The sequence below is a fragment of the Cucumis melo genome, chromosome 9 (assembly GCF_025177605.1).
Source record: "Cucumis melo cultivar AY chromosome 9, USDA_Cmelo_AY_1.0, whole genome shotgun sequence".
Classification (NCBI taxonomy): Eukaryota; Viridiplantae; Streptophyta; class Magnoliopsida; order Cucurbitales; family Cucurbitaceae; genus Cucumis; species Cucumis melo.
This window is the reverse complement of record NC_066865.1, coordinates 8584006-8728184: the sequence shown is the minus strand read 5'-3', so window position 1 is coordinate 8728184 and position 144179 is coordinate 8584006. Positions and strand designations below refer to the sequence as shown.

Genomic DNA, 144179 nt, shown 5'->3' with positions numbered 1-144179 from the left:
TTTTCCTTTAGTATGTTGCTCATATTGGTGTTAGTCAATTTTCTGATTCCATGGTTTATTGGGTGTTTGTTATTAAGGATGTTTTTTTACCTTAATTTTTTTTATTTTCTATATATAATAAAGTTGATGGTTTATGTTTTATTATCTAAACTTGTTTATCATGCACGCAATTTTGCAAATGCAGTTTAGCATAAAGTTTTTAAGAATGATGTCACTAAAGAATTTGGATCAGTTGGAAACAGGCATGATCTAGATCACTTTGCATGTAGTTTCTATGCTATCCATCCATACTTGATCAATGTCATCGAATATATTCGAATTGGTGATCAAGGAATGTTTAGATACAAGGATAGTGACAAAGGCCGCCTTGGTTCCATGCTGATACAGGAGATGGACAAGATTGAACTAAAGAGAAATTCTATTATTAAAATAACTTGTTTATACGCACTTAAGGTTTATGTGATTTAATTATATTAGGAATACAAACATATCCCAAGTGGGAGATTTTTAAACTCAGTTAAATAATACGTATAATTAAAGTGTGGGCTATGTGTGTAAATTAATAATTTACCACATTAGGTTATTTTATTTAATTGGGCGTATTATGTGATCTATTTAATTAAGGCACTAGTAGAAAAGGGCCTAATAACAGTTAAATGATGTCATAGAAAGATTTTGTGATAGTTATTTGCAGTCATTGATGCGACAGTTATGGAAAGTATTTTATGACAGTTTTATAAAACTATCACGAAATGTGTTTTTCATGATAGAGAATAAATGTCACGAATTTCTTATTTTATGACATATTATAACTATCATTATTTAGATTTTATGACAAATAATAACTGTCTTTATTTATATTTACGATAGATAGCAACTGTCATTATTTATATTTTATGATAGAGAATAACTGTCATTATTTATCTTTTATGACATATAATAAATGTCATTATTTATAATTTATGACAATTATTAACTATCATCATTTCACCTACATGACTTTAATTAATTGTCAAGAAAATCTTTTCCATGATAGTTTTTTTTTCTTTAAATTAAAATGTCATAATTTTATTTTCAATCTCTGTTTTTCTTGCCCTATTATTTTTTAATCCCTATTTTTCTTATCGCCCTGCCATTACACAGACCAATACAATCATAAAGTATTATACAACACATTCATATGGAAGGAAATTGTGAACGCGTTAATATATATACTTTAATATATGTAGAATTGTCCGTAAAGTGTTTGTACAATGAAGCAATGAACATATATGTTTTGGTACGAACAAACTATTTAAATAATTAAGTACATTTGAACCAAATTTTTGCTACCAAACCTACAAAAAGGTTTATAAATCAATGAATTGCCCCAAATGGGTTCACTGTTCCAATGGATTCTTGCAAAACCTAGTAAGAAAAGAAAATGATGATTGTAGCTCAGAATAAGACTTGTTATAAAGCTAGGGAATAGCGCAAACACCCATAACGGACAAAGCAACAGTCAAAGTTTGAATTCATTTAAACTGATAATAAAAAATAAAATAAAATAACTCATAAGAGTAATATTAAGCCTAACAATAACTTGTTGTAAAATGACATTCATAATTGTCGTGTAAATGTAAATTACTTACTTGGTAGCTTCACCACTATAGTAGATCGGATTCATGCAAGACCTAATAAAAACGCATAAGTTGCACAGTTTAAATCAACACTATCAATCAGCTGTAATCTACAATAGAGAGTTTTGAGCTACAATAGCATACAATAAATGTCAAAGAAAATTATTAACCAATTATAACTAATTATAGTTTTGGTATTATTTATAATTTATGACAATTATTAACCATACAACATCTATTATTCCTAGCAACTTAGGAAAGACACAAGAAAGATAAAGTTACATTCACAAAAATATAGTTACATGTCGCTTCTAGATGCATCTTTCAATACTCATTGGACTTCTGTTATTAGTTTTTAAATTAGGCAAACACATTGTGTTTGCACGATTATAAATTGGTGCATTGGGTCATAACGATGGACAAAGTTTTTTCTCAATACTTTTCATTAGTATAGTAACGATATTGGCTTTAAGATTTTGTCAGTCTTTCAAGTGCTAAAATAAATCTTTTCATGATGAGGCTTAGACAATCGATTATGAATCAAAAGTCAAGATCAAGGGGAGAAACTAGAAAGGGGAAAGTACAATAGTTGAGAAATGATGAGAATATAGTACAACATTTGAGAAATGCATATGGTATTAATAACTAACATGCATGACCTTAACAATCTTACCATGTTTTTCAATTCAATGATTTTCTTAACTCTTTCATCGATCTGACGCCTTTCTGCAGCAACCATTGCTTCCCTCTGTTCCTCGTTAGAGTAGAAAAATCCAACATTTATTTCACTGAGAGAAAAGCCATTAAATTATAATGATATATGACTATAAAAGAATGTAATTCACATTTTATATTCAAGATAACTAGTTTAGTTCAACCCATTATGATGTAATTAGTTCCTTAATTAGTTGTCAATTCACTACAAGAAATCTGGCCTTTAATGTCACTTGGCGACCGACATCTTTATGAGCGTTATTAAAGGCCTTTAATGTCGGTTTAAAAGCGACATTAAAGGCCACATTAAAGGCCTTTTTAATGTCTGTTCAAAACTGACATCTTTGATAATGTTATTGAAGCCTTTTAATGTCAGCTGGGCTTTGATGTCAGTTTAAAACTGACATTAAAGAGGCCAACAATGTCGGTTTATAACTGACATTATAGATCCCCAATAATGTCAGTTTAAAAGCGACATTAAAGCCTTGTTTTTGGATCCATTTTTACAAATTTATTTTTATTTTTTATAAACTGACAGTCGATCCGTGTAAATAAATATTTTTTCTCAGGCCAACAAATCAATAAAATTAATATTATTTTAGAAACTTTAATATTTGTCTTTTACATTTGCATACACAAAATGAAATCTTAATATTGTATTTATATATACATTCTACAACAGTACATGAAAAAAGATCCTAATACAAGATTTAAATAAGAAATCCTAAATGCCTTCTCAGTCTTCAACCTTCAACGGTCGTCTGGCTATCTACACAGTTGCTTAGCTTTCAACCCAATATGACTTCAATCATTCTACAAACAATATCAAAATAAACCATTTAATCTTTAGAATTCTAATAAGTACTACAAGAAATATATTAACTTTAGAAAATTCCATTACCTCCGTCTCTGTTCATTAGCAGATTCCCTAAACTCAATGTCAAGCTACCTTTACTAAAGTAAAAAATATATACAAATATAGCTGTAACGACCCAACTTTTTATACTAAGCTGAGGTCATTACTAAAAAAAACAATGAAAAGAGACACTTTTTTGAAACGAGGGAAACTAAATTTTTATTAAAAAGAAATATTAAAACACTGAAAAATAGACGCGGAAGCAAAACTGAGTCCCCATATGGCATATCACGGATCCTTCTCTGTCGCTCGCCAGCTTCCCTCTACCTTTACCTTCGCCTGAAATATTAAACATAGAAATAGTGAGTATAAACATATACTCAGTAAGGGACCTACTACTAGTCCCGCTAGGTGTCTATTAACTTCCCATTAGAGTCCTGAAAAGTGGTACCCAAGAGCTGGCACATTCCCGAACACGTGCGACATGTGATCCCGGAGGAACATAACTGGTCTTCGGTGATCCCAAAGGAACACCTAGGACAAACTGGTCTGTAGTGTACCCGGAGGAAACACTAAGACAATCGGGCTGCGAGCGATCCCGTCGAATCACTCGAATCATGTCTATGTCAATGTCAGACTGGCGGTCCCGTCGGACTACGCAGTCCTAAAAAGGTGGTGATCCCGAAGGACACTCCAACTCTAATGATAAAGTTAACAGAACACCCTATTCATAGCATGTAGCACAACATAACATCATAACATGCCATGAGTATTAATCTTAACGTTCTTAATCATGTGATTAATATATCATGCATCAACAACCATCAGCATAATTATCTCAGTCATCATCATCAACATCAACAGTCGTCAACATAATACTACCGGTCATTAACATAACATCAGTCGTCATCGTCAATCAATATAATGAATTATGCATTTTAGCTACCATCAATGCATAATCATAATTACATGCGGTCTCTTAAATTCAGTTCGAAGGTCTAGTAGGAGAATCTCTTACATTGAGATTTTAGCCAAATAAAGTATTCCCTAAAGGACAGTAAAAAAAAATCTCCAATTAACTTGATCCTAATCATAAAAAGAAAACTCAGTATCTTAATTAATGAAAATAGCAATTGGCTAACGTCCAAAAATTCCCCAAAAATAATTAACTTTCTAAAAAAGGGGTTGAAACCAATTCAACCTTGATTGGGAAAAATCCAAGATTTAGATCTTAAAAAAATTTAGCCAATTGAACCTTTAAAAAAACAAAAAAAAAGATCCAAAATTAAATTAATAAAATATTAATTTAATTTCATTGGCTTACCAAGGTTAGTCAGATGGAGGTTGAAAAATCCTCTTACCCTTGATGGAAAAATACATCACTTTAAATCCTCAAGCTTCCAAAGAGACCAATCTTAACTTCAACTGATGAGGCGGCGATAGCAGAGGGTAATCTTAGAGAAGAAGATGAAGAACATTTTTTTTTTCCTTTACTTTCTAACTTAAGCATTCCAATGCTATTTATAGACCCAAATAATAACAATAATATTTATTATTATTATTTCCTTTTCCTTTTAGGATATATATATATATATATATATATATATATATATATATATATATATGTAATACTAAAAATATATATATATATCTTTATTCCCTTTATCTTTCCTAAGTAAATGTCTTAAATGCACAAAATGCATTTATAACAATTAATAATAATAATAATACTTCTTTATTATTATTATTTTTCTCTCATCAAAATCTACAATAAACATATATGTTTATTTAAACCATTATTCTTTCTTTTAAATAAATATATATCTTTTTCGTCCAATCAAATCAACCATCTCTCTTCTCATGGATTATCTTCTTTTCCAAACAAATATAATTATATTTCATCATATAATTAACTACACTTTTCCAAATTATTAATTGAATATATATATCCATATATATATACTCAATTAAATCCAATTCCACCAAACCAACTTTTCCCTCCAAAATCCCAAATTAACTTAAATCCTCAATTATTTTAATCCATCAAATCTCTTCTAATAAATCACTTATAACTTCTGACATGAATTATCTTAACCCAACCATAACAACTTCACTTCAGAATCAATATTTATCTTTCTACAGAATAATTAATTATTATTCATCTTTCTCCAAAATAATTAATTATTTTCCACAATAATTAATTATTATTTATCTTTCTTAATTATATTTTCCCAAAATATAATTATTTTACTTTTTCTCCCTTACTAAATATTCTTTCTCCAAAATACACTTATCTTTTCCTTAAATAATTATATTTCAACAAATATAATTATCTTTCCCTTTCACATAATAATTATATATATATTTCCACATATACATATAATTATCAAATCTCCAACAAACTTCTCACCCCACAATTTAATTAAATAACATCCATAATTATTTAATTAAATTCAACCTCAATAACACAAAAAAATTCACAACTTTACTTTAATTAAGATAATTAACTCTAAAATTATCTTAATTTTTGGGGCGTTACAATACAATTGCAAGTCCTCGCAACCAAAACCTGCATAATTCAGTAAAAAATGTAAAAAACAGAATCCAGCTTATTTGAAAAAAAAAAGTTCAAAGTAAACCACATTATAACAAAGATTTTTTTTTTTAAATCTTAAAATAAAAAAACACCACACCAGGGCCCGCGGTATTTTCTCCTATTGCTACCATAACCTGACTGAAAAATGTGGCAACGGACTGCAAACAACAAATGAACTTTGTGAATAAATAATAAATATGGCATCCTATTAGCTATTACATGAAAAACATTTCCAGTATGCCTTGGGTAAATAGCTACAAAACATGAAAATGAAAAGGAAAAGGCCAAGGTTATCAACAATTGGACATGAGAAAGGGAGAGGAAAACATAGCTTTCTTGATAAGTTCTTTAAATATTTTTATGAATAGAGTGATATATTGCATTTAGCAATGCAGAATTAAAATATTAATGGAAACCAAAATCTACACAAACCAAATGAGTTGAAGAACTGCAATTGGATGCACAAATGGTGATCTTTGGACAAGAAAATATGGGAAGAAAAACGGCAATAATTAAGGGAGGAAAAACGGGCAGAATCAATATCCAACATCATCATCAATTAATAAACCACTACTCATTGCTGTGAAAGAAATGCAACATTCCTAAAACTAGATGTAAAGAGAAGACATACTCTTCCAAAAGAAAATATTCTAAAAAGTTAAAATTAAACGCAAAGATAATATGAACAATCTCAAGTCTCAGCTATGTTATGTGTCATGTCCAATCCTTTTACCTTAAACTAAGTCATTATGAGCTTAAGCTTTAGCATCAGGTTGCCTACTTGAAGAATGCTATTTCAGCAAATATCACATATAGCAGAGTCCGCAATTTTCTTGAATGTCAAACATTGATGAATACATGTTTTTGAATCCAAAGAACTTGTTTACATTATTAATCATCCATCATTTCTCAACACAATCTAAATCATTTACTAAGGAGTTTTTAGGATCTTTATAGTTCCATCCATTGATAAAAGTTGCAAAAAAATATGGCATCTTAGCAACTTCAATGCACTAATTATTTCAATGGTGAGAGCTAACCTTCCTTATGTTCACGATCATAAATGTTACGTATTTGATGTTGTAAATACCTCTCTCTGACGTAATGCAACTTCCTTCCTACATTATTAATAGCACATACTCATTTTATATAGATCGGCAATGATTCTCCTAGAAACACACATCCGCCTTGTCAAGTTAAAAGTTAGAAAAATTTACGCTAAAGAGCCATAATGAAAAGGCACCAAATAAAGGGATGATTCGCCATTCCACTAACCATAGTTCATAGAGACTTAAATATTGGATTCCTTGATTCAAGGTAAGTTGGAATAGTCTTCCTAGAGACCTCAGCAGTAGCAATGGCATCCTTGGCAGCATCTATATTAACTGCAGCAAGGGCTTGACGTTTCTCTTCCTGAACTGTAGCTCAAACCTTATCTAGAAACTTATCATCCTCCTCTGGTAGAAAACGACCTAAGAAAAATATATTACCAACTACTACTATCATTAGGATATAACCAGATCCAAGCGTCAAAGTTTCTTTGCTCAAAAGTACCATTGCATATAAAGATAGCAACATACTACTTTTAATAATACATGCATTTATACATAGAGAAGGAAATTTAATGATAGAGAAGGTAATAAGAACTTACAACAGCAATCATATTTTCATTTTAAAAAGTCATTCACATAGTGAAGTCAGAAAAGAAAATAGTTTCAGAGACCAAACTAAACCTCAAAATCTTGACTTACCCAATAATTAAAGAACACAATCCATAAAAATCTTACACATCTGATGCTTGGAAAGTATTATGTGCATGAATGAGTTATAAAGTATTATGTGCAATATATACAATTAGTGGGCTAACCTTCACATATGATGAAAAACTTGTAACTTGTTTCTAATAATTCATCCATTTGAGTAAGACTTTCTCTAGTGCTAGCCCTATACTTTCTCTAGTGCTAGCCCTATACTTTCTCTAGTGCTAGCCCTATGAGTTCTTTCACTTCCTACCAAGTTATTGATAATATTTGTAAGAATTGTTTCAAATAAATCATGCTATGATAATAGCTTCAAAAAGGTTACAGTAGAACAAATCAACTCTTATCATGAAGATATTAAACCAAAAAATGACAGCTTAGTAAAAGAGATAAATAAAGCTAACTCCCGATAGTGAAGAACTTGGAAAATTGAACATTTTTACTACATATGTCTCTCAACCAAAAAAAAAAAAAAAAAATTCAAAAAGCAAAATGAAATCCTTCCTTATAAAAGTACTTCATAGGGAAAATGTCTTTTGGTTAGTGATATCAAGGTGAAACAAAACTTTTGTGCCAAATGTAAAAATGGGGGCTGGTTGGAATCAACTCAAAACAAGTCATTTGAGTTTCATTCCTCTATCTGTAACTCTTACGAACCCAAGCTAATGCAAGCTACTTCAAGAAAGAGGATAATGTAAGATGTTTAACGCAAGTTGATGGATGAATGCTAATGATTGTTATCACATCAAATTTTGTTATACACCATGAAAAAAATTGTTTATAAGAACAAATTTGGTTGAAATACCTACCATAAACTGACATTTGATTTAAGAGTTGTTAGCTAATGCTTTTGTAGCTTGGTTTTTGTTTTTTTCTTTTCAGAAAAGAAAAATAAAAACAAAATTGGTTGTTAGTATCAAGCGGACCAGTAAACTGTCATTCCCTTAGGAAAATATGGAATTCATATAGTTTCATGAAATAAATACTTTATCAATAAAGTTAGGTCTGTGTTAGATGTATATTACTTAGTTTAATTTGCTTTAATTGTTTGATGTTTTAGTTATATATATAGATAACTTTTTTTTTTCTGACTCTTTATGAGAGTACTCAGTTAGGGTTTTTTTTAATCCCTGCAAACAGAAAAACCCAACAAATATTTGAAAACAGGGGAATAGCCACCCCGATCTTGTGATATATTGCAGATAAACTAAATTACAAGCAAATAAGAAAGCTCTTAGATTAAGAAATAAGAACAATGCTATAAAGAAAACAAAACTATCCATCTCTTTTGGAATTTACAACTTGTTGAAAATCACATATTAGATTAAAATTCGAGCAAGTGCTAGAAGATTATATTTAAAGAGGAAAATTGAACCAACCAACCTTGTTGTTCCATCGAGGTTTTGAAACTGAAGTGAGGCCTGAAGGAAGAATTTCTTGGAAAGCTCTTTCACACAAAACACAAAAAAATGAAAATACATAAAGAAAAACTAGAATGCTAATCAAAATGGAAAATCGAGGTTTTGAAACTGAAGTGAGGCCTGAAGGAAGAATTTCTTGGAAAGCTCTTTCACACAAAACACAAAAAAATGAAAATACAGAAAGAAAAACTAGAATGCTAATCAAAATGGAAAATGAAAGGTGCACAAATTAGAGTTTCATATTCCTACAACAATTAAAGCATTAAATCTCCAAATGAGGAAAAAGAAAATACTTACAAAAAATGAAAATCAGCACCACTTCAACACCATAAAAAAGAATCTACATACACAATGTAAACTCAAAAAATTGAAAGATTTCTTCTTACTGGTGCAACAAAAAAGTTAAAAATTTATTGAAATGGCTTGCTTATTTAGCTTGGTGCAAAATGGCCAGGTTTGTTAAAATCTATGAATAACCATCTCCATTAGCAGAAGCTTGAAGTCTAAAACTTCACGTGAAGAACAAAACTATATTAATTCACTTTGCATTTGTGTGTGGCTGCTGAAATTAATGGCATGATGCCACATTCAGTTCTCATACGCTTACTGTATAAAGAACAAAAATCTAATAAAATTAGACAATTCGTAATGCTCATCAGTTGAATTAGAGATTTGGGATTTATAACAATGAACTATCATCTACCGAGCAATACAATAAATTACTAACAAATTTTTAGGTGGCAAACCATGGCAAAGAGTTTAATCAATCAAACGCATCATCATTTATCAAAGGCAAATAAATGAAAGGTTGCAAATAAGTGAACTATGATCCTATGACAACACATGAATATAATATGAATCTGATTCCAAAAACTTGATTGAATGGAAGAAATCTCCATCCCTATTTGGCCTTCAAAGCCTTTAACTTCACACGAATTCCACGTCCCACATTAACCCTAAAAGTGTTGGATTTTTTGGGCTGCAAATTTATTGACAAACATAATGCACAACAACAGAAATTCATTACTTCCTTAGTACACAAGACTAAAAAGGCACAGGGATAAACCAATAATAAACATTTTAGGAAATTTCACTTGGTTAAACAAATTTCTCCTTTCATCATTCCTTGCAACAAAAAAAAAAATGATATGAGAAATGATATCTTCAGTTTTTCATTTCAAACAACCATCAAGAATAATGCCAAAAATGAATAGATATAGAATCCAAGAGAAAATGCAAAAAAAAACAACAATCCTTCCATTATAAGGAACAAGAAACGAAGTGATGGAAACTTCAGACTAAAAAAAAAAAAAAAAAAAAAAAGATAAAAAAGAAAGTTGAGTGCCTTGTAAGTACATTATATGTACCAAAGCTCCAAAAACCTTGACTCACCATTTATGTTCGATAGTGGTGGCGAGCACAACGAAGGTCGACGGACTGTTCGACGACGACAAGGTACGGGCTGGGCACGAGGGACGACGGTGGTGGGTTATACGACGACTGGGTATGGATTGGATACAAGAGATTTCTTCTAGTGATGGTGGTGGCGGTGGTGGCTATTTAGAGAAGAGAGGGAAGAAAGTGAGATGAGATTGAGGAGAAGGAAAGAAATTGAGAGGAATTGTGTGGCTTGGAGAGAAAAGAGTAAAGTAAGAGAGAGAAACCATTGATTTTATACAAAATTAAAAAATTGAAAAAAAAATTTAAAAAATAAAAATGAGCTTTAATGTCGCTTTTTTAAAAGAGGATGTTTAATGTCGGTTTAAAACTGACATTAAAGCTTACTCTTTAATGTCGGTTGAAAACTGACATTAAACATCCGCCTTTTGAAAACTGACATTAAATCTCCGTTTTTATTTTCTCCACCTGACATTAAAGGTCAAATTTCTTCTAGTGTCACCTATTGGAATTTATCCTCACTTTAGACTCTTTGACTTGTTGAAAAGGTGATAGGTCACATTTGCCTTGTTGTAAAAATCTTAGTATAAATCTTAGGTTATTGTTATTTTATGCCAAGATATTGATAAAAAAATTCCCAGATTTTCTTGCTTAGTTGATTACATCTCCAAGAACACACCACATTAATCCCATATTACATCAAGCTAGGATAGTAACTTACATGCATGCATTGATTCTACATTTAGGAAAGCAAAACAATATCTAGATTCAAAATCACAAGTAACATACTTATCCAACTTCGTAGATATTAAAAATCGAAGAAAGACTGATCAATACATTTTGTCATATTTGAGAGACATGTTGCTGGTTAAAATATAACAATTTTTGGCTCTCTGTTTCTGTAACGCCCCAAAAATTAAGATAATTTTGGAGTTAATTATCTTAATTTTGTTCAATTAGATTTAATTTAGTGGGCGTTATTTTAAATTCATTTAATAAAAAGTATTTGATTTTGTAGGAAGTGAAATTAATTAAATATTTGTTGGATGAATTAGAGGTTTGGCATGTGCTGTTTGTTGAGTTTTTGATTAAATTGTAGGTTAAGAAGATTAAGTAAAGTTGTGGATTTTTAATGCTGTTGAAGTTGAATTTAATTAAATAATTATGGATGTTATTTAATTAAATTGTGAGGTGGAAAGTTTGTTGGAGATTTAATAATTATATGTATATGTGGAAATATATATATATATATATATATATATATATATATATATATATAATTATTATGTTAAAGGAAAAGATAATTATATTTGTTGAAATATAATTATTTAAGGAAAAGATAATTGTATTTTGGAGAAAGAATATTTTTAAGAGAGAAAAAAGAAAAATAATTATATTTTGGGTAAATATAATTATTTATAAAAAGATATTTATTTTTGAGAAAAATAAATAATAATTAATTATTGTGGAAGATAATTAATTATTCTGCAGAAAGATAAATGATAATTAATTATTATGGAAGATAATTAATTATTCTGCAGAAAGATAAATTTTGATTATGGAGTGGAGTTGTTATGGTTGGGTTAAGAGAATTCATGTTGGAAGTTGTTTTATTGGAAAAGATTTGATTGATTAAATTAATTGAGAATTTAAGTTAATTTGAGATTTTGGAGGGAAAAGTTAGTTTTGGTGGAATTGGATTTAATTGAGTTATATATAATTAATAATTTGGAAAAGCGAAGTTAATTATATGATGGAATATAATTATATTTGTTTGGAAAAAAAGATAATCCATGAGGAGAGATGGTTGATTTGATTGGACGAAAAAATATATATTTATTTAAAAAAGAGGATGATGATTTAAATAAATATATATGTTTATTGTAGATTTTGGTGAGAGAAAAATAATAATAATAAATAAGTATTATTATTATTATTAATTGTTATAAATACCTAAGATTTTGTGCATTTAAGACATTTAGTTAGGAAAGATATTGGAAATAAAGATATATGTATATATTTGGTATTATATATATATATCCTAAAAGGAAAAGGAAATAATAATAATAAATGTTATTGTTATTATTTAGGTTTATAAATAGCATTTGAATGCTTAAGTTTAAAAGTAAAGAAAAAAGAAAAAGGTTCTTCATCTTCTTCTCTAAGATAACCTTTTGTCGCCGTCGCTTCACCAATTTTAGTTATGATTGGTCCATTTAGCAAAACTTTATGAATTGATGAATTTTCTCATCAAGGTTTAGATAATTTTTCAACCTTAATTTGGTCAAGTTTGGTAAGCCAAGGTAATTAGATTAATAATTTATTAATTTAATTTTGGATCTAATTGGAGTTTCTTTAAAGGTTCACTTGGTTAAATTTTTAGATTTAATCTTGGATTTTTCCCAATCAAGGTTGAATTGGTTTCAACTTAAATTTAGATAAGTTAAATTGAGAATTTTTAGATACTAGCCATTGGTAAATTTTATTAATTAAGTTATTGATTTTCCCTTATTGTTTAGGATCTACTTTAATTGGGAATTACTGGCAGCAAAGAAATATTTTTTTAACTAATCTCAAGTTAAGAGATTCTACTACTAGACCTTCGAACTAAATTTAAGAGACTGCATGTATTTACGATTATGCATTGACGGTAGATAAGATGCATAATGCGGTGCTATAGATGATGATTGATATTATAATTGATGATGATGACTGATACTATGATTGACAATGATTACTGGTATGTTTATGATATTTATGATACATGATATATTAATCACATGAATAAGAACGTTATGATTAATATTCATGTCATGTTATGATGTTTATGATGTTGTTACATGCTTTGGATTGTGGTGTGTCTGTTAACTTGTCTGTTAAGCTTTTACCCCACCTGTATTGTGGTCCTATCTATGGGGGTCACTCGCACGACTAGGGGTGTTCCTACGGGATCACTCACGATTAGGGGTGTACCTACGGATCACATGCATGGTTAGGGGACAGTTATATTGTGTATACGGGGTCACTCGCACGACTAGGGGTGTTCTGACAGAATCACTCGCACGATTAGGGGTTTACCTACGTATTACATATATGTTTATGGAGTGTATACGGGGTCACTCGCACGAATAGGGGTGTTCTGACGAGACCACTCGCATGATTAGGGGTGTACCTACATATTACATATATGTTTATGTGTGTACCTGCGATCACTTGCACGACTAGGGATGGTCCTACAGGATCACTCACACGATTAGGAGTGTTCGTAAGGTCTCACTCACTCAGGTGTGCTCCATTGGGCACACAACGTTATGATTATGTTTCTAACGGAAAGTTAACAGATCACCTAGCGGGACTAGTAGTAGGTCATTTACTGAGTATATTTATATACTCACTTTTTCCTATGTTTAATATTTCAGGCTAAGGTAAACAACTTAAGAAGGTGGCAAGCGACAGCGAGGGATCCGTGGCATGCCATATGGGGATACAGTTCAACTTCCGCACTCATTTATATGTCTTTCAGTACTTTTAAATTTTAACCATTTTACTTAAAAAATTTATTCTATTTATTTGTTTTTAATTCTTTAAAATTGTTAGAACTCGCATGTCACATTTTCAAATTATTTTTGTTAATTTTGAAAATCTTATGTTTTTTGTGAACGTTTTGATATTGATTTTATAAAGATTTTAGTTATCTTCTTTTCAAAAAGGAGTCTTTTGATGTTTAATTTTTGAGTAATGACCTTAACTTAGTTTAAAAAGTTCGAGTCGTTACAGTTTCATATCAGGATGTTTAGAACCATGATCAAGAACAAGGCCTTCAACCTAGTGATCGACAATTAAAGACTTCAGAAACGATGTAGAATTATTAAAAAAATGAATGAAAATGAAACAGCAAGTCCAAGAATGTCCAAGAAAACTATTACAATAAGAAGAAATCTACCAACTCTACTAACCAAATGAGATTAGAAAGAGGAAGAAGAAGAAGAGAAAGAGAGAGAGACTCTTCTTGACATAAGTCCAACAAAGTCATTGCAAGATTCTACAGCCAAGGAACTCCAACGACAAGCATTAAGAAATTAAGGCAAAAGCAATCTCCACTTTTCCATTAAAATTACATATACATAGAAAATAAAAGATGCTTGATGATGAACCACACTTTAAGAAAAGAAAAAATACAGAAGTATCTGCCAGAAAAATATACATGGGACAGAAAATTATAAATGCTCTTTCATTCACGTGTGCAAATAAATACAGACAAATGCTTTTATCATGGGAGAAGGCAGAAGAGAAGAGGAAATGAAGAAACACAGAACTTCATTAGATAAAATGTGACATACTAAAAAATATAATATAAAGAAAACCAAGATGAAAATAGGCGTGCAAGACATTTTTTTATGACCAATAAAATTTTGTAGTTGGTATGAAATTATTCTTTAAAACGAAAAAAAAAACACTCAGAATACCTAAATGGAAAAAAAATAAAGCAATTAAATGACTAGTAAACAGAACTATGAACATTCTCAGATATGTAACGTTCATTGCATACCAACAGAGCATTCTACAACATACCCACTAATAAGCAACAACAAAACAGTGGAAGTAAAGCAAAAACTGAACTGTCTTTTTCCATAAATTTTCGAATGTATTCATTTTCCATCACAGATCACTAATTATTCTTTAGCTCTTGTTTTGATGTAAACCAACTTCAAACATACAATGGCTAGCACTAACAACAACAAGCAAGAAAACAATATCCAAAGTAATCATTTTCTTAAAACCAAGTCTCTCAGTAGAATTTTAAAAGAAGAGAGTAGAGATATAAATAAGATCCTAAACATCTTCATTGCTAACATGAAGTTCTCTAGCTAAGAAATTACGTAATTACTCTTTTTTACCCATCAATCTTAAACCCGAAGGCTCTACACATCATCAAAGTTTAAAATCTTAAAGAATCAGCTCAAAGCAGTCAAGCTTTAACCATATAAAGAACATAATCAAAACTTGAAAATGACAATAAATAAGTTAATTTGAATGGTGGAGGAGATTCAAATTAATATAGCTCATGACTAGTTTTATGAGATACAAGCACATTCCATAAATTAAAAACAAAGAAAAAGGAGATACCAAGTTTTCTAGATGCTATAACTTCTCATGACATACTAGTGTCCATTGGATAGCTTCCTAACACTCTAAAAAATGTAGTCAACTCATAATAAGCCAATTTATCATTTCCTATCATGTATCAATATGAAAATATGTTTCCTGGATATTTTTTAGAAAATCTAAATAAACTTAGATCAGCTATTGATGCTTCAAAATCAACATAAAAAAGATAGTCATAGTAGAAGATTATGACAACGACTACAAGTACGGTTGTTAAGCCACCAATTCTCCAAGAAAAGAAGCAAACACTTAGAAACTACAAGATGTTTCAACCCCTATCTCAATGTTCATCTCCTTCATTCTTACCTATCCCAATAATATATTATACCATAGCAATTAACAATTAACTATCTACATCACCTTGATAAATTCATGAAGTTAATGACAAAATGTGGTAGATTATAGAGATTTACATCAGTTTAGTTCATCATTAGTCTATGAAATTTTCACATAGTAGTCTATCATTTCTACAAACCTCAAAGATCTATTTCCTAAAAATAGCTCCTAAATGCAATATAGTTTACAAGCAACAGAATCAACATGACTGACAATACTGCTAAAGGAGATAAACCAAAATGTATAAGATTTGAATCAAAGACCATCATTCATGTTTTAAAAAATCATATAAGCACCTTAAAGTGCTATGTAAGAAACCATAGAAGAATATAGAACCAGGTGTCCAAATAATTTTCCATTCATTCTAAAATTCATTACTTGAGAAACAATCCTAAATACATCCTAAGACTAAATATTCTTTTCAATAAGAGAGGAGATTGAAATAAAACCTAACACTAAACATGTATGACCATAACAACTAAACTTTAGAAAATACTTAAAGGCCCTACACATCATCAAAGTTTAAAATCTAACCATTCATTTTCATTCTCTTTTTTTCAAAGCTTCCTCCCATAGCCATGAAATCTCCCTTGGCCTTGATTTCCTAATTCAAACAAACAAAAATCAATTAAAAATCAACCAAAGGCTTCATTGAGACATTTCATCAAACACATTGTAAGCTACCAAAATGCTTCATCACATAGCCAACAATATATTTCACAAAACCATCAATATACCTTTAAAGAATCACATAATAGTTAAAAAAACGTTTTTGAGTTACAGTATCGACAAAAGCATTGTTGAGTTAGGGAGAGAAAGGGAGAGACAAAGAAGACAAGAACTTATTCAATCTATCTCCCAAAGCAGCTAATTCTCTCCAACCTCTTTGCCCATGCATCATTTCATCCATTCTGCCAGAATTAGTTATTGGTTGGAAACTCAATAAAGTTAGACAATAAGGTGTTGCAGGGTGATAGAACGATAGACCAATGTTTTGAGATAACAAAATGTCCCTTTCTTAAACTTTTATTGAGTATTAAAAGAAACAAAGCCCCATTCCAATCAAGCAGAATAAGCCCTAACAAATGGTCAAAAAAGAGTTTCTCAATGATGCCATAGAGAAAAATGGAATCTCAAAAGTGCCAAACATCAAAAGATCCCAATTAACCCCTTTGAAACTTGCATTGTTTCTCTCTCCCAAAGCACACAACCTAGCTTGCCATAAAAAGTAATACCAAACTGACCAAAGCATAATTGCTCTCCAAAGTAAATGATTTAGGCCTTCCTCCACCTCCAACAAAGAATGCTATAGACCAACCAAGGAAGGCATCTTCCTCAACTAGTATATTTTTCAACAACCAATGTGTCTCATTGTTGGTGCCATCTCATATAAACCTAAGGATAATTGGATGCTCATGTGCAATCTAATTCCATAAACTCCACCAAGAAATCTTGATTTTCTATTCATGCAACAAAAATTCATAAAAGTTCTCAATGAAAGCTTTGGTTGTCTCCATATATTATAAAATAAAAATAAAAGGAAAGAGGAAAAGAATTGCGCAAGCAAGAGACACAACATAACTAACTTGGGGATTCAAACTCATAAAGAAAGTTGAGGAAAAAGGATTTCTCTAGTGGGAATCAAGGAGTAAAAAGATAAGTGAAAAAGGCGAGATAATTAGAAAAACAAAACAATTGAAGAAGTGGGTCTATGTCACCGAGAATAAAGGACGTGGAGATGAGAAGAATGGGGTTAAGGTTGGGGTTTTCATTGTGCATCGTTCGTCATTCGTAAGGGGAGGGATTTTGAAGAAGGAAAGGGGAGTGTGCATGAAGAATGAAAGGTAGGGATTTTGAAGAAGGAAAGTGAGAGATTTTGCCTTTTCTTTATTTTTTATTTTAATAAAAAAATATTTAATTAATTTTTTTAATGCCCTTACATATTATGACAGCAAATAATTGTCATGTACTTGGACATTTTGAAATCACTGTCTTTTCCCGCCAAAAACCTACTTTTTGAATGTGATGACAGTTATATGTTCCATCCTTTCAATTTGGGATGGAACCAACTATCATAATAAGGGGGTTTTCTTGTAGTGAGGGCCAAGATTCCAAATTGAGTATGGATTAAATGGGTAGAAGCTTATTCCTAGATTGATTAGGATTTAATGGGGATCCTAATTAAACTAGTATATAAAGAACCTTAGGGTTATGGTCTCCAATATACCAAAACAACAAGCACTCAGTCTTTCTTTTATCTGATCAAGAGAAAGATTTCTGTAAAGGCATTCAGGGTTTTGGTTGTGGAAGATAATAGTCATTTTACAGCCATCAGTTTATAGCCATCATCCATTCAAGGAGATGGATTCTGGTATGTAATTTATTTTTGACAAGAGAATCTTGTAGGTAACTTATTCTTGACAATTTGGCATAAATGATCTTGGGTTAATCTATTATATAAATTTAAAGTATCTTGTTCTAACAAGATCATCACACGACCTATGTCATAGGACAACCTCCCCTCTAGGGTTGCCATCAGATCAAGACATCTCGTTATAGACTAAAAACATATTAAGAAATCTCATACTAAAACTTTAACTCACTTAAGTTAGTATGCTTATGTAAATCTCTTTCATTAAGAAAGTCTCAAATCTAGCTTTGCTTTAAATAACTTCTTTGCTTAAATACTTTAAAAGACTTAGCATTCAAAACAATCTCATAATTCTCATGTTCGAAGAAAACATTTCTCAAATTTGAATGCTTTAGAAATTTAGCTGAAACATGCTTTTTCATAAACCATTTCTAAACTAGAAAATCATGCTTTCTAAATAAATCATAAATCTAGTATATTCAAATACTTAACCTCAAAGCATGCTTAGAAATACAAATTTATAAATCAAGCCTAGAAAAGTTTTTTAAATTCATTTTGACATCCACTACTTTTGGCTAGATTCTCGGTTTATAGGTTTTTCTTATTTCCTCTTGCCCTGGAAATCACAAGAAAACTCAAGTTAACATTGGGTTCCAATTAAAGGAGACGTCTTCAATTTCTAGCAATAAATAGGATGAAGTTTGTGGGATTCACAGATCACGTTGATCTTATTTTAGTATACTTTGGTATGCCTTATTCTCTATTATATCACAATTTTGCTCCATTATTCTACTTAAAGTTCTACAATAACTTGTATTTCTACAAGTTAATACAAGTTATCATGTAACATTACTAACATCATAATTCCGTCAAGGCGTGCGACTCAGCCCAACTAACTTATTTTGTCTATTTAACAGTTTTTCTTTGTATTTTTTTTTATCTTCACTTCATTTTTTCAAAATTACACTTTAGTTAGAGCATTAATCTTGTAATTCTCTCTCAACTTCATCAATAAAATTCTCATTTTCAATTCATAAAGAATGTCTCTTTTGTTCCCATGAAGAACTAAAGGTTTTTTTTTTTTTTGAATGGGTTTTCTACACTTTAGTTCGCAGGGAGATACGCATTGAATCTTTAGGTGGCACGTCTCCCCTGAATCGCGTAGAGTGACTTTGGGGCAACACGTAACAATCACTCACTAAGTTTTTACTTATGTTTTAAAGTTTTCCCTCCCCCAGGTCACTAGGCATTAGGGCCATGCTGTATCACATAAGTTTAAAGTTTAAGTTCTAAGTTAAGTTGTACTAGGCGATTAAGCTCAAGTTCAAGGACTTAAGATGAGCATTCTGGAAGTTAAACTTGAAGCGTTAGGATTGCTCAGTCATTTCATGTATCGCATAGTGATTTCCGAGTCGCATGGGGGGGAGGACATGACAATAGAAGATACAAGCTTCATTTTGCAAGTACGTGCGGTAGAGTGTGAAAGAACTGAGAAAGAAAAAATTGAGTTCATCCTCTCTAATCTCTACCTATCTGCCATTGCCATCCTTAACCTTTCTTCCTCCGTATCTTTAGTTGAGAGCTTAGAGTGTAAAAGTATAATGGAGATTAAGATATTTTTGATTCCCCTAAATTTGTAAAATAAACACCTATGGAGTCAAAGAATGCAAGAAATTAATTGCATTCCAAGGCTCGATGCATTTATGTATCTTATCATTTTACGTTTCATTTTTACTGAATTTGTACTATTAACTCCATGGTCAAGAGACCTAAAGCTTTTAATATTAATGCAATGCACTTTCAATTGCATTCCTCAATCTCTTTACTTATCATGTATGTTAGTTTCCTATACTATGAGTAAAGTAAAAAATTAGAATGTTCTATGAAAAATCTAGATTCTTAAAATGTTTAGTTTATTTACTTAGAGCTATAATTGATAACTTATAGAAATACAAGTTATTATGGCCTTTTAGGTAAAACAATAGAGTCAAAACGCAAAAGGACCAAAACACATAGCTTTTATTGCAAATTTAAAAAGTTAAGAGAATGCAGCTGACATATATGTCACCACACTTGATTAACTATGTTTTTAAGTGTTTTTATATTCAAGATGATGAACAGATGAAAGGAAGCGATTCACAAAAGAACACATTCAAGGACTTAGTGACAAGAAGTTGCTTGACGATTCACATCATGAGGCATTTAGATAGAAATTCATAACACGTGGTGATTTGCTAGAAGAAAAAAGTGGTAGTTGGAGTTGATGTGACATGACACGCTCCTTTCTACGATGACAATTGTAGAGGATAGGGATTGTTGTGCAATATAGCATTAATATTTTACTGCCCAAACATGCCTATAAATATCTCAAACTTTGCCATGTAAATTAAAGGGAGCGCTACCCTAGGGGCTGATGGAAGCAAAGTTTTAGAAACCTTCCCCTTCTGTAGAAGTTCCTTTACCTTTAACTCTTCTCTGATCTAGAGAGATTAGAGAGCTTAAAGAGAAATTAGAGATAGAAGCTCATTAACCATTTTCCTAACTTATAAAAGAGCCAAAGAATGCACCTCAATGCATTATACGGCTCGACACACTTCTTTACTTTCCATTTTTGTAACTTTTGATGTATTGTTTGACTGTTGTCATTTTCATGGTCGAGAGACCTACATTAATCAATACAATGTATATTTATTCACTGTCATTCTCTCATCTCTTTTCCATTCATCTTGTTGAAGTGTTGTAAGTAGTTTAAGTTTATGTTATGTACTTGATAAGGGTTCTTTAAGCATAAGACTTATCGTGTTTATCTCGAGCTTAATCCCATCATCCGATTCTCTTCGACGGAAGGAATATCAAACACTAGTCACCAACTACTCGAGAGAGCAAGTAACAAAGACCTCGTTAAACACGTGCAAAAGGGAGTTTGGAAATAAACTTCATTCTGGCGATTTTTCTCCATCATTTGTGTTGCAAAAGGAGAACAAGTGTTGTGTTTAGGCACTGAGAGGTTTCTCGACTTAATTAGAGAGGAAATATGATGCTTATAAGTAAAGAAACCTAGATATAAATCGTGTGATTTATCTTTATTAGTTATGTCCTAAAAGGAGAACAAGTGTGGTGTTTAGGCGCTAAGCAGATGCTCACCTTAATTAGAAGTGGTTAAACAATCTATATCACATCAAGGTCGTCTGGCATTGCTTAAATCACCTACAATGCGTAGACTTTCCTACATCTTTCTTAATGCAAGTTAGTTCACACTCCATAATCATTTCATTTCACCCCACCTTCTACAGAATTTCATAGTGTAAATATGTAACGATCCAAATCTTTATACTAAGTTGAAGTCATTACTACTTGTTCATATGAGATTTACGAAGAAATTTGATTCGTGGAGTTGAACTTGTATTGATGTTGTATTTACGTTGGTTTGATGCGATGTGGTTCGATCTCTAGAATTTGATCCTCTGATTCTCTCACGGCTGGATGCTTACGCTTGATTTGAGGAAGCGAAACACGTGATATTTTTGGAGTTGGAGTCTTGGAAGAAAGCTTGTATCTTCAAAGGAGCTTCAATCTTCGAGGGTGTTCTTGAAGTTAGAGTCTTCGAAGAAAGCTTGTATCTTCAAAGAAACAACAATCTTTGGTGGTCGGAGTTTCGATCTTCGAGGTTGGTTGACTTTAGGAGTTGAGGAGGCTTCTATCTCTTGGGAGAATTCTCTCTAAACTTTCTAGAGTCAAAAATTTCCAACCCCATAAATGAAGAGAACTCCTCTATTTATAGAGTTCTCTGGTGGGCTTTTATGGATTTGAGTCTGGTTTTGTCCATGGACCATACCTATGGGCTCAATCACATGGATTTTGGTCATATTTTATTTTGAGCTAAATTAAGCTTATTTTTGGGCTCAATTGAATTTTAGCCCAAGTAAATAATATTTAGGGTAATTATAATATATAGCAACTTTTAGAATAATTACTAAGTATGTAGCAATATTTTTAAAAAAATTGCAAATATAGCAAAGTCGATTAGTGATAAACTTCTATCGTTGATAGACTCTTATGGTTTATCAGTAATAAACCAACATTTGTTACATGGTCTATCAGTGATAGACTCCTATCATTGATAAATTTTGATAAATTTTGCTATATCTACAATTTTTTTAAAATGTTACTATATACTTAATTTTTTTGAATATAATTGCTACATTTGCAACTATCCCTAATATTTAATTGAACCTAAATAATTAATTTGATCTAATTGTCATAATAAAGACATGTGACATCATTAGAATTGTCCAATTTGTCTTTAAATTTAATTTGGGACATATGACAATTTTTAGTTAATTTCAAATACCATTAAATGATGTGACAATTTGTGATTGGTTCCAAAATTTCTTATTGAAGCCTAAGGTCCTCTCAATGATGAAGTCTTTTTTTTTTTTTTTGCTTGAAGAAGTCAAAACTTTTAAATTTAAATATGAGAAAGCATCAATGAATCCTTTGAGCTTGAATATGAGGATACATCGATGAAACCTTCGATCTTGTACATGGAAAAGTAACAGTGTAATCCTCAAAGTCGGTGGAGCATTGGTGAAGTCTTCAGCCTTGCATTTGAATGATCCTTTATGAAATTTTTGAACTCGAATTTGAAGAAATATCAACAGAACTTCTAATCTTATGTGAACCTAAATTTTAAGAAACATTAACAAAGCCTCTGAATTAGATTTTGAGGAACCTCTAAACTTGGTGATGGAGTGTTGAACTTCAAAAGAATGATGCCACTTTATAAGTATCTAACTCTACAACATCTTGCTCCTAATGCCACACCTTTTAAATTTTGTTATATTGTCCCCATTAAGGCATCTTCAACTTTAAGTTGGTATTCTTTGATGAGAGCGAAAGCCATCAATTGCTAGTGCCATGCTTTATGTGATCATTACACTACTCTTGCTTTCCATTCTTCTCAACCGAGTTCTCTTTTCTTTTTTATTTTACTAGACTAAACTTAAAGTTTCTCTTAAGCTGCCTATGTACCCTTTATAATATAAGGATCAAGCTATAACGTAGTTCAAAATTTTTTCTCTACCATTCACCTTTTAAGCTTTTGTGGGCTAGGAGCGTCATGCAATTTAGGCTCTTGCAATAAGGAGCTTTGCATATTTAGCAACTTTTATTTTCATCAAGAATTTTCTCATCTCCTTAGTTTATGGGATTGGTGAAGATAATAAATCTTGGTTTCACAGTCAAGGAACCTTCTGTATTTATGTCAACAGACAATTTCCTCTTCATGTGTGATGGGACACGATTGTGGATCTTATCGTCACCATTTTGTTCATGAAATGGTTTTGCCTTCAATAATTTCATCTCTCTTTGTTGTTGATTGTTTGTCATCTTTAGACGATCAAAAGCAGATGTTGAAGGTCGATCTTTCTTCGATGTGGAGATACTTAGCCTTTTGAAAGCTGAAGTTCGATTGTAAGTAGATGTTGGACATTGGTTTTCTTCTTCTTTCGTGGCCATACACAATATTTGGAAGACTGAAGATCGAGTAGTTAAAGGCTTGATACGATCAAAGACAGAAGTCCTTTGCTTAATTTCATTTGAATTGTCTACTTCTTCATAAGAATCATAATTGTTGTCGACTTCTAATATGCTAGTAGTATGACATGCAGTGACTTCTAGTATTTCTTCTGGATGATCCTCAAGGAAACTTCTTGGGAGGAATTTTGCCAAAGTTATCGACTGTCGAGGTTGGAGGAAGTCCTCGTCTATTTTTTTTATGGGCTTAGGCTTCCACATCTTCTTGTTCCTTCTTCCCTTCTTTTTATAGGAGATGTTTCCTTTTGAATGCTTTTGATGGAAGAGCGATTTCGTTTGAACGGAACTTATTTGTCTCATTCTTTGCCCTCATCCTCAATAGGCTTTTCTTTGTTTTGAGAGTTCGACGTCATGATCTTTTTTTGGAATAGAACAAGTATATGTTCGAAATTCCCAAATTGAATCAAACTTTCTCTTTGATCATAAAGCAGTATTGATGGCGGAACACTTGAAGTCATATTGACTACAACATGATTTGTTTGAGCTACTTCATCAATATCAAACTTTATCTTATTTTTACGAGCCAACATTAGAACTAGCTCCTTCAACACGAAGCACTTTTCAACAGGGTGACTAATGACTCGATGATACTTGCAGTAGTTAGGATCATCTACTTTTTCTGCTTGCTTCGGTCGTTTACATTCTGGCAATTGAATAAATTTTTTCTCTATTAATTGCTCCAACATGTTTGCAACATCAGAGTTAGGAAAGGGATAAACTTTTTTCTGTCTTTCTCTAAGAGTTAGGCGTTGCTTTTCATCGCCATCATGATTTCTTTGATATTTTGTTTCTTTTCTTTTAGAGAAAGATTTCAATGGAGTTTCTTGAACAACCATAGACTCGTTTAGGACATTATTTGCAATCTTTTTAGTGTCATTGATTTCATTCTTGTCACTTATTGTTCTTTGAACCAAGAAATCTTTTGCTCCTCTGTTGGCTATACTCAACTCCATATCATAGGCGCGAGTTGTCAATTCTTCAAATGTGCGAGGTTTTATTCCCTGTAAAATATAGAGAAGTTCCTAGTGCATACATTGGGTGCACATCTTTACTGCAGACAGTTCTGTGAGCTTGTCTTTGCAATCCAGGCTTAAAACTCTCCATCGGCTTATGTAGTCGATGACTGGCTCTCCCTTTCGCTGTTTGGTATTTGTTAACTCCATCATGCTGACGAAACGCCTAGTATTGTTAAAGCGGTTGAGAAACTCTATTTCTAGCTACTCCCTGCTATCAATTACTTCTGGCTCTAGATCAGTATACCACTCGAAAGCATTTCCTTTTAAGCTTCGAATGAACTGCCTGACTAGTCGGTCTCCTTTCGATCCTGCATTTCGCATGTTTCGACAAAGTGGGCGATATGCTGCTTTGGGTTGCCCTTTCCATCAAATTGCTGGAATTTTGAAGGTTGGTACCCAAGTGGCATTCTCAAGTTGTCGATTCTCTTAGTGTACGACTTAGAGTACATGAAAGAAGTTTGCAGTGGTCCTCCATACTGAGCTCTAATAGAAATCACGATTATATCCTGTAGCTGCTGAACTGAGAGAGAAGCAACAGAAACTGATTGTTGTTGTGGTTGGTTTTCTTGCACCATATTCTTCCCTTTATCAGTAGCTTTGACAACAGGAGTTTGATTTGACTCAACAGTTTCACGAGTCCACATCTGCTCCCTCAAAGCTGTGATTTCATGGTCTCGTTCCTCCACAACTTTCATCAGGAAGTTAATTTTCCTCTCCATCTCTTCCATGGCAGCTTCAGCTGTTATATTAGCCATCATGACAGACATCACGTCAGAATGTGCTTCCTTCTTTGACATGCTAGAGGCAGAATTAGAATTATCATACAAAGAATTTTCCTTGATGACAATCCCAGCTTTAGGAGACTCCATCAATTGCTTAAGAATGCTCTGAGCGACGTCAAAACCTTGATCCTACTCTTGAGTGATTCCCTTAGAACGATTGCGGGTGGTGGGTCCCGTGTAACGTCGCTTGCAACAGAAGATTTAGATGCAACCTTCTTTGATGCCATTGATTTTCTTGTAGATTTGGATGATGAGAGAGAGATGAGAGGTAGAGAGGTCCCACCGGGCGTGCCAATTTGTTCACAAGAGATTTTCGAAGAAATTTGATTCGTGGAGTTGGATTTGTGTTGATGTTGTATTTACGTTGATTTAATGCAATGTGGTTCGATCACTAGAATTTGGTTCCCTGAGTCTCTCTCGACTGGATGCTTACGCTTGATTAGAGAAAGCGAAGCACGTGATATTCTTGGAGTTGGAGTCTTGGAAGAAAGCTTGTATCTTCAAAGGAGCTTCAATCTTCGAGGGTGTTCTTGAGTTAGAGTCTTCGAAGAAAGCTTGTATCTTCAAAGAAGCTTCAATCTTTGAGGGTGTTCTTGAAGTTGGAGTCTTGGAAGAAAGCTTGTATCTTCAAAGGATCTTCAATCTTCGAGGGTGTTCTTGAAGTTGGAGTCTTGGAAGAAAGCTTGTATCTTTAAAGGAGCTTCAATCTTCGAGGGTGTTCTTGAAGTTGGAGTCTTGGAACAAAGCTTGTATCTTCAAAGGAGCTTCAATCTTCGAGGGTATTCTTGAAGTTAGAGTCTTCGAAGAAAGCTTGTATCTTCAAAAAAGCTTCAATCTTTGATGGTCGGAGTTTCGATCTTCAAGGTTGGTTGACTTCAAGAGTTGAGAAGGCTTCTATCTCTTGGGAGAATTCTCTCTAGATCTTCTGGAGTAAAAAATTTCCAACCCGATAAATGAAGAGAACTTCTCTATTTATAGAGTTCCCTCATGGGCTTTTATGGACTTGAGCAATCACATGGATTTGGGTCATATTTTATTTGGGCTAAACTAAGCTTATTTTTTGGCTTAATTGAATTTTAGCCCAAGTAAATAATATTTAATTGAACCAAAATAATTAATTTGATCCAATTGTCATAATAAAGACACATATGACATCATTAAAATTGTCCAATTTGTTTTTAAATTTAATTTGGGACACATGACAATTTTTAGTTAATCCCAAATACCATTATTTTAGTAAATGATGTTGCAATTTGTGATTGGTTTCAAAATTTCTTATTCAACACTACTAAAATAAATAAAAACTTTCTTATAAAAATGGAAGCAAACATTAAACTTTTATTGAAAACTTCAAATTCTCATTTATAAATCATAAATAAAATGTATAGAAATAAAAGCTAAAAGATAAAATCCTAGTTCGAGTCCTATCTAACTTTTAAAGAAAAGGAACATAAAATAATCCAGGAGTTTGATAAATTCAAATAAGAATACGAAGATCGAATACTGAAAAAATATGAAAGGCGGAAGCAACAAAAAGTTCCCTATAGAAAGTTAACAGGCACCTAGCGAGACTAGTAGTAGGTCCCTTACTAAGGTAGAAGTAGAGGTAGAAGTAGAGATAGAGGAAAGCTGGCGAATGATAAGAAGTAATCGCGACTTGCCATAAGGGACTTTTTATTGCTTCCACCTTTCCTGTTTTTAGTATTTGATTCTTATTTGAATTTTATTTACATTTATCAAAGTCATTGATTATTTTATGTTATTTTTCTTTAAAAGTTAGATAGGGCCAAACTAGGATTTTATTTTATAGCTTTTATTTCTACATACTTTTACTTATGATTTATAAGTTTTTAGTGTTCTCTTCATTTTAAATGTTAAAGTCTTTAGTTTTTCTAGTAATAATGACCTCAATTTAGTATAAAGAGTTGGGTCATTACAAAATGGTAGGATTAGTTTATACTGTATAGATTTATACCGCTTGAAGTTGAAGTAGGTGTTATAACTAATTAATATTGATAGAAATTAAATTCCGTGTGTTCGAATTGGCTTACCTAGGAGATCTCTCTCTTCGCTTACACTTGGGCAAGCGAGATGAAAACTTGTACTCAACTCGGAGTTAAAAGAAGTAGCAACACATGGCGAGGACGTGAACCTTTTATAGCATGATCCTCGCGTAGAGGCAAAGTTAGCACATTTTATTGCATAACCTTGTTTCCTCGCGTTGCAAGTTGCATAATAGAACCTTGAATGAGAAATCAATGAAATTATAATTAAACGAATGAGGGGTGCGACAACCAATTTGCATACTCCATCATGCATACGATATTCGAAGAGAATAATACATAGAAATAACAACTACTTTAACTCTCTCTAACAATAATCAACGCCTAATTCGATTTGAGAGAATGAATTAAGTATTAGAGTTAACTACTCGAGAGAGCAAGTAACTAAGACTCCATTACACAAGCTAGAAGTGAATTTAGAAAGAAAATCAATTATGTGGTTTTCACCTTATCATACATATAAAAACTGTGAGCGTGTATAAAATTTAGGCACCTAGAGGTTTCTTGCACTGAATAAAGGTTGAAACATTGAAAATAGTGTTCAAAAGGATTTAAATAAAGATTGCATATTCACTTTGGCATGTGCATCCCAATAGGCGAATATGTGTGGTGAAGGCGGTGAGAGGTTGCTCATCTTCAATTTGAAGTTGATGTTGTTATGTATATCACCCAAAAAAAATCTCGTCTTTTCATCTCGCTTTGTACTATAGTAACTTTCCTTCATTACTTTCTAAGTTTAGTAGCAAAGTTAGTTCAATGACATACATAATTTGTCACAGCCAGGTCCCCTTTCATATCGCACCATTAGTGTGAGTAGTAGATTTAATTTAGATAATTGATAGTATGAATATTGAATTATACTTTATAGATACTTCTTAAGAACAAAAATACACATTTTTGTACAATTACTTTGAAATCTTTGTGCTCGATCCTAGCTTACTCTAGAAACCACTCTTTTCGCTTGCACTTGAGCAAGAGAGAGAAAAACTTGTACTCAATAGACAAATCATTAGACTTGAGCAACAAACTAAGAATATATTGATCGAACCTTTTTATCGTATGTGAATAGTTTTTCACTTAGAAACAGTCGCATACGTAGAAACTTAATGACAAACTTACAATATAATAAAGAATTTACTTGTGAAAGAGATTGTCAAACTTGGGGATCCTAAAGTAATCAAATGATAAATTAGTCTTCATTCGAAGAGGAAAGATAAAAGACTTGACGAGCAAAATCTCACACATAAAAGAGAGCCTCATGCACATCAAGGGAAGTTTCACGTTCAAAGGAACCTAAGTGATCATTTATCAATACACACTTAGAAGGAGCCTAAATTTATTGAGAAGAAATATTTAACAATTAAAGGGAGTCTAAGTGATCATTAAAGAAGCTAAGTTATTTGTTTGTCAATGTTGTAATTTTCGTGTCTTTAGAGATAAGTACATCATTGTAACTATTTGATATTACATTAGTAAATTTATTTTTCTCAAGCATGCAACCTTCAAATGTAGATGATGACATTTCACCAAACTGAGTTACAAAATTCTGTGTTATTTTTTTGCTTTAATTTTCTACATTAATTTTTATCTCATTTGAACTGTTGTAATATTTGTGTTTAATAGAAGTTGTGTGTTAGATAACCTTTATTTAAAAACAATTAAATATATATTCCTATAGAAAACGGTAAGATGAAGATGAGCAGAAAAAGAGAAACATGTGTATGCCCTATTAATAGTTTACATAAATTTGCATGGTAGTTGAAAGTAGAGACTATGGCAACGAAATGATAGTACAATACTCGCCAAGTGCCCATAATGGGAATACATTCTTGTACAATGAATAATGTAGCATGCAAGTATCCATAAATACTCCGGCTACTTCCTGCAATAATACAATAACCATTTTGTAAAGTAGAATAAATTTTCAATAAAAAAAGGTTAAATTAATTTAATCTTTCAACTCTGACGTTTTATGTCTATTTAGTCTTTAAACTTTAAAAAATGTCCAATCAATTTTTAAAATTTCAAGTTTGTGTCTAATATATGTCCTTGAATTATAAAAGTATCTAACAAAGCCTCCAAACGAAATCAGTATATAATAATTCATAAGTTTCTAACAAATTCAAACTATTTACTAATTAATTAATTTATTTAGATATATAAATTTAAATTATGAAACTTATAATTTTGTGTTTAGTAGAAATGTGTTCAAATAACTTGATAAAAGAACTCGACCACCACAATCTAATTCATACGTAATTTGTTGTGATTTGGTCATTTGTTATTATTTGTTACTTTGTAATTTGTTGTTAGGTTATTAGGATCTTGTGTTAACTATTATCTATAAATATTTCTTTGTGCTTTACTAAAAAATTTCAAGAAAGATACAAAAAAGTTCCGCATGGTATCAGAGAACTAGACAACCCACATCTCCACCACAAAATCTACCTGTGACATATTCAAACCAACCGAAAACCACTCTGCCTAGTCTCTAAAACGTAGTTATGAAGCAGGCCCCGCTCATCAACTAAAACTCTCTTGGAATCCTACTAAAATCCCACATTTGATCGGTTTGAGCCACTTAAATTCCACCTTCATACCCATCCACCGAAACTCCCTTACAACCCCCAATCAATCAATCCACTAAACCACAGTTGACTGAAACTCCCTTGCAACCCTCATCCATCGAAACTCCCTTGAAATCCCACCAAAAACCCATAATTAGGCCCACCCCGCTTTAACCCATTAATCCCACTGAAATGACCTATCATCTATCAGCATCATGATTAATGATACAAACTACCATTAAGCCATTAATGAAAATCAAGCGCAAAATAAATTCATCCATTACCGAAAACCATAAAAAAAAATTGATGTGTTTCGACCTATCAACATCATGCTTAATGATATAAACTACATCATCTAGGCTCGATAGATGAAGAGCTTTTTAATTGGTAGAAAATTATGATGAATATTAACAGGTGACATAACCAAATCTATCAAAGGTGCTACTGAAGAGAGTAAGTTTATTGAAAGATTGGAAGATTGGGACAACAAAAATCACCACATAATCACTTGGTTAAATAATACTTTCATCACGGCTATTCATACGAAATTTGATGCTTTCGACACTACAAAAGGGCTTTGGGATTTTCTAGCTGCATGTTCTAAAACTATTAGCTTAGCTCACTACTACTAATTACACACTACTCCATTCACCACTAATCAAGAGTGGAGTAATCTATTAATGAATACCTCACTACTCTCTAGTACATTTGAACTTAAACCATGCTAAGATAAATTCTAATCATCTACGACTCATTAAGGTTCTAGTGGGGTTAAGATCGAATATGAGTTTGTTCGTATTGTCTTGTTACACTTTAGTCCTTTCCTATCATTTGATGTTGTGATCCAAGAGATTTTCTTCCTTTGTTTTTGTTACTGCCATACAATCTTCCACACCACCAAGTCTCTAAATTAGTGATTTGTAAGATTTTCTCAACTAGGTACTCTCTTCCAATTCCTTTATTCTTACTGTCACACCATGTACCTCTTAGGTCCTTGATTCAACCTGTTGTAATTATATGACCTCAAATATAACATTGTTGTCATCTTTTACTCCTGTAAAATTTCTTTCCCTTGTTCATTTAGCTAATGGTAATCATAGGACTATTTCTCATGTTGGTACTATGGATGTTCCTACCATAAACCTGCCTAATACTTACCATGTTTCCAACCTCTCTTTCAACCTTACTTCTGTTGGACAATTTGGTGATCTTGCCTAACCATCCTTTTCTCTACACATGGTTATCATGTTCAGGATGTGTGACCAGGGCAAGCAATTTATACAGGTTACAAGGTGGGAAGATTATTTGAGTTTATATCCTTTGAGCCACCCACTTTTTCATTTGTTTCTATTGCCATCACTGAAGAATATACTGTTACATATCAATGGCATCTTGATCTTAGTTCATGCATCTTTGGGTAAACTTCATAGTTTACTTTCAATTGGTACTTTGAATAATGTTTCTAAATTCAGTTTCTTTGATTGCATTCATTGTAAACTTGCAAAACAACCTACAATATCTTATTCTACTTCTAATAATGTTCATTCTAATATTTGGAGTCAGCATTCTACCCTGACAGTTAAAGATTATTGATATTTTATGCTATTAATTGATGATCACTCTTGTTTTACTTGGATTTATTTCTATAAACATCATTGTTCTTTACCACATATCTATATTGTTTTTTTAAACATGGTTTGTACTCAGTTTTATAAAAGCCTAAAATTCTTTTACACTGATAATGCTATGGAGTATAAAGACTCCCATCACCTTTGCTTTCATTCACACCAAGGCACTCTTGTCCAACATTGACGTCCTTATACCACACTCCACAAAATGGTCAAGCTGGATAAAAACATTGTCATATCATTGACTCTGTCCATGTCCAACTTCTCTTTGCTTCGTTTTGAGAAGTTTTAGAGTGTGGTTGCCCTTACATCTGTTTATATCATCAATCGTCTTCCTTCCTCTTTGATTCATAACTTATCTCGTTTTGAATGGTTGTATGTTACCTCTCCCTCTTACTCTCATCTCAAAGTCTTTGGTTGTGCATGTCTTGTTGATCTTCTGCCTCCCAACGAACATATCAAACTTGAATCTCGTACTCATCTATGTTGTTTCCTTAGATATGCCAAACATAAAGGGTTTAGATGTTAGGATCCTATTTCTAAACATTTACGTATCTTCTATCATATTACATTTTGGGAGCACCATTTGTTTTCTACCTTTTCGCATTTCTTGATTCTCTACCTGGTCCCAATTCCTTTTTTACTGATCCCTCAGTTGATCTATATTTTGCTTGTGAGCTTCTATCCGAACTCGAGTCAGCCACACTCCCTATCTTCAAACCTGAGTCTTCCCCACTCTATCCCTGACCTCGACTAGTCTTCTTCTACCGCTATGCTCTCGGATCTATCTTCTATTTCCAATACAAAACCTACACATGCACTTGTCTGTCGCTCCACCTGAATTTAAGAAACTCCTTCTCATCTCAAAGACTATCTTGTTTCTCCAATATCATGTCTTTAGTTAAACCTTCATCTTATAAGAGGTCGGTACTAAGCCTCTTTGGTAGAAAGAAATTATTGAGGAACTTTAGGCTTTAGCGAAGACTCAAACTTAGGATTATGTTGAACTACCTCCCAGAAAGAAACCTATTAGGTGTAAGTGGATCTATAAAATCAAGACTCACTTAGATAGGTCCATTGAACGGTATAAAGCTTATATGGTGGCCAAAGGGTATTATTAGGAGTATGGTAATGATTAAGAGGAAATATTTGCTCTTGTTGCTTGCATGACGTCTATTTGAAGTCTTTTGGCTGTAACTGTTGCCAAACAGTGGCCATTTCTTTGAATGGATTTGAAAAATTCTTTTATCAACGGAATGTTATCTGAAGAGGTATATATGAAGTGTAAACCTTAAACCTAATCTTAAGAATTTCTAAGTTTGAAGGAAAGCCAAAGTTTAGTGAAAGTTGAAGTGAAGTGTTCTTTTGTTGTGTTTAGGTTGCTTATGAAGTAAGGGAGGTTTTTTCTCTAAGTGTTGGTAAGTTAGGCATTTTAAGCATTGTTAGATGGCCAAGGGAGCAATGTGAACCTCTAAAAGCATGTATAGGCATCAAAGGCAAGGAGGCTAGGTGTTTTGAAAAGAACTGAAGAGCCACACGAGTTGAGGACCTCAAGAGGCATGTCCTAGGTAGCCATTGGGGCTAGGTGTTGAAAACCTCTTTGTGCCCAAGGTTAGGTGCCATGGCAGGCCAAGGGAAGGGAATGCAAGATGAGCTTTGCAGTTAAGGCATTATAAGGTTAGCTACGCATCAAGGCTTTATGTTGAGGCATTGTGAAGGAAAAAAATGAAGTGCTAAGCATTTTGCATGACTCTTAGGCATTCAAGGGAGGTCGGTTTCATGGAGAACAAGTGTCCATAGCATGTAAGACTTCAAATTACAATAAGTAGGTGGCAAGGTATGTCGTGCAAAAAGCTCCATAAATAGCCCATTTTCAAACGAATGTCGATCTCAATTCCCTTGTGCGTATTTTTATTCTTGTCTCAAAAGTTCAATAAAAGAGTTTATATTTTGAAGTAAATCTTTCAAACAAAGATGACATGGGGAAAACCTTCATCAATTTAAAGGAAGAGGGAAAGGTCATTTTCGAAGGGATTTAAAGAAGTTTGGAATTCTGGAAGGCTATACAACTTATCACTTCGAATTTGAAGCTGTAATTTGAAGGTAAGCTAATTAAGACAATTCTAAGTAAGTTTGAAGCAAGAACTTTTGCATTTTGATGCCTAGTATAAAAGTTATAAGCTTTGAAAGTTGAAAGAAATTTTCTAGAAATTTTCAATTTCTGGGCAAATTTTGAAGGTAGTTGAGGCATCAGAACGTGAGGCTTAGGGCATGCATGCATTTAGAAGCTGAGAGGTTTTTCAAGACTTGTGGCTTGCACACAGCATAATTAGCGCATCGCCAAGTAATATGAATCGCGCGCCAATGCAGTGCAGCAGCCCTTATGTGCACAGTCTAGGCACTGCATGAAGAACCAGTCATGTGCACGACATGTTGAGCGCAAGGAAAGCACGTGGCCAAGCACTCTAAAGGCTTGTGCCTACACATGCTGCTCGTCGTCCATGCCCAGCGGCCAGCCGTGTCTTGACACCATTCTTGGACTATTTTGTATTTTTTCGGGATTTATTTAGTTAAGTTTTGATGTTTTCTGGTTTTAGAGGATTTTAAAAAGAATTTAATTTCTCTAATTTCAAGGAAAAAGAAGATTGGAAAAATATATTGGTCGAGTAGTTAGCTAGTACATGTGAATGACAAAATGAGTTTCTAACTTGATTTCTAAACATGTTTCACTAAATTATGTTTAAGCATGCTTTGAGTAAAGTAATTGTGTTATACTTGATTAATTGATTTCCAAATCATGATGTTGAAGTTTGAAAAGGTTGAAAAGTTTAAGCATATTGGTGAGACTTATTAGAGATGCATGCTATGCTAATTTCTAGGGTTTTTTTAGATGAGATTGAACCTAATTTACAAAGTTATAGAAATTTGCTTATGCAAAAATTTATTTTAACATGTTGAGTTTGAGAAAATGTTTTAAAGCTTAAGATTTATAAACCATGTTTTATTATACACTCAAGACATATGTATTATAACTCTACGAGGAAGGATATTATGCAAAGAGGATTATTGAGGTGACGGTCTTATAGGATGGACTAGAGCATTGATGCTAATTTGCTATTAGGACTGAGATTTAGGGTTATGGTATTGATTTAGCTTTTCCATTCCCAAGGATTAGTTTAGGGTATAGAGATGGAAAATGAAGATTTTCAGATAAAATTGCTTTATTGCTTTGCAAAAAATTTACTAATGCTAATTAAGGCTCTATTATTCATCATTTATACAAACATGTTTGTTAAAAGTTAGTCGCTCACTAGGTTTTTTAGTTCACGATTTCCAAAAAATTTTCTTACTTTCTAGATAGAGAATTGGGACCTAATACCTGACTACGTATGTCAGTCTACTAGTGTATTTGTGTTTCTTTACTAGCATGTCTTGTCTCTGGTTATGCAACCCAAATATTCATAAGTCTAGTTTCAATAGAATTATTTGTGGGTCAGTGTTAGATTTTGGGTTGGATGAATTCTAGTTCATAGTTGTATCTATGTCTATGTAAGACTTGTTGTTTAGGCTGCACTTCATGATTATATAGGGGTTGTTTCATATTTTCGTTGTGTTGCATATTTCATGTCTAGTTTCAATTTTAGTTCTAATAGGGTCAACATGTATTATTAGAGGGAGAGCGATATCTTTTGGCTTCGCACCATCTCTTAGGCTAAGAGTAGGTAGTCTAGGACGAGGTGTGACATGAAGCTACTATTTGACACCAATCCTTCCTCTAAGATTGTCTTCTGGCGTGCCTTATATGGGTTAAAATCAGCCTCATGTGCCTGAATTGCTACTTTCAGTTCCTTTGTCATCCAACTTAGGTTTACCTCTAGCACTTATGACTCTACACTCTTCACTCGTAAGACTTCTCATAGAATTGTTCTTTTTCATTTGTATGCGGATGACATGATCATTACAGGCGATGATCCCCAAGCTATATATGATCTACAATGTTACTTGAGCACACACTTTGAAATGAAAGACTTGAGGGCTCTCAGTAATTATTTTCTTGGTCTTCGGGTGACGACTTACTCAAGTGTATGCTACTTATCCCAAGCCAAATATGCTTTTGATCTTCTGGCTCGATCTGGCATCACTAACTCGATCACTTTTTCAACACCATTGGAGTCTAATGTTTGCTTGACTCCATCTGATGGTGTCCTTCTTGAGCATCCATACCATTATCGATATCTTGCTAGAAATGTTATCTATTTAACCGTGACTCGTTTGGACATATATTGCTTATGCAGTTCATGTTGTCAAGAAATTCATGTCTACTCCCCGCATAATTCATTGCATGGTAGTGCTTCGTATCCTGCGTTATATTAAAGGAACTCTAGGCATGAGTTCTCCTCACGGTCAACCTTGGTTCTCTCTAGCTATTTTGGTGCCGACTTGGCAAAAGACCCTACTAACAAATCGTACTACCAATTACTGTTTTTATTTAGGTGATCCTCTCATTTCCTAGTGTACAAAGAAACAAACTGTTATCTCTCATTCCAGCACCACATCTGAATATCGTACCCTCACTGATGCTACTTCTAAAGATGTCTAGTTGCGACGACTCCTAGCTGATCTGAGGGCTCCTCAAAACTCTGTCACTCTTCTTCTTTGTGCAATCATAGTGCTATTCAAATTTCTCACGATGATGTTTTTCATGAGAGGACAAAACACATTAAGAATGGCTGCTACCATCTCCAAGGCTCCACCCCAGTCCATATCTACTACAGAACAACCAGCTGACATTTCACCAAGGCACTCTCCCTGCTCGCTACAGTCAGTTGCATAGCTTAAGCTTGAGGGGATGTTAATGTAAATTAAAGGTAATATGTTGTGATTTGGTAATTTGTTATTATTTGTTGCTTTGTTAATTTGTTGTTAGGTTGTTAAGATCTTATGTTAACTGTTGTATATAAATACTCCTCTGTACTTTACTTAAGAAATTCAAGAAAGAGACAGACAAAATTTCTCACATTGCGGATTGAGTTGAATTCAAATAAATGAAACGTCATATATGTGTTATATATGGTTCGGGTTGGTTTACGAGTTGAGCTAAAATAATTTGAACCAACCTTAACTTATTCTTTAATTTTAGAAAGTATATTTTTACTTGTGATTCAATTATAGATATATGAAAATTTATTTTATTTTATTATATTTGATGACTTTTAAACACCTTGGAAAGAAAATTTCACGAGGTAAATTGAAATGGAGTCGCTAAATCTAATTTCATATTTGAAAAATAATTAAAATAACATTTACTTATTAACATTACATCCTTTTAGAACAAATACTTAAAAAATGAACTACCTAACTCTAACTTATTGCATCAATATATGTTGGTTTGGTTGATTTATTTTAAACAAACATCTGTGTTAATTGAGTTGAAAAAATTTACCATCCAAATAACTGGGTTTCTTCTAAAAAACTTCTCCAACCTTTTGGGTCTAGTAAATATGTCAATTAAAAAGTTTGAGATTTAATTCAGTAAAAATCTCACAATCAAGAGACTAAACATCTAATAATCCAACATAAAGTACCAAAAAATCAATTAATTAACCAACCTGTTGAGGGTAATCACCATCCTCCAATTGAGAATTAATCAATAACTTTGCAGCACGATGAAGAGGAGTTGGGTCTCTCTTTTCCTGTATATATATATATATATTATTACATAGCCATTTTTTTAATTAATTATATATTGTATATACTTATAATATAACTTAAACAACAAACCTGTTGAGAATGGATCAAAGCCATTAAAGCAAAAGAAGTTTGGACAAGATTGGAAGCATTGTGTGGAAGATGAGTATGTACTTTTTTAGAACAAGAAATATGGCTTTCTCCCCATCCACCATCTTCACATTGAATTTTAAGTAGAAATTCCACAGCTTTTGATATTTGGAAGCAATTATCATAAGTGTATCCAGCTGCTACTAATCCTTTAACCGCAAAAAAAGTAGCATAAATGTGACATATTCCCCAATTTCCATACCATGATCCATCCTCTTTCTGCATTCTTTTAATGAAATTTACTGCCTTTTCTATAAAATTCTCAATCTCCTTCCTCCTGTGACTTGGAAATAGCTTCTTAAATAGAACTAGGGCTTGTATTGCTGATGATGTGCATTCTACGTATCTAATTTTGGTCATTATTGCAATATTAATCAAAGAAAAGAAAATAAATAGTTAAAACTAAATAGTAATTATATTGTTTTTTCAATAATAGCATTATTGGATTTTATACTTACTCACGCTCCAATAATGTATATTCAAAGAATTCCACCGGATTCAGTGCCTGAAAATTTTAACATAAAACAAAATAATGGGATTTTGTCAATTTTTTCTTTCATGCTTTTTCTAATGCTTTATACTTTAATTTTAGTTTATACGCAATAAGTAATTGGCTTATCTTTGTTATATTTGAAAACCACAATATTACTTCTTTCTTAAATTTGTGTTCATAAACCAAGGAAAATTTGAAAACTTTAAAAGCCAAATTTGATACTTATCATTTAGTTATTGTTTTTATTTCTAAAATAACCACAAAAATAGATCTTTTACTCTCTCTCTCTCTATATATATACACATAACTTTGTTATTGTTTTTCTTTTTTAATAATCTTATAAATAATATTGGGTTAATTTTCGTAAATATAACAAACAAGTATTTACGACTCATGTAACAAAATCCATAAAGTTAGTCATTTTTTAAATATAAACAATCGTGTACCAAATATTTTAACGCGCGTAGTTGACGGTGCATTTTTGGTATTTTTTATTGTGAGCCTGTAGGCTTTTTCCATTTTCGGAATTTTTATATACATCATAAATGTTTTGCCTCTTTGTTATATTTTAAAAAAAAAACCTATAATATTTTAGATTTCTTTATTTTGTTGTATCTTTTAAGCGTGTTTTTCTTTAAAAAAAAAGTATATATATAAATTTATAAATTTATTTACGGTGTCTTTTAAAAAATATTAGGAAGTGACAAAATATTTATACTGTATAGAATAATTCTGAAAACAGAAAAAGCCTATAAGCCCACCGTGGAAAATATCAAAAATACCCCGTTAACCAAGCCGTCAATAACACGCGCGTAATATATTTGGTACAGGATCATTTAGATTTGTCTATTGTTTGATACACAATCCTTTAATTTGGTTACGTTTAAATTTAGTTACATGATCATTTAGATTTGAACCCAAATCTAAACGATTTTTTTTCTTCAAAATTTAGTATACGATCGTTTAGATTTAACTCAAAATTTTGTACACGATTGTTTAGATTTAGCTAAACAATTTTTTTTAATTCTTTTGCTACACGATCATTCAGATTTGTCTACACAATCATTTTTTTTTACACAACCGTTTACATTTGGCTACTCCAATCTAAATGACCTCTTTTCAAGATTATTTATACAGTATCTTTTAAATTTTACTATTTTTTACACACGATTGTTCTAAATCTAAACGACGTTTTTTTTTTCAAATCTTTTATATTTATATTTAGTACACAATCTTGTGAACAACCAAATAGAAGTTTGATAGAAATAAATTTTTTATATTTGATATACAATCTTGGACCAAATAACAGATTGGAAAATAAGAGAGAGAAAAAAAAAGAAAGACGACAAATGGAAGGGTAAACATAAAATATTTAAAAAATGACTAACTATACATAATTTATTAAATAGACCTTAAATGTTTTAACCGTTATATTTATGAAAGTTTCTCTCTATTCATATGTTTTGAAATTTGTTTAGGATTTTAAACTTATCTTTAAGAAAAATAAAACATATACCCTAAGGAATTTGTGAGAAAAAAAAAAAGAATCAAACAGTTATGAGAGAAAACCTAAGAAAAAATTTCTTTTTTTCACTTTCTTTTTAATTTTTTTTTTTTTTTTGGAATACAAATATATTTTAGAGGGTGAAAGCTCAAATAACTATTACAAAATAAGGAGATTTTTTCTTTTTAAAAAAAGAAATAATTATTACCTCAAGCCAGGAGGGCAGAATGCCGGAAGGTTCCCAAGCTGAGATTCCACCATTTTGAGCCTATTTATTGTATAAAAGAAATACCAATTAGTCATTAAGCTGGAAAAGAAAAAAACAATAAAAGACAATAATATATACAAAATTACAATAATTACTTGGAGGGATAGTATGAAATTCACTGCTTCAAAAAAGCATTGGGGTTCCATGGATACTCCTACAACTTCTGAATGCATCGTCGAAAGCTTTAAACAACACTGACACCTCATTTATACATTATAAATTATTAGTAATTAATTACTGTTTTCAAATTTCTTTTATTCAAATTATAAGAAGAAAAAGATAAAGAAAATAGAATATACCAATAAATTTTCTGCGGTACAATCAGAAACTCCCCATCCATGATCTCTATCAGAAAACGTCCAACTTCCTTTTGATATGTGACGATACATACTTGCAAAATCACCACTGGGGTTTTCTCTAATCTTTTTTTTTTTTAATTTTTATAATTATATGACAGTTTATAATATGAGAATAGTTAAAAAAGATATTTATTGATTTAAATGAAAGGATAATTGTCTTGGGAATTGAATTAATAATAAAACCTGTGATTGTTTAATGAAGTCGTGGCCTTTCTTAAGTGTGTCTGAGAATTCATGGTGGAGATTTGTTGCAATAATAGCTTGAATGGCGAAAGCAGCATCCCATGATTGACTACCAAAACTCTGTTGATTTATGTATATGTTTCAATATATATCAACCCTTTATATATTTCTCTAATATTTTTGCTATATATAATAAATGCTGGATAGTTTCAATAAAAATATTAGAATTAATTTTATTGTTATATTTAAGAATGAGTAGTACTAACTTGCATCTTCATTCCATCTTCACCAACCCATAAGTAATCTTTAATTCTTGCAAGATGTTTCTTGTAAGCTTCTCCATTAGGATCATCAATCCAACTAATAAGTGTGAACAATGGCTGCATGTTCCAAAATTTCCCTCAAAACAATGGTAATTATTAATAAAATTAAATATCAACAACCATAAATAATAATAATAATAATAATAATAATAAAAGAAGGTGTATGAAAATATATAAAATGACCTTTTCCACACATCCAATGGTAATGAAATGACTATTTTGATCTTCATAATCAATGTAGCCTTTTGCTATTTGGAGTGCTCTATCTCTTACTCTTTTAAAGGGCCAACTATTAAAAATGGGCTCTCCAATGTATTGAAAAACATCCCATGTTGCCTTCTGAAGTATCGAACGTTCAAAGCATTTGTCTTCCTGCGTCATGTTAGGTTCAATTTAGGTGATGAGTTTAATTCTTAATTTTTAAATTGTTTCTAGATAGAGAAAAGTATTTTAACAAAGATAAATCGAATACAAAGCCCTTAAGTAAACATCCCATTATTAATTTAAAAGCTTCTTTGAAAAAAAAAAAGAAAGAAAGAAAAAAACTCTTTAGATATTATATTTTATTACAAATAATTTTTAGAATTTAAGGAAAAGTCTTTAAAACTACCTAATGTTTGTTCTTTTGATAACTCCAATTAATTTTTTAAATCCTTTTTATTAAAGATGTGTTTGGGTTTTGTTTAATTTTAAAAATGAGTTACTTCCGAAAAAAAATTTAATCGAGATGTTTCAAGACTACTAAAAGCATTTTAAAAAAATGTATTCTAAACTATATAACTTTTATTAAGACAGTTTAAATAAAAATGTTTTTTTGTTAATTTTTTGTTAGTAAAAGGTACTTAGGAGAGAATCAGTTAAATTTATAAAAGAAAAAGTTAATAATAATAATAATAATAAATACACACGGTTGTATAAAAATAAGTAATACTTTTTGGTAGTGTTAAAAGAATTAGGATAAATAAGTTCACTACTTGAGAACTTCAACAATTGTTTTGAATAGATTTTACCGTCCATGTTAATTATCAATCAACTTAAAAACTTAAAATGATGGGATCATGACAAATTTAATTATATCTATTAGTATTATGTCGAAGATTTACATAAAAACCCAATAAATTAAATAAGAACTAATATCAACTAAAAGGATTAGTCAATAACATAAAATTTATATGGGTCATCCAAAACAGAGAACTTCATGCTTTGATATGTGCCAATTCATTAATCAATCCGAATGTGTCCAAATAAGCCTCTTTTAAAGAAAACAATTAAAATGCGTTTGGGGATGAAAAGAGTTATAGAATAAAAAGATTATAATAATCATAAGATTATGATAATATTAATGTTATGATAATAAGTTTTTGGGAGAAAAATTATTATGGGTAGTGTTATGGTAATATGTGTTTGGGGGAAGTAATATGAAAGGTAGTATTATGATAGTATGCATTTTGGGGGGAGAGATTATGATAGTAGCATTTTAATAATATGTGTTTGGGGAAGAGTTATGATTATAGTAATTTAAAAAACAATAATAGAATTTGAATTGGGTTATTTGGGTAGGGTTGTAAGAAACGAAAACAGAGGAGAAGATAGAGTTATTTGAGAATTAGGATAACTCTAATTCCTATTTATCATAATCATTTGGTTAAACACGGTTTGACTCAATTTCCTAACCGTTTTCCCGCTAAAACTTCACTCCCTTTAAAATCTCACTCCAAACACACCCTCAAAGTATAAATTAGTAAAAGACTTGACCTAGAGAAATGGATAAATAGAAGAGAGACGGAGGAATAATGTATCAAACAGGGTGTTGTTTATGATATAAAAAATGTTATAAGCTAAAAGTCTATAATTTGTGTACACATGCAAATTGTGGTAGGAAAAAGAGGTTAAATAATATGGACGTCCAATCTTTTGATTTTTTGTTTTCAAAAAATAAATCTATAAATACTCATTTCTACTAATTTTTTTTTTTTTGTTTTATTATCTACATTTTATTGGTATTTTAAAAAATCAAACTTAAAGTTAATTAACCCATTTTTAAATTTGGCTTAAAACATCAACCCTTCTGCTCAAAACAATTATAAGAATTGAGAGAAAAATGAACTTCTCAAAAGAAAAAAAAAAAAAAGAATAAAGAATAAGAATACAGAAAAAGAAACAGGTACCTTTGCACAAAAATTGCGAGCTGGATTCCATTTGATGTCATTGTAAGGTTGGATATAGATTTCGTGACGCAATTGAAGAATGAGAGGGGTGAGGGGTCCCACAAACCGCTTCCCATATAAATATGACATAGGTAGAAATGTCACTCTTGTGTAGCATAAAAACCCTCCGAGATTCAAAGGAAGTATTTTTCCAAACATCCAAAGTTCTGGAGGCATTGGGTTTGTTCCCTCCCACTCGTAAACCCCCAAAATCTACACACACATATATCATAATACTTCTCATTCATTAATACTAATACTTCTATTGACCATATTTCGAAATTTAGTCTCTAATTTTTTGACATCTAAAAGTGTATATCATTATCGTTAGTTGTCATTTGGTATATACACCCTTTAAATTATTTAGAGACTTAAGGAATACAAAATCATCTCAAAGTTTGAATATTTTTATATATACATATACATATATATGAAAGAGATGTACAATACTCACAGATAGCCAAATCTTTCCCCAAGAAGGGATGTAAAGAGCACCTCCATGATCCAGAATCCATTTTCGACCTCTATCACATGCTTCATTATCAGCTTCTTCTCCCAATAAACGAAGTTGAATATAGTTTAGGACAGTACAAAGCATGCAGCTTTCTCCCACGATGTTTAGTCCCCATCCTCCATCTTGGTTCTAAAATAATCAAACATTTAGAGGTTGTTTTCTTCATAAACATCTTAGATTTACCATACAGTGGAACATCTAAATGATCGTGGTTGTTTTACAGTATCATAAAATATTTCGACAAGTGGACATTTTCGAATATCTTAGAATATCCAAACGGAGGACATCTACGTTTTGAATTCTCTTGAACCATGAGTTTTCCAAAGTCCCAAGTCAAGGAAATCCTTATTTTACATTTTTGTTCTTTTGTTAATTATTTTATTTTACATATATATATGTATAGATATTAATCTCATTTGTCTTGTATAATTAAAATAAATACATACAATCATACAGACAACCATACTTACATACGTACATACAAACATACATACACCTATATATTTTTTGTTATGTCATGATACTTACTATTTCTAATCAAATATTTAAATTTAAATTTAAATTACTATTTATTTTGATAAAAAAAAACCTTAAATTATGATATATTATTTTGTTGGAAAAAATAACGTGCAATATAATATGGTTATTTTCAAATATAGTAAAATGAGCCAAAATATTTACAAAATATCAGTCTATTTATGAAGAACTGTGATAGCCCAAGATAAACTACTATTTATGCTTATTTGAATCATGATAGACACAAATAGTAGTCTATCTTGATTTATTGTGGTCTATATTATAAATAGATTGTGATATTTTGTTATATTTGTAAATATTTTTAAAAGTTTGATCATTTAAAATAATTTTTTAATATAATTTAATTTTTTTTTTATTTAAAAAGTGATTCAAATTGATCAAAACAAATAAGTTATAGAAGTTAAAATAATTAAATCCATTTAATTATAAAGTAATATATAGTCATAAATGCTTTTTTGGAATGTTAAGTAAATTTAACACATTCTGGAGTAGAAATACGTACAAAACAAATACAATAAACAAAAAATTTCCAAATAGTTGAAAAACTATTCTTAAAAAGTGATCATGGTAATCTAAAGAGACCGGACATCAATAATTTCATATATCTAAATTTTCGAACCTCTAAGATTTCTGTTATTTACATTTCAAAAAAAAAAAAAAAAAAAAAAAAACAAACAGTTCCTCAAGAGTTGTTTGGTAACCGCTTAACTTTTAGTTTTTAGATTTTGAAAAACGTATTTGTTTGATAAGCAACTAAGTTTTATATTTTTTTTTTCAAATTTAAAAAACGTTTTTGAGAATGTAAAGAAATTTTATAAACAAAGAAAAGTCGTTTTGAAAAGAGGTTTTTTTTTTTCCAAAAGTAGAACAAAGTACAAAAATATTTACATTGTATGGAATAATTTTGAAAAAGAAAAAATCTCACAAGCCCATAACGTAAAATAAAAAAATTCTCTGCAATTAATTGGTCACACGCACGCGAAAAAACGATCTTGTATCCAGTTTAAACGATCTTATTCCCTTATACCTAGTCTAAACGATTTTGTACTAATTCTAAATGATCTTGGTACACGATTTTGTACCATTGTACATTCCAGTCTAGACGATCTTGTACCAAATCTAAATGATCTATTAGTGATAGTGGTATATTTCTATGTACGTGAGATAGACAAATGATCATTTAGATATTGGTACACGATCATATAGTGAAATAAAAAAAAAAGATACAATACTTGATAATGAAAAAATAATGAGGAAAAAAATGTTGTTTTTATGAAAAAGATGACATCGAGGATGAGAGATGATGAAAAAGGAACAAGTTCTGAAAGAGAAGAAGAAATTTTGGAATTATAGGATAAATGTAATACTCATATCTTCTACCCCATTTGCTTGTTAGAAGTTAAGAGGTTAAGCTTTTGAGTTGTCCAAGAGTCTTGGGCTAAAGCAAAGATCTGGAGATAGAAGTGTTCAAACTCGATCTTGCTCGGTCGAGAGAAAAAGGTAGAGAAAGGTAGAAGTGAGAATCTCGGACCATCCTTGAGTAATATCAGGTGAGATGGAAAACAGAGAGCAAATCCTGATGCTAAGGCAGAACCATCTCGGTGCTGTGGCAGATCGAAATGAAAAACATAAGGGTTTTAGAGATGGGTCTCAAGCCATCACGGGATCGTGTTCGATTGAGAATTGGAAGCAGAAAAGCAAATTATTAGGATTCTTGGACATGATTTAATTTCGGGCATGTTCGGTTGAGAAGGGTGAAGATCTTAGAGGATCTCAGACCGATCTCCATCAACATCACTTAAAAATTTATACTGCGCGAGGTTAGTGTTTTTCGGAAGCGAGGAGGCATTTTAGATACATCAAACTCTTATTTCTCTCATTTATCACTAATTTTACTTCAAGAGCAAAGTAGAGAGAAGAAGTAGAGAGAAGTTGAGTTTCCTTGCGAGACTGAAGCTAAAGCAAGATGGTAGTTCTTTAATGCCAAGTTTCAGTTGGGTGTTCAATAAAGAGACATCTTAGAAGTCAAGGGTGTTGCGAGTTTAAACTAAAGAGGAAGAGTAGAGCGTGAATTTAGATCCAAGTAAGTTTAAGTTTCTCCTTCCTCGTTTAAGAAGTTTAAGAGCATGTTTGTTAAGTTAGGGCTTATTATTTTAGGCTCTAGATCTATTTGAAACTCGTGTGGAGCTGGGACAAACTTGAAGAATCGGTTGTGAGCAAGTTAAGACCACCCAAGGAGTTCAAAGAAAATCAAGGGTAGTAAGAAAGAGTTTTCTTGAGTAGAAAAGGAAAAATGTAAGAAGTTGAAGAAGCTTCCTTGAGTTGGAACCCAAAGTAACTTGATATTTTTTTATGATTTTCAAGGCAAGAGGAAATAGGACAAATCTATAAACCAAGAACCTAGCCACAAGTTGTGAATGACTAAAATGAATTTCTAAGCTCGATTAAGAATTTACGTTTTAACACATGCTTTGAGTTTAAGCATTTGAATATGCTAGCTAGATTTATAAAATTATTTACAAAGCATGAGTATCAAGTTTAGAAAAGAATGATGAGAAAACATGATTGAATTAAGTTTCTAAAGTATGAAAATTGAGAAATGTTTCTTAAAACATGAGATTTATGAGAATATGTTTAAATCCTATATTTCTGCAAATATTTGAGCAAAGAAATTATTTAAAGCAAAGCTAGATTTGAAACTTGCTTAATGCAAGAGTTTTTCATAAGCATGCTAACTTAAGTAAGTTAAAGTTTTAGCATGAGATTTTTTAATATGCTTAAGTCTATACCAAGATGTCTTGATCTGATAGAAACCTTATGGGGAAGATTATTCTATGCATAAAGATCATGTGATTGAGGGTATTCAATAGATGCCTAGAGTTTCCATCACATAAACAAGGTAAAAGATGAGGGCCTCTACGGATGCCTAGAGTTTCCATCTCATGATAGGCTATAGCGAGATTATAAGGTGCTACTGGCGCCTAGAGTTTCGTCTCCAAGATATTGTATCGAGGGATAGGGTTTCCACACCTAGAGTTTGTCCCTTATATACAAGTAGTTCAAGGTATAGCAAGAAAGAAAAGAGAAAAGTTAAAAGCTATGTTTGAAGAGAAAATTGTTTTGCTAAGTTTATGTATATTATTTTGCTCAAAGTTTTCATTATCATGCTTTGTTTCAAAAGTTGTCACTCATGGGGATTTATAGCTCATCCTTTCAATGCTTAATTCCCTTACAGGTAGCTATCGTGGTTCTAGTGCTTGTTAAAGCTCTGCCTACTTTGTTAGAAGTTTGATTAGATTTTTGTACGGCTCATTCCATGCATGCATGATAATTTGTAATTAAATTAATAGAGGACTTATTTGTTGTTGTCTGTAATAGACCAGTATAAGAGTTTGAATTTGTTGAGTTTTGTTTTGTCTTGGTGTTGCCATAGTTGAAACTCTGAACTTAGTTTTATCTATATAAGATAATGAACAAGTTATCCATAGGTTGGGTAAACCTGAAGATGTTTTGTAAAATATTTAAATTATTGTTTTCAAGTTAGACTTTTTCTTCCACCTTTCCATCTTCAATTTTTATTTTCCTTTCCATTGTCTTTTTCTCTCTTTTTTCAACAATTTTCTTCTATTTGTTTTTCAAACTGTTATTTGGTACACGATCTTGAACCAAATAACAGTTATTTGGTTCAAGATCATGTACCAAATATAAAATATCTATTTTTCTTTTACTCTTTTCCAAACTATTATTTTATTATTTAACATCGTATGCCAAATATAAAAGATCGTGAAAAAAATTGTTAGAATATTGGATAGCCAAATCTAAACGATCATATACAAAAAATATCCAAATCTAAACGATCGTGTAATCTTAACAAAATTATTTAGAATTGGATAGCCAAATTTAAATGACCAAATCTAAACGATCGTGTACAAAATTTAAACAATTGTGTACCAAACAATCTTGAAAAAAATCATTTAGATTTGCCTACCCAAATTTAAACGATAAATATAAACGCTCATGTACCAAAAAATAGACAAATCTAAATGATCATGTACCAAATAATCTTGAAAAAAATTGTTTCAATTTGAATAGCCAAATTTTAACAATCAAATTTAAACGACCGTGTAGAAAAGAAGAGTTAAATCTAAACGATTGTTTACCAAATATATTACGTGCGGTGGGTACCAATAAACACAGACATTTTTTGTATTTTTCATTGTGAACTTGTGAGCTTTTTTCATTTTCGAAATTGTTCTATACAGTGTAAATATTTCATTAAATTTTTTAATAGAAAATTGGATCAGATGACAAATTTTTTTTTAAAAAGCTAACCCATAGCACTATTTTTTTTCCATATTGCAAATATGACAAATATGACAAATAATTAGATGTATTACATGACTATCAAAGAGCTATGAGAGGGTTATTCAAAGGCTATCTGCTTTTAAATTTGTTATTTTTGCAATTTAGAAAATGTATTCACACGATCTCTATTATCATAAAATTTTTTGCTATTTTTACGGATGTCTTTTAAAAAAAGACCCCTTTTATATATGTAAATTAACATTTTGAAAAAGGGTTTTTATTTATTTATTCATTTTTATTTTTAAACATCCATTTGTAGTTTATATCGTCAAATTTAAAATTGGGGCTTTTGCAAGAATAGCAAAAAAGTTTATGAAAATAGAGCCTGCATCACTACAGCTTTTTAAATTACAAAGGTAGCAAATTTAAAATCAGATAACCATCTGATAGTCTTCTGATAACCCTTTGATAGCCCTCCAATAACCCTTCGATAACCGACTGATAGCCATCATATTCGTCATATTTACAATAGGTAAAAAAAAATGTGATATGAGCTGTTTTTTCTAATTTTTTTTGTTATCTTATGTAATTTTCCTTTCAAATTTACACATACGTGTCTACAGTTGCTCTATTCCCCTAATGCTCTTAGTACGTGAGTTCGAATACCTACTTTTCAATTTCATTTTTCATTTGTTTGGTTTTTTGTTCTAATACTTTTTACTATTCATATTACACTTATTTCCTTGCTTGTTTTCAAAACAAATTAAAAAATTTACAAATATCGAGTCTATTATCACTAGATAGTCATATTGTTACTATATTTTTTAACATTTTCAACATTATTTATCATTTATAATAATTATCGTATTTTTAGATTGATTTTTATTTTTCGCTTTAATAAAAAATATATTAAACTTTATCCTTTTGCTTTACTTATTTTCATTTTATAACCAATTTAATTTTAAATGAAATCTTAAAAAACAGTTATGGCTAATGTGTATCGCTTAATGAGACACCCTCAATGATATGGTTTTTATTCCAGAGATTTCATTATTTGAATGCCTACACAAATAGCTTTTTAGTATGACTTTTTTAATAACCCCATAAACATACATAATATAAAACCCCATTTGGGACTCCAACTAAAAGATGGTCAAGTGAGTTATTATAACTAAAACTGCGTTAGGGTCATCAACTGTGTTTACGACTATTTATAACCTACAATTAAGTACATAAGATACTATCTTAAAACCCTTTGGAATAGTATTTATTTTCTTGTTACTCACCCTTTGATCTTCTCTTTCTTACTATTTTGTTTACTATTTTTCTATACAAACAAAAATAGTTTAACACCTAAAAGATAAACTATTATAATCCAAATTAATTAAAATTGTTTATATTTCAAATGCTTATTATTGTATATATAATGCATCGATTACTATAACCTGCTAACTATAATAACCAACTCAAAATTTCAAATGTTCTAAAGAGTTGTATGTCCTAATTTTCCTTTCTCATAATCTATCTCCTTCATATACAATTACTCACACGCTGTTCATGGCCATTGTAGATGAAGTGATGCATTCATAAGTTACTCATTTGTCTTACTGCGGAAAGGTTTGTTCACCACAAATTTTTCACAAAAGAAAATAACATTAGTTTATGTGTTTTAGTTAACTATCTTTAATGTTTCTTTTCTCTAATCTAGTACCAAATCTAAACGATCTTGGTATACAATCTTGGTACCAGATCTCGATGAAATGATCATGCAGTAATATCCAAACGTTTTTGGTACAAGATATTGTACCAAATTTAAATAATCTTTGGACACACTCTTGTACCTGGATCGTTTAAATATTGGTACACGATCGTTAGATCTTGGTAAATGTGCACTTAAATCTATCACTTATCTATCCGTGATAGATAGTGATGTATCTCTCTCTATCGGGGATAATAGATAGTGATGTATCTCTCTCTATCGGGGATAGATGATTGATTGTTTAGATCTTGGTATATGATCGTGTTGTGAGAAAAGAAGAAGAAATAAGAACACTATACCTGATGATGAAAAAAGAATAAGTGGATAACAGTGAATATGAGATATGACAAAGAAGGAAGAATTTCGAGAAGAGGAGATGAAGAAATCTTGAACAAGAAGATGTGGAAATATGAATAAGGAGAAATAATAATATGAGGACGATGCGCAACAAAAAATAATAATATAAGTAGTGCACTTCATCCCACTTTTGTTTTTCTTTTTCTTAATTTGCTTTGATTATTGGTATGTGAAGCCTCTGATTGTGTGAAGCCAATTTTTTGCAGGTACAAAAATTGTCCAGAGGATTTTAGAACAAGAATATTAGGCTTTGGGGGTTGTATTTTTTAACATCATTGTTCGTACAAATTGTTCTTCTTGTATTTCTTTTCATTTTTTTAGAAAGTTTAAGATCGATTATGATTTTGATTTCGTTCTTATTGATATATTGTACTTTGTGATTTTTATTTGATATCATGTGATGTTATATACCACGTCCTATTTTAATACTTGAATATTATTGAGTTGCAAGTAAACTGAAAATAAAAGAAATGCATGACCAAAAAATATTTTTTTTGAATAATTAAGAATATCGAAAGAGTGAAGCTAATTGGATTTAGCCCATATGAGTTCAGCTGATAAACTGACACTTACTAGGTTAAGGACTTTATGATTTCTTTTCGATTGTTTTTTTTATTTTTCATCTTATTTTCGTTAGTAGACTTATCATTTAGGGTTCACTTTTTTTTTTTTTTTTTATTCTCATGATTTCTATTTGATTATCATTTGATTAATACTTTTTTTTTATTATTTTAAACTAAGTTATGTGAAAAAGTATAAGATAATTATATAATAATTAGATGACTCACTAATTTACCAAAATAAAAGACTTTTTAAATGGTAATTAGACGAAAATTAAACAACTCTTAGAAATTACTATCTATTATACTAAGAATCGAGCGTGGTAAATTCTTTTTTTATTTTCTACTCAACAATATGAAGTTTGATACATAAAAAACCCAAAATTTCAAGTCAAACCTTGAGAAATAGTAATTTGACATTCAATATTGGCGAAAGAAATTAAAGTCACGTAAAGTTAAGGAAACAAATAAATTTATATACGATCTATATCAAATACCAATCAAACAACCATTATTAGATAAAAACTAAATATATGATAGCAGTTAAATAAAAATCAATATCAAATAGCAATTAGACGTGTCACAGATATAAACTACCCAGATGACAATAAAAAAACAATCAAGTAATTAGATGATCATTAGAAGGTAATCAAATGACTATCTCATAACGCTAACTAAAATTGAAAAAAAATAAATTAAAAGGTAATTATATGACAATCAAAAAGGTAATCAAATACTATCTCACAAGACTAAAAAAAAATAGAAGATATTTTTATGACATATAGCAATCAAATTTAATACATGAACTCATGAATCAATGAGAATATATTCTGGACTTTTCAGTTTCATTTCCTGATTTGAATTGAGTTAGACGTTTAGTTTTTGCTATTTTGCAAAAACTATCAAACCTTTAAGGCATAGATTTAATTATTTCAAATGTTTTTGATAATCTGGCAATGGCTCCTCGTAATCAGGTTTTGAGTACCATGAAGATAGCTTATGACTTCACTAAAGAGAAACTCAGGTTGTGAGTCATATAAGAATTTGTGTGACATTGTTTTGCCTTTTCTATAACTAGAATCTAAAGAGAAACTTTCTTTTTGTTTAAGAAAATAGAAATCAAATTTCTTTATAGTTGGTCTTATTTTTGTTACTAACTTTCTCAAATTTTAATATAATTATCTTCTTTTTCATATAGGATAGAAGTGAGAGTTGTAAATATACCAAAGTAAAATTGCCTAAACTAAACAAAATTTAGTTTCTATAGTTCTGAATCATAAACGTACTAATTTTAAACTTAATTAACATTTATAAATGAAATTAATTAATCATCCAACCATTTTACCTGATGACAGTATGTATAGCGAAGGATTTCCTTTCGATACTCTTCTGTGAATATAATGCCAAGATGTCCTGTAATGTACAATGCAAATACCTTTTTTCCCTCCCCACAAAAAGGTTATTATGTTTGCATTAAATTAGAAAATTTAATATGGATAAAAAGTAAATGGAAAAATATGAATTAATAGATTAATAAAGAGTACCAATGGAGGGAAATAAAACAAGGGGCCAGAGTTTTCAGCAGGCCAATGGCCATGCTCACTTTGTAAGGCTGCAAACAATTTTGTGGCTCTTCTCACTGCATTCGTCGCTGTTTCTTTCCTTATTCTTATTTTCTCATCACCATCTCTTCCTTCATTCACTCTCACTTTGGGAATTGTTTGTTTAAAATTTTTCTCTCTTAGAAACTGCACCCTCCCAGCAAAATAAAGAAAATTAATTATATACAAACTATCTCTTCCATCTTTTCTAATTCAAACTAAATTTCCTAACTCTTTGCTTCATCGCATGATAACCAATCATAGTAGCTTTTAAAAACCATTTTTATCGATTGTGTTTAAATAAAGATAAGATCTTTTAAAAACGATTTTTTAAAATTGACCATTAGTGTTATTTTCATCAACAATTTAACAAAAGTCTAACCTAATCGTCATTGCATCACATGGCTTCAAACACTTTTACAAGTATATCAAATTATTATTGAGTTCATTCAGTAAAATCGTGTTTTTAGATAGAATAATATAATACTCCTTAGAATAATTTCATATACTCTAAACTAATTGATTACGATCAAGAGCAGCAATCAAATTTATTTTATACAGAAGTGAAAAGAGAGTACCTGAAATTGCCAAAGGAAGTCGCTGCTGCATGGGACATTGAAGCGATTGTGGTAATAATTAAGACGTGCTTCTTCTACTTGAGCTTGTTCTTCATGAGTGCCTTCATTAGCCTTGAAGACCCATGTTTGTCTTCCCACAAAGTTATTGGAACTGAACAAGTAACTCTCATTTTCTCCTTTTCCCATCTTAAGTCTCCACATTTTCTTCACTCCTCTCTTTCTACTCTCTCCCTTTCTACACAATTTTCTTCTCTCTATTTATAAATACGCTATTGCATAATTTTCCAAACATCATCTATTTTAAGAGATGAAGAATTATTGGTTGCTTTCTATGCCACACCTATTTCTTATGTTAGCACACTTTATGTTAGCTCATTCAAACGTTCCATCACAACTAATAAATTTGCTTATATATTTTTTGTTGGATGATTAAAAGTGATGTGTTAGATTGTATGGAATATCAGTATTATTTCATTGATGATTCATTCATAATAATGACAGATTACAGCCCTATATATAACCATATTAAAACACACTAAAGGAAAGAATATACAAGAATAATATAATATTTCCTAAGAATAATATTTCCTAAAAATACTCTAATTATGTCAATATGATGCATGGACATGAATATAGCCTTCAAGTAATTTATATTTTAGTGAGAATTAAAATGCACTTTTGATCTATATATAGAGTTTAGGTTTGGTTTTTTTTTATTTTGTACATAGGTTTTAAAATATTTAAAGTTTTTTTATTTAAATTTATTTAATTTGTAAAAATTTGAACTTAAAGTTCTCATAAGTAGACTTTCATACATTGACGTTGACTATCTACTAATTAATTTCAATTAATTATGAAGTAAAACGTTAAATTTATTTTAAAAGTGACAAAAAATATTGAAATGTACTTAATTATATAATGTGTTTCATAAAAAATAGTACAACATATCATATTTACTGGGTACTAGTTGGGTTGCACAAAAAAATGGTATATAACATGTACTCACTATCTACCGGTCAAAAAAATTATTTGAAAGCAACATATGGTGCAAGAAAATTTAGAATATATGGGTGTTCTATATTATATGATCTGTTTGTGGACTCTAGAATTTTTCTTTTCCAAATGATAATTATTGCTAACATGGCTATCATAATTATTGGAGAAGTACTTATACAGCAAAATATAGCAAACTTTCGTGTGTAATTTAAGAGTTAATTGTACCTACCAGACCACCTAATAAATTCGCGCCCCAACATCTACGTTCATATATCAATTTAATGAATGGAATGACTGGTGCTCAACACTACTTTTTCCTTTCTTTTTTGGAAAATTGAAGTGGAGGGTGAGTGCAATTATTTTTATGAATGTCATACACTTTTTTATTTTCAAATATGATAAAAAAAACAATTCCAACTCCATCCAATTTTACAATTGATATACATAATGTACACATAATACAACGGATACACCTGCTATATATATTACAAGTTTTTGGCTAATAACATTAGGGTAAATAAATCAATATGACATTTTTGTAAATAATTTGATCTCTATAAACTTTAAGACCAAAAAACGTGAAACACATTTTTAATGGATGTTTGGGGCAAGAAATTAGTACATTATTATAGTCTTAGGTTATTATAGTTGGGTTATGTTTTTGTGTTCGATGTGTAGATTAATTTAGTTTGGATTATAATAATATGTATTTGTGGTTAATATTTTTACAATAACTATATGTTTTTATTGTGTTTTTATAATGGATAACCTTTTGGCATAAAATATTAACAATATAGAAAAAAATGTTTAAATAAAGAAAATTGCCTCAAATGACAATTTTTTTAGAAAAAAGCAGTCTATGGCATTTTTTTTTTTTTTTTTTTGCATATTACAAATATGACAAATATGATGAGTAATTAGATATATCAAATGACTATAAATGGCTATCAGAGGTCTATCAAAAGGCTATAAGAGGATTATCCACTTTTAAATTTGCTACTTTTACAATTTAGAAAATGTAGTGACATGAGCTATATTATTATAACTTTTTTTTATTATTTTTGCAAATGCCCCTTTAAATAATTTGCAAACATAACAAACTTTTTTTTTCTTTTTTATCTATTCTTAAAATACCCTATTTTAAATGAAAAATATCTCGCGCAATTTTCCCCTCATCATCTGCAACCGTCATCTCCATCTCTAACATAATTGTTTTCTCCAATTTACGATATTCTCCTCATTCTTGTAGTCCATTTTCTCAAATTTCTCCATTTTCTCATGGAAAATTGCACCAAATAGCACAAATTAGAAAATAAATAAAATCTATAGCACAAGGAAACAATAGTTGCGAAAATGAAAATTTTTGACCAGCCATATGGTAAATTTTATAAAAAATGCAAATTTTGCCCTTCAGTTTCCTTCCTCTCATGCTATCAATGATGGCTTTTATCACTGATATCATGCTACTAGTGATGGCTTCTATCGACAACATCATGCCAATATGCCAATTTGCCAACATGTTCTCCATTAATTTATCATAGCTTGAACTTGGAACTTCTAAACAATATATATAAATATTGATAGCATAATCCAAAATCAATGATTTGTTTCAATATAAAAAGTTGCAACTATATCAATTTCATTTCAAAACTATATCAACTATATTTTGTTAACATTGTGATTTATAAAAGCTGAAGCATTACAATCAAAGGCCAAACAAAAACATAAAAATAAACATAAAAATCTATTGTCAAACAAAAACCTATCAAATGTCAAACAAACACCTAATTATTAAATTTGTAATATTATAATATCGAAGTTTGGAGTGTCATCATTCCATCTTGGAATGCCTTGAAGCTTTGCTTGGAGACGTTTTTTTTTTTTTTTTTGTCTGTTTTGGACTTTTTGCATTACTAAAATTTTCTATGTTGGTTTTATTCACCTCTTCTCAACGACAAGCTCTATATTTTTAGCTACAACTTTTGGTCTATATGTGTTTTTATACTGTTTTTAAGAGTCTTTTCAATAACTTGAAATCACTTATAGGTTCCTTATCCCATCACTTTTCTTTGTCCATTTGTGCTAAAAACAAACAACCACATATCTATTAGTAGATAGTATCAGTGACATTCTTCTACTGTTTGCGACATCATTGGTACAAGATATTAATGATTGCAATCGATAACACATTTCTTAAATTGAAAGTTAATATGTCTCTTTAGTGACTATCATTGATAGAAGCTATTGCTGATAGTCTCTAAATTGATAGCAGTTCTAAAAAAAAAAAAAGGCTATAGTTGATATCATCTACCAGTGATATAAACGCTAACAACTATCAATTATTATAATCGATACTAGCTATCACTGATAGCTTTCAATTTGAGAAATCAAAGAAGAACACACTCGTATTTGTGGCAAATAGAAAGTTGCTATTGATAGTAGCTATCAGTGATAACAACTGATAGCAACTATCATTGATATTCATTAATTTTAACTATCACTAATAACTTTCAATGTGAGAAAATCTAAAAGAAGTGTGCATACAAAACAACATTTATCAAATTGAAAGTTGTCAATGATAGCATCAATAAGTGATACTCTCTATCATTGAAATGCATACATAAATGCAAAATGTAGAAGTTGAGATAGATGAAACAAAAAATCTTCATTGATGATTAAATTAGAAAAATGTATTTAATTAAGTTCTAGTACACAAGTTTTTCAAAAGAACTAAGTACAGACTCAAAACCAGTGACTTGACTCTTCTCGCTTAGCTCTACATGCTATGCGACGTAACAGTGACCACTATCAAATGATGTGATTACAAAGGCACAATAGGCGATCAAGGCTACAAGTTCAACATAGGATATCTTTCGCTACCTTGGGAGGGGGGGGGGGGATAAAACAAAATATTTAAAACTTAGATGAAAATACCTAGTGAGTTAGATATTTTACCATCACCCTTTTATTTATCAAAATCACTTCAATCGTCGTAAGCATTTCTCCAAATCAGGCGGTGTAAATAGTCTTTAATGTTATCGAGAGATAGATTTTAAACCCAAATCATTGTTAAACCATTTATCATAATTCTCAAAGAATACATTACGTTTCAGTTCATTCATCGCAGTTCAAATCACGTCGTATATATTTTGCATGCATATTTTATTACATCTTTGTAATAGTTATTTTAGTAGAGCATCTTATCTTAGATCACATATCAAGGATAAGGCATTCTGATCGCATAGGGTACAAAAGATCATTTCATATTAGTCTTATCGAATTCCATGCATTCTTTATTATTTTGTCACATTATCCAATCCATCATAGATTTAATTTATTTTTAAGGCATAAACATTTTGCGAATTGAAAAACATAAGGTAAATCACATAGCTCATGGTCTGAAGGAAAATACATTCAAGAATTATAACAAATTTTGGAAATCATTTTTATTTTAAAATCAATTAGTAAGTAGAATCACTCACACTCAACAATTAGCTAGCTCATTCGTCTGGCTCCTAGGCCAAGAATTTTCTTGTAAATTTTCTGTTGATAATCAAGCTTTAGTGAATTTCTGGAAACTTTCGAAATTTCCTCCATTATTTCGTCACTCAAACAATACTTGGTACAAAAACAATCCTAATTGGTGAGTTTCCTTCTTATTTATAAGCTTATCTGATGACATTTTCAACCTAGAAATAATGACTTCTGTCGGCGGTGAGAACGGTCCAATCACAGGATGCCACGTGTCTCTAGCAAATCTTTATCCCAAATTCACATTGGGTGACGATGTGAGACCCGTTCCTTAAAAGAGGGTAATTTGGTTAAATGATCATTTAAGAATGTAAATGATCATGTAAGAAATTAAACGATCGTGTAAGAAAAGCTAGACGATCGTGTAAGAAAGACAAGACGATCGTATAAAAAGGAAACAATCATTTAAAAGGATAAACGATTGAGCAAGAGGATTGAACGATCATACATAAGGCTAAACGATTGTGTAACAGATTAAACGATCGTGTAGAATGCTAAACGATCGTGTAGGAGGTTTAATGAGGTTCTCAGAGTTAATTATCAGATCAATGAAGTGAATTCCAGGTGTTTTAATATGCGAAGACTCATAATTTAGTTAAATAGAAGCTGACAAAATCGTAGGAGTTTAAGGAATGACTAATCCAACCTAGGATTAATATAAATAAGAGAAGAGGACAAAAGGAAAAGATAATTATTCTGAGATTATACAAAGAGAAAGGCTAAAGATCATTAAGTAAGAAGAAGACAAAAGAAGAGTGTTGATCAAAGAGAGGACTTAAGCTTAGTACAGTGAGTGATTTTTCAAAAATATTTATAGATCTTCAAACTTTCTTCTAAAGTTATATAAATTTTTATTGATGTTTTATACATGATTGTTTACAAAGAGATTTGGAATGAAAGCTTATGTTATATGTTTCAAATGAATGTGAAATTGTGTCCATACCATTAGTCTTTTTCTATCAATGAGCTAACTATTATGTACATATACCAAGTAAAGGCAACTATGGGATGAAAGGACCACATGGCAGTGACAAGCTGGTTAATACGTTGAAAGGAGCATATTATACCTAGCGACTTAAGCAATAAGAAATGAACCAAGGAAATCCCAGGGGATTGCTGATGATTGTGAAAGGACATTACAGTGGTCTTTGTGAGGGATGATTCATGTTCTTGGTGGAAAGGAAAGAGGATGACTAATGTGTGTTTTACTTATTGTGATTTATAAAAAGGAAGCGTTGAGCCTATGTTATGAAATGAAAATATTTTATGAATTGTAGTCCTAAAAGGTTTTCAAAAGCATCACTCACTAAGTCTTTTAACTTATATTTTATGTTTTCTCTCTCTAGGTTGTAAGAGGTGAGCAATTGTTTAGAAAGGTAAGCAATCGGGTAAACAAGTAAGCAATTGAAGGTGAGCAATTATTTAGAACAGTAAGCGATCGTGTTTGAAAGGGTTATTGATAAGGGCTAAATGATCGTTCAATGAGATACATGATTATATTGGAAACCTAAACGATCGTTGAAGGTTGAAGACTTTGAAGGCTTTTGGCATTTCTTTGTTAAACTCTTATTGTGAGAAATTGTATCATGTTCTATTCTATTGTAGAAATTTTTGGATTTAAGTTAATTAGAGAAGTTTACTAATTTTATTTCCACTGCATGGTATTTATTTATTTAAGTTAAGCATTTTGAAGCAGGTCGTGAAAACTTGGTATTAGAGCAATATGTTCCTTAGGAGCTAAGGATTTAAGTTCTTTTGTAGGAAGGAATGTAAAACCATGTTGCCAAGAAAAGGAAGGAATAAATCAAAGAGAATAACCGAGCCTACAATGGATTTAGAGGCTCATTCGGTGAACCCTGATGCAAGGAGAGATCAAGAGCAAGCCTTGTATGATAAGGTTGCTTAGAGGTTAATTGATGTCTTGGCCCAACAGCTCGAGAAGAAGTTTGGAATAGAAAAACTAAAGGCATTGGGAGCATAAAATTCAATGGGGCAACGAATCCTGAAGAAGCAAATAAATGAATTTGAACATTGAAAAAATGTTTTCGAGTTATATAGTGTCTCGAATAAAAAAGAGTTGATCTAGCGGTGTTCCTACTTCAGAGAAGGGTTAAGGATTGGTGGATGCTTGCAGAAAATAGAAAAGGAATGGTTAGTTGGGAATAATTTAAAGAAATATTCAATCATATATATTTCTTTAAGACTTATCGATATGAAAAACGAGATGAGTTTCTCCATCTTGAATAAGAACTTTTAGTTGCAGATTATGAAAAGAAGTTTACAGAATTAATTCGATATGTGATGGGAATAGTATATATCAAGAGAGAGAGAGAGATGTAGGTGATTAGAGAATGGATTAAAAGTAGAAATTAGAACGTTTGTTAAAGTCATCGCAGTACGCTATGATTAGGCAGAGTTAGTAAACACAACTCTGCGAGTTGAAAGGAGTTCGAAAGGAAAAAGAATAGGTTCGATGGTAAGTGGAGAAGAAAGAAGAGAAAGTTTGGAAGGATTTTATAAGAAATCTAAATTCAACTCTGGTCACGGATCGCGTTGGGGTGCGATCAAGGACAAAGATATAAGGATTGCAGAAAGAGCCACATGAGAGCTTGCAAATGAAGAAATACTATATATTTCCAATGTGGTGAAAAAGGGCATTACAAGAATGATGCCAAAAAAGATTAAAAAAGGTGAAAAAGGACCAACTCAAATTCAAATTGGGGTTGCATTCCATTTGGTCTAACAACCTTCACGGAAAGATTCTGATTTAGACAAAGGAAAGAGGGTTGTAAATATAGAATTTAAGGGTAGTAAAGAAAAGAAAATTTTGGGTCGTTTAATTTGTTAAATTTAGTTTTTCTTTATCATGTAATGTAAAAATTAAGTTGTAATCAGTAAGTTTAAATAATAAAGTTGATATTTGTGAACATTTTGTGTAAGAACTGTTATTCAAATTTCAAGGACGAAATTTCTAAAAGTAGGGAGAGTTGTGAGACCTCTTCCTGAAAAGAAGGTAATTTGGTTAAACGATTGTTTAAGAACGTAAACGATCATGCAGAAAATTAAAGAATCATGTAAGAAAAGCTAGACAACTGTGTAAGAAAGACCAGATGATCATATAAGAAGGAAACAATCATTTGAAAGGATAAACGATCTTGTAAGAGAATTGAACGATCGTGAAGAGGCTAAATGATTGTGTAATAGGTTAAATGATCGTGTAGAAGGTTTAGTGAGGTTCTCGGGATTAATTATCATATCAGTGATGTCATGCCTTGCTCCAACTATCACTTCATACGACCAGATAGGGGCGTGTTATAAGACATCCTTTGTGTACTTCTACGCGAGATGACGCGCCGAACGCCTTATGACCGAAATAACTCCTTCTCACTTATCTCATCGCAAAGTTCTTTACTTAAACCTTAGACATCTCAACTCTTTCAGTGCAAAACAACTCTTAGACTTATCTTTGTCACGTAGTACTTAATCCTTAGTTCTAAACAACTTTTAGCTTCTAGGAGATATGCACAAAAGATCATGCAGCAGAATAAATAAACTTCTTCTCTTTATTTAATTAACACTCAGAGTTCATAAATTACAAGTCCATTCCTTTTTCATGCAGGTATGAAAATAAAACCAAGTTCTATACACCTATCTTCTTCCATCATGGTGCTTCTCTTTGCATCAAGATGTTCAAGAGCATAAGACTCATTTTCTTTCTTTGCCACTTTAGTTGCTTCGTTGAGGCGGAGTATCTAGAGGTGCAAAGTCCTCATTTCTTTCTTCAGATCTGTTGCCCAGTAACCCCAAATTACAAGACAACCTTCAGGGCTTCCTTTCCCTACCTCAGTTCTTTGACTCTTTTGCTCTATGGGCTTGGCCTCACCAACCTAGGTATGCACTTGCCTTCCCGTTGAACTGAGTTTTGGGCGTTAAGAAGCGAAGTTCTTACAACCAGCTCTTTAAACACGAGGTAGGACGTCACGGCTCTTAAGCTGCACAAGTTTACAAAATAACCCTGTCTTCCTTCATTTACTTGGTTTTTACATTTATGATTCATTATTTACTTGGCTTTAATGCCTGACAACCTGGGGAGGGAAAACTTAAAACGTAAGTCAAATGAACTTAGTGATCGATAAGTTTGCGAAATACATTTAGGGGAATACAATAACTTTGGATATAACTACAATAAGGTTAATGCACAAAACATAAGGATTTAATCGCATCAAACCACAATTGCAATAAGCACGATAAGTTCCATGCACTTAAGTCATCACACAATTCAAAATCATTATCGAGACCTGGGATTCTCCCCTCGCATGGACATGAGATTCACCTTCTACCAGCATCACACGAGTTACCAGGGATTTCCACTGGCGTCTCGCTACAATCTTTTCTCAGACCTGGTATTCACATTCAACCAATGTCTTATACAATATTCCTCGTCTAGATCTTGAATTCACATTCAACTAGTAACCGACGCCAATAACACATAACAACTCGCTTCGACCTAGGATTCTCCCCTTGCCTGAACTTGAGATTCACCTTCAACCAATATCATGCGAGTTACCTGGGATGTCCACTAGTGTCTTGCGATACGCTCATCTTTCTCACATCATGCAATAATTACAATCAGCAGACAGAAAGGTTAACTATCCAGCTTCCTATCATAAAACCACAACAGTAACAATATCATGCAATAAACATCAACGAAAGAATACTTTCAGTCAATCATCAATAGGATACATTTTTCACTTATCAAGATCACAAACACAACATTAACTATTTATGAAAATTATTTATAAAACATTGCCTCTATTAATGAAAGATTCACAAATAATTTGCTTATGAAAGTTACTCAAAACAATCATTTGTTACAAAGATCTTTTACAAAGGCACTTGTTTTATTTAAGAAGAATCACTCACACAAATACTTAGCCTCAACTTCTTCCTTCTCTGCTTTCGACTTTCTCTTCTCGCCTAGCAGTTCCCTCGACCAGTCGTTCAACACTCAAAGCTTTCTCTTGTAATCTATTAGAGTGTTCAACATTTTCGGAAACTCCTTCTTCCTTCGGTCTTGGGCCCTATTTATGGTGTCCTTTCACATCCAAAGGTCACTTTCACACTTTACATGTGTTACTTTACCAATTTGCCGCACCATGCAGCTAATCCATACTCAACACATAGGCCAGATATCAGTGATGATTAGATATTCCAATGAGACGCCAACCTTATCTCCTTGAAAAGTTAAAACCTTTAATCGCCTGACTCTCTTTATCACCTTGGGAAACAACAGACTTTTACTTTCCACAACAAGTTGTCTAGTCATTTCAATAGGACACCTACTTCTTCACCACACTCTTTTAGACGTAGGTACGTCTTCCTACATTACTTCACTAAATGCCTAGCCCTTAGCATCCAATGCATGCTTCTTCCTCACCAACTATCCTTATCGCTCACTTACCTTATGCGTTAGAACTTATATCCAACATTTCTCTTTGTTTCGCTTTTCATCCTCTTGCATCCTTCCTCGCAGGATGTCTTATGCTTACTTATCCGAAATAACTCCCCAGCAAGGCTTTCTTTCAACAGAACTCCCTTTTCCCAGATCAAGGCCTCACAAGTGACGTGGATTCCAAGAGTCGTAACATGTGAAGACTCATAATTTAGTTAAACATGAGATGGCAAAATTGTACGAGTTTAAGGAATGACTAGTCCGAGCCGAGCCCCAAGCCGGACCAAGCCCCAAGCCGAACCGAGCCCCAAGCCGAGTCAAGCCGCGAGCCGAGTCAAGCCGAAGACCGAGCCGAGCCGAGCCGAACCGAGCCGAGGATCGAGCCGAGCCGAGCAGCGATCCAAGCCGAGCCGAGCCGCGAGCCGGCCAACCCAAGCCGCGAGCCGAGCCGAGCCGAGCCGTTCACCTCCAAGCCAAGCCGAGCTCCCTGTTCACCGAGCCACCTAAGATATATTTTCCTCCCTCCACTTCGGGTCATGGTGAGTCTTCGGTAAGGATTGTTTTTGATGAATTCCCTAATGTTGCTATACCCGATTCGAGTTGAATATTGGAATAAGCTTTGGTCCTATTCAGGGGTACCCTACATAACAGTCTAGTGGTTTCGTAGAACGCACATATCAGTCTAGTGCTCCCGAAGGATGCACATATCAATCTAGTGCTCCCGAAGGATGCACATATCAGTATAGTGCTCCCGAAGGATGCACATATCAGTCTAGTGCTCCCGAAGGATGCACACATCAGTCTAGTGCTCCCGAAGGATGCACATATCAGTCTAGTGCTCCCGAAGGATGCACATATCAGTAAGGCACACTACCCCATAGATGAAGCTAACCGTTACTCCTCAGTCCATACTAAACCGTCTACCACAGTCATACCCCATCAACACTCATATTACAATTTCGCCATAGGCTTTGCCAGTCAGATAGTACAGGTTTAAACAACTACACCCTCAGTTGCCATACGCGTTTCCAATTCGCACACCATTATGGTAACCCCTAGACCCAATCAACTAATCAATCAAAATCGAATTCACTGTTCTTCCCCGTCCAAACTCCATGATCAATGTCCAGACCAATGACTACCACGTACCTAACCGTAACTTCAAGGTCCATCGACATACAATTCCAATCTACCACGTAGCCCGTTAACATAACCACACTATACCGGACATCTAGCATCGGGGTCTACTAGCAAGAAACTCCTTATACCCGATAGCGCACAAGTTACAACTAGCGGTCGCATTACTCTTACATCAGACAAGAATATAATAACAATGATTAAAAGTCAAACACACATATATTTATTCCGTACAATTACTAACGTGTAATCCCCTGTGGACTACTACGTTTCCAACCTCGCTCCGAGGTCCAGTAATAGGAAAAACCCTTACCTGAAACTCGGTTATGCCCCTCGATCGAGTCCACGCTCAACGGATCCACCTAAACGAAAACACGAAGGTTTTAATCGAAGATACTAGTAGAAGTCATTTTAAATGATCCTAAGCGACATCCGTTAACTTACCCGAGGAAAGGAAAACTATCTCCAAACAAGCCTGCCGCAGAACCCGAGAACTTAAACGTCAACTCCTTAATACCTTCAAGGGATGAAAGATAGGACCAAAGCTGATTCCAATATTCAACTCGAATCAAGTATAGCAACATTAGGGAATTCATCAAAAACAATCCTTTCCGAAGACTCACCGTGACCCGAAGTGGAGGGAGGAAAATATGGCTTAGGTGGCTCGGTGAACAGGGAGCTCGACTTGGCTTGGAGGTGAACGGCTCGGCTCGCGGCTTGGGTTGGCCGGCTCGCGGCTCGGCTCGGCTTGGATCGCTGCTCGGCTCGGCTCGGTCCTCGGCTCGGCTCGGCTCGGTCTTCGGCTTGACTCGGCTCGCGGCTCGGCTCGCGGCTTGACTCGGCTTGGGGCTCGGTTCGGCTTGGGGCTCAGTCCGGCTTGGGGCTCGGCTCGGACAAGGATGGCGGCTCGGCTAGCTCGGCTCCACACAGCCGGCTTGGAGCCGGTTTAATTTACACACCACCCGGCGGCGGAACACACGGCGACGATGGCAGAAATGGCTTGCCCGGTTACTTACGTAGATGCTAGTAATACGACGGCCGACGCCGTACCACCGAGGCAGAGACGGCCGATGGCTGGCCGTGCACGCGGAACCCAGAAGAAGAACGGTCGGGGACGGCTGTCGCTGGGTGCTTCCCGTCGGTGATGTGCGGATGCAGAAATGGGCGGTCGACGAAAGCGTGCGGATGGCGTCTGTGTTCGTCGGCTGAAGAAGCTGAAGAGAAGAAGAAGAAGAACGGCGGGCGTCGGGCGGCTGTCGGGCGAGGAAGGGAGAAGAAGAAGAAGAAGAAAAATTTCACGGGGGGGGGGGGGGGGGGGGGGGGACGGCGCGCGCGGTAAGTTAGGGTTCTTTTTTTAAAAAATATATATATATATATATATATATATATATATATATATTAAGTTAAATAATAATAATAATAATAATATTTAATAATAATAATAATAATAATAATAATAATATAATAAATAATAATATTAATTAATACTAATGTAATAATAATGTTAAATAACAATAATAATAATATTAAATAATAGTAATAATAACAATAATAAATTATAATAATAATAATAAAAGATAATATTAATATTAAATTATATATATAAAGATTATAATAAATATTAATTACTATCATATTATTATTATATAAATTTACAAATATTAATTTCAGAATTTCAGAAATTAATCCAAAATTTAAAATTCCCGAAAAATTATATAAAACGGTAAAAGTTTACCTCGAAAATTCGGGGCGTTACATTCTTCCCTCCTTAGGGAACTTTCGTCCTCGAAAGTTTTATTCCTCGAACAGAGCGGGATAACGGGACCTCATGTCATCTTCACGCTCCCATGTAGCCTCTTCTACCCGGTGATTTCGCCATAAGACTTTAACCAGAGGGATTTCTTTATTCCTCAACGTTTTCACCTCTCTAGCAAGCACCTCAACGGGTTGTTCAGCATTGCTCAAGTTTTCATCAATCTCCAGTGGCTCGTAATCCACTACATGGGATGGATCTGACACGTACTTCCTCAACATAGAAACATGAAACACATCATGAACTGTCGAGAGTGATGGTGGCAACGCCAAGCGATAAGCTACAGGGCCAATCCGCTCCAGAATCTCAAATGGCCCAACAAAACGGGGACTCAGCTTTCCCCTCCTTTCAAATCGTAAGACACCTCTCATAGGTGCTACCTTTAAGAACACCTTGTCCCCTACCTCAAATTCGAGATCCTTCCGCCTCACATCTGCATAACTCTTCTGCCTACTCTGAGCGGTATGCATGCGTGATCTAGTCTTCTGTATCGCTTCGTTAGTAGACTGAACTAACTCAGGACCCATCAATCTCTGCTCACCCACCTCACCCCAACAAACCGGGGATCTGCAACATTTACCGTACAAGGCCTCAAATGGTGCCATGCCAATAGCAGCCTGATAATTGTTATTATAAGCAAATTCCATCAAATGTAAGTGGGAGTCCCAGCTACCTGGAAATTCCAATGCACACACTCGCAACATATCCTCTAAAACTTGGTTCAGACGCTCAGTCTGACCGTCAGTCTGTGGATGGAAAGTTGTACTAAAGTCTAACCTCGTGCCCATAGCAGTCTGCAAACCCTTCCAGAATTTGGAAGTGAAACGGGCATCTCTATAAAAAACAATCGACACTGGCACTCCATGTAATCTCACTATCTCCGACATGTACAGTTGTGCCCACTTACTAGCAGTATAGGTGGATTTACCCGAAACGAAGTGCGCTGATTTAGTAAGTCTGTCCACCACAACCCAAATCACTGTAAAACCCCTCAGAGTTCTCGGCAGTCCTGTAATGAAATCCATGGACACGTTTTCCCACTTCCATTCCGGTATGCTCAAGGGTTGTAATAAACCCGCAGGTTTCTGCCTTGGTGCCTTAACCTGCTGACACACCAAGCATCTACTAACAAATTCTGCCACCTCCCTCTTCATGTTACGCCACCAATAAACCCGCTTCAGGTTCTGATATATCTTCGTACTACCCGGGTGCATGGAAAATGGGGAACTGTGAGCCTCAGATAATAATTCTGTCTTAACCGCACTATCTGACGGCACACAGAGGCGTCTCTCAAACAAAAGTCCACCGTCAGAGGATAATGAGAACTCAACCGCTTGCCCTGCCTCTGCTAGGCCACGTTTCTCAACCAAATAAGGATCGTTACTCTGAGCATCAATGATCCTTTGCCTCAAAGTCAGCTGTACCGTCAACTGGGCTAACTGCATAGTGACTGCCCCCACTGACACTGCAATCTCAGCCCGCTCGAGATCCCGATGCAATGGGGCCTGTCGAGTAATAAGTGCTGCTGAATGTGATACCTTTCTACTAAGAGCATCAGCTACCACATTTGCCTTGCCTGGATGATACAGTATCTCACAATCGTAATCCTTCACTAACTCAAGCCACCTTCGCTGTCTCATATTCAATTCTTTCTGAGTAAAGAAGTATTTCAAGCTCTTATGATCCGTGAATATCTGTATCTTTTCACCATATAAGTAATGCCTCCATATTTTTAATGCAAAAACCACTGCTGCCAACTCTAAATCATGTGTAGGGTAGTTCTGCTCATGACTCTTCAACTGACGAGAAGCATAAGCGACCACCCTACCTTGTTGCATCAAAACACAACCCAAACCCTTCTTGGAAGCATCACTATAAATCACAAAACTGCCAGAACCATCAGGTACAGTAAGAACCGGTGCGATAACTAGCTTCTGTTTAAGGTTCTGGAAACTGTCCTCACATGCCTTGCTCCAAACAAAAGGAGCTCCCTTCCTGGTCAACTGAGTAAGAGGAGTAGCTATACGAGAAAAGTTCTCCACAAACCGTCGATAATAACCTGCTAAACCCAGAAAGCTACGAACCTCACTGACTGTGGAAGGTCGGGTCCAACCGGTGACTGCCTCTATCTTAGCTGGATCCACAGAGACTCCAGCCTTAGAAACCACGTGGCCCAGAAAGGACACCTGCTTCAGCCAAAACTCGCATTTCGAGAACTTTGCATACAACTTATTATCCCGAAGTGTTTGCAAAACTATACGTAAATGCTCCTCATGTTCGGCCTCCTTCTTGGAGTATATCAAGATATCGTCGATAAACACGATCACAAAAGTATCTAGGAACTCCCTAAACACTCTGTTCATCAAGTCCATAAACATTGCCGGAGCATTCGTCAAACCAAAAGACATCACAATAAACTCGTAGTGTCCATACCTGGAACGAAATGCTGTCTTTCGTACATCACCATCCTTAATCCTCAGCTGATGGTATCCCGACCGAAGATCAATCTTAGAGAACACTGTGGCTCCCTGCAACTGGTCAAATAGATCGTCGATCCTGGGCAAGGGATATTTGTTCTTAACGGTTACCTTATTCAACTCCTATAGTCAATGCATAGACGCATCGATCCATCCTTCTTCTTAACAAATAAAATTGGCGCACCCCAAAGGGACACGCTCGGTCGAATGAATCCCTTATCAAGCAATTCTTGTAACTGCACCTTTAATTCTTTCAGCTCTGCGGGGGCCATGCTATAAGGGGCTTTGGATATAGGAGCCGTGCCCGACTCCAACTCTATGGCAAACTCAACCTCTCTATGCGGAGGTAACCCTGGAAGTTCTTCAGGAAAGACATCCGATAGTCCCTCACCACCGATTCTGATGACAGGGATACATCGACCTCTCTAGTATCCACCACGCTCGCTAAGATACCCCAAGTACGGGAATCCTGACTGAGCAGTTTACTGGCCCTGATGGCTGAGATTACCTGAGGCAACGACCTTGACCCTCCTCCCTTAAATTTAAAACTGGCCATCGAGGGAGGGTTAAACGTTACCTTCTTACGGGAACAATCTATGCTGGCGTGGTTAGCGACCAACCAATCCATACCCAGGATTACATCAAAGTCGAGCATATCCAGGACGAACAGCGTTACCTCAATCACATGGCCTGCTATCTCAATCTGGCATGCTTTCACCTTTTCCTTCGACAACATACACTCCCCGGAAGGAGTAGATACTGATAGAACATGGTGTAAGGGCTCTACCTCTAAGCGGGCATGCAACACAAATGCGGAAGAGATAAAAGAATGTGACGATCCCGAATCAAACAAAACTAAGGCGTAATGCCCCAATACTGGAAGCGTACCTGTCACCACCGTGCCTGCCCTCTCGGCCTCAGTCTTGTTGGTAGCAAAGACCCTACCCTGATGTGGAGCACCTGCTCCCTGATTTTGCGCGTTCCCCGTAAGTCTCAACGGGCATCTATCAGCTGTATGACCCTCTTGCCTACACTTAAAGCAAGTCCTGGTCCCGAATAAGCAACGGCCCAGATGGTGCTTTCCACAAGTGGTACACAACGGCTTCCCTCTGGCAGCTTCCCCTGCCTCAAAAGGTTTCTGCTGGAAGCGGCGAAACTCACCACCTGATCTGAAGTTCCGCTGTGGCACTGGAACAGGCTGCTGCTCAGCCTTCCTCTTCTGTCCCGATGTTGAACCTCTACCAGCGATCTTAGACGAGTTAGCCCTCTCTTGTAAACTGAGATCCACTGCCAGGCGCAGTGCATCGGTATGAGTAGCGGGTCGGAAAGCTCTGACCAAACCCTGAATGTCCAGTCGGAGGCCTCTAACAAACTTATCAGCTTTGGCCGCCTCGGTCGCTATCATCTCGGGAGCGAAGCGGGATAACATGTCAAACTCCGCATCATACTGCTCCACTGTCATGTCACCCTGCTCTAAGTTCAGGAACTCCTGCCGCTTGGCATCTCTCAAACTAGCAGAGAAGAATTTCGCATAGAAACTCTCCTTAAACTGTTGCCACGTGATCTGACTCACATCACCACCTAGCATTCTCTCGGTAGTCTCCCACCATGCAGTGCCTCTGTCAGTCAACATAAAAACAGCACACTGAACTTTCTGATCCTCAGGGCATTTCATGTATCGGAATATGGTCTCCAAAGACGATAACCACAGCTGAGCCCTGGTGGGGTCCTCCAAAGACCCATCGAATGTCGTGGGATTATACTTCCTGAAATCCCTCAGATGCTTAGCCTCTGCTGACAACTGATCCGGCACAACCTGGGGCGCAACTGGTACTGGGCCGGAGCTAGAGCAGGAGCCGGTGCTGGAGCTGGCGCCGGAGCTGGCGGGGGCAGGCTGCTGCTGCTCCCGCATCTGCATAATCAAATCTCTAAACCTCTGCTCCATGGCGGCTAGATTCGCATGAGTAACTGGCGCAGCCGGGTCACTGGCTTGGGCTACAGGCTGCACCTCAAGCTGAACGCGTCCTACTCCTCTTCCTCGGCCTCCTCGGCCACCCCTCCATGCACCTCTCCTTGGCGGCATTTCCCTAACAACCACCAATGATCCCTTTAGTCATAAATGGTAATTACTTTGCAGTTTAACTTAGGTAAGGTAATGCATATAGAGTTATACATATACTTTCATGAGAGCGTACCTGACGAGTGGCAAGGATCGTTTTAGCCATAAGGACACCAAACACAGACTCACATTATAAGCCAGTCTACAGAACCTAAAACTTAGGCTCTGATACCAACTTTAACGACCCAACTTTCCGGACTAAGCTGAGGTTACTACTAAATACCAAACTCGACCACACAACATAAAATTTATAACGGACCGGTTACGATTCCTTAAAACATTAGAAATATTACAAAAAAAAAATAGTTTCGGGCCCTATTTGAAATCACAGTCACAAAAGTTTCAAATAAAAACTCAAGTCATCAGTTCAAAATCACAAACCAAATATTCTGACAAAAATACATAGCGGAAGCAATAAGAAAACCAGACGCGTCCATATGGCCTTCACGCGTCCTTCCTGCCTCTCGTCGGTCTGCCCCTCGCTGTGCCCTTACCTGAAAAGTTTAAGAAGAGAAAAGGGTGAGTATAAACATACCCAGTAAGGGACCCACTACTGGGCTCGTTAGGGAACAACAGTTAACTTCCTATTCAGGGGTACCCTACATAACAGTCTAGTGGTTCCGTAGAACGCACATATCAGTCTAGTGGTTTCGTAGAACGCACATATCAGTCTAGTGCTCCCGAAGGATGCACATATCAGTCTAGTGCTCCCGAAGGATGCACACATCAGTCTAGTGCTCCCGAAGGATGCACACATCAGTCTAGTGCTCCCGAAGGATGCACATATCAGTCTAGTGCTCCCGAAGGATGCACATATCAGTAAGGCACACTGCCCCATAGATGAAGCTAACCGTTACCCCTCAGTCCATACTAAACCGTCTACCACAGTCATACCCCATCAACACTCATATTACAATTTCGCCATAGGCTTTGCCAGTCAGATAGTACAGGTTTAAACAACTACACCCTCAGTTGCCATACGCGTTTCCAATTCGCACACCATTATAGTAACCCCTAGACCCAATCAACTAATCAATCAAAATCGAATTCACTGTCCTTCCCCGTCCAAACTCCATGATCAATGTCCAAGCCAATGACTACCACGTACCTAACCGTAACTTCAAGGTCCATCGACATACAATTCCAATCTACCACGTAGCCCGTTAACATAACCACACTATACCGGACATATAGCATCGGGGTCTACTAGCAAGAAACTCCTTATACCCGATAGCGCACAAGTTACAACTAGCGGTCGCATTACTCTTACATCAGACAAGAATATAATAACAATGCTTAAAAGGCAAACACACATATATTTATTCCGTACAATTACTAACGTGTAATCCCCTGTGGACTACTACGTTTCCAACCTCGCTCCGAGGTCCAGTAGTAGGAAAAACCCTTACCTGAAACTCGGTTATGCCCCTCGATCGAGTCCACGCTCAACGGATCCACCTAAACGAAAACACGAAGGTTTTAATCGAAGATACTAGTAGAAGTCATTTTAAATGATCCTAAGCGACATCCGTTTACTTACCCGAGGAAAGGAAAACTATCTCCAAACAAGCCTGCCGCAGAACCCGAGAACTTAAACGTCAACTCCTTAATACCTTTAAGGGATGAAAGATAGGACCAAAGCTTATTCCAATATTCAACTCGAATCGGGTATAGCAACATTAAGGAATTCATCAAAAACAATCCTTACCGAAGACTCACCGTGACCCGAAGTGGAGGGAGGAAAATATGGCTTAGGTGGCTCGGTGAACAGGGAGCTCGGCTTGGCTTGGAGGTGAACGGCTCGGCTCGGCTCGGCTCGCGGCTTGGGTTGGCCGGCTTGCGGCTCGGCTCGGCTTGGATCGCTGCTCGGCTCGGCTCGGGTCGGCTCGGCTCGGTCTTCGGCTTGACTCGGCTCGCGGCTTGCCTCGGCTTGGGGCTCGGTTCGGCTTGGGGCTCGGTCCGGCTTGGGGCTCGGCTAGCTCGGCTCCACACAGCCGGCTTGGAGCCGGTTTAATTTCCACACCACTCGACGGCGATGACAGAAATGGCTTGCCCGGTTACTTACGTCGATGCTAGTAATACAACGGCCAACGCCGTACCACCGAGGCAGAGACGGCCGATGGCTGGCCGTGCACGCGGAACCCAGAAGAAGAACGGTCGGGGACGGCTGTCGCTGGGTGCTTCCCGTCGGTGATGTGCGGATGCAGAAATGGGCGGTCGACGAAAGCGTGCGGATGGCGTCTGTGTTCGTCGGGTGAAGAAGCTGAAGAGAAGAAGAAGAAGAAGAAGAAGAAGAACGGCGGGCGTCGGGCGGCTGTCGGGCGAGGAAGGGAGAAGAAGAAGAAGAAGAAAAATTTCACGGGGGGGGGGGGGGGGGGACGGCGCGCGCGGTAAGTTAGGGTTCTTTTTTTTAAAATATATATATATATATATATATATATATATATATATTAAGTTAAATAATAATAATAATAATAATAATAATAATAATAATATAAATAATAATATTAATTAATACTAATGTAATAATAATGTTAAATAACAATAATAATAATATTAAATAATAGTAATAATAACAATAATAAATTATAATAATAATAATAAAAGATAATATTAATATTAAATTATATATATAAAGATTATAATAAATATTAATGATAATAATAATATAATTACTATTATATTATTATTATATAAATTTACAAATATTAATTTCAGAATTTCAGAAATTAATCCAAAATTTAAAATTCCCGAAAAATTATATAAAACGGTAAAAGTTTACCTCGAAAATTCGGGGCGTTACAGACTAGTCCAACCTAAGATTAATATAAATAAGAGAAGATGACAAAATGAAAGGATGATTATTCTAAGATTTTACAAAGAGAAAGGCTAAAGACTGTAAGTTTTTATCAAATACAGGAGCTTAAGCTTAGTACGGTAAGTGATTTTCCAAAAATATTTATAGATTCTTAAAGCTTTGTTCTAAACTCATACTGATATGTATTGATGCTTTGTACATGGTTGCTTACAAAGAGATTTTGAATGAAAGCTTATGTTATGTGTTTCAAATGAATGTGAAATTATGCTCAAACCATTAGTTTTTTCCTATCAATGAGCTAACTATTAAGTGTACAGAATGAGTAAAAGCAACCATGGGTGAAAGGACCACATGGTAGTGATAAGCTGGCTAATACGTTGAAAGGAGCACATTGTACGTAGCGGTCTGAGCAACAAGAAATGAACCAAGGAAATTTGAGAGGATTTCTAAAGATTGTTAAAGGACATCACATTGATCTATGTGAGGGATGATTCATGTTCTTGGTAGAAAGGAAAGAGGATGACTAATGTGTATTTTACTTATTATGATTTATCAAAAGGAAGCGTTGAGTTTGTGTGTTATGAAATGAAAATGTTTTATGAATTGTAATCCCAAAAGGTTTTCAAAAGCATCACTTACTAATTCTTTTGATTTACATTTTAAGTTCCCTCCTCAAGTTGTAAAAGGTAGCGATCGTTTAGATAGGTAAGTGATGGGGTAAACAGATATGCGATTGGAGGTAAGTGATTTTTTAGGATGCTAAGCGATTGCGTTTGAAACGATAAGTGATCAGGGTTAAATGATCAATGAAGGAGCTACACGATCAGACTGGGAACCTAAACGATCATTGAAGTTTGAATACTTTGACAACTCTTGGCATTTCTTTGTTAAAATCATGTTGTGATAAACTCTATCATGTCCTGTTTTGTTGTAGAAATTTTTGAATTTAAGTTATTAAGAGAAGTTTACTGATTTTATTTTTGTTATGTGGTATTTATTTATTTAAGTTCAGCCTTTTGGGGTAGGACGTGACAAGCGAGGTTAAATCAATTACCGGCCTATTGACACAAAGGTTGCGCTATCACTTCTTGGTGGTGTAGGCTCAACACCTAATTGTTCGTCACGTTGTCTCACTACTTTCTTTATTGCATCACTTCCTTGCAAAACATGAGTTACTCTTTAATGATGGTCTCCACTCACTAATTCTTTACTCTTTAATGATGGTCTCCACTCACTAATTCTTCCTTTCGCCTAGACCTCAATGCACGAGGCAAAACGCGTTCATGGTCTCACAGGTATTTTAGTCTTTTACTAACTTTTGTGCTATATATGCAATTATTTTATCCTTCTGGTATTTATGCCATTGTTTTAGGTTTTTTTTGCAATTTATAAAACCTCTTTCTCAAATCCAAGCAATTTTCCTCAATCTTCCAGAATTCATCCTCTCTTTTTCTTTCGTAATTTTGTCTTTGCCTCAAATGAGTGGATTTTCATTTGATTATCTCTCCACCTCTAACAAGTTATTGTCCAGTGTCCTACAATTTTCAATTTTATTCTTAGTTTTGTGTGTTACAATTTCGTTATCAATTTATTCTTAGTTTTGTGTTGTGTAATCAATTTTTCTTTAAAAATTTTAGATTTATTCTCAAATTCTCTTTTAATCCAATTTTTCTTTATATTTCAATTTTGTTGTTACTACTAACATTCATAATTGAAACCAATTATGAATATGAGTCTATCACTAATATACTTGTATCCTAGTGTATCACTGATTAATATACTTCTATGATCAGTTATAAACTTGTCGTCTATAAATCTTACTACAAAAACAGAATTACTTGACGCTTACATTTTAGAAATATTTGACAATTCTAATAAAAACTGTCAAGTAAAATGAAAAAACATCAAGCATAACGAAAAAGTGGGAAAATCCTTAATTTTTCGATACTCGATAGGTTAAAAGCGTCAAGTCTAGTTTTAATTGTTTGACATTTTTTAAATATGTCAAGAATTACCTATTTCTAAATAATTTTCTTTACCCCTTTATCTCTAAAATATTTTTCCTATTTTTCCCCAAATTTTCTTTCCTCTCCCTCTCCACACCCACAATTTTTTTCCTTTCTTCTTCCCTTTACCATAAAATTTCCAAATACGATTCTCTCAACTACGTGCCTAAGCTCCCACCGCTACACTTTGCCCGTGACACCGCCACACTCCGCATGTGACACCTCCACAATCGTATTTTTTCCGTTTCTTCCACTCTGCCCGTGACCCCATTTTGCCACTCTAAGCTCCACCAAATTAAGCATGACTCTATCGCAAGCTCTACCGGCGACTCTAGATCTACTGCCAAATCTATGTTTTTATTCTATATTTCTCTTCTAATGTTGGTCCCTTTAGGTTCAATACATATAAGAAACGATTCGTTGCTCTTTGTGCATTTGATTTAATTGAATTTGTATTGATTAAAATTAGGTCAGTTGTAGGGGGAAAGGGAAATTGTATCTTTCTATATTATTCTTGGTTCATTTACGAGATTGGCTTAGTTTCTATTTTCCCTCTATTTTTGTGACAGTCTAAGTGCAACTGAGTGAAGCACAAAGAAATCAATCACCATTTCATTTAACAAAGGGGTTGGTCTTCATTATTTTAAACACTTCTGCTATACTTTAACTGTTTAAAATTAGACATATTATATTTAATTTGATTGACTAAATTTATAATTTAACCATTTTTTAATAATAATAATAAAAAGGAGTGGTTTGATTTGGAAACATATGTATATGTTACAGGTTAGAAACAAAAAGATAAAGAATAGTTTGAGTATAAGTGTTTTGGAGAGGGACAATAGATAGATTTAGATTTTCATAGTTACTCTAAAATACCCCTTAAAGTGTTTATATATGTTAAATAAATTATTAGGACTTTGTAAAACCATAGTTACCCTAAATAGCGCATTTGTTTTTGTTTTGTTTTTTAAACCAAAAGAAAAGGAATGAAACTTAGCAAGGAGTAGAGTCACGCCAAATTTGAGAGGAAATGAAGAGAATAAGGCAATGACTTACCCTATAATATCTTTGTCACGCTCCGCCTCAAAAATCACTCTATGTGACTAAGTGGGGACGTGACCGCTTAAACATTCCACGCGAGTCTCTTTGCGAGATTCACGTAGTATGCCTAGTAAGCGAAAATAAATGCAACCAACAAGCTCAAACGTGGAATGTGAACACAAATGAAATAAGAAGACTTCATTGATATTTTAAGCAACAGAGTATAATCAGTACTTAACACAGAGGTTTTTTTCAAAAGAACTTTATACAATTCAAAACGACATTTAGACTCTTCTTGTCTAGCTTCTACATGCTATATGAGCTGATAGTGGCCACTACTAAAATGATGTGTTTCACAAATGGCATAGTAGTCGTTCAAGGTTACAAGTTCAACACTAGATGTCCTTCTCTACTAGGGGGGTTAAAACAAAGCATTGAAAAAGTTAGATGAAAATGTCTAGTGACGGGGATCTTTTATCAACTCCTTTGATAAGATATAGTTTCCCTTAATCGTGTTATAACCATTTCACCAAACTGTGCGGTATAAATAATATACAACTTAATCAATAAGACATTGAATTTAAATCAAATCCTTTTAATGTGTTAGGCAATTCGCAACATCTCAATTTTATCAACAACTTTCATAAATCATAATTCATTTGGAAATCATTTTCTTTTCAATTCTTTGGTTGTAAATCATATAGCATGGTATGTGTGAGACCCATACCCAGATAAGAAGAATCAATATTTTGACTAGGTGTTGAATAAGCATTTTGAGAAGAAGCTTGAGAGAAGAAGCTGGCGTTTAAGTCAGTTCCTAATGAAGTAAAGTGACGCGATAAGACATTTGGCATTTGAGTATTGGTATGGTTAGGTGTTTAGAGTTCTTTGTGAAATGGAGCATGGCGAGGAAAAAGTCTAATCTTGATTTGACTGAAGATTACGTGGAAGATTAAGAGCTAAGCATGTTTAAGGTAAACATGAAGCTTACACGTGTACCACTAAGAGCAGAAGATGACGAGTTATTAAGAGATTAAAGATGACTAATCCAATTCAAAATAAGTATAAATAGAGGATGAAGTCAGATTAATAAGAAGTTTTGCTGTTGGAAATTAGAATGGATGTTAAGTGTTGAGTTGACATTAGGCATTCTGCGAGAATGAAAGACAAGTTATAGTGAGTGATTTCTTTTTAAAAGAGTTTGTCAATATTAAAAGGTTTTCCTTAAAATTCTTTCTAATTTGAAATGATGTTTTATATATGAATGTTTTAAAGAGATTTCGAAAGGAAAATTATATTATGTTCAAAGTACGTGTTCTATGAGTATAAAAGAGAACTGTGTTCAAATCATTAGTCTTATCCTGGATGGTGGAGCGAAAAGGACTACATGGTGGAGAGAAGCTTGCCAATGCATAAAAGACGTGTATTGTGCTTAGAGGCTTGAGCAACAAGGAGTGAATCAGAATATTCCCGGATGCTGTTGATGAAAAGGACATCATAGTATTCTGAACGGGAGATGATGAGTCTTGGCGTATGGAATGATTCATGTTCTTGGCGAAAGGATTATTTGAGATTAATGTGTGTTTATGCAATATGATGTGTTTTGCGAAATGATATGAAATGATGTTCACTACAAGAAAAGGTATCCACTATGACAGTTTATTCCATCCAAAATTAAAAGGAGGGAAGAAAAAACTATCATAAAAGGTCAAAATGCGCGTTTTTGGCAGGAAAAGCCGGAATTTTTTGGATTTGAAGAATTTATGACATTTTTTAACTGTCATAAATCAATGACAAATTTTAACTGTCATTGAATATAAATAATAAAATAATTTTTTTACTTTTCTTTAGGGTTTTGCGTACGCTTCCCCCCCAAATGGCCCTTTTCATTTTTATCAATTTTGTTTTCGTTCCTTCACTCCCTATCCTCATTCAATTCTTTCTTCAATTCGATCTCTCCTCACATTCACTCATCGATTTTGTTTGTTCACGCCCATTCACTCTTCGATTTCATTCACGCCCATTCGCTCTTTGATTTCATTCACGCTCAAGGTCAGAAAAATTCCTCATTTGATTTTCGTTCAAATCATTCAAACTAAAGTCTCCAGCCTCTCTTGTTTTTGTTTTCATCTCGCTTGCTAGATTTTGTTTGGGTCGAAGTCGATTGCCCATGGATGAAGCGTAATGGTGTGTTTCAGGCGTAATGGTGTGTCTCTGAAATTCCAGCACTCATATGTCTAAAAGTCAAGCATAATGTCGCGGGGGTATGGATAGCATCGAAGACGACTACTTTCAATTCCTCAAGGACTACGTAAAATTTCTCTATTTTTCTTTCTCTTTTGAAAATGTTGATGATGTGTGTTATTTCATGAGGCTTTTAGGGATTTTTTTTCTTTAACTGGAATTTTACGTCGATGTTTTTGCTTAAGAAAGTTAGGGATTCGAAGACCACTTCTTAGTTATTATGGTTCGAGTCTGCTGGATGGATCGACGGCTTCGAAGAACATATTATCACAAAGGAATAGAAGGAGGAAGCTTAACAAGAGGCTTTTTGCACTCAGGTTGGTTGTTCCGAATATAAGTAAGGTTAGGTTAATTGATTAATTCATTGATGGTGTTTGATTTTTCATAACTAGGCTAATAACTGTTTTTTTGGATTTTTTTCTCAATTAGTCAAGTGAGAAATTTTGGATTGAACAAATGAAAAATCCAAGTAATAGATCACGATTTGAGGGGGCAGTTTTAGCGGTTGATGCTATAGTCTAATGGTATTTTACTTCATGAGTTTTTATTGTTTGTACATAGTTTGTTGTAGCATTATTCAGGGATACATTTCTAACTTTTATATGTGAATTTCTTATCCTTAGCTAGATGTTGTAGCATAAAACTTTTCACTTTTTATAACCAATCTTATGTTTTTAGGGATAATGGAGCTCGGATTGCTCAGAACCCTATCCGAGTGCTTTGTATGTCTTTATCAATTGTTCTTATTGTCTGTACGGGTCTAGTTTGTTTTAAAGTTGAAACCCAACTAGAGAAGGTATCATATTATTTTAGTCTTTGGTAGAGGATGTTGAAATATCTAGCCATTTCCTCCATTTTTGTAAGTGAAAAAGTTACACTTAGCCAAATTCCAAAATCAAAAACAAGTTTTTAAAAACTATTTTTCTTTGGTTTCTAGAACTTAGTGTATTTGGCCATTTTTGCTTCTGTAGTTAATAGAAAAAGATCCGAGTAGGACTGTTTCTCTATTTGGGCGGTGATAAATGTCGGTGATCGGGTGGACAGTGCACTGAAAGACATGGCTGTAGTGATGAAGCAGCTTGAGATTTGTGTAAGTTGTAAAAGTTTATAATGGTAATGTCCGCATTGTTCTTTTAATAACTGTGTTGGAAAATACAGGCTGTTACATTGGTAGTTTTCTCTGCCAGTCATTAAAGTTGTTCAAAGTTTGCTCATTGATACTATGTAAGTCGTTCTTTATTTTTTCACATTCAAATTTAGGTATCGTAATTGTATGTTTTTTTTCAAGTTGATTTTATGATTTGGGCAAATATTTCAAAGTTACTCTTTGGGCATTTTCTTGCATTGTAGATTTAGCATCTTTTTGCACATGTCTGTTATAGATGACTTCAAACTATTCTATGTCTTACAAACTTAGTGTATCATATTCATCTTTTCATGTTGAACGACATTCCAGGAGCGTAATTGTCACTTGAGCTATTTTTCTCAGGTTTACTGTGTCGCCACGTACCCGAGACGACGCGGAGCGGCCGACATCCTTAAAAAGGGTTTAATTTTAAAAACGAAAAAAGAGGAGTCGCCACCAATCTTTTTTACGGTGTGATTGGACACCGAAATAAAGTGAATCGTTTTAAATAAAATAAAAACTGGTCTACGAAAAAATTAGAGTTGAGTTCGGGAGTCATTTGTGTACGGGGAAGGTGTTAGCACCCCGTAACACCCGTTTAGAAAACGGTGGCCAAATTTAATGTCTTGAATAAAATTCATTTTTTTTTTAAAGAACTATGTCTTATTTCATTGCTCACTACTCTAATATTTGGAGCAATGATCCCATAAAATAAGTGAGATACACCCATTAATTAGACTATATTGAGGAAAAATTCCTCACCTTAAGAGAATGAGAAATTATTACAATTTCTCAAATTCTATCCTAGGCTAGTCTTCGAATAATGTTTTTTTTTTTAAAACATTGATTAAATATATTTTCTCTTGGGATCAAATCTCGGACTCCCAAAGATATTAATCCCTCACCTTAAGAATCTAAAAATAACGGACTCCCAGAAATTTCTAGATTCCATCGTAGGATTTTTTTAGCGAAATCGACATGAGATATTATAAAAAAAAAAAAAAAAAAAAAAAAGTAGATTAGGAAACCTTATGAAATATATATTTAATTTTGAGTTTAAAAGAAATAATTTTAAAGCAAAAAGAAAAAAAATCTAAATGGTTTAAAGAGAAAATTTTAAAAAAAGATTTCAAAATTGCATACAAATATGGTTAAAAGTATTTTAAAAATTTTAAGAAATTTTTAATAAATGTCAAATAAAAATAACAAATATACCACACAATAAATTAGGTAAATAATTTATTATATTAATGCATGCATATACTAAATATAACGATAGTAATAAAAATATGTTAAAAGAAAAGGAAAAGAAAAGATACATAATAACGATAAATAAAATAAGGGAAAAAATGAAAAGAGAACTAAATCAGAAAAAAAAATATGTAAAAAAAATTAAATAAATAAGTGAAGAGAAGAGGACATAGGGATGTAAATTGAAAAAATAAAAAAATTATGAAATGAAATAATAATAATGATAATAAAAATAAAAAATAACAAAAAGTTAAAGAAAATCACAAATATAAAAAAAAATTATATATATATAAAATAAAAAACAAACAAAAGGTTATTCTAAAAATAATATTTATAATAATACTAATAAAATTATAAACCAAATTCAACAATAAATAAATTATAAAAAAAAAAAAAAAGAAACAGAAGGGTGGCCGCAGCCGCCGCCTAAAAGAAAAAGAAAAGATATATATACATATAATAATAATAATAATAATAATTTTAAAAATTATACATAAAATTTAAAATTTTAAAAAACTAAACTTAATTAAATAAATGAATAAATTAAAAAAAAAGAAAAAAAAAAGAACCGAGAGTGGCGGGTGGCAAGGTTGCCTCCACCCTTTTGTGGAGAAATATGTTTCTTCAAAACTTTCACACGAATTCTCTCTACAGAATTTCTCTAAAACAATTTTTTTTTTAGAGATTCTTTCTAAAGCAATTTTTTCTTCAAGAATTTCTCTAAAACAATTTCTTCTCCCCCTTTTCCAAATGACAAAGGATCCTATTTATAGACCCGGGTGTGCCGCAAATTAGGAAAATTTAATAAGTAAAAAAATCAAATTAGATATTATGTAATTTTATTAATTTTCTTTTTTCTAAAATAGTAAAAATATGATATTGAAAGATTTTTGTCCAAAATAAATTTTTTGTTTTTTTCCTAAAGTGATAAAGATAAGTCAAATATGGTATTAAAAGAATTTTGTATAAAATAAATTATTTGCTTTTCCTAATATGATAAATCAAAATAGATTTTGTATACATAAATTAATTTGCTTTTTTTTTTTTTCCTAAAGTGATAAGATAAATCAAATATGGTATTAAAGAATTTTGTATAAAATAAATTATTTTGCTTTTCCTAATCAAAATAGATTTTGTATACATAAATTAATTTGCCTTTCTCCTAAAGTGATAAGTCAAAATAATATGAATTTTTTTGTAAATAATAGATATTCTCATTAATGACTTTATTTTCCATTTTAATAAAAAGATTAAAAACATAAGACTTCATATTATTACAAAAAGATTTTACCTTTTTCTTTTTTTAACAAAATAAATGAGTAAAATATCTTAACCATTTCTACAATTAATAATAATTTTTTTTTTAAATGTAGGATAAAAATAGGTGGTTACATACTGAGTATATGTTTATACTCACTATCTTTCAGGCAGAGATAGAGGTAAGGACAAAGGAAAGTTGGCTACTGACAAGAAGTGACCATGATGTGCCATAGGGACACTTTTTACTTCCACTTTTACTTACAGTTATGATTTTAGTGTTTTTGTCTTCTTTGATTATTTTTCTTTAAACGTAGATAGGGCCCGAGTTAGGAGTTTAATTTACATTTATTTCCACAATTTCTATTTATTTATGATTTTAAATGCATATTTGAGGTTTTCAGTTAAAATTAGTGTTATTATTCATTTTGGTTAAGATTATTTTTGTTTTCTTTTAATAGTAATTACTTCAGCTTAGTATAAAAAGTTAGGTCGTTACATGTTCTAAAGAACATAGAAGAAGGAAAACAGTTGATGGTATAGATGGAGGTAAGAGCTGTCTCACCCTAAAATTTCTTAGGATAGGAGGCAGAAAGAAGTAAGAAACAAACCGAGTCAAGAATGTGGCAATATTTATACTTAGCACGCCCATTTTATTGAGAGGTGTGAGGATAAAATCTCTAAATGAGTGCGCCTTACTGGGGAGAAAAGAAAGAAGAGTGGAGTCTTTATACTCTAAGGCATTATTGTTGCGGAGGGTTTTAATAGGACGAGAGAATTGAGTGTGGATCATGTTAGCAAACTCAATATAAATGAGAGATAATTTAGAGCAATGTTTATGAAAGTAAATCCATGTAAAACGAGAGTAATCATCAATGAAAATAACATAATAGCGATAACCATGGACAATAGTAGTAGGGGCAGAACCTCAAATGTCAAAATAAATTAAATCAAATGGTTTATCACAGATAGAAGTTGAGTGAGAAAAAGAAAAAGCAAGTTGTTTACCGAGTTTTGCAATTTACTCAATTAAAAGGAACAAACTTAGTAACGTTAGTCAAATTGTTAATGGAAATTAAATGACAATGTTTTTAAGAAGAAGCATGTCTAAGACGAAGATGCCACTAATATGTATCAGAGTCAGTGACAAGAGTAAATATAGATGAAGGATAAGGAAGTTTGAGTGATATAAGCTCAAACAATCTTCCCACTTTGCAACCCATGCCAATCGTCTGTCCTATTTGTGGATCCTAAACCTCATAGTCATTGGGAGAAAAAGTGACAGTTAAGCGAATATCACACAATTAACCAACAGGCATAAGATTAAAGGTTAAGTTTGAGACATAATAAGTATAAGGAAGACTCAGACTGGGAGTATCAATGGTGCCAATATGAGAGATGTCATACAATTGTCATCAGTAGCATAAATTAGGGGTAAAGATTTTGCAGGACTAGAAGTAGTCATAAGATAAAAATCGAATGTCATTTGGTTGCAACAGGTAGAGTCAAGGAACCATTAATTACCCAGTGAGATGGCAAGTGCAGAGGAAGATGATGAAATTAATTAACTAGTTTAATAAGTTCTAAAGATCACTTATCTTAAGATTGAGGGAGTAGGAATCATTTGAGGCAGTAGCAACTATAACAGAGGAGGTACCGAATTTATTAAAGTTTCTTGCTTTTGTACGATAACCTAGAGGTCGAGGTGGTCTTGTGGGTCAATTATCCAGAATATGACCACAACTATAGTAGTACTAGCACTCTACTTTAGGGCACTTAATAAACTTTATGTCCAGAGAGCTTACAATTTTTACTAAATGTTGTTGTCACTCCATTGGGTGGATAAATGCTTGCAAAAGCAACATTTGACTGTTTGAAGGGAATTATGCAAAAATGTTTTTCCTCAAATAAGATCTCTTGGATAGCTACATCCAACGAGAGCAAGGGACTGCGATGTAGTAAGGTAGTCCTAATAGATTCATATTGTGGATGTAATCCCATAAGAACCTTAATAAGGCGAAGGTGATCTGTACCTATTTTGGCTTAATCGAGTTGAGTCAAGATAGGTCAAAGAACTCCTTGATATTCATTAACAAACTGACCAACATCTTGATTAAGATCGACAAGGGTACTTTGCAATTGATAGTAATGAGCTAATCTGATAGATTTAAAACGTGTAGATAAAAAATCCCTAAACTTTTTTAACATTATCAAAGGCATCGAATTATGCATGAATAGTAGGGATAAATGTGTTATCGAGTCAGGAGTTAATCTGGTGATATTTACTGTCAAATTCTTCGAGTTATTCGATACATTTACTATCATTCTCTATCTCCAGCTGTGTTGGTTTAACAATATTCTCACTAACAGTTCGTCATAATTTCCTGCCAATTAAAAAACTCTTCATTTGATTGGCCCAAGTAAAGTAATTGGTCCCGTCAAGTACTTTGTTGATGGACTAAATAATATGGTCTTTTTCCATTATGTCGAAACTAAAATTCTCTTCGTGTTTTAAGAACTAGAAGTAAATTGGAGTAGAGGGAACTGGGGATGAGAAGTGATTTGGAGCATATCTAGGTTGGAGCCGAGTGTGTCGAAGTGTGAACTGAAAGTAGCGAGAAGTTGAGTCGAAGTAGAAAGGAGTTGGGTTAGAGCAGAGAGAATCGAAATGAAGCGAAGTAGATCTGCGCAAGTGAAGCTAGGGCGGAGCGGAGCAGATCTCGGTTCCAAGGTGCCGCTTAAGTTTGCAAGTTGAGCAAGTTCTCGGAGAAGATCTCGGTTGCAAGATCTTGAGCAAGATGCCGCTGAAGCGGAGCAGATCTGGGTCAATGTAGTTCTTGACTCGCTGGTGTGTTCTGGTACGGATCTCGGTTGCAGACAGGTGGTTAGCGATGTCTGATTGATAGGACTTAAAGAAGATGGAGTGGCGGTAGCTATTAGAACTTGTGCTCTAATACCATGTTGTGAATATTTTATTGATTGAAAATCATGTATTTTACCTAAGAAGTATGAGAAGATAAATACACAAACCACACAAGTAAATAAGAAAAGGGATGTAATTACAACTGTTGTATAATTTACCTTTATATACTTTATATCTTCTTTATATAACTAAAATTATAAAAAGAATAAAAAAGTTGAAATAATGTTCCCAAACTTAGAATAAAATTTGGGATGAAAGCCTAAGAAAGAGGAATGTGAGTGAATAAAAGAGATGAGAAAGAGGGAAAAAAAAAGTAATGAAAGAATCAATTGAGAAAAAAGTGGGGAATTTTGGAAGGGTGGAGGTGAGAGGTGTTGGGAGAGAGTAATAGGCAGTAGAAGGAGAGACTAATCGACGAATGTGTAGGTTTTACTTTTAAATTTAATCAAGCTATTAAAAATATTTCACAAACATAAAATAAAAATAAATGACAAAACAAATAGAAATCGATATCATAAATAAAATTTAAAATATTACTATATTTTGTAAATGTTTTAGTTCATTTTATTATATATTTGAAAATAAAATTATTAAAAGACGTCTCCTTTTGATTATGTCTCTTTATGGTCTATTTTTTGATACATAGATGAATTGTATGGTAGGATGCGAAGGAGTAACCTACATACATTAATGATGTAGATTATATAAATACTGAAATGTTTTTGGATAGAGTTTCAACTACCCAACACATACCTTGCTTGCTTCGGTTTGGTTTGTTCATGTACCAAAAAAGCAGCTGCCATCTGCCTCAGTATTTCAACTATATATGTGTTTAAAAATTAGAGAGGGAGAGCAAAGATTTAATTATGGTTAGTTAACAATTAAGTTTCTATATGTTGGGACACTGTGGTTTTAAAGCCGAATCAAACTTCCTTTAAATCAATCATCTCTTCACCATTTTTAATTTCCTTTTCTTTAACCATATTTCTACTCAAGAAATCCTCACCTTTTTAATTCATGCACCCATGAATTTGAAGACTTCTTTATAATAACTATTATTCAACATGCCCTATGAGTGTGACGGTACACATTAACTGTTGGATATATTGTTTTTTATTTTATAAATTAGTTAGATTTGTAAACAATATAATTTTCACTAATAAATTTCTACCTTATGTTACACTTTTTTTTTTTATTAATGTTTATAAATACAAGGAATTCAAATTTCGAAAATTCATAAACGAAACAACTTTAGGAAAGTATAATTCACTTCGTAATAATTTAGTCCATTGGTAATAAATTTAATTAGAATTAAGAGATTTTTTTTTTAAAAAAAAAGAAAATGGCAAAATATTTAAAATGTATAGAATAATTTTAAAAACGAAAACGACTCAAAAGACCCGTCATAAAAATATCAAAAATGCCCTGTCAATAATGCGCATAATATATTTGGTACATGGTCGTTTAGATTTGGCTATTGTTTGATAAACGATCGTTTAGATTTACGTTTAGATTTGGCTACCGCAAATCTAAATGATTTTTTTCCAAAATTTGGTATAAGATCGTTTCGATTTGGCTATGCGATCGTTTAGATTTGAAAACGATTTTTTTTTTCAATATTTGGTACACGATGATTTTTTTTCAAAAATTTGGTACACGATCATCTAGATTTGGCTACCTCAAATCTAAACAATTTTTTCCAAGATTTTTTATACAAAATCTTTTAATTTTGGTTACCCTAATCTAAATAGCTACACGATTTTTTTCAAGATTCTTTATACACCATCTGGTTACCCTAATCTAAATAACGTAAAAAAAAAAAGAAAGACGATGCACGCAAAAAAAAAAAAAAGAAAGACATGCACGCAGCGGAAAAAAAAAAAAGAAAAAAGAAATCACATTTGGTTACCCCAAATCTAAATGACTTAAAAGTAAGAATGAACGGAAGAAATCGAAGCTAAAAAAAGAAGAGTATAAAAGATATATTTAAAAAATGACTTAGTTTATAGACTTTGTTATTGGACAGTAAATATCTTAGTAGTTTGTTATATTTATGAAGGTTTTTTTGAAATTAATCGTAAATTATTAATTATCATCTAAAAACTAATTAATCTCTAATAGTTTACAAATAAATTTGATTTGTTGCGGATATGGATACTAAATCATTACGAATTACAAAGTATAGAGATTAAATTTATTTTTATTAAATTAAAATGCACTAACTAAATTATTACACATTTAAAAGTAGAATAACTAAATTATTAATTACAAAATTGGAAGAACTAGACGGTTACTTTAAGAGCTTTTAGATCAATAATATTATTTTTAAATTATTGTAAAATTTTAAATCTATCGTAAATAGATATTTGACAAATTTAAATTTTTACTATATTTTTTAAATATTTTGATAATGTTGTTATAACTTTGAGAATGTTAAATCGTTACCAAAGATGCAATGGGTAGTGCAATGCATGTGAGTAAATTACAACCATTTTGCTGCCCAATATCACCCCGAGAACTATCTATGCTAAAAAGTGAAGTTGATTTAATTTATTATCATTATTATTATTGTTTTAAAAAACGTGAAGTTGGCGTTATTTTTGAAGTATTTCTAAATATATATTTTACGAAACTAAAGAAAAATTTTCATAAATATAATCAAATATTAAAATATTTACGATCCGTGTAACAAAATCAAAAAGTTTATGAAGCCAGCTATTTTTAGATTTGTTCTTCATTTCCATCTTTTTTTTCTACAATTTTTTTCTTTTCATCGTCTTTTTTCTTCTTCTTCTGCAATTTTTCTTTTATTTTTTTTCAAATTATTATTTGGTTCAAGATCGTGTACCAAATATAAAATATCAATTTTTTTTATTTTTTTCAAACTGTTATTTGGTTGTTTAAGATCGTGTGTCAAATATAAAATATCAAAAATAGTTGAGATATTGGATAGTCAAATCTAAATAATCGTATACAAAAATAGACAAATCTAAACGATCGTCTATAAACGATCGTCTACAAAGAATCTTAAAAAATCGTTTAGATTTGGCTATCCAAATTTAAACGATAAAATCTAAATGATTGTGTACCAAATAATAGTCAAGTATAAACGATGGTGTATCAAAGAATTTTGAAAAACAAAATCGTTTAAATTTGCTAAATTTAAACGATAAAATCTAAACGATCATGCAACAAATATAAACGACCGTGTACCAAATTTAAACGATCGTGTATCAAAAAGTCTTGAAAAAAAATCGTTTAGATTTGTCTACCTAAATTTAAATGATCAAATCTTACCAAAAATTCTTGAAAAAAATCATGTAGATTTGACTACCCAGATTTAAACAATCTAAATGATTGTGTACCAAAAAAATAGTAAAATCCAAAAGATTGTTTAACAAATATATTACGCACGCTAAGTGCAAATTGCTCACGTTGATATTTTTGTTATTTTTTATTATGGGCATGTAGACTTTTTTTTTATTTTCGAAATTATTCTATACAGCATAAATATTCCGACGATTTGTTATATTTTTTAAAGGATAATTAGATACTTTAATTTATTTAGAAAATATAATTTAATTTCTTGAGAAGAAAGAGAGAATAAACAATGGCGTTGGGAGTATTATCGACATCAAAGTGATTATAGATTTTTTTCAAAATATTTTCCTATATATGTAATCTTGAAAAAAGTGCCAAATTCTCCATAATTAATACATATAATTTCTTGGATGATATGTTTTTATGGCACAACTTAACTTATTGCATAGCATATATTAAAGAACATCCATACTAATAGTATGGCGTCTTTTCCTGAGTGGAATGGTAAATGAAAACTTTTTAGGTTATTAATACGTTAAGAAGATAATAACAAATGAATTAAGAAAAAAATAAGACCCATAGTGTTACAACAAATCAACTGCATTAGTACCCAAAATGATCCAAAGCCAAATGGGTAGGTCTTAGACCGCCTGAACATTAGACATAGCTTAAGTACTAGCTGCCTAATTATCATTCCCATGAATATAATTAAGAGAAATTATGGTGGATAAAAAATCTTGGAAGAAAGCAGCTAATTTTACATCTTTGATTATCTCCACAAGAAAAAAAAGGTCTAAGATGGCTCGCAAAAAACGTTATCATAGACGTTTTATAGCATTTGCAAAAACATAACAATTTGAAATTGGAGGTAGAATTTTAGGATTTGAGATTTGGGAGAGAAAAATGTCTTTTTGGTTAATTTTGTAAATAAAAAATATATCAAATTGCCAAAATTTTTTTGGGGTCTTTTCAACAATATAAAAATGCCACAAAATATTTACACTATATAAAACAATTCAAAAAACGAAAAAAGCCGAGAGGCCCACCGTATAAAATACCAAAAATGCCCCATCAACCACGCCATCAATAACGCGTGCGTAATATATTTGCGATTTATACGTGACGTTTAGATATGGCTATAATTTATACGCGATCGTTTAGATATGGTTCAATATATACGCGATCGTTTCGATATGGCTACAAGGTGATCGTTTAGATACGGTTGTAATTTATATGCGATTGTTTAGATATGACTACAATTTATACGCGATCGTTTAGATATGGTTGCAATTTATCTTTTCAATTCCATCGTTTAATTTTGTTACACGATCGTTTAGATTTGAGGACCTAAATCTAAATAATTTTTTTAAAAAAATTTGGTACACGATATTTTTAATTCTTTTGGTACACTATCGTTTAGATTTATTTACACAATCATTTACTTTTTTTACACAAGCATTTACATTGTTTACTCCAATCCAAATGATTTTTTTTTCAAGATTTTTTATACACGATCTTTTATTTTTTTTTACACAATCGTTTATTTTTCTAAACGATCGTTTACATTTGGCTACTCCAATCTAAATGATATTTTTTCAAGATTCTTTATAAACAATCTTTTATTTTTTTTACACGATCGTTTACATTTGGCTACTCCAATCTAAATGATCTTTTTTTCAAGATTCTCGATCTTTTAGATTTTGCTATTTTGTTGTACACAGTCTTATACATAGTCATTTAGATTTGGTTAACAAATGTAAACGCGTAAAAAAAAAAAGAAAAGAAGAAAGACGATGGAAAGAAATAGCAGCAAAGTAAAAAGACAATGGAAAGAAATCGAAGCAAAAAAAACGAAGAGGAAAAGAAGAAAAACGATGGAAAGATTAAACGACATAAATAAAGAATTGAAAAATAAGAAAGATGACGGAAAGAAATCACATAAAAGAAAAAGAGAAAAGAAGAAAGACGAAATCACAGGGAAAAACAGGGAAGACGAAATAATAGGAGGAAAACGAATCGCAAGGAAGAATAGAAAGATGGAAGGGCAAATCTGAAAAATTTAAAAAATGACTAACCTTATAGGCTTTATTACACGAGTCGTAAATAGTTTGCAGTTTTGTTACATTTATGTAAGTTTCCTTTTTTTTGCTAAATTTGACAATAAGCCTAGAGTTATTGGGCTAGGTGTCTACATCTAATAATCTACTAACCATTAGTAGAACTTAGTGGGCTAGGTGTCTACATCTCATATAATCACTTATCACACTAAATGTAAGTAACCAAAAAAATATTGGAATATCCCACTAACTTAGTCCAAGGGCTATATGGTCATTTGAAATTTTAAGTCAAAGTCAAACTTTGACTTTTGTAAGTCAAAAGTCAACATTTTGACTTTTTTACCATTTTGTCCGTCATGACTAATTCTGAACTCCTGAGTATGAATTCATATTCATTTTTTCGAAATTCAAATCACATTTGAATGTAAAGCTGATCAAATTTTGATTTTAAATCTGAATTTTCAAAGTAAAAAAGTCAACATTTTGACTTTTTACAACTTTTACCATTTCCATCAATTTTGATCTTCTTAATATAAATCTGTATTCATATTTTAATATTTAAATCACATTTATACATAAAGCTCTATCTTAAACTTATAACTGACGGTTATATCATATATATTTGTCGGTTTCTCTTTCTTTACCTAATTCTAACAATTTGAATTTTTCCAACATATTCTTCTAAGTTAATTCCATTTGAGCTAGCAGAAGAACTTAAAGGACTTATAGATCATGGCCTCCAATGATCCAAGATTAACTGGCTAAACCCTTTTAGATCGAGTTCATCAATATTCATTAACTAACGGGTCATTCCACTAAAGTCTCATAGTTGCACTGCCCTCACTATAGATATATTTCTATCCATTTGATATAACCATGATCAGTAAGTTAATCCTTCATAGGTTGTTCGTAACCTTGGCTGGGTCAAATATCGTTTTATCCCCGAGACTACATCTTGTTCCTTAAGTCCCATTGATCTACTATTGAATAATTGATTTAAGGTTCAACCTATAAACTGAATCCCTATTGGACCAATGAGAGGGTGGGGCCCTTTATTCAAGATTTAGATTTAGTCCTTAAGTTAACAACCTATCTACTAATTAACTCTAAAGCGAGTAGGAGTGAATTCCGTCTTGCACCTATGTCCCTAGCCATCCACCTAGTCTTACCCCTAAAATGGGAGGCTTATTTGGCCAGCGCTATTGAGTTGCCCTTACCTATGTAGATCTAAGGATAATTTCGTGAACAAAAGTTCATAGTTAACTCAAGATTAAGATTAAGTTACTTAGGTCATCAATAATCGAAATAGTCAGTTTTATATAGTCAACATTGTTATAACTTAAAAGTGATTGTTTCATGGTTTTAGTCTTTATGTAAACTCTTTACAAAGGATGTATCCTCCCACTTCCATGTCTCTACATGAAGGATTCAAGATCACATTTTTGTACTAACTACAAAGCAGACCGTATCCATAGACTATTTAGGTTATATACTCGAACTTGATCCATCTTTATGTCTCTACATAAAGTTCAAGTATACACTAGATAGCCTTGGGACCTTACACTACTACAAAAACTGACTCTCTTGACGGTTTTAAACTATCAAGAATGAGTATTCTTGACGATTTTAAAACCGTCGTTGAATCCAGTGTCAAGAAAGGCCATTTTCTTGATGGTTGTAAAAAGTGTCAAGCATTGGTATCGTTGACACTTTTTAACCGTCAAGTATTCAATTTTTCATGACAGTTGAGAATCGTCAAGAGGATACGTTTTTATGACTGTTTAGAACCGTCAAGAATGAGATGATAAAGCCTGAAAACCGTCAAGAATACGACTATTCATGACATTTTAAAACCGTCAAGAGTGCATTTTTCATGACATTTTAAAACCGTCAAGTATTCAATTTTCATGACATTTACAAACCGTCAAGAGTTCATTTTTCATGACATTTAATAATCGTCAATAGTACTCTTTTTCATGACATTTTGAAATCGTCAAGAGTGTTTTTTAATGACATTTTAGAATCGTCAAGAATTTTGTTATTTATGACATTTGCAAACCATCAAGAAATGTATTGTTAATGACATTTCAAAACCGTCAAGCAATTTTTCATTTTTTTAATTGTAATTTATTTCATATTATTCTTCTTGTATTATGCTCTTATTGGTCCAAAAATTCAACTACATATAAACGACAAATATACATCAAATGGCAACTAAACATCATCCATTCAATATCATTTCCAAAACTTTGCATCATATTCATATATCATTTACAAAACCAATATATATATAAACAATTTCAACAGATTTCCAAGAATCGAACTAAACATTATCTAATTAACTAACCTAGCTCAAAAGTATATCATCCCCAATACATAAACTTTCATAATGGCAACCCCCTACATATATGAACAGTTCACCTATTAACAATTTACCTAAATTGTAATCCTCTACAAAGTCACAAAAGTATATCAATCAACCCCTCCCCTCCATATGAACATTTCAAAAAATCAGCCACAAAAAATAAAGTTAATTTCCTTTTTCAGAGATGACGTCATAAGTCCTAGATCACATGTACGAACCCAAAAACTCTACCAACTCAACCCGCACCTCATCTAACTCGGCTTGTGAGTATGATTTTCGTGTATCAATCTGTAGACATGCAAAATAAATGAATTAGTATTCATGAAAATTATTATACGTACAAAAGAAATAGTTTGATATATAACATACCGAATCCGAGATGACAATGCTTCCCCTATTTACAATTTCTCTCATATACTTCATGACATAGTATCCACACGTAGTGCTCCCGACTTGTAGTGGACACTATAAAAATAATAAATTAGAATAACGGACTAGTCTTAATTGCTAGTAATCTACAAAATACAATTGACTTTAAATATTTATACTTGCCTTTACTGTTCGCCATAAAGTTTGTTTCCTGCTTTTATTAATGTTCTTTTGCGAGTGAAATATCGCTATTGCTCTATTTTGCCATGATAAGATTGCACATATCTTAGAATATTGTACATGCATTAGAATTAAGAGCACTACATGATATAAAAAGATTAAACTTACGTGTCGGTTACATATCTTGTAGTTGCTTTTGATGTCGTCCTTAGCGAGTCAAGGTAAAACACTGTATCCTCATACGCATTTATAGCAAGCAGTGCCCAATGACCCCTAATTATACAAAAATGTAAGTACTATTTTATTGTCAATGCAACCAATACCCTAACTAAACTTACCCGGGATTAAAAGGAGCAAAAACTATTTGGACACCATCAATCTACTACACAAGTTTCGAATTCGAGATTCTTGTGTGTTTTCAGAAGAGATTAGGGTCGGATCTACAAAGACATACTGCATATTTTCTTTCAAACCACTAACAGATGAATACAAGTACCTACAAAATATATAAACTCGTAAAGGAGATACATAAATTTAAATGCAAAGGAATGAAATTGACTTACATCATATAGGCCACCAATGTAAACGTTTTCACTTCATTCATGTTACAAAGATCAACGATATCCTCTCGAAGCACAGAAGTCTTTCGACTAACGCCAAAAAGGTCGGCGGGTAGTGAAAAAGTGATGCTGGAATCTTTCTCCATTACCTTCTCAGCATATCTGAGAATCGACTTCAACGCTAATGGCAAAGTTGATGTCAATTCACATACAACTTCTTTTTCTGTAGGTATTTTTATTAAGTCCCTCTCCTAATTCAAGAACATCCAAATTCATTAAGACGTACAATAATAGACATTCGAGTTTAATAGTGGATTACATACCTTCAAGACGTCCAACTCTGGTTCATTCATCTTCATTACCTCCTTCCCTTTCTTTTCCTTCTGTTTTGGTTTGTCCAACGATTCCACTTCTATTCTCTTATCCTTCTCTTCAATCCCCTCTAACACTATTGGCCTTGAACAACTCCCGTGTGCAAACAATGGTGTAGATAAGTTTGAGCGAATTTGTGCCTCTAATTCACTAACTCGCCTACGGAGTTCTTCATTCTCAACTAGAATGTTCGCCTCATCTTTTGATGTTTTCTTAACTGAATGAAAGTACGTTGTTGGAGTAACGTATCCACCAACCCCACGCACATGACCATTGTGCTGTTTTGTACCCAATGCTTAGGTTAATACATCATTCGAACAGTGTCTATTCACAGAAGATGAATCTGTATTCATTGATATCTCATCCTAAAAAGATAGCAAAATTAATGTAAGTTATAGAAATGATTGCTTATGTAATGGATAATTGAAATGTGTGATTTACATGTAATGACTTACTATTTTATGGACGACTTGTTGAATGTCGTCGTTGTCGTACTGTCCTCATTTGTTAACTCGAGCTTTCTTCCACATTTTAGCTCAATCAACATAAACTTCATTTGAACCCTCCTTCTTCATTCGAGAACATGGAGTTGAAGTGGTAAACATATTAGCTTGTATTCCATTTTTGGTACAAAGCAAATTTACAAGAAACAAACAACAAACTTACAACTTTTTATGCAACCCCCCCTCCCCCCCAAATGACAAAGTCATACAATAATCCTACTTACAACTTTTTACGCAACCATTTACAAGAAACAAACAACAAACTTACAACTTTTTATACAACCCTTTACAAGAAACAAACAGCCCCCCCCCCCTCCCCTCAATGACAAAGATTTAGAAGAATCCTACTTACAACTTTTTATGCAACCCCCCCCCCCTCCCCCCAAATGACAAAGTCATACAATAATCCTACTTACAACTTTTTATGCAACCTTACACCACGCAAGCAAATGACAAGAAACAAACAAACTTACACCACGCAAGCAAAGAGGAGCATTACACCAAATATCCAACCAGACATCCCAAATTCTATAAGGTTTCTTTGGCAACAAAGAAAGAACAAACTACAAAAATGGGAGTTTCCTCCTTAGACATCTAAACATCTTACCATTTCCTCCTTAAGATTGGCATACCCTTTCCTTGAGATTCTATGATTGTATTTGTTCTTCGATCGTCTATCTTGTTGTAATTTTCTTTTTTCCTATATCCAAATGTATTTGTTAATGAGAAAGTAGCAAATATTATTCTGAATGATTTTCATGTATAAAAGTTATTCATACCTGAAAGGTCTCTGATAACCTTGACCTTACAAACTCTTCCCAGTGATTTTGCTTAATGAAGGAATACTTTTCAGGTGGAACTTGAAGCAATTGTGGTTCATCTTTATGCGGGATGATGTATTTCGTTGTTAGTCAGTTCTTAAACTGACGAAACGAAATACCTGCAGTTTGGAGAACGTTTTTCCTAGATCTTGGATCAATGACGAATGCAGCCTAAATAATTAAAAGTACTTAATCAAGTGTCCATACAACAAGAACATTATCAAATATAATAAGGACATTAAAGTTATATATACCTCAACTGTAGTGAATATCTTATCTTTCAGTTCTGCAGGCACACTTTTCCAAGAAATATATGTGATAGGGACATGATAATGGGTTGCAGACCCTATGAAAGACTTTAACTTCGCTCCATTCTCACCAATAGGTGCTCTGTCTTCATTGTACCTCACCATCTTCTTGTCTCCCAAACTTCTAATGCGAGTTACATCAAACATAATAGTAGGTCCTCGTCGTCGCTTAAACTCTTTTGGGGTTTCTTCAACTGTTGCATTCAACTCACCGACACCAACTTCTTCATTAAGATCGTTCATATTATATTATGCGAAGCTGTCAATCAAAATGAAGAAAAAATTAGCATGATATACAAATTTTAAACAATAATAAATAATGAAATAAAATAAATGAACATAATAAACTTATGGTCTACTTGTTTGAAATTGTGAACACACCATTATAATATTTTGTAGGTATCCATGTGCCTTCACAATCTGACCTTATGTACGTTGAGACATTTCATCCAAATCATTGTTTAAATAGACATCTGGCATATCATTGGGTATTCCTTCAGACCGGAGTACTATATCACCAAGTTCATCGTCATTATATCTATCTTCATAGTCTCTTTGTGGTGGAGTGAGTACAACTGACCATCTAACATCACTTGGATCCTCAACATAAAACGCTTGCTTTGCTTGGCTTGCTAGTATAAATGAGTCTGACTTGTGTCCTACTCCATTTAAATCAACTAAAATATAACCAAGTTCATCGATCCAAACACCACCACTATTCTGAACCCAATCGCTTTTAAACATCGGAACATTAAACGTATTGTAATTGAGTTCCCATATCTCTTGTATCACTCCATAGAATGACATATCTCCAATGACGGGATTTTTATCTTTAGAACTAGACACTTGCATTGTTTTTGCAACTAAACTAACTCCACTGTTTTGTACACTTCGATCCTTCTCAGAAGATTTTCTATGATAGCGACATCCGTTTATTGCATAACCACTATATGTAATAACAAAAGGATGAGGGCCATTAGCAATCCACCTTAAATTGTCTAAAACTCCACTATTTCCAACTTCAAGCTCAGTTGATACCTACCACAAGAATTATTATTTCAAGTTCAAAACATAACATGTATAACTAAATTACAAAGTTCAACACTGTACCTCTTCTCGTAACCAGTGTATAAAAGTTCGATTATATTCCTCTTGAAGCCATTTCTGATTTTTAGACTTGTTCAGATATTGTAGTTGCAAAGCCTTCATATGTTTTCTTTGTAGTCATCATTCAAACATTGTAATATAGTTAGATTTAATTATTTAAAAATGAATGAAAGAATGAAGAAATCAATGAATAAACTTACTCCATATATGGTTGAACATCAATTGTATTTTCCAACACATATCGATGAGCTTGACGTAGAAGTTCTTGTTCAGGTTTGAATGGAACTCCTATGGACAAGGTCTACCAATGTTTGAAGTGTCTAAATGGTCTTGTGACTTGCGAGTCCCAAGCCTAACGGGATCCACTCCAGATAAGAAATCAGAACAAAATTCAATAGCTTCTTCTATTAAATAACTTTCGGCAATACAACCTTCTGGACGATATCTATTCCTTACAGAGGTTTTGATAAATTTCATGAATCTTTCAAAGGAATACATCCATCGAAGATATATAGGGCCACAAAGTTTGACTTCCCTAACTATGTGTACTGTGAGATGAATCATGATTGTGAAGAATGAAGGGGGAAAATACTTTTCAAATAAACACAATGTTACCACAATATCTTCTTCCAACTTCTCTAATTGTTGCGCATCTAACACCTTGTTGCATACAGAATTGAAAAAGATGCACAATCGAGTTGTAGCATAACGAACATGTTTCGGTAGCACCGATCTTATCGCAATGGGAAACAACTGTTGTATGAGCACATGACAATCATGAGATTTTAAAGTATTAAGTTTTAAATCTGTCATTGACACAAGGTTTCTAATATTGGAAGAGTAACCTTCGGGAACCTTTATTCTTGACAAAGTCTTCAAAACACATCGTTTTTCTTCCTTTGTAAGAGTATAACACGCAGGAGGAATGAATATTTTCTTCTCACTACTAATAGGGGCAAGCTCTGGTCGAAGTTTTAGATCAACTAAATCACGTCTAGCATTCAACCCATCCTTACTTTTACCAGGAATATCAAGAAGCGTACCTAAGATATTCATGCAAACATTTTTTTCGATGTGCATCACATCTAAACAATGTCTAACATGAAGATCTTTCCAATATGGCAACTCAAAAAAGGAAGATAACCTATTCCAACAAATCTTTTCACTTCTGTTCATCGATAGGTTCTTATGGATCTTCTTTCCTTTAGGAAATTCAAGATCTTTCAATTTCAAGTACACATCTTCCATAGAAAGTGGTTCTGGAATTGTACCAAGTTCTTTTTTACCGTTGAATGACTTTTTTGTCGTCGATACGGATGATGGCGTGCTAGAAATCTTCGATGTCCTAGGTATGCTATTTTCTTCCCATGTCGTAACCTTATAGAATTTGTATTATCTCCACAAATTGGGCATGCCTTATACCCTTTAACACAACATCCACTGAGGTTACCATATGCAGGAAAATCATTGATTGTCCACAACAAAACTGACCTTAAGTTGAATACTTCTTCTCGATAAGCATCATAACATTCAACACCATTTTCCCATAAAAGTTTTAACTCTTCAATTAGTGGTGCTAAGTATGTGCCTATATCATCCCCTGGTTGTTTTGGCCCTGAAATTAGCATTGATAGCATCATGTACTTTCTTTTCATACACAACCATGGTGGAAGATTATAAATAACCATCACTATTGGCCAACAACTGTATTTAGAACTCATGTCACCATGAGGATTTACTCCATCAGCTGACAATGCTAGACGAAGATTTCTAGGTTCAGAATCAAAGTCTGGCCATTTAAAGTCTACTAACTTCCATGTTAGAGAGTCCGCAGGATGTCGTAACTTACCATCCTCAATTCTTTCACTAGCATGTCAAGTCAGGTTTTCAGCACATTCAATACTTCTAAATAGTCTTTTGAATCGTGGAATGGGTGGGAAGTACCATATCACTTTTGAGAGAATTTGCTTTCTCTCTTCATTTCTATCCTTAACGTTTTTCCACATGGATTGACCACATTCAGGACATTCTGTTGCATTAGCAAATTCTTTCCTATAGAGACAACAATTATTAGGACATGCATGAATCTTTTCATATTCCATTCCTAATGCACCTAATGTTTTCTTTGCTTCGTACAATGAATTTGGGAGTTCATTGGTAGTTGGCAGAATTTCCTTCAAAGTTTTAAGTAATTCTGAAAAACTGATATCACTCCATCCACATCTAACTTTTAAATTATACAATTTAACTAGAGTAGACAACTTTGTGTACTTTTTACATCCTTCATACAATAGTTTTTCAGCATCAATAAGCAACTTCTCAAATCCATTTGGGTCTTTTGAATACTCCTCGTGAGCAACTTCAATCATTTCTTTTACACTTCCAACATCATTCTCTTCACATGTATGTGTGTCAAACTTTGAACATTCTCCATAGAAAGATGAGTTAGGAAGTGCTTCACCATGCCAAAACCAAATTTTATAACTTTCATCAATACCATTAACATATAAATGATCTCTAACATCCTTTCTACTATGCTTTTCAAAATTCCCACATTTCAAACAAGGACAACGATTGTAAGAGGTACTTGTATTCGAAAATCCAAATTTGATGAAATTTTCCACGCCCAACTCATATTCTTTGGATAATCTACTTTTATGCATCCATGATTTATCCATAATTGTAAATCTATTGACAAATAAAGTAAATTAAATTAGTTCAAAAAGTCTTGTTGAGATAATAAAAAGAGAAAAGAAATATGGATATTGAACAAACATTCGTTTAATAAGACTAAGTTTCCACCAACTAACCAAATAAAGAAAATAAATTCCTATCCATGATCTATCCATAAGTGTAAGTCCTAAGAGAATTTATTGAGTAATGGTTATCAATTTGAATTATAATATATGAAAGAATACAAGAAATTCATAATATGAAAGAAATTCATATGAAAGAATACAAGAAATACAAGATTTTAGCAACTCCTACTAACAAAAAGAATACAAGTTACTATAGACCATAACCAAATCTATAACATTAAAATCCAACAATCAAAATACAAAGGAATAAGAACTTGCATGCAAACAAATGCAATTATTAAAACAAAGTCTAAATGAGTACTCTACCTTCCTCACAAAGGAATATCAAAATACATATTACCTTCTTCAAAAAGGGGAAAAAAAGTGACAAAGAAAGTTTGGGATACTATAAGGTTTAAGTTACTTTCAACCTTGTTATTTTTGCTAATATCAACTTGTAACATTGTCATTGGTTCTCATTACCAACTATTTTATCCCTTTAAATGAAGGCCCTTCTCTACAATTAAACATAGAGAGAGGGACCTTAATGACGGTTCCAAAACGTTTTAAGAATGTAAAATAAACAACTTGACGGTTCCAAAACGTCAAGAAAAAATTGCATATTACTTGACATTTCAAAAACGTCAAGAATTCTGTAAATTGCCTCCCCTCCGCCTTTTAATCAAAATTCTTGACGGGTTTTTCATTAAACCGCCCATTTCTTGACGGTTTTTCAAGAAACCGTCAAGAAAAGAAAAAATCAACCGTCAAGAAAGGGTCTTTTTCTAGTAGTGTTAATTTATTGAATTCAAGATTATAGTTTCAATTTTCACTAATAAGTCCTCAATAACCACTTTATTGTATAAAATGTAATTTAAACTACAAATTACGAGCATTAGGACATAAATCCTACAGACCCGCTATTCTCATGACAAATCTAACTAAGGATTAGTATAAATAGGACTTCAGGTTTGAAGAAAAGGTGATTATTCTAAAATTTCTTAGTGTTGTGTTGTTGTGAAATCTTTAGCCGTAAAGAAAGAAACTTAGAGTTAGGTGATCAGAGAAAGGAAGGAAACTAAGTATTTTCATGAGTAATTTTCTAAAAGATGAAAAGAGTTTTTAAAGCATTTCTTCTGAGTCTTATATTGTTAATGTAATGCGCATGTGAATGTTTATGAGAGCATGAATGTTTGAAAGTTATGTTTGAAATGTAAAGCTTTCTATTATATGATTGTATGATCCCTATGTATGCGAGTAAACCATTAGCTTTATTCTTATCATAAGTTGTCTATTATGTGCACATAATATGTCATAGAAACCATGGTATGAAAGGACCACATGACGATAAGAAGTTGGCCAATGCATTGAAAGAAGCGTGTTGAGTTAATAGTCTGAGTAATGAGAAATGAATCGAGAAATTCTCTAAGAGATGTTGATGTTCATGCGGTCATCACAGTAGTCTATGTGTGAGAATGATTCATGTTCTTTGCAAAAGGAATAAGAGGAAGCTAATGTGTATTTAATATTTTGAATGAGGCACTATATGCCTAATTATAAAAATGTATTTACATGTTGTATGCCTCAAAAAGATTTCTAAAACCTCAAAGACTACGTATTCGACTTATGTTTTAAGTTTTCCTTCCCCAAGTATCAAGGCGTTGATGCCAATTTAAGGCATTCCAATTTAAGGGTAAAACGAGCAAGCTAGACGCAAGGAATTAAACTAGGCATTTTAAGTGTGAATCTAAAGAAGTTGTGCTAGGCATTGGAAGCTTTTTCTTATAGTTCTTTGTACTCAAGAAGCATGTAGTATGTATTGAAGCACATGTTGTTAAGTTAATAAAAGATGTTTGTTTATTTTAATTTGCGTTGTGAGGTTTATTTCCTAGTAGTTTAAGTTCAAGTTAAGCATTAAGTTTAAGGTTGAGCGTTCTCCCATTTTGCTTAAAGACGTCAAGGTTGCTCAAGTCACGTCTGTGAGCCACAAAGCAAGGTTTAAGACGTGTTGTTGGGCGAGGCATGACATCAATAAATGAAATAGTCCATTTTAAACAATAAATGGTATTATAACATAAAAGTGACTATTTCACGGCTCCAGTCTTTATAATCTAACTCTAAAAAAAAATTAAGGTAATTTTATTACTTAATTTCTTGAATAATTTATGATTAGATTAGTACAGGTGTTAGGTTAACTGGAATTGGAAGTTAATGAATTTAATTGGTGTAAGGTGTTAGATTAGTTAAATATATATATGGGTATGTATGTTTAATTAAAGATTTTGGAATTTGGTGGAGCATATTATTAATTAATTACATAGTTTGGTTATATAATTAATGGTAAAAAATGTTAAGTATGTGCGGCATTATAATTATTATTGGATGATAAAGATGATGAAATTAATTAGTAGAGAGAAGGGAGATTTGGATAAATATATATATTTATTATATATGTTTTATTTAAGAAAAATGAGAGTAAATAATAATAAGGTATTCTTATTTTTATTATTATTTGGGGGTTATTTATTGGGATTCTGGAAAGCGTGAAAGTTAAAAAGAAAAAAGAAAAAAATTATTTCTCTTGTCCTTACGCGAACCCTAAGTCACTGCCACTGATAACTTGTAGAACAAGTTATTGTAGCCATTTTGGTAGAACAATGAAGTTAGAACGTAGAATAAAGGACCAAAGCTTTTACAACAAATTTATAAAGATAAGAAAATGCAACTTACATAAGTCTCCAAGCTTGATTAACTGTGTTTTTAGTGTTTTCATTGTAGGATGATGAAGAAAATAAGAAACATAGCGAATCGCAAGAAGAACGTGTGCAAGAACTTAAGCAATAAGAAGTGCCTGGCGATTAATATCGTTAGGCGAGATGCCATATCATCACACAAGGAGATTTACTAGAAGACAAGAATGGTAGTTGGAGTTGGTGTGACATGACAATGTTGTATTAGGCACTGACAAGTGCAAAGGATATAGAATGGAAGCTCCCTTCCTAAATAAGCCTATAAATACCGCCAAATCTACCATGCAAAAGGGAATCTAAGAGCTTCGGTGAGGTTTGTCTCTTTGAGAGTCGACGGAAGGGAATAGACTTTTCCCTTTTATAGAAGTTCTTCCGATCCTCACCTCTTCTCAGGTCAACTTTTAAGTAAGAGTTTAAAGAAAGATTAAAGAGAGAATCTTACCAACCATTCCCCTAACTTGTAAAATAACCAAATAATGCATGATAATGATTTTGAGGTTTGGCTCCTTATCTTTGTGCATTTTAATGTACTATGTTGACGTTTATATTTTCATGCCCAAGAACAATACATATTTATCCATTGTCATTCTATCACTTTTTTACTATTCATCTTGTTGACGTGCTATAAGTAATATAAGTATACGATAAGTGTTTCATAAGGGACCTTTACTTATAAGGTTCAACATGTTTCACCTGAACTTCATCCCATTCCCTGATTCTCTTCGAGAGAAGGAATTAGGTGTTGTTGGCCAAGTACTCGAGAGAATAAGTAGTGAAGAACACGCTGAACATTCGTGGAAGATGGCTTCGCGACAATCCCAGTTCCATCGTTTGTGTCTTGGAAGGTGAACAAATATGGTATTCAAACACCGAAAGATTGTCCACCTTAATAGAGAGGCCATTTGATTCTTACAAGTAAAGGAAACCTAGATAGCTATTGTGTAACTATCTTTATCATTTGTTTTTCGAAAGGCGAACAAGTGTGGTGTTTAGGTGTCGAGAGGTTGCTCACCTTAATTAGAAGATGGTTAAGTGATATATATCACATCAAGGATTGTTGCATGACTTATTCGATCGCCTACAACGCGGATGCCTTCCTACATATTTCTTTAATATAAATTAGTTCACTTTTCATAATCATGTCATTCCATGCCTTCTATAAAATCTCTATTGTAAATAGTAGAATCAATATACATTTACATCATATTGTATAGATATGTGAAAGATGAAATTTTTCTTGAGGTAAGTCGTTATCAAAATGATGGGATGTTATGGATGTAAGTATGCAAAACAAGAATTTATTCCTAGTCTAAAATAAAAGAATACAAGAATAGAGAAAGACTAGATGAAATATGAGGGTTAGGGATTACCTCAATTACCTTTCAAAGTTATCTTTTTAACCCTTCTTACCTTTGTGGAAATTAAGAGTAGTATGGGGAAGAAGGGTGTTGAACCCTAGAGAGCACTTAGAATTTAAAACTTCAAAATTTACAAACAAGGTCGATTAGTACCTTCAAGATCAAAAAGGGGGAGGGGTTATGGAAGTAATTTTTGAACTATAGTAAAGAACAAGCATTAAGGGATGATTAGTGACAACAAGTAATTCAAGTAAAGTTTTTCTTCCAAGTTTAATAGAGGGACTTTTTCTTGGGTGATTATCATGTTTCTTATCATTGAAAAAGAAAGAAGATCAATTAATCTTTTCTTGAATATGCAAGAATGGAATTTTTACAAAAAGAAAGTAACCAAATCTCTATTAAAACATAATCAATCTCAGCAACCAAAGCATGTTCAAATTTAGGCAAAATTCATCCTATTCAAGATTTGCTAAGGAGGGGATAGCCACTACCCTTCGCAAAATTAATGCTCATCTCACATTTGTTATGCAAGAATCAATTAGTAGAAAATTAAAGACAATCTCAACAATTAATTCGTCACAACAAACCATTGCAAATCAAAATTTAAGTTCAGCATTTTAAGAGTTTGTAAAGAAATTTCAATGAAAAATTGATGGGAAAAACTTATTTATTTTATTGAAATTTAAAAAGAAATTGCAAAGGGAAACAAGCAATCAAATAAAAAATTGAAAAGATATAGAAAAGAATTTGATTCTCAAAGAAAACATGGTAATTTAATCCGAGAAAAAGTCTCAAAAGATTACCTTAGCCCATGAAGATCGATGAAATTCTTGAAGAGTTGTTGAGGAAAGAATCCATTTCTTTGACAAAAGTAATCTTTTATTGATAAAGTTTCGAGAATTTTGCTACAAGAATTGAATGCGAAAGAGGATTTTTTTTTACATTGGAATTTCTTATCTCTCTTCCAAAAAAATATGAGGGATTTTATAGAAGAGAAAATGGGAGAAAAAAATGGATCTAGGTTAAAAACTACCATTTTGCAGTTAATCTTGGGGAAGATGATGAACTGTGTCACAAATGGGCTTGGGTCGGGTCTTGGATTAGCCCAATTGAAGAGAAAAAAAGAAACACGGCTACTGAGATTCGAACTCACGATAGGGGAGAGGCACGCGCAGACGAGGGCTCGACACATGGCGGACTAGGCGCGGGTCGCGAACCGGCTCATGGATCGGGTTGTCGGATCGGGTTTCCGGGTGGTGCGAAAAATTGAAAGGAAAAATAAGGGCATGCCTAGGTTTCAAACACTCGACTTCGAGGCGGACGCGTGGCATGATCTGGTGATGCCACGTGGTGCTATCTGGTTCATCCGATCTTTTCCAATTTCTCAGTTTTGCCCTTAAACTTGTCTTTTACCGTTCTTCTTCGTTATAACTCCAATTTAAGTGATTTTAGTGGCGTTGGACTCGTATCGGGGTGAAGTTTTATATTTTGCATAAAAATGATATTTTAGTAAGTCAATGGATAAAGGTTAGGAAAAATTAGTCTAATAATGTTAGGTCTAAAATAGCCCTAACAATATGTATACCGTCTGAAGTTAGAAGTAAGCATTATTACTCAGCTTGATAAAATTTCTCTATGTACGACCTTGACTTTCCAAGGAAACCTCTTACTTTGCTTATACTTGGGCAAGTAAGAGGAAAATATGTACTCAACGTAGATTAAGTCGTTATGCATGGAAATGATGTGTACCTTTTATTGCATGATCCTTACTTAGAGACATTGTGAGCATATTGCATGCGATGACCGTGTCTCCTCCTATAGCATAGTTGTAGACATAAAACCTTAATTACACATTAACGAACTTATTGATTCTATGAAGAGAAGTTTACGAAGGAAATATTAAAATGATAAATTCCAAGCACACAAACATTAATAAATAACCACCCACCCATCTCAATCTTTTCTCTAGCCAGCCTTCGACAACCCACGTGTGCCGCTCTACGCCAATCGAGCCAAAGCTTCTGTCCGCATTGATCATCAGTTTGGTGAGTTTGGCAATGTTTTGGGTCTTTATTGTGATTTTTTAATACTCACTAAAAGGTTAATTGAGACTGTAAATTAAATTTATTATTGGAATTGATTTTGGTTGCATGCCTTTAGAAGGTCCGTTTGGTAAAGTTTGAGGATTTAAGTTGTGAATTTTTCCATTAAGGTTGAGTGGATGTTTTTAACCTCCATTTAGATGAGTTTGGTAAGCTAAGAAAATTAAATTTGTAATTAATTAGTTGGCAAAATTGTTAATTTAATTTTAGTTATGCATAAATGGAATTATGGTTTCGTTTGCAGCAAGAAACTTAGCATAAACAAAGGTAAGAGTTCTAATACTGGATCCCTAATTGAGGGTTGGATTACTAGGTGATAATGGTGATGCAACTATATGCATAGCCTATGTTATATTTGTAACCATGAACTATCTATATAGCTTAAGGTTACTGTTAAATTGTGAACAATGGTCATTTGATTAGGTTAAGGTGTAAAGAATAATTATTTGCATATGCTTAATGTGGGAATTGTCTATGCCTACTGTGAAATTATTGTTTACATGCTTATTATAAATTAGTGATATGGTATGTTGTAAATTAGACTATGATGGTTTACTGTGGATCTTTTATTGATGAAGTTTATGCATAGCCTATTAGTTACTGTAATCACTGTGAAGGGGAGTTATTTGCTTAGTCTAAGAGTTACTATGTTATGTGGAGTTATTTGCATAGTCTATGAGTTACTATATGATTGTGTTGGATAACTATTAGCATAGTATGAGTTACTGTGATAAATGAGATGGGTAGCCAGTTACTTAGTCTATGGATGACTGTCAGAATTGTGATGGATAACTATTGGTTGAGTTATGAGTTACTGATAATTTATGAAGAGTAGTAATTGATTTAGTCTAAGGCTACTTTAGAATGTGTAAAGGGAAATGATTTGCATAACATGTGGTTACTTGAGAATGCTTTCTATAAAAAGTATGATAATTGTTTGCATGTCTATCATGGATTATTATTAGAGCATATAATATGGATTAGACTGTTATGGTTTATTGTGAATCTTTTATTGATGAAGTTTATGCATAACCTATGGGTTACTCATAACTGTTATGGGAAGTTATTTGCATAGTCTATGTGTTACTGTGATAATTGATTGGATAACTATTGATTTAGTTCTGAATTAGTGTGATAATTGATTGTATAACTATTGACTTAGTTATGAATTACCGTGATGATTGTGATGGATAATTATTGGCTTAGTTATGATTATGTGATAATTGTGAATTATGATGGTTAACCAATCTCTTAACCTGAGAGGTACTGTGAAATTTATGGTGAACTCATAACTACAAAGCTTATGAACTATTGTTTTAGTTATGTTGATGGATAGTTATTTGCATAACATATGGTTTATTGTAGAATTATGATGATGGTTGTTTACTAAGACTGTTTGTATGAATATGCTTTAGACTGATGTTGATTGTTAGCTTTAGCTATTAGGGTGGTCTACTCTTGTGCACGGTGTCTTACGGATTCACTCTGATGACTATTACTTGTTCTTGCAGGTTCACTTTATGTGATTATTATGTGTTCCTACGAGCTCAGTCTATGTGATTATTATGTATTCCTGCGGGTTCACTCTATGTGATTATTATGTGCTCCTGCGGGTTCACAAGTTTTTTATCACATGGGGTATACACTTAATATGAAGTTAACTTTCACCTAGTGAGCCCAGTAGTGGGTCCCTTATTAGGTATACTGTATATATGCACTCTTTTAATGTTTAAACTTTCCAAGCAAAGGTGAAAGGAAAGGCAAGTTGGTGAGCGACAAGAAGGACATGTTTTTAGAACGTTAAGATAATTAGATTAATAATAACGTCAGCTTGGTTTTGAAATATTCGGGGTGTTACATGTAAATTTTTTACATAGGATGCCCTCACTTCTATGTATCTACATGAACGATTGAGAACTATATAGTTTGTACAAACTACAAGCGGGCCACATCCATTGTGTCCCCAAAATAAGGTGTTCAACCTTATTGATATACTACAGATTTTTTACGTTATATAGTTAAACTTGATCCACATTTATGTCTCTGCACAAGACAACCTCAAGACCTAAGTTTATTGGATTCAAGATTATAGTATTCATTTTTACTAATGAGTCCTAAATAACTTCGCTATTGAGTAGAATATGATTTTAAATTACAAACTATGAGTTTTAAGACATAAATTTCAACAAATTATTTCTTTAGAGATTTTCTTTATTTTTTTTTAATTTTGTTCTACAAAATATTATGTCTTCTACATAGTTTGACTTTAACTTTCTTTATTTATTTGATAAAATAAAGTAAACTTTGCATTGTTTTGATTTTGAAAATGTTGTTTTTAATAAAGTAATGGCCTCAGCTTAAGATTCAAAAGTTGAGTCATTACAGTGCTGGAAATCATACAAACCCAGTGGAAACAGGATCGAAAAATTACTTTATATGCAAGTAAACACTTTAATAATTAACATGCTTAAGACCATCCTAATTACACTAATTAAGGTTAAAAGAAATTCTTTACCTTTGAAGCTCCCTGATGCTCCAAATTTTCTCATGATCACAAAACCTAAAACCACCACTAGAGATCACCTGCTATACTCTGGACTAAGAACCAGGTTGTGGTACCCGTCGAATGGAAAAAGAATTAGAGAGAGATTTGGAATGAAGTTTTTATAAAAATTAGCCAAAAACAAAACTCTCTTTTAGCTTGAAAAAGAGAATTATTTATAACCTAATTACATGCAAAATTGCATGTAATTAGATGGATAATTTCTCAAGACTTTGTATTCCACTAACACTTAGTGGAATTACTCACCATTCCATTTAGTGGAATTTTTTGATATTCCCATTAATTTTGGTCAAGGGCAAAATGGTCATTTGACCATTTTAGTCGAAGTCAAAAAATTAACATTTTGATTTTTTACAACTTTAATCATTTCCATCAATTTCGAGCTTCCGAATATGAATCCTTATTCATATTTTTAACGTTTAAATCACATTTAAGCATAAAGCCTTATAATCGACGACTATATCATATATATATGTCGGTTTCTCTCTCTTTACCTAATTCGAACAATTTGAATTATTCCAACATATTGTTCTAAGCTAATTCCATATGAGCTAGCAGGGGAACCTAATGGACCTATAGATCATGGGCTCCAATGATTCGAGATTAACTGGCTAAACCCTTTTAGACCATGCTAATCAACATTCGTTAACTAACGAGTCATTCCACTAAAGTCTCGTAGCTGCACTCTCCTCACTATAGACATATTTCTATCCATTTATATAACCATGATCAGTAAGTTAATCCTTCATAGGTTGTTCGTAACCTCGGCTGGGTCAAAATACCATTTTTACCTCTAAGACTACATCTTGTTCCTTAAGTTCCACTGATCCACTATTGAACATTTGGTTTAAGGTCGAACCTATAAAACGAATCCCTCTCAAGCCAATGAAAGGTTGGGGCCCCTATGTTCAAGACTTGGATTCAGTTCTTGAGGAAACAACTTATCTACTAACCCTAAAATCGGTAGGAGTGAATTCCGTCTTGCACTCTATGTTCCCAACTATTCACCCGATCTTATCCTTGAAATGAGAGGCTTATTCGGTCAACGCTAATGAGTTACCTTCACCTATGCAGATCTAAGGATAATCTCGTGTGAATAGGAGTTCACAGTTAGCTCAAGTTTAAGATTAAGTTACCTAGGTCATTAAAAAACAAGATAGTCAGTTTTAAACAGTAAACGGCGTTATTATGTAAAAGTGACTATTCCATGGTTTTGTCTTATATAAACCTTTTACATATGATGTCCCCTCTTTCATGTCTCTACATGAACGATTCAGGATTACATCATTTGTATTATTTACAAAGTAGGTCGCATCCATAGTATCTCTGAATAAAATGCCTAACCTTTAATCATATACTATAGACTATTTAGACTATTGACTCGAACTTAATTCATGTTTACGTCTTTACATAAAGTTCAAGTTTACTCAAAAATAATCTTGGGATCTATGTTTATTGGATTTAAGAATATAGTATTCAATTTCTCAATAACGACTTTATTGAAAATAAAATGATTACAAACTACGAGTCTTAGGACATTAATTCCAACATACAGTTGGTATCAGAGCCTAAGTTTAGGTTCTACAGACTGACTTGTGATGTAAGTTTATGATATATGTCCCTATGAACAATACGAATCCTTCGTCCTTGCCAGGTATGTTTTCATGATAAGATATTTTATGGTTATGTACACGATCTTACCTATTTAAACTAGAATATTATCGGTTTCTTATGTATGGCATCTAAAGCAATTTGTGGTGGATTTTAGGAAAATGTTGCCATGTAGAGCTGCTCGAAGGGATGGTTAAGGAGGTAGAGAAGTAGGATGCAATTAACCTACTAAATGGCTTGCTGACCCTAGCACACCCGTCTCCCATGCTGATCTTTCTAATCTATCGACTCGGCTAGAGTAGAAGTTCAAGACTATTGTGAGTGATGCTTTGGCACAATATCAACAAACCCATGTAATCTCTACTTAAGGACAAGTTGCACAGTAGGATCTACTAGATCAATTTTTTGCTAAGGTAAATCATTTGAGGAGCTTCGTAAAATATAATCCTAAAACCTTTATGGGTACCTCTACGAAGTTGTGGTTATCTTCTATGGAGACCATCTTCCGCTATATGAGATGTCCGACAACCAAAAGGTGTTGTGTGTAGTATTCATGCTTTGAGAGAGGTGTCATATAGTGGTAGTCTGCTGAGTGGAAATGTTAACCTGATTATGTGGGACCAATTCAAGGAGAGCTTCTACACTAAGTTCTTCTATGTTAGTCTTAGAAATGCAAATGTCAGGAGTTCTTAAACCCGAAGCAAGGCTAGGTGACTGTTAAACATCGAAAGTTTGGTGTGTTGTCCCAATTTTCTCCTAAGTTATTTGAGATAAAGCTTATTAGAGTAAATAGGTTCATTAGAGGCTTGAGGGATGATATGAGGTTTCGTTCAAGCCACCAAGCCAACCATCCAAGCTAAAGCATCGCGTTTGGCAGTGGATATGAAAGCCTAGGTGGATGATGATCAGGTGAAGCCACCAAGAAAAAGACCTTCCTCGTGCCATAAAAGAGGTTGAGCAAAAGCCTGCACAGGTCCCATAGAGAAATATGAGATTTGGTGGCGCACTTAAGCACTACCAACAGGAGTTTACGAAGGCAGATGGAGCTATGAGAGAGAGGCCTTTTTGCAGTACTTGTGGAAAGTACCATTTGAGGTGTTGTTTGTTTGGGACCAAAGCTGACTTTAAGTGCAAGCAAGAGGGCCATACAACTGACAGATGTCTTAGTGGATTTATGGTGATTAGGGCGCAAGTACTTCCCAATGTAATGGGAATAGATAGGAATGACGAGTCTTTGCCATTAATCGACAAGAGGTCAAGAGAGCAAGCATAGTGGTAACAGGTATGCTCCAAATCTTGAGACACTATGCATTAGTATTATTTAATTTTGGATCTTTTCATTCCTTTATTTCATCAGTGTTTAAAAAGCATTCTTGTTTGGAAGTTAAGCCTCTAGGTTATGTTTTATCAATGTCTACTCAATTTGGAGAAATTATGATGTCAAATGAAAAGATAAAAGAATGAATGCCATATAGAAATAACAAATCATATTTAGATGTAACTCGGTTAGTTCTAGACATGCGTTGTTTTATGTAATATTAGGCATGAATTGGTTGGTTTACTAGTCATGCTAGTATAAATTGTTCCCATAAGGAGGTAGTTTTTAATTCTCTTGTAGAGGCTAGTTTTTAAGTATAAAGGGGTTGAGACTGTAGTCTTGCGCAAAGTGATTTCGGCTATGAAAGCCAGAAAGCTAAACCAAGATACTTAGAGTATATCTTGGCTAGTGTGGTTACGTGTTAGACACCAGGGAAGCTGAGGTTGCCTAGACACCATAGTATATCTTAGTTAGTGTGGTTATGTCAAACACCAATATAGTTGAAGGAACTTAAGGTGCAGTTTCATGAACTACTTGACAAAGGTTTTATTCGACTATGTGTTTCTCCTTAGCGTGCACTAGTACTTTTTGTCAAGAAGAATGATGGTTTGATGCATCATTTGAGCATTAATTATAGAGAGTTGGATAAGGTAACTATCAAGAACGAGTATCCTCTACCTAGAATTGATGACCTGTTTTGATCATTTACAAGGAGCCACAATATTTTTCAAAATTGATTTTCAATCAAGATATCGCCAATTGAGGATTAGGGATAGTTATATCCCTATAACTCCATTTCATTCAACGTATGGACATTACAAGTTTGTTGTGATGTCATTCGAATTGAATGCCCTATAAGCATTTGTGGACTTGATGAATAATAGTAGAGTGTTTAAGGACTTCCTTGACACTTTTGTAATAGTTTTTATTGATGATATATTGATATACATCAAGATAGAGACAGAACACGAGGAGCACTTACAGAGGTTTTGGAGACTCTTCATTCGAACAAGTTGTATGCAATTTTCTAAGTAAGGGTCTTAGTTGAAGTAGATGACCTTTCTTGGCCATGTGGTGTGTCTAGAGATGAAGTTCCTATGGACCCAACAAAGATTGAAATTGTTAGCAGTTGCCCTCGACCTTCAACATTTAATGAGGTTTGTAGCTTTCTAGGTTTAATTAGCAGGCTACTATCGACACGATTCATGTAAGACTTCTCTCGCGTAATCACTCCCTTGACTCAATTGACCAGTAAGGGGGTTCCTTTTGTTTGAGCAAGACTTGTGAAGACAGTTTCCAGAATCTTAAGCTGAAGCTTGTTACTGCATCAGTTCTTACTATATGTACCAGATGGTCTTGGAAGTTTTATGATTTCTAGTGATGCCTCTAAGAAAGGTTTGGGTTATGTGTTGATGCAGCATGGTAAAGTGGTTGCTTATATATGCTTTTTGCCAAATGAAGAGCCATCAACATAATTACCCTACACTAGAATTTCTCTACCCATCATTTAAACTTTCCACATCCTTGAACTATAAAAATTAATTGGTATATCCACATAGTGACAACAAAAGACTTCAAAATTAAAAAAAAAAAAAAAAAAAAAAAAAAAAGATTATATTTTTAAATTATTTATTTCTGTGACATTTTTAGTATTTTGTACCCATTATAATTATCCAACACGTAAAGATTGTTAACCACAGATCTAGGAGTAAGAGACTTTAAGGCGAGGAAACAAAACTATAATACTCTGCGAGTGCCCACAGTGGAAATACATTCCTGTACAGTGCATAATTTAGCATGCATGTGTTCATAAAAACTCCCGTTATTTCCTGCAATATAAACAACATTTTTACATAAGAAATAATTGATAACATAATTTTATTTGCCTATTAAACATTTAAAGTTAAATAATTATCATCCCACCTGTTGAGGGTAATCACCGTCTTCCAACTGTGAGTTAATTAGTAGCTTAGCAGCACGGTGAAGAGGAGTTGGATCCCTCCTTGCCTGCAACCATTATATATTGTAATCTCATACTTATTTTTATACGCACATACCTCCAAACATATATCCTCTAAAATATTTGTAAAAATAGCAAAATAGTGTTTATTACTGATTTGAGTTTTTACCTGTTACAGTGTTTATTACATATAGATTTTTGCGATGGTTGTAGTTCTTTATAAATGTTCTTAATACACTTAATTAATCCTAAAAGTACTATGCATGACAATTACTTTATATTTTCTTTTTATAAACACTATAATTTCAAGAAAAAGAAACGAACCTGTTGAGAATGGATCAAGGCCATCAAAGCAAAAGAAGTATGAACGAGATTGGAAGAATTGGCTGGAAGGGGAGTGTATACTTTTTTTGTACAAGAGATATGGCTTTCTCCCCATCCACCATCTTCACATTGAATTTTAAGTAGAAACTCCACAGCTTTTGATATTTGGAAGCAATTATCATAAGTGTATCCAGCTGCTACTAATCCTTTAACCGCAAAAAAAGTAGCATAAATGTGACATATTCCCCAATTTCCATACCATGATCCATCCTCTTTCTGCATTCTTTCAATGAAATTTACTGCCTTTTCTATAAAATTCTCGATCTCCTTCCTCCTGTGACTTGGAAATAGCTTCATAAATAGCACTAGGGCTTGTATTGCTGATGATGTGCATTCTACATACCTAAATTTAGTGATTTCAATCATCAAACAACAATTTTAAAAGAGCGAGATAAAATTGAATTCAACTATTAGAGGTAGAAGGTCTGTTTAGATTGCCATAAAAAAGTCATATTTATAAAATTCGTAGGGGTTGGATAACCACTTAAAATCACGAAATAAAAAAAAATGAACAAAATTATATTAATATTATATTCCAAGTTGAGGTTTCCACGTAGAAAAGATAGGTAATCTAGAAGCTCCTTTATAAACCTCTCATTTTAAAAGTTATGGGTTTGGGTTTGGACTCTAAGGAGTACCCATGTTTTAAGGAGTTCGAGAGATTGATAAATGTGGATTTGTTGGTATCTTCACATGTTTGGCCCTACCGCCGCAATGAATAAAATAGTAATATATTTTTATGTTAAATATTTCTTTCTTAAGTCAAATGACCAACGTAACCATTTTAATTATTTAAACGTATGTTCTTTATTTATTCCCCATCATGCGTAAAGCATTGGATGAGATAATGTGACCGTAAAGGCATTACAACTCACCATCTATAAAAAAAAAAAAACTTCCCACCGCTCATTTTATAAATCATCACAGAATAAACTTCTCAAAAAGTTCTCTCATTCTTCTTTCACTCTGTTTTGTTCCTGAGCTTAAATAAGAGAGTATTTTGTATTTTGATTAGTTGCAATGCAGCTCTAACTGAGTTATTGGTTGTTTTATTCTTGAAGGCATCGTGGCATTATTAGAATTGTTTGCACTCTTCAAGCACAGTTGCATACCATCTTAGAGAGAGCATGCTCTTTGACTTTATTTGGCTTTCCTAACAAGTTTTTGTTTTGTAGAATTTTAGCTACATACCTTAGATGTTAAAACTCAAGCAACGAGTTAACAAAATACAAGTGTATTTTGTTATTTTCTCTCAACTCTCTCGTGTACGAGTTAACTTTGTTGTTATAACATTAGATGTTACGACTACATTGTTACACTAGTCAACCCCATTGTTTTTTCAACTATCTCACTCTACACAATGATAACCATCCTCCTATCACCTCATGGTTGAAAATGACTGGTAACGATCTTTATATATATATACAGGCACCAAACGTGGTCGACCAGTTATGGTCTTTGAATTACAAATTTGAAGTAATTAATTTATTTAAAGTAATTTGACAATTTGTAGAACCACTTTTTATGTAGAACAATTTTTTTTTTTAAAAAAAAAAAGAGTCCAAAGTTAAAAGCATTTTGAGTAAAATGTAATCTAAGTATAAATGAATACTTTAATTTTAAACAGATATTTTTTAAAAGTAAACTCAATTTTGAAAAAAAGTTTGTTTTCCAAGTTTTAACAAAATGAAATAAAATATTTACAAAATATTGTATAATTTCAAATTCTATTAATGGACACTAATAGCCTTTTATTAGTATCTATCAATATCGATATTAGTATATTAATATTTATCATTAATAGATTCTAAAATTTTGTTTTTTTTTTTAGCATGTTGGGTATCTTATCCTTGAAAATAATGGCAATCTAAACGGACCCTGTAATATATTTTGTTTTTTCAAATAATAACCATGAAATATTTACATACTCTTTCTCCAGTACTGTGTATTCCAAGAATTCCACTGGGTTTAATTGCTGAAAAATGTAGAATAAAGAAGAAAAAGAATACTTAATTGTATATATAAATATATTATTTTGGTATGAGAAGATTTGAAGAAATTTTCTATATATGTTTCTCATAAATTATTTGTTTACCTCTAACCATGCAGGTAAAATACCAGTTGGCTCCCAAGCTGCCATTCCACCATTTTTTGCCTATTTGATTAACAGAAACTTTAAGTTTTGTTTAAGCTGTTAAATTATGTGATAAATAACTACACGACAGCATCAAAGGAAAACAAAATGACATGTATTATTATTATATTGAGCCCAATAACCATTAAATAAATACATACTATAGTTTAATTTAAAGATTTCTATAGAAGTATTTGAAAAAGAAAAGTATTAATTATTGAAACTATTTCAAATAACAATTAATACCTGTAAGGAAAGAATTAAGTTAACCGCATCAAAAAAGCATTGTGGTTCCATAGGATCTCCCACTATTTCTGGAGGCATTGTTGATAATTTCAAACAACACTGAAACATTATGTATATTTAAAAATTAGTAATTTTACGAATCCTTGTAAATATTTATAAATATAACAAATATTATAAATTATTTATTCTTATACTAAATTATGATATTTTGTTATATTTATAAATATATTGATTTAATTCCATATATATATATACACAAACAACCATATAAATTTATAGATGTTAATAAATTTAATCAATTACCATTAAATTTTCTGTTGTACAATCAGAAACTTGCCATCCATGATCTTGATCAGAGAATGTCCATCCTCCTTTTGATATGTGACGATACATTCTTTTGAAATCTCCATGAGGATTCTCCTTTATCTTTATATGTATAAAAGAAAAAAAGCAAAATATATTTACAAATATTTATCGAAATTAATCACATGCTCATTATTAGCACCATGCATATGTACCTGTGAATTTTTTATGAAGTCGTGCCCTTTCTTTAGTATATCTGAGAATTCATCATGAAGATTAGTGGCAAGAATTGCTTGAATGGCAAAGGCAACATCCCATGATTGGCTTCCAAAGCTCTACATGTAAGAAATATATATGTTGAATTAGTGGGGCTTCTTTGTAAATGAATTAAAATATAACTCAATGTTACACAGATTATATTTAAAACTTTCAGACATTATCCAATGTATATTTGACATGAATAATTAGGAATTCTTATTTAATATGTCGAATATTATGAATAAGCTTCCAAAATTGATGAGTTCACATTTGATGTAATTTATATTTCACATATACCAACCAAAAATATCAAGCTATTTACATAAATAACTAAAGAAATTTTTTTTATCAAATATACACTTATACACTTCTATCAAGTTCTATTAATGATAGAGTACTTGTATAAGTTTCTATTAATAATATACTATCAAAATATACTTCTCTCGATGTTTGTTTCTACTGTTTCTATCAACAATAAACTTCGATCACTTCTATATGTGTATGCTTATCCATGATAGACTTGTATTAGTTTCTATTTTTGATAGACTTTTATTAACGTCTATATTAGAGTTATAAAAAATGTAGAAAATTTTGCTATAACTTGTAACTAGTTTGCCCCATTTTTGTATAAATTGATGAGTCAATTCCTTTTTAATTATTATAACATTCTTTAGAAAATGAAAAGAAAAGAAAAGGTCTGGATATATACTACCTTTTACAATATATGTTAAAAGTTCAAGGGCCTTGACAAACTAATGTTAGAAATATATAGAATTAAACTTAGAATGAATATTTGAAAAGGATTAAAAGTATATGGACAAAAATAAATCAAAAGGAAATTGTAATAGGCGACAATTAGATTTCAGGGATTTCTACGTTTACTGCACATATTTACATTTTGTAGACATGGAAAAAGAAAAAAAAACAAGTTCATTGAAGTGATACATTCAATATACACTTGATACACCCGATAAACATAATACATCTAATATACACTTAATACACTCGATATACCCAATGTACATTTGATATACTATATACACATATTTATATACATATATACACATAAATGTTAAAAATGACAAAATATTTTGTTATGAGAATCCAAGTATTTGATATATTAAGTATGTATAAAGTGTATATCAAGCATATCAAATGTATTTCACATGTGTACCTGGTGTGTATATCAAGTGTATATTGGAAGGATATCAAGTGCATAGTAAAGATGTATTAAATATATCAAAGTGTATCAAGTGTATAGAAAAGGTGTATCAACTGTATCGATGTGGATGTATATACAAGTAGTGTATTGAGTGTATCAAGTATGTATTACTCAATTTATAACATGATCGAAAAGAGAATAATGAAGGAATGAAGAATTATAATACTAACTTGCATCTTCATTCCATCTTCACCAACCCATAAGTAATCTTTAACTCTTGCAGCATGTTTCTTGTAAGCTTCACCATTAGGATCGTCTGCCCAGCAAGCAACCATGCATAATGGCTGCGTGCCAATGTAATTCAAATTTATTTACCACGATTATGAATTGTAAACCAAATTCTAGAAATAAATTGTAAACAAATAATTTTTAATAACCTTTTCAACACATCCAATTGTGATGTAACGACTACAATGATCTTCATAATCAATGAACCGCTTGTTTATTTGGATAGCACGATTCCGAACTCTTTTAAATGCTCTACTACTCAGAATAGGCTCTCCAATATATTGAAGAACATCCCATGCTAACTTTTGAATCAATGGACGTTCAAAGCATTTGTCCTTCTATATTATCAAGTGAAAAACCCAGATAACCATTGTGAGAGTTTCATAAATAACATAGCGTATTATTAAATTAAATCCAAAATCTCTACTCAACATTACCACAAGAAAATCTATTTTGGTCCTAGTTTTAGGCTTGGTCCATTTTGGTTCCTATGTTTTTAACTTTGGTTCATTTTTGTTTTTCTACTTTCAAAAGGTGACCATTATTTTGGTAATTTATTTTTATTTTTACTTCATTTTTAAATGATCAAAAACTAAAACGAAATGAACCAAAGTTATTTATACAGCAACTAAAAGGAACATTATTAAAATAAATTAAACCTAAAATTAATTTATAAGTCTATTAGATTACCTTTGCACAGTAATGTCTTGCTGGATTCCAATTGATATGAGCGTAAGATTGAGGGTAGATTTCTTGACGAAGTTGTAAAATGAGAGGAGTGAGAGGACCCACAAAGCGCTTTCCATATAAGTAGGACATTGGAAGGTATGTCAATCTACAATAGCAAAACAGTGCTCCTGGATTTATACTCACTTCTGATGATCCAAACATCCAAACTTCTGGTGGCATTGGGTTTGTCCCCTCCCATTCATACACTCCCAAGATCTATATAACATCCGTATGGAATTACTCCGTTTAATACAAATTTTGAGAAAGAATGGGGTAAAACTATCTTATATGTACGCCTCTAAATTTTGGTTCCTTCAATTTATATTAGATTCTAACAGGCTCAAGTGAGTTTGGTCCGGCCCTCTCTCCAAGTATATAATTTTATAGGTTGCACCTCTCTCTTCCATACCTATTGTATAAGAGAGTCTTCTTTCTCTGCTTTTTGAAATTTTAAATCTTGCAATATTATTATCTATTTGAGTTATATTTCATATTTTCATAAAATATAATAACCATTTTAATTCACTTCTTTAATACAACAATTATGAAGATGGTGTTATGACAAAAAAGTTATAATAATAAAACTTAATCCAGGATATTTTTTTAATTCTATTAAAAGTAATAGTATACATACCCCTGTCTAAAAAAATAAATATAAGTGAATATTTAGTATAAGATTAAGGTTAAAGTGCAAATCTTAAAATCTATAAACCAAATTAAAACAAAATTTAAATTTCATTAATAAAATTATAATAATACTTTAATTAATTTATAGATTAAGTAATTAATTTAAACTCAAAACTTAAAGAATAAAAATGTAAATTCAAAATTTATTTAAAGAGAACCAAAATCTAAAGATAAAAAAAATATATATATTTTAAAAATAATATAAATAAAATTTTGTAGAAATTAAATACTATAGTACTCACGGCAAGCCAAATCTTTCCCCAAGAAGGTGTGTAAAGAGCACCTCCATGATAAAGAATCCAGTTTCTAGCTTTAACACAAGCTTCCTTATCAGCTTCTTCTCCCAACAAACGCAATGCAATGTAGTTTAGGACAGTGCAAAGCATGCAACTTTCTCCCACAATGTGTAGTCCCCATCCACCATCTTCATTCTAGTTCGGTTCAATTTGAGATTTAGGAACAAAACATAAACAAATAAATGAGGTCCAATTTCAAGATTATCATTGATGCCTGATGGATTACATCTTTTGAACTAAGTGGATAAAGGTATCAATTACAAACACAAATATAATATGTAAACTTAACTATTGACATCAAATGTAAACTTAGATAGATATACCTCCTATTTTATTCTTATTTTCTTTGTTTTAAATAAAATAAAGAAACGTGTCAAAAATATTTGGAAAAGAATAATATGAAAGTAGTTATATATATATAATATCACCTGATGATAATAAGCATAGCGAAGGATTTCCTTTTGATGCTCTTTCGAAAATATAATATCAAGATCTCCAGTGATGTACAATGCAAATACCTTTTTCTCCACAGAAAGAAAAAAGGATCGGAGGTTATTATCAATATATATATATATATATATATATATATATATATATATATATAAATAAAATGGAAATGAAGTATAATTAATTTAGAAATGGAATAAAAGGTTAGTTTTACCAGAGGAGGTAAATAGAACATAGGGCCAGCATTTTCTGCAGGCCAGTGGCCATGGTCGCTTTGTAAAGCTCCAAAGAAAGTTGCAGCTCTTTCCAATGCAATCTTTACAATTTCCTTCTCATTTCCTTTTCCTTCTTCCACTACCACTTTTGGTGTTGTTTGTTTGAAATTTTTCTCTCTTAGAAACTGCATGCCAACCCTTTTCCAAATTAATCTAAAATATATGCACCACCTATATTTAAATTCTACCAATTTTGCCAATAAAACATTTCACTAATAATAATAAACAAATTTTACTTAAAAGGGTTGTTTCCTCTGTTTAATATTAGAAAAATAACTCCAGAGGGACCACATAATTTTCAAACATTATTATTCTACTTTAAATTCTCATATAACTATTTCAAATGATAACAACCAGAGATTGTTTTCAATTAAATTGCCCAAAATGATAGAGTACTGCATTTAGAGTATTTATGAAAAAATATGTTTTCCGACAACACATGTTCTTAATTAAAATCTCATTTACAAGTGTTCATATACATCATTTTTGTTTAAAATCTCTTTCTCTTCAAATTTAGTCGTCATGAGTTTTTTTTAAGATAGATTGTCTTTTAATCTCATTTTTTAATAATACATTTTGAAAAGTAACAAAACAGCTCAAATCTTTTTAAAATGATTTTTTTTTCAAATTTTAACACTTTAAAGGATAATCCAACACACCCTTGCATAATCTAATAAAAATTGCTATATTTGTAAATCAATTGATTCAATTTGCTACCTTTGAAGACATCTCAAATAAAAAATTATTTTGGCTACCAAGAATATATATTTTGAAAAGTTAAGTTCCAGACCTACTTCTTATTCCATATTTTTAAATAATGAAATATATTATAGTGTTTTTTAGTAGATCAGAAAATTATATCACTATAATAGAAATAAGTTTAGTCTTGAGAAAATATATATCCTTGTTTTAATAACTATTCATTATTATTATTTTTATAATATTAATAACTTGCAAAAATGTCTTTTCAGTAAGCATTTATTATTTCTGGCTTACTTTTTCTGGAAAAATAATGTTTTGGAGTGATCAATTTTTAAGTAATATTCAAGGCTTTTTATAAAAAATATTAAAATCTGTTTTATGTTTTAAGATGTATTAGATTCGGGGCATATATATATATATATATATATATATATATATACACATTTGACAACAACTCAAATTCTATTTTTAAACTTGTTTTAAGATATTTTTAAATATATATAATTAAATAAACAAAAATACTTATAATATAACAAAAGTTTTTATTCTATTAATGATAGATATCGATAGACTTTTATTACTGCCTATTAATATGACTGATAGAAGTATATCGAAGTCTGTTTGTATATTATAAATAGAATCTGAAATTTTATTATCTTTTGTAAATATTTTCTTAGATTTTCTATTTTTAACAATTTTTTCATTTGCAACAACACTTTTACATTTTTCATTGTATCGAAATTTTAAATTTAAATTTTAAATGTAAAATTAAAATTATATTAAATGCAAATAAAAACATTAGAAACATAACGTAATCATTATATAAATATTTAGTCCATATGGCTTATAATTTAAATTTAGTTATTTTTGGCTTGATAAGTCATAGAAAATACTTTGGGTTGTCGGAACTATTTATAAATGTCTTTCAAAACCATAAGGTAGATTTTATCAAAACTATAAGCACTGAGGACTAAATTTGTAGGTTTTAACCCATTTTCTAAGTATAAATTATATTCATAAATAAATAAATGAAATTTTTTTATATAATAAATTAACAAAATATTTATAATGTATAGAATAATTTCGAAAGGAAAAAAACCATAAGTCCGGAATAGGAAATACCAATAATCTTCTTTGTCAACAATGCGTAATATATTTAGTACATGATCGTTTAGATTTGACTATTTTTTTTATATGTTTAGATTTGTTCGTTTAGAATTAGTTTTACAATTTTTTTTCAATTCTATCGTTTAATTTGATTACACTTATATTTCGTTACACGATTACGATCGTTTAGATTTGTTCGTTTAGATTTGGCCGATTTCTTAGATTTGACTCTCCAAATCTAAAATATTTTATTGGTACATTTAGATTTGTCTAGACCATTTTTTTTTCAAAAATCGGTACACGTTTAAATTTGACTAAACGATTTTTTTCAAAAATTTTTTGATACATGATCATTTAGATTTGTTTACACAATCAGGATGGTTTATTGATCGTTTAGATTTGGCAACAATTTTTTAAAATTTTTTTTGTTACATGATCATTTATTTTTTTTACAATATCATTTAGATTTGGCTGTTTTAATCCAAATTCAATATTCTTCATACACAATCTTTTAAATTTGGTTACTCTAATCTAAATCTAAATGATGAATAAATAGAGGAAAAGAGAAAGACGATGGAAAGAAATCGCAGCAAAAAAAAAAAGAGAAAAAGAAAAGACCATAGAAAGAAATAAGATTTGGTTACCAAATCTACGTAAAAAAGAATAAAGAGCATAAAAAATTGCACCAAAAAAAAAAAGAGAAAAGGAAGAAAAAGAGAAAAAATCATAGCAAAGAGAAAAAAAAGATGAAATGTCAAACATGAATATTTAAGAAATGATTGATTTTATGAAATTTGTTTCACGAATTCTAAATATTTTAAGAGTTTATTATATTTATAAAATTTTTTCTAAATAAATGATATTTTTTTGTCAATAAAATCATAGGGAATAAGTAAAGTTAAGTTTTAAAATTTATGAGTATTTAGCATCAAAACGTATTCAAACAATTTTTTTTTTTAAAATTTAGAACCAATATTCTCACTAATCAATTCGTGAATATGTCACTAAACATATATATCTAAAAACATAAAAAAGTACAATCGTATTTTCATTCAAATTATTTGTTATCTAATTTCCGTTTTCTAGATTTAGAAGAGACATTTATTTATTTTTAATATAACTATTCGATTAAGTGAAGAATGATAAAACTAAGGCATTATAATTTTATTTTACATAAATAAATTATGTTGAAACTATAAAATAAGTTCTAATATCTGTCATAATTGCCCAATCTGCATGTTTTTTTTAAAGCCTACAATATATTTTTAAAGTTTTAAAATGGAGACTTTTATTTTTAAACTTTGAGCAATCCTTCTAAATCGAGTTAATTTTAAATAAAGTTGATTTTTTTATAAATTTCATATCATTTATATTTTTTTATATTCTTTTTTTTTTTCTCTCTCTCTCTCTCTCTCTTTCTTCTTTCCCCTCTGATCCCTATCCCAATTTTTCTCTCCCATGCCATCCCTCTAAAAATGTGCTATCCACAACCCAAGACCTCCATTTCTAAAATTTGAAGTTAGCAAAACTCATCATTTTTATGGGGAGAAATGTTAAACATTTTAAGACCAATCTTGTGTCCAACAAATGTTTCAAGGACAGTTTTACGACAAAACAAATTAACACAAACCTTTGTTTTCTGCCGCCAGTAGTAGTCATTAAACAAGTTCTCAATGATCTTCATTTCATTTTTCTTTCAGTATGAAAATTCCAATGAACCCTCATTTCTCTCAAAACGCCCAAAACTCACAGCCTAAAAATGAAGATTACAAACCAAAATGATGGTAAAGAAGAGAAAGGTTTTGAGTTTGGATGAGTTAATAGTTCCAGGATTAAACAGGGTTGGAAAAAATGGATGATAAACGAAGCTATGTGGTAAAACGTAAAGGCCCTACCTTCGAAAGCTCGGGCGGGTATGGAGGAACAACTTTACTTAAAGAAATGGAGGGGAGACGGAGAGATGGTGAGGAGAGAAAGGGGAAAGGATGAGAAAATAAAATTAAAGTAAACGTAAATAGTAAAAATTTACCAAGCTAAATAAATTAATATAAATTTAATATCAAAATTGACACCTCATTTGTCTGTTAGTAATTTAATGGTATGTTAACACTTGCAAACACCATTTAAAAGTATTTTTTAAAATTTAAAGCCTAAATTAGAAGGTAAGTTAATACAAAACATAATTTAGGGACTAAAGAGTTCCTAAGCACTCCAAATAGATACTAATTAACCTCAAACGATAGAGACTACATCGTATTTTATTCTAAATTAAATTATATTTTAATCATGAAACAAGAAACAAATACGATTAATTTATACCTTTAAACTTTGGGATCGTAAAAGTTTAAATTCCAAACTAATATTTGTATAAATTTAAACCTTAAGCTTTGAAATTGTATCAATTTAAACTCTAAATTTGTTGTAAATGTATCAATTTAAATAATGAACTTTCACACGCATAACATAAAAAAAAAAAAAAAAAGATTTAAAATTAATATTCATTATATAAATTGATATCATTATTAATTAAAACATAAATAAAAGTTTAAAATTAATATTCATTATTTAAATCGATACAGTTATTAATTTGAAGTTTAAATGGATAAACACCTGTAATTTAAAATTTAAGTTGACACAATTATTAAAGTTTAGGATTAAAATGGATACAACAGTAAAAGTCTAGAATATAAATCTTGCGCACAAGGTAAAAAATATTAACAAGAAATTAGGAAGACAAATAATTAGGAAAAGTATTGTTTTTAGTTCAGAAGAAGAAAAAGAATATAAATGTTGCACACCATGTAAAAAGATTAACAAGAAATTAGAAAGACAAATAATTAGGAAAGGCATTGTTTTGTGTAAAAAGATTAACAAGGAATTAGAAAGACAAATAATTAGGAAAGGTATTGTTTTGTGTAAAAAGATTAACAAGAAATTAGAAAGACAAATAATTAGGAAAGGTATTGTTTTGTGTAAAAAGATTAACAAGAAATTAGAAAGACAAATAATTAGGAAAGGTATTGTTTTGTGTAAAAAAAATTAACAAGAAATTAGAAAGACAAATAATTAGGAAAGGTATTGTTTTTAATTCAGAAGAAGAAAAAGACATAAAAGGAGAAAGAAAAAGCAAAAATGAGGAAGGGAAGCATTATGAAATAGATTTTGAAACCGCATCTAGTAAACAATATGGGATTGAAGGAAGAAAACCTGAAATCTCCAAAGCAAGTCACTGCTACATTGAACATTATTTCGATTTTGGTAAAAAGATTGACGAGCAGCTTCAACTTGGGCTCGTTCCTCAGGAGTGCCTGCACTTGGATCAAATTCCCATGTTTGTCTTCCAACGAAGTTGTTAGTACTGAACAAATAATCTTCCTTTTCTCCCTTTCCCAACTTAAGTCTCCACATCCTTTCACTATATAATTAATTAATCTCTCTTCCCAAAAACACCAACTTAATTGGCTTTCCACACAAAAGGGCCTTCTTGCATATATATATATATATATATATATATATATATATATATATATATAATATGTGTGTATGTGTAATAAGTCATTTTAAAATTTGTGTCATCATCACGTTCTCTGTCATGTCATCATCAGGAAGTTCTTAAATTCACGGAACTATTATACATAGGGTTGGTTGTTGGAACGTATAGTGGAAAGTAACGGAACGGAAAGTAGTACTTTAATTTTAAGGTAGCAAAATTAAATATTATTATTTTTTTATTTTGAAAAAAAAAAGTAAATATCAAATAGGGGAATTCTCATAGATGTCAAAAAAATAATAATAATAATAATAATAAAATAAAATAAAATAAAATAGAGAACACGGTGTAGCTTTAAAGTTTTATAAATACCCAAATTGTCCCTGTTCAATTGAACTTTGCCGGTTGATTTCTTCATCCTCTTGAGTAGAAAAACGATCGGGCTACTCATCCTCCTTTTTTTATTTCTTGTCATTGGATTCCTTCATTTCTTTCACCATCTACGACCAATTGAAGATCTACATTGTTCATTTTAAGAAAAATGAGATAAAAGACGAACTCAATTGCTGAATTAAAGGTTAGATTGGAATGTACTTCAAGAATGATATACCATCATCGACTAATTTGGAGGTAGAGTCCTCAACTATGGTGACTACAATCATTTTAGTTTTCTGGGTTTTTTCTTATCCATAAAGGAAAAAACCGACATGAGTTTAGCTCAACTGACACCTGTATGTACCTGTGGACAAAAGGTTCTGATAGAAAAAATGGAAAGTGACAGGGATGATGTGTAAAAGACGGCGAGGAGGAGGTATCAATTAAGGTGCATATGCTAAGTATTTTGGAGCTACATAACTCAATACTTGGAATGTGGCAACTTATAGAAATACAAGTTATTGTGACCTAAAACCTTACATAAGTCATTACATGTTTGATTAACTGTGTTTTTACATGCAGAATGGCAAAAAGAAGAAAGAAGCAATTCACAAGACGACTTGCGTATAAGAACTCATCGATAAGCAAGAAGCCCAAGAATTCACACTGCAAGGCAAGATGCCAACACATCACGCGCACTACTACAAAATCTACTTTACTTGGCACTAGCTACTTTTACATACTTATCTTGATTTGTATAAGTTTTTAACTTGAACTTGCTCAAGAAAGTCACACAATGCCCGCAATAAATAGTAAAAGGAAGATGACATGACATTATGACATTTATTCACTCTTTCCTCAAGAATTCTTAGTTTAGGTTAAAATATAATTTTTGTTTGGTGTTTGAATCTGGTTTTTACGGAGTGATAGCGGACTATTATATAGTCCCGTATACTCCTATATATTTGAGGTTCTGACTATACTATTATATGTTTTCGGTTATACATGTATAATAAGATAACTTACAATTAGTTATAATATTACTGACTTTAGAAATCTATTTGTTAATTAGTATGTTACTATTTGTTACATGGTTTACTATGTCTTACTATCATCTCTTTTCAATTTTATTACAATGGTTGTTATTTTCTATATAGACAAAAGTTGTATGTACCTCAAAACATATATGTCTATTATAACCTACAAACTTTTATTATAACTCACATGCATATTCTATATAGTAAATCATTATAACTTTTTCAAAGTGGATGAGCTTGGGTTTACCATCGTGGTTCTCAAACGTATTGAGTATAAATTAGACTCATTTATTTTAGCCACCCAAGCAAAACAAGTATTCTATGTTCAAGATTCTTCAAATCCTGAATGGTCAGTGGTTTTAACATCTCCACAAAGAACTATTGAAGAAGATTTCTTGAAGATGAAATAAGAGATATGCTTCAAGAGTATGGTTATGGAACCATTCAAAGAATGTGCAATGTTGATACATCTAATGAGATTGATGATACAACTTCAACTTATATTAGACATGATTGTGAGGGTAGATGGGTGGAGAAGAGTATGTCATTATTTTGCTTTAAAATGTATATATGTTTAGAGTTTGTAATATAATTGATATGCTTATGGTATGCCATTACTTTGCTTTATAATGTATTTATGTTTAGAGTTCGTAATATAATTGCTATATTTATGGTATGTCATTACTTTGCTTTATTTTGTATTTATGTTTAAGTTCGTAACATAATTGCTATGCTTATGGTATGTTGACTTTGCTTACTAATGTATGTTCGTTTTTTGCAAATTCATAGATGGAGGATAGCAGTGGGGATGAAAGAGAAATTCTTCCAAAAGTAAGAAAGAAATCATTTGTTTCACGTGGGCCAATTACTATGTCTGAGTTGGCATTAGTGAGAAATTCTGGGCAAAAGTTGCCCATTCAATTTAATGAGCACGGGCAACCTATTGGAGCCACTTCTAAAAAAATACAAAGTTACATTGGTGTGTGCGTTCGGCAACAGATTCCTATCATATACAACTCTTGGAAAGAAGTTTCGAATGAGCTGAAAGATAAAATCTATGATTGTATATCGGTATGAATTCTATTATTATGTTCTTCATATAATGTAGTTTGCTTTACACCCTAAGTCCAAATACGCATTTTTTTTTGTGTAGATGTCGTTCGATTTACAACCCAATGCCAAACATTCTATATCCATGTCTGCATCAAGAAAATTTCAAACTTTCAAGACCACGTTAACTCAGAAGTGTATACTTTCGTCTAAGGATTAACCATCACTCTTGCAGTTTTCTCCTAAAATCTATTCTCATATAAATCAAGAAGATTGGGAATCGTTTGTGGATGCTAGACTAAGTGAAGAATAAGAGGTAAATAAGTTTGATTACATGTTCACTTTAATATTGTTGGTATCTACCTACAAACTAATGCGTTGTACAGGATTATAGTTGTATTCAAAGGGAAAATGTAACGACCCAACTTTCCGGACTAAGCTGAGGTCACTACCAAATACCAAAACTCGACCATTCAACATAAAATTTAAAACAGACCAGTTACGATTCATTAAAACATTAGAAACCTTACAAAAGACAGTTTCGGGCCCTATTTTAAATAAATCAAGAAAGTCACAAAATAAAAATATCAAGGCACCAGTTCAAAATCACAAGTCAAAATGTTCTGACAAAATACATAGCGGAAGCGATAAGAAAACCAGACGCGTCCATATGGCCTTCACGCATCCTTCCTGCCTCTCGTCGGTCTGCCCCTCGCTGTGCCCCTACCTGAAAAGTTAAAGAAGAGGAAAGGGTGAGTATAAACATACCCAGTAAGGGACCCACTACTGGGCCCGTTAGGGGACAACAGTTAACTTCCTATTCGGGGGTACCCTACATATCAGTCTAGTGCTCCCGAAGGATACACATATCAGTCTAGTGCTCCCGAAGGATGCACATATCAGTCTAGTGCTCCCGAAGGATGCACATATCAGTCTAGTGCCCCCGAAGGATGCACATATCAGTCTAGTGCTCCCGAAGGACGCACATATCAGTCTAGTGCTCCCGAAGGACGCACATATCAGTCTAGTGCTCCCGAAGGATGCACATATCCGTAAGGCACACAACCCCATAGATGAAGCTAACCGTTACCCCTCAGTCCAAACTAAACTGTCTACATCAATCACATCCCAACGGCATTCATATCACAGTCCCGCCATAGGCTTTATCAGTCAGATAGTATAAGTTTAAACATCTACACCCTCAGTTGCTATATGCATTACCGATTCGCACACCAATAGGGAAAACCCTAAGTCCAATCGACTAACCAACCAAAACCGGACTCACGGTCCATCCCCGTCCAAATTCCATGAACCACATCCAGACCAGTGTTTTACTACATACTGAACCGTAAGTTTAGGGTCCATCAACATAAATTCTCAATCCACAAATAGCAGTCACAGTATATTTTCATCAGACAAAATATAGTATCAGTACTTAACAGTCAACACGCATACAGATATTCAGTACAGTCACAAACGTGTAATCTCCTGTGGATTACTACGGTTTCAGCCTGGACTCGGGGTCCAGTAGTAGGAAAACCCTTACCTGAAACTCGGTTATGCCCCTCGATCGAAATCCACGCTCGACAGATCTACCTAACGAAACACGAAAGTTTTAGTTGATGACTTTAGTAGCAGTTGTTTTAAAAAGGTTATCCGTTGACTTACCCAAGGAAAGGAAGCTATCTCCAACCAGGTCTGCCGCGGAACCCGAGAACTTAAGCGTCAACTCTGTACTACCTTCAAGGGAGAAAAGTAGGGCCATATCTTAATCCAACATTCAAACTCGAATCGGACGAGGTAACATTAGGGAATTCATCAGAACAATCCTTACCGAAGACTCACCGTGACCCGGAGCGGAGGAAGGAAGGCTTAGGTGGCTTGGTGAAACAAGGAGCTCGGCTCGGCTCCACCTCGGCTCGGCTCGGCTTGGTCTCGGCTCGGCTTGGCCTCGGCTCGGCTCAACTCGGCTCGCGGCTCAGCTCACTCGGCTCGCGGCTCGGCTTACTCGGCTCGCGGCTCGTCTCGCGGCTCGGCTTACTCGGCTCGCGGCTCGGCTCGCGGCTCGGCTTACTCGGCTCGCGGCTCGACTCGCTGCTCGGCTCGCGGCTCGCTCGGCTTAGGGCTCGGCTCGGACAAGGATGGCGGCTCGGGTACGGCTCACTCTGCTCGGCTTACTCAACTCGGCTCACCCGGATTTGTGTGGCTCGGACTGGAAACGGGTTCGGGTCGGGTCAGCTTGGAACCGGGTCGGGTTGGGCGAAACGGGCAGCACGGTTCTGAGGCTTCTTTCTTCCGGCGAACGACGGCTGCGGCGATTTGCGGACGACACACGAGGGATGCGGGTGGCTGCTTCGTGGAGCGGCGACGAGCGGCGGTGGCGTTGGCTGGGATTCGACGGACGACGACGAAGAGACGGGTTGCGGCTTGCGGATGGTGGCTGCGGCGAACGTCCGGCGAGGCTACGCACACCGACGGAGATGGAGATAGGGGCAGAGGACGGAGACGGAGAGGATGGTGATGGTGGCGGAGACAAGAAGAGAACGCCGGAGAAGGAGAAAACGACAGGGGCTGGCGGCGCGGTGGAGAAGAAGAAAACGGAACGAATGAGGGGGGGGAACGGCGCGCGTAGGGTTTCTTCCTCTCCCTTTTTTTTTTTAAAATATATATATATATATATATATTTATATATTAAATTAAGAAATTAATAATAATAATAATAAAATAAAAATAAAATAATAATAATAATAATAATAATAATAATAAAGTAATAATAATAATATATTAATAATATTAATATTAAATAAATAATAAATTAATATTATGTAATACTAATGTTATTGTTATTAATTAATAATATTACTATAATATTAAATAATAATAATAATTATAATATTAATATTATAACACATAAAATAATTATTAATAATAATAATATAATAATATTATATTATTATTATATCAACTTACACCAACATTTTAGAATTCCGAATAATTTGCATAAAACGAGAAAATTTTACCTTAAATTTTCGGAGCGTTACATTCTTCCCTCCTTAGGGAACTTTCGTCCTCGAAAGTTTTATTCCTCGAACAGTTCGGGATAACGGGACCTCATGTCATCTTCACGCTCCCATGTAGCCTCTTCTACCCGGTGATTCCGCCATAAGACTTTAACCAGGGGAATTTCTTTATTCCTCAACGTCTTCACCTCTCTAGCAAGCACCTCAATGGGTTGTTCAACATAGCCCAAGTTTTCATCAATCTCTAGTGGCTCGTAATCCACCACATGGGATGGATCTGGCACGTACTTCCTCAACATAGAAACATGAAACACATCATGAACTGTCGAGAGTGATGGTGGCAACGCCAAGCGATAAGCTACAGGGCCAATCCGCTCCAGAATCTCAAACGGCCCAACAAAACGGGGACTCAACTTTCCCCTCCTTTCAAAACGCAAGACACCTTTCATAGGTGCTACCTTTAAGAACACCTTATCCCCTACCTCAAACTCAAGGTCCTTCCGCCTCACATCTGCATAACTCTTCTGCCTACTCTGAGCGGTATGCATGCGTGATCTAATCTTCTGTATCGCTTCGTTAGTAGACTGAACTAACTCAGGGCCCATCAATCTCTGCTCACCTACCTCACCCCAGCAAACCGGGGATCTACAACATTTGCCGTACAGGGCCTCAAACGGTGCCATGCCAATAGTAGCCTGATAACTGTTATTATAAGCAAATTCCATCAAATGTAGGTGGGAGTCCCAGCTACCTGGAAATTCCAATGCACACGCTCGCAACATATCCTCTAAAATCTGGTTCAGACGCTCAGTCTGACCGTCAGTCTGTGGATGGAAAGCCGTACTAAAGTCCAACCTCGTGCCCATAGCAGTCTGCAAACCCTTCCAAAATTTGGAAGTGAAACGAGCATCTCTATCAGAAACAATCGACACTGGCACTCCGTGTAATCTCACTATCTCAGACATGTACAACTGTGCCCACTTACTAGCAGTATAGGTGGATTTACCCGGAACGAAGTGCGCTGATTTAGTAAGTCTGTCCACCACAACCCAAATCACTGTAAATTCCCTCAGAGTTCTCGGTAGCCCGGTAATGAAATCCATGGACACGTTCTCCCACTTCCATTCCGGTATGCTCAAGGGTTGTAATAAACCCGCTGGTTTCTGCCTTGGTGCCTTAACCTGCTGACACACCAAGCATTTACTAACAAATTCTGCTACTTCTCTCTTCATGTTACGCCACCAATAAACCCGCTTTAGGTCCTGATACATCTTCGTACTACTTGGGTGCATGGAAAATGGGGAATTGTGCGCCTCAGATAATAATTCTGTCTTAACCGCACTATCTGACGGAATACAGAGGCGTCTCTCAAACAACAGTCCACCATCAGAGGATAACGAGAACTCAGCCGTTTGCCCTGCCTCTGCTAGGCCACGTTTCTCAACCAGATAAGGATCGTTACTCTGAGCATCAATGATCTTCTGCCTCAAAGTCGGCTGTACCGTCAACTGGGCTAACTGCATAGTAACTGCCCCCACTGACACTGCAATCTCAGCCCGCTCGAGATCCCGATGCAATGGGGCCTGCCGGTTAATGAGTGCTGCTGAATGTGATACCTTCCTACTAAGAGCATCAGCTACCACATTTGCCTTGCCTGGATGATACAGTATCTCACAATCGTAATCCTTCACTAACTCAAGCCACCTTCGCTGTCTCATATTCAATTCTTTCTGAGTAAAGAAGTATTTCAAGCTCTTATGATCTGTGAATATCTGTATCTTTTCACCATATAAATAATGCCTCCATATTTTCAAAGCAAAAACTACTGCTGCCAACTCTAGATCATGTGTAGGGTAGTTCTGCTCATGACTCTTCAACTGACGAGACGCATAAGCGACCACCTTACCCTGCTGCATCAAAACACAACCCAGACCCTTCTTGGAAGCATCACTATAAATCACGAAACTGCCAGAACCGTCAGGTACAGTAAGAACCGGCGCGGTAACTAGCTTCTGTTTAAGGGTCTGGAAACTGTCCTCACATGCCTTGCTCCAAACAAAAGGAGCTCCCTTTCTGGTCAACTGAGTAAGAGGAGTAGCTATACGGGAGAAGTTCTCCACAAACCGTCGATAATAGCTCGCTAAACCCAGAAAGCTACGAACCTCACTAACTGTGGAAGGTCGGGTCCAACCGGTGACTGCCTCTATCTTAGCTGGATCCACAGAGACTCCATCCTTAGAAACCACGTGGCCCAGAAAGGACACCTGCTTCAGCCAAAACTCGCATTTCGAGAACTTTGCATACAACTTATTATCTCGAAGTGTTTGCAAAACCATACGTAAATGCTCCTCGTGTTCGGCCTCCGTCTTGGAGTATATCAAGATATCGTCGATAAACACAATCACAAAAGTATCTAGGAACTCCCTAAACACTCTGTTCATCAAGTCCATAAACACTGCCGGAGCATTCGTCAAACCAAAAGACATCACAATAAACTCGTAGTGTCCATATCTGGAACGAAATGCTGTCTTCGGTACATCCTCATCCTTAATTCTCAGCTGATGGTATCCCGACCGAAGATCAATCTTAGAGAACACTGTGGCTCCCTGTAACTGGTCAAATAGATCGTCAATCCTGGGCAAGGGATATCTGTTCTTTACGGTTACTTTGTTCAACTCCCTATAGTCAATGCACAGACGCATCGATCCGTCCTTCTTCTTAACGAATAAGACTGGCGCACCCCAAGGCGACACGCTCGGTCGAATGAATCCCTTATCAAGCAATTCCTGTAACTGTACCTTCAGTTCTTTCAGTTCTGCGGGGGCCATTCTGTTAGGGGCTCTGGATATAGGGACCGTGCCCGGCTCCAACTCTATGGCAAACTCAACCTCCCTGTGCGGAGGTAACCCTGGAAGTTCCTCAGGAAAAACGTCCGGATAGTCCCTCACCACCGGTTCTGACGACAGGGATACATCCGCCTCTCTAGTATCCACCACACTCGCTAAGATACCCCAAGTACCCTGACTGAGCAGTTTACTGGCCCTGATGGCTGAGATTACCTGAGGCAACGACTTTGACCCTCCTCCCTTAAATTTAAAACTGGCCATCGAGGGAGGGTTAAACGTTACCTCCTTACGTGAACAATCTATACTGGCGTGGTTAGCGGCCAACCAATCCATACCTAGGATTACATCAAAGTCCAGCATATCCAGAACTATCAGCGTTACCTCAATCACATGGCCTGCTATCTCAATCTGGCATGCTTTCACCTTTTCCTTCGACAACATACATTCCCCGGAAGGAGTAGATACTGACAGACTCTGGTGTAAGGGTTCTACCTCTAAGCGGGCATGCGACACAAATGCGGAAGAGATAAAAGAATGTGACGAACCCGAATCAAACAAGACTAAGGCGTAATGCCCCAACACTGGGAGCGTACCTGTCACTACTGTGCCTGCCTTCTCAGCCTCAGTCCTGTTGGTAGCAAAGACTCTACCCTGATGTGGAGCACCTGCTCCTTGATTCTGCGCGATCCCCGTGAGTCTCAACGGGCATCTATCAGCTGTATGACCCTCTTGCCTGCACTTAAAGCAGGTCCTGGTCCCGAATAAGCAACGGCCCAGATGGTGCTTCCCACAAGTGGTACACAACGGCTTTCCTCTGGCAGCCTCCCCTGCCTCAAAAGGTTTCTGCTGGAAGCTGCGAAACTCACCACCTGGTCTGAAATTCCGCTGTGGCACTGGAACAGGCTGCTGCTCAGCCTTCCTCTTCTGTCCCGACGTCGAACCTCTACCAGCGGTCTTAGACGAGTTAGCCCTCTCCTGTAAACTGAGATCCACTGCCAGGCGCAGTGCATCGGCATGAGTAGCGGGTCTGAAAGCTCGGACCAAACCCTGAATGTCCAGTCGGAGGCCTCTAACAAACTTATCAGCTCTGGCCGCCTCGGTCGCTATCATCTCGGGAGCGAAGCGGGATAACATGTCAAACTCCGCATCATACTGCTCCACTGTCATGTCACCCTGCTCTAAGTTCAGAAACTCCTGCCGCTTGGCATCTCTCAAACTGGCGGAGAAGAATTTCGCATAGAAACTCTCCTTGAACTGCTGCCACGTGATCTGACTCACATCACCACCTAGCATTCTCTCTGTAGTCTCCCACCATGCAGTACCTCTGTCAGTCAACATAAAAACAGCACACTGAACCTTCTGATCCTCAGGGCATTTCATGTAACGGAATATGGTTTCCAAGGACGATAACCACATCTGAGCCCTGGTGGGGTCCTCCAAAGACCCATCGAACGTCGTGGGATTATACTTCCTGAAATCCCTCAGATGTTTAGCCTCTGCCGACAACTGATCCGGCACAAACTGAGGTGCAACTGGTACCGGAGCCGGAGCTGGAGCAGAAACTGGTGCTGGAGCTGGCGCTGGAGCTGGCGCCGGAGTTGGCGAGGCAGGCTTCTGCTGCTCCCCGCATCTGCATAATCATATCTCTAAACCTCTGCTCCATGGCGGCTAGGTCCGCATGAGTAACTGGCGCAGCCGGGTCAGGGGCTTGGGCTACAGGCTGCACCTCAGGCTGAACGCGTCCTGCTCCCCTTCCTCGGCCTCCTCGGCCACCCCTACGTGCACCTCTCCTTGGTGGCATTTTCCTAACAACCACCAAACGATTCCTTTAGTCATAAATGGTAATTGAATTTGCAGTTTAACTTAGGTAAGGTAATGCATGTAGAGTTATACATATACTTTCATGAGAGCGTACCTGACGAGCGGCAAGGATCGTTTCAGCCATAAGGACACAAAACACAGACTCACATTATAAGTCAGTCTACAGAACCTAAAACTTGGCTCTGATACCAACTGTAACGACCCAACTTTCCGGACTAAGCTGAGGTCACTACCAAATACCAAAACTCGACCATTCAACATAAAATTTAAAACAGACCAGTTACGATTCATTAAAACATTAGAAACCTTACAAAAGACAGTTTCGGGCCCTATTTTAAATAAATCAAGAAAGTCACAAAATAAAAATATCAAGGCACCAGTTCAAAATCACAAGTCAAAATGTTCTGACAAAATACATAGCGGAAGCGATAAGAAAACCAGACGCGTCCATATGGCCTTCACGCATCCTTCCTGCCTCTCGTCGGTCTGCCCCTCGCTGTGCCCCTACCTGAAAAGTTAAAGAAGAGGAAAGGGTGAGTATAAACATACCCAGTAAGGGACCCACTACTGGGCCCGTTAGGGGACAACAGTTAACTTCCTATTCGGGGGTACCCTACATATCAGTCTAGTGCTCCCGAAGGATGCACATATCAGTCTAGTGCTCCCGAAGGATGCACATATCAGTCTAGTGCTCCCGAAGGATGCACATATCAGTCTAGTGCCCCCGAAGGATGCACATATCAGTTTAGTGCTCCCGAAGGACGCACATATCAGTCTAGTGCTCCCGAAGGACGCACATATCAGTCTAGTGCTCCCGAAGGATGCACATATCCGTAAGGCACACAACCCCATAGATGAAGCTAACCGTTACCCCTCAGTCCAAACTAAACTGTCTACATCAATCACATCCCAACGGCATTCATATCACAGTCCCGCCATAGGCTTTATCAGTCAGATAGTATAAGTTTAAACATCTACACCCTCAGTTGCTATATGCATTACCGATTCGCACACCAATAGGGAAAACCCTAAGTCCAATCGACTAACCAACCAAAACCGGACTCACGGTCCATCCCCGTCCAAATTCCATGAACCACATCCAGACCAGTGTTTTACTACATACTGAACCGTAAGTTTAGGGTCCATCAACATAAATTCTCAATCCACAAATAGCAGTCACAGTATATTTTCATCAGACAAAATATAGTATCAGTACTTAACAGTCAACACGCATACAGATATTCAGTACAGTCACAAACGTGTAATCTCCTGTGGATTACTACGGTTTCAGCCTGGACTCGGGGTCCAGTAGTAGGAAAACCCTTACCTGAAACTCGGTTATGCCCCTCGATCGAAATCCACGCTCGACAGATCTACCTAACGAAACACGAAAGTTTTAGTTGATGACTTTAGTAGCAGTTGTTTTAAAAAGGTTATCCGTTGACTTACCCAAGGAAAGGAAGCTATCTCCAACCAGGTCTGCCGCGGAACCCGAGAACTTAAGCGTCAACTCTGTACTACCTTCAAGGGAGAAAAGTAGGGCCATATCTTAATCCAACATTCAAACTCGAATCGGACGAGGTAACATTAGGGAATTCATCAGAACAATCCTTACCGAAGACTCACCGTGACCCGGAGCGGAGGAAGGAAGGCTTAGGTGGCTTGGTGAAACAAGGAGCTCGGCTCGGCTTGAAGGCGCTCGGCTCGGCTCGGCTCGGCTCCACCTCGGCTCGGCTCGGCTTGGTCTCGGCTCGGCTCGGCTTGTGGCTCGGCTCGGCTTGGCCTCGGCTCGGCTCAACTCGGCTCGCGGCTCAGCTCACTCGGCTCGCGGCTCGGCTTACTCGGCTCGCGGCTCGGCTCGCGGCTCGACTCGCGGCTCGGCTCGCGGCTCGCTCGGCTTAGGGCTCGGCTCGGACAAGGATGGCGGCTCGGGTACGGCTCGCGGCTCGGGTATGGCTCACTCTGCTCGGCTTACTCAACTCGGCTCACCCGGATTTGTGTGGCTCGGACTGGAAACGGGTTCGGGTCGGGTCAGCTTGGAACCGGGTCGGGTTGGGCGAAACGGGCAGCACGGTTCTGAGGCTTCTTTCTTCCGGCGAACGACGGCGGCGGCGATTTGCGGACGACACACGAGGGATGCGGGTGGCTGCTTCGTGGAGCGGCGACGAGCGGCGGTGGCGTTGGCTGGGATTCGACGGACGACGACGAAGAGACGGGTTGCGGCTTGCGGATGGTGGCTGCGGCGAACGTCCGGCGAGGCTACGCACACCGACGGAGATGGAGATAGGGGCAGAGGACGGAGACGGAGAGGATGGTGATGGTGGCGGAGACAAGAAGAGAACGCCGGAGAAGGAGAAAACGACAGGGGCTGGCGGCGCGGTGGAGAAGAAGAAAACGGAACGAATGAGGGGGGGAACGACGCGCGTAGGGTTTCTTCCTCTCCCTTTTTTTTTTAAAATATATATATATATATATATTTATATATTAAATTAAGAAATTAATAATAATAATAATAAAATAAAAATAAAATAATAATAATAATAATAATAATAATAATAAAGTAATAATAATAATATATTAATAATATTAATATTAAATAAATAATAAATTAATATTATGTAATAATAATGTTATTGTTATTAATTAATAATATTACTATAATATTAAATAATAATAATAATTATAATATTAATATTATAACACATAAAATAATTATTAATAATAATAATATAATAATATTATATTATTATTATATCAACTTACACCAACATTTTAGAATTCCGAATAATTTGCATAAAACGAGAAAATTTTACCTTAAATTTTCGGAGCGTTACAGAAAAAAGGTTGAAATGCGTATGAAATAATTAATTACTACATATCTCGTAAGGGATATGCTAATCTTGCCGATAAACAAGTGAGTATTTGTAATTAAATTAAAGAATTTATCTTAATATGTTGTTGTTAATTAGATATGTATCTTTGGTTGTAGAAAATAACGCATGATGTTTTCTATCGTTCAACTCTTGGAAAGAAGCACGGAAAGGAAGAAACAATGATTATTTTGATGATGCTACTCAAGATTGTGCCTCTCGAATTGTAAGTATACTTATGCTTACAATACATAATCTTTTGTTAACCTAACTGATGATGAAAATACTTGTATTATTTTATAGGATGAATTAGTTGCAACACATAAAAATGAGGACATCTTGATTGACGTGTTGGGTCCTAAGGAGCACGGTGGACGTGTAAGAAGCGTGGGTGGTTTTGTCTCTCAATCACAATATTTCAACACAGTAAAAGGAAAGGAGAAAATGATAACTCCTCAAGTTGAAATATGTCATAAAGAAGAGGATGACTCGAGATGCAAAAGTGACAAGAAGAGAAGTAATCACTCGAGGTCATCCATTGGAAGTATTAATATAGATCTTGATACCGATGAGCTTCTGGTCAACACACCTAACAACAAAGGAGTGGAGGTAATTGACTTTGTTGTCACTTTTAATTTTTTAATGATATATGATCAATTGTTCTTAACGATGCTTTTAATATTTGTAAAGGGAGCACCATGCTAGTTGTCTACAGGATTCATTAATAATATCGTTGCAATAGCCACGATAGTTGAGGATAACATTGGCTGTCCCAATGTTAAAGTTTTAGTAGACGTGGTTACGGGAGAAAATTTGACTGTACCCAATCTAATGAACGGAAAGATGGAGACCTTAAATCAAGCATTGGGTAACATTATAGAATGGCTTCATCGACTTGTTTCTATAATCAATGACAAACAAGTGTATCTTTTTTTACTATTTAAGTTTTGATTTTATTTGTATATGTATTTTGAATTTAGAACCTTGGTTGTGGTAGGAGCATTCAACCAGAAAGGATGTCGTGTACTCTCAAATTATACATACGTTTACAGGACTATTAAACTTTTAAATAGATATGTCGTGAACAACATGAAGGATGTAGACATGATTCACATCCCAATGAACGAGCTAATATTTAGAAGTAATTAATTTGTTTATTAGCACATGAAGATTTGTTGCATTACTGCGGCATGGTTGAAATTGACTATATGTGTATATTAGCGTACATTACGTAAGTACAAGACAACTTTTACTCATCTTTATCTCCTATACCACTGTTGTAGTTAGTTTACTCATATTTTAACTACGGTTGCTTTTACTTAGATATCTTTGGGATGAACGTGACTGTGCAAGAAAGTTTTTTATCATTGACAAATCAAAAATATTGTCACATATCAAGGATCGTGATCTTCGATCCAGAAATTTAGCCAACCAGCTAGAAGCAGCTAACTTGGAACAAAAAGTGCTAATTCCATATAATACCGGATAAATAAAGAAGAGGGACACATTAATGTTTTTTCCATTGAGCTTAAATGTGTACTCACATTGAAGATGTTGCTTATTGTAGTTTTCATTGGATGTTGCATGTCATCGATCTTCGACAAAATTGTGTTTATGTCTTGGACTCTCTTCGGAGTAAAGTCAATGAAGACATTCATGGAGTCATAAATGTGGAAGTGTATTCATTTTATTACTTCTTATTTCATTTTATTGTCTTCTAATGTTTCAAAATATTTAGAGGGTTGAAGACATGACAAGCGAAACACGATCTACAACGCTATCGGTCAACTCCAAAATGGAGACTTGTAAAGGTAATTTACATTTACACGTAATTATTTTCGAAGAAACATAATATTAATTTGTATTCAATTTATAAACATGCAGTGCTCTCGTTAATTGGATTCTGTAAGGTGTGGATACTACGTGCAAAAGTACATACATAAGATAGTGCATAATTTTAGTACTTCTGTTACTAGCCTTATAAGTTTCTACTTTCACTTTTTATAATTACAATTTATGATCTAAACTCATACTTTCCATATCTTTCACTTTGTGTGTAGTTCAATACCAAAAGTGCATATAGGCAAGAGGAGATTGCTGAGATTCGAACCAAATGAGCAAGTTTTGTTAGCAGATTTGTGTAAGCTTTTAATTTTTTTTTATTTTTTTTTTGCCAGAGTTAAGTTAGTAGTTGATTTTTGTAAATAGTCTAGGTTTTGGGTTTTTTCGCTTAAAGTTTTTAATTAATTTTTTGTAGGGATGGGCAGTCCTATAGTTTTTGGAAGGGTAGGCGGTCCCGTACTAATTGTTGTTTGTTAGATAGTTTGTACGTATACTTTAGTTAGTGGAGGAACTTTCTGTTGTATATATACATTGGTTATTAATCACAATCTTATATATTATCTTTAGATTTTCAGTTCTCATTTACAATTGTTGGTGTATTTATTCAAATATGTGATTATATATAGTGTTGGATGATTGTATTTGTTGTAATACTATATGGAAGTATGGAAAGGCGTGCTGGTATTTTAGGTGTTGGATGATTGTATTTGTTGTAGTACTATATAGAAGTGTGGAAAAGAGTGCTGGTATTTTAAGTGTTGGATCTTGTGAATTGTAGGTTTTATTATTGGTTTGCCATAGAGGGCAACATGCGTTGTTTGATATGTGTGATTATATATATATAGATGGATATATTGGAAGAATTGGAGTAGTGGGACTTATGGTTTTGAATATAGTTGTGTTTATTGATATGTGATTATATGTAGGTGTTGGATGATGCATATTTGTTGTAGTTTTATATGGAAGTGTGGAAAAGTGTATGCTGGAATTTTAGTTGTTTAATCTTGTGCATTGTATGTGTTTATTATTAGTTGCATGGAGGACAGCATGCATTGTTTGATATGTGATTATATATAGGTGTATATATTGGAAGATTTTGAGTAGTTGGTCTTATATGGTGTTGAATATAGTTGTGTTTATTGATATGTGATTATATATAGGTGTTGGATGATTTGTATTTGTTGTAGTTCTATATGGAAGTGTATGTTGGAATTTCAGGTACTCTTGTGTGCATTGAAGGTGAAATAGTTATAAGGTTTGCCATTGAGTAATAGGCATTCTATAGCCAGCGTGCAAGCAAATTTTTTATTTTTTACAATATACGATGACGAACATTTTTGGACGTAATTCAAGCCAAATAATGTCAGTTTTGCCATCATAAAAAATAGTTTAAATCCGATGTCGGTGTAAAAACGACATTAAAGATATCTTTAATGTCGGTTCATAAACGACATTAAAGATATCTTTAATGTCGATTCTCCACCGATATTAAAGACCAACCGACATTAAAGGTCTTCAATAAAACCATCAAAGATGTCGATTTATAACCGACATTAAAGAGGCCTTTAATAAGGATCGTAAAGATGTCGGTCGCCAAGTGACATTAAAGTCATTTAAGCCAGATTTCTTCTAGTGACTGTCTTAATTGATTAAGGAAATTGATGGGTTCATCCTTCCTGTAATCATTTAGGTTTTATTTACTCTCGAATTGAAAATGTTAGTTTATGATAATTTCTTTTCTTATTTAGATTTAAAGATGATAATCATGTTTCTGGGTTATTGGAGGAATTGTGGGAAGAAAATACTAGAGGTGAATGTAGTACTCTTCAATTATATTTGGGAGAAAATGTCTCTCTCATATGCAATGAAGTTACATCATCATCATGGAGCAGTAAAAAGAAAGTAAGTAATGTTCTTTTCAACGATAAATCTCTTTTATTTTTTATTATTTGATGTTTTGACTTCTCCATTTTTCTTTCTACTTCTATCTTATAGTCAGCACAAGCAATGTCCAGGCGTTGTGAAGTTTTGAGGGAGTCCATATCTTCTTATCATCAAGTACTACTCCGGTCTCTTATGAAAGAAGTTTCTGGTCATATATGGGAGGTACAGTCATACGATTTTACTTTATTACGCAAAAAAAAAATATGTTGTTTGATTTTCAAGAATATGTTCAATCTTGAAGAAAACTAATGATGAAATTTTAAAGTTCTAGGATATTTTTTGCTTTTGAAAAACTTAGGAAGAAATTACTTCATTGTGCAGGAGTAAAATGAAGAGGGTTCTGGTATTTTAATAGAATAATGGAAAAAAAATTTTGAGCTAATAATGGTGGGGGTTCATTAGGTTCACCTTTAACTGTTTTTGTTTCTTGCTATAATAGGAAAAAGAAACCATCTTGGATGCACTTGGTGCTATTTCAACTACTTGCCTCAAATTAGTTTCTACTGCAGATCCTGCCATGCCCAATGCCATTGTAAACCTGGTATCTTCCTCCTGCTCCAAGAAAGCAAAGAAATTCTGAGAAGCTGCTTTTTCTTTTCTTGAGAAGGTGCATACTATTTCTATTAATAGAGGTCCCAACATCTCAAAAGTATTGCTTATGTTCATTCCTTTTTTGTTATCACTTGTGTTGTGTCATCTACAGATGTTAGAATTTCTTAAGATTTAGCTTGGAATTCAACTTATAGGAAATACATAATGAAGTGGAGACTTGTTTGTTTGTTTTTTAAACCAAAGAAAATATTTTAACGCCAAAATTGGCTAGTTAATGTTATAAATAGTATCTTTTTTTTTTTAACAAAATGTCTACTCAACTTTTTATGTTCTACAGATTGATACGGGAAACTCATGCTCACAACTTGAAATGGATGAAGTACGAGTGGAGTGGGCTAAATTTTTAGCTCGGAACATATGATA

General features: G+C 33.4%; 2 protein-coding genes and 3 long non-coding RNA genes across 12 annotated transcripts in view; 1 reads left to right on the top strand and 4 right to left on the bottom strand.

Moving 5' to 3' along the window:
• Positions 1-5874: 5874 nt before the first annotated feature.
• Positions 5875-7204, bottom strand: LOC127151017 (uncharacterized). The gene is made up of 3 exons (XR_007823685.1): positions 7061-7204; positions 6826-6903; positions 5875-5943 (listed from the first exon to the last, which is right to left on the bottom strand). It is a non-coding gene; the product is annotated as an uncharacterized LOC127151017 (long non-coding RNA).
• Positions 7205-29397: 22193 nt separating this feature from the next.
• On the bottom strand, positions 29398-126402 carry LOC103503335 (beta-amyrin synthase-like). 6 transcript variants are annotated; one of them, XM_051090042.1, is made up of 16 exons: positions 124805-124919; positions 124540-124662; positions 121040-121225; positions 120807-120902; positions 120325-120513; positions 119357-119611; positions 118816-119004; positions 118609-118722; positions 117174-117293; positions 116959-117081; positions 116656-116754; positions 116371-116430; positions 116204-116250; positions 114216-114618; positions 113855-113938; positions 113537-113760 (listed from the first exon to the last, which is right to left on the bottom strand). In XM_051090042.1, exons 2-16 carry the CDS (start codon positions 124591-124593, stop codon positions 113650-113652), a joined length of 2130 nt encoding a protein of 709 aa, XP_050945999.1. In that variant the 5' UTR covers positions 124594-124662; positions 124805-124919; the 3' UTR covers positions 113537-113649. The 6 variants fall into 6 exon arrangements, with proteins under 6 accessions (XP_050945996.1, XP_050945999.1, XP_008465722.2 ...); XM_051090039.1 differs by lacking the exons at positions 113537-113760; positions 113855-113938; positions 114216-114618; ... (11 more) ...; positions 124540-124662; positions 124805-124919 and adding exons at positions 29398-29575; positions 37498-37581; positions 37670-38072; ... (10 more) ...; positions 52640-52843; positions 53275-53486; XM_008467500.3 differs by lacking the exons at positions 124540-124662; positions 124805-124919 and adding an exon at positions 126117-126402 and having other exon boundaries at positions 120807-120896.
• Positions 93046-93682, bottom strand: LOC127150973 (uncharacterized). Its single transcript, XR_007823639.1, has 2 exons — positions 93581-93682; positions 93046-93499 (listed from the first exon to the last, which is right to left on the bottom strand). It is a non-coding gene; the product is annotated as an uncharacterized LOC127150973 (long non-coding RNA).
• LOC127150972 (uncharacterized) lies at positions 93759-113417 on the bottom strand. Of its 3 annotated transcripts, XM_051090044.1 has the most exons (14): positions 108955-113417; positions 106286-106358; positions 106087-106152; positions 97632-100119; positions 96706-97540; positions 96271-96583; positions 95975-96187; positions 95803-95895; positions 95148-95261; positions 94644-95057; positions 94324-94571; positions 94099-94256; positions 93929-94033; positions 93759-93836 (listed from the first exon to the last, which is right to left on the bottom strand). In XM_051090044.1, exon 4 carries the CDS (start codon positions 98677-98679, stop codon positions 97720-97722), a length of 960 nt encoding a protein of 319 aa, XP_050946001.1. In that variant the 5' UTR covers positions 98680-100119; positions 106087-106152; positions 106286-106358; positions 108955-113417; the 3' UTR covers positions 93759-93836; positions 93929-94033; positions 94099-94256; positions 94324-94571; positions 94644-95057; positions 95148-95261; positions 95803-95895; positions 95975-96187; positions 96271-96583; positions 96706-97540; positions 97632-97719. The 3 variants fall into 3 exon arrangements, with proteins under 3 accessions (XP_050946001.1, XP_050946002.1, XP_050946003.1); XM_051090045.1 differs by having other exon boundaries at positions 96706-100119; XM_051090046.1 differs by lacking the exon at positions 108955-113417 and having other exon boundaries at positions 96706-100119; positions 106286-108948.
• A 16808-nt stretch (positions 126403-143210) lies between the features above and the next one.
• LOC103503336 (uncharacterized) overlaps positions 143211-144179 on the top strand; it is a 1211-nt gene continuing 242 nt past the window's right edge. Inside the window, exons 1-3 of the long non-coding RNA XR_007823640.1 lie at positions 143211-143366; positions 143644-143811; positions 144094-144179. The exon at positions 144094-144179 is cut by the window's right edge and continues 242 nt beyond it. This is a non-coding gene — a long non-coding RNA (uncharacterized LOC103503336). The remainder of the gene's footprint in view (positions 143367-143643; positions 143812-144093) is intronic.

Bases quoted from the DNA above. Each gene is read 5' to 3' on its own strand.
- LOC103503335 (XM_051090039.1), bottom strand. From the start codon at position 53,475: ATGTGGAGACTTAAGATGGGAAAAGGAGAAAATGAGAGTTACTTGTTC. The intron at 52,531-52,639 runs GTACTCTTTATT...GAGGGAAAAAAG, and splicing joins TGTTTTATTTCCCTCCATTG to GTATTTGCATTGTACATTAC. The intron at 39,992-40,086 runs GTAATTATTGTA...TACAATAAATAG, and splicing joins ATTTCATACTATCCCTCCAA to GCTCAAAATGGTGGAATCTC.
- LOC127150972 (XM_051090045.1), bottom strand. From the start codon at position 98,679: ATGGAAGATGTGTACTTGAAATTGAAAGATCTTGAATTTCCTAAAGGA.